Raw genomic sequence first — 138,355 nt, forward strand, 5'->3', positions numbered from 1 at the left:
AGCCCTGGGCGGTGCCGCGTACCTCTCCCCGTGGGCACCAGCACCAGTGTGGGAGGCATTTTGAACAGGCCCTGGACCATTATCACACATACCCCTCCTCCTGGACACCGGCACGGGACAGTGTGGGAGGAGCATTTGGAATTGGCCCTGGAGAGTTACCACACGTACCCCTCCCTGGGGGTACCAGCACGGGATAGTGTGGGAGAGCATCTGGAACCAGCCCTGGACGGTTACCGCATGTACCCCTCCCCATGGACACCGGCACAGGACAGTGTGGGAGAGCATTTGGGATTTGTTGGTTGTTTCTTTTCAGTGCACAATGACAGAAAAATCAGGACTTTGTTTTGATGAGCTTTTCCAGTTACTGCTGCAGCACAGCAGACAGGTCAGACCCTGCATGCTCCAACTCTCACGCACTGTGTGGCTGAGACCATTAGAATCCAGCAAGCCATTGGGACGGGCTTCAACCCCCCTGAAACTTTCTAAACACAAATTATCCTTGATTTCTCATCATTTTTAAGCATCTGTTCAATGAAGCATCTATATACCTTATATTTTATTAAGTCTGTATACAATTTACACTTATTTGCTCCCCCCAAAATATATTCAAAGTAATTTAAAAATAAACATACAAAAAGGCAATAAGGAATGAAATAATAAATCAGAATCATATAGGTGGAGGTAATGTCCACCCAGAAGGTGAAGTAATATAGGTAAGAAAATCAAACACTAAATTATCTCTGAGATTCCTGGCAGCAAAGGTGAAAAGACAGGGTTTTTGTTGCTGGAGAAAAGGAAGCATCCCGTTGGCTGGCCTTGAAACATGGAACATCTGTCCTCCCATCCTTAGAAAAGGAGCTGCTTTAGATATCAGAGAGTGGAGAAGCAAGGCACAAAGGTGACCCGGGATGCACCTTCCGAGACAGGTTCAGCAGGAGAGGCAGGAGGCGGTGGGCCATGTCTACCTGCTGCTGACACTGCCCCTGGGGGCCTGCACTGGACCTTTCCCAGGTTTCTCTCCACGGTTTTCCCCCCTCACTAGACTTAAATTTTGGCACAAATATTCTGAGAATAAACAAGATGTTGAACATTTAGTTTGAGCTACGCATTCTACTTAGTTCTCTAGAAAAACCTGCTCTCTGCAACTGTGCTCTGGGAGAAGGGCTTGTGTTCAGATGCTCCCAGGATGTACAAGGTAAACAAAGCCCAGCCAGCTCCCCAGCGGAGGACCTAGCACCTGCAGCAGGTGGATCTGCACCAGTCCTCCACAGAGACCTCACACTTATGGAGCATTCACTTCCCACAGGTCTGCGAGGGGGAGGCCTGCACAGTGGAAGGGGTGCGGACATCAAGACAGACTGGTTGTCATCAACCAACCAACGGGATGGTTTTCTGACTGTGTTGTCCCAGGTAAGCCAGTCTGTTGCTCTAAGTTCCAGTTTCCTTATCCATTAAGTGGGTCCAACAGTGAAACCACCTGACTTGGAGATACCGCAGTGTAGACACCCAACAGCAGCTGTGATCACCTACCTCGAGGGGGGACACGAAGGCGCCAGACTCCACCTGCTCCAAAAGCTGTGGCAGCCAGTGGGCCAGGGTCTGCCAGGAGCAGGCACTAGGGCACAGGGCCAACGAGGTCCTTGGAAACAGGGGCACTAGGCAGGGACTTGAGGTACTCCAGGTGCCGCCGGGCGTCCTCCTGGTTGTGGCGCACGTAGTACACCACATAGGCGATCACCATGGCAAACCAGCCGAACATGGTGACCAGCATGGCCACATCAGTGGTCTTGTGGTGGATGCTGCAGAAGCTGACGCCAGAGTCCAGGGCCTGGATCAGGGGCTTCCCCACAAACTCGTCCTGCACGGAGGTGTGGCAGGCGATCTCATCCACTGAGTCAGGGTCCAGCTTCAGCTCCCACAGGGCCTCCTGCAGGGCACACTCGCAGTGCAGGGGGTTGTGGGACAGGCGTATCTTGGCACTGAGCTTGCCCAGGGCATCCTTGGGGACCCTCCGGATGCGGTTGTGGGACAGGTCCAGCAGCCGCAGGCCCCCGGCCAGGCCAGAGAAGGCAGCAGGACTGATGGTCTCGATGAAGTTTTGAGACAAGTCCAGCTCTCTCAGCTGGGTCAGGTGCTGGAAGGCTCCATTGGGGATGTGGGAGATTTTGTTCGCATCCAGCTTCAGGAGCACGGCATCTGTGGGGACGTCCCTGGGGATCTCCTGGAGGCCCCTCGCACTGCAGTGGACAGCCACCGCCCCAGCATGCTCAGGACACCGGCAAGGGTGAGGGCAGGAGGCACCTACCCGCAGGCAGAAGAGGAGGAAGAGGCAAGCCCGTCTTGTGGAAACCAGCAGGGGCCAGGGGCCAGCGGTGCCCATCCTGACTCTTCCCCACCGTGTCCCACGTCCAGGGCAGTGCTCTCCACTTGCAGTTCTAAAAGAGAACAGGACAGAGTAGGGAAAGGGGGAGAGAGAGCAGCATTGCCCACCAGTCCCAGGCACACTGAACGGTCCAGATGGGGGATCAGGCCCCCTGCCCTGCACCTTTCATCTGGAGATGCCCATGAAACACAGGGGGCACCTCAGGAATGGGGGCAGCTGGCGCTGACCGCTTGCTGAGGACAGGTTGGCTCAGTAGTCAGGGGACCCCTCGGCCAGCATGGCTCGGTGCCCAGAGGCTGGGAGGGCCTGGATTGGCCCAGCTCTTTGGGGCTGGACCCCCGAGGGCCCCGTGGCGCTTTCTTCAGCCTGGAGCGCCAGGTCTCCAGGGCGCTCGGTGCCAGGAGCTACTCTGCCTGTCCTCCCAGCGCTCCGCCACTATTGACAACCCTTGAAAATTGGAACAATAGATCAAGCTCTTCGCTGCCCTCCGCATGGCACCAGGACCTCGCCTTCTATTTCAATTGTCTGAGAAGAAGAAACCGAGAACCGAGAAAAGCCAAGCCCTGTGCGCGCGGCCCGCGCTGGGCGTGGAGTAGCTGGGCCGCGCGCTGAGCCAGGCGGGGCTCGGCCCCCCGGGACCCCCGGGACCCCCGGACCCAGCACTCGCGGGGAGGATGGGCGGGGTAAGGCGGAGTCCCCGCTCCCGGGGCGGGGAGGGGCTTTACCTGCGTGGCCGGGGGCTGCTCTCCGCTCTCGGGCCTGTCGGAGCCCGTCCCACCCGGCGACACACCTTGCGAGGTGGCCCGGTGCCCCCGCACCCACACCGCGGCGGCCTGCTGCGGAGGACGCGCTCCAGCCTGTGCGGCCCGCGGGCGGGGCACCGGGCTGGACAGGGAGGGAGGGGCGGGGGGGTGGGCAGGCCCTGGGGAAGGGGCGGGGCCAGGTGGGGCGGGGGTGGGCCCCGGCGCTCTGGGCGGGATGGAGGCGGGGCTACGAGGCCGCAGGGGCTGCCCCTAAAAGGGTCCACTTGCCTAGCTCTGTGTCCAGGTGGCTTCTCTCCCTGGCGCCCGGGCGTCCACCGGCCTGATAACCCTGGATCCGCGCGAAGCCCCCTCTGGGCGCCCCTCGCCGGCCTCGCGGATGAGCGGGTCAGCCCTGCGACATCTGGGTTGCCCCGTGCCCGGGACCCCCGCCTCCCACCCCTGTCGGAAGTCTGGTGCGTGCGGGTACCCGAAGCGGGCAGGGAATGGGGCTGGGGGCATTGGGATGGCCCTGAGCCTCCTCAAGGTCTTTTCAAGCAGCCTCACTGTGGATTAGTTGGTATACAATAAACTACGTACATTTGCATACACCTGCTAAACCGGGGTCTCAATCGACATACCGAACGGCAGGAGGAAGCTTCCCCTTCGTCCTTGCTCCCTCCCCTCCCCGTCACCAGGCAGGCGCTGATCTGCTGCTGTCACGAAAGGTTGGTCTGCTTTTCCTGTAATTTATATAAATGGAGTCACACCGTGGGTACTTCCTCGTCGACTTATTTCACGCGGAATAATTATACTGGGTCACCGCGTTGGTGGGTTTAGTGCTGAGTAGTGCCCCCTGCATGAACAGACCAGTTTGTACATCCATTCACCCCTTCATATCTGTGTGGGTTGTCTCCGGTTTGGGGCTCTTAGAAATGAAGCTGATACAAACATTGCGGCCAAGTTTTTATTTCCCTGGGGTAAACACCTGGGGGTGGAGTGGCTGGATCCAGGGTGGCTGTAGTTAAGTCGCTCAGAAACTGACAAAGGGAATGTACCAGTCTAGTCACCTCCCCAACACTTGGTATGGTTCATCTTTTTAATTTTAGACATTCTAGTAAGTGTGTAGTGACAGATGGAATTGTGGTTTTGACTTTCATTTCCCTGGTGGCTAATCATGTTGAGCATCTTTTCTCTTGTTGATTTGCCACCTTCTGTAGGGCAGTGTTCTGTTACAATATTTTACTCACTTTTAATTGGGTTGTTATTGTTGAGTATTGTGAGTTCTCAATTATAGCAGAATCTCTGTAAGTTGGCCACTCTTGGGGGACCGTAACAAACTGGTCAACATATGGAGGTTGTCAACATAAGGAACTAGGCCTAGTGTACTAATACATACATGTAGTGCACATCAGGTCCATGAAAATTAGGTCAATGTAAGAAGTTGGTCAATGTGGGGAGGTGGTCAGTATAGAGGTTCAGCTGTATATTGATTGATTTTCAAGAGTTAAATCAACCTTTTGTTCCTGGGATAAATCCCACTGGCTCATGATATACTATCTTTTTTTTTTTTGAGATGGAGTTTTACTTTGTTTGCCCTCAGTAGAGTGCTGTGGCATCACAGCTCACAGTAACCTCAAACTCTTGGGCTCAAGCTATTCTCTTCCCTGTGACAAGTGCCTGCCACAACGCCTGGCTATTTTTAGAGACAGAGTCTCTCTGCAGCTCAGGCTGGTCTCAAACGCTTGAGCTCAGGCAACCCACCCACCTCGGCCTCCTTGAGTGCTAGGATTACAGGTGTGAGCCACCACACCCTGCCTTATCATTTTTGTATGTGGTTGAATTATTTAATGAATATTTAACTGCTGAGCTTATGTCTTTTCTGAATGTTGATAGTTTGTATCATTCAAGGAAATGTCTATTTCATCTAAGTGGTTGAATTTATCAGCATAATGTTGTTTGTAATATTCCCTTATTATTCTTTTAATATATAGACAGCATGAAATGGTATTACTTCTCTCATTCCTGATGTGAGTTATTTGTGGCTTGCTCTTTTTCTTTATTTTTACTGATCACTAGGTTAGAAGGTTATTAATCTTGACCTTCTGAAAGACCCAGTTTGGGGGTTCGTTGTTTGTTCCACTTCTTAAAATTGATTTCCATGCTGCTCTTTATTGTCTCTTTTGCTTACATTGTGAGTCACGTTCTCTTTTTCATTTCTTAAAGTGGAAGCTAGGCTCACCGATTTGCAAACTTTTTTTTTCTGGTATTCTATTTTAGTGCTTTAAATTTCCCACTCAGTCCAGCTTTAACTTCATCTGAGAAATTTTGATATTTTATAATTTTGTTTTCATTAAGTTTAAAATAATTTATAAATTCCTTTTTGATTTCCTTTTTGGCCCATGAGTTTAGAAGTAAGTTATTTCATTTGATGTTATATGGAGATTTTTCTGAAGGTCTTTCTGATATTGTTTAAGTCCACTGTTGTCAGCGGGCATACTTTGTATGTTCTGGATCCTTTTAAATTTATCAATACTCATTTTATGCCTCGGCACCTGTAGCACAGTGATTATGGGGCCAGCCACATATACCCAGGCTGGCGGGTTGGAACCCAGCCTGGGCCAGTTAACATAACAATGACAACTGCAACATAAAATATCCCTATGCTGTGGCGGACACCTGTCGTCCCAGTACTTGGGAGGCTGAAGCAAGAGAATCGCTTTAGGTCAAAAGTTGAAGGTTGCTGTGAGCTGTGACACCATGACACTGTAGCAAGGGTGACATTGTGAGACTCTGTCTCAAAAAAAAAAATAAACCTCATTTTATGGCTCAGGACACGGCTGATGGCTGTGGCGTGTGCCCCAAACGTATGTGCTGCTGATCAGTGGGGATGCTGTAACTGGCCATGAGGTCAAGGTGGCCCATGGAGCAGCCCATGTTAATGTCCGCTTTCTGTCTCCTTGCTCTGTTAATCATTGAGAGGGAGTGTTGAAAGCCCCGAGTGTAACTGTAGATCTATCTGCTTCTCCCTGCAGCTCTGTCAGTTTCTACTTCCTTCCTGCTACTTAAAAAAATTTCCTTCAAGATTTCCATACTAAGTACCTCCCTCAATGTATTTACTAGCTGCAAAGGGGAAAATGCTAACTTTTCCATGGAGAAACCACCTACACGTGACAGGGTTAATACAGTAACCCTGTGCAGATGGACATCGCAGACCCTTGACGTGGTAAGGGAAAGACACATCCTTTCACGCTACTCCCACCAAACGTGCTTCCCCTGATCCCATGAGAGCACAGAGACACCCCCAGACTGACGGCTGACAAAGTGACTGGGCAGTATATGCAAACGTGAAAAGGTCGCAAAATTCAAGAAACAACTGAGCAACTGTTACAGCCGGGAAGAGGTAAATGCAGAGTGAGACCCTGGAAAAACTGGCGACACAGAGGCAGGCCAGCCGCCAGGCTGCCGGGTCTTGCCGGTGCTGGCCCAGCTTTGGTCACTTACATTTGCAGGGGTCATTGCTGTGGCCGGCTTCACATGTCTTCTTGAAACTCACTTCCTATTTGTCCCCTCTGCCCTGCCTCCCTCCCTTTTTCCTCTTTCCCTGCCTTCTTTCGGGTTGGGTACTTTTTCTGATGCCATCTCCGCTCTGTGGTTAACTCCCCAGCTGTGCCTTTTTGCTGTGCTGTTTGAGTGGCAGCTTTTGGGTTCAGCCACAGGGTTCACCTATCCCAGCGTCGGGGTGGGGGGTACACGAGCCCTGCAGCAGGACCACACCCCCCTCGTGACCTCACGCTGTCATTGTCATACCTAGGACTTCTACGCTTGTAATAAAACTCACAATGCGTTGTTACTATTTTTGTTTTAACTATCCAGTTATCTTTTAAAGAGATTAAAATAATATGATCTGCAAAGCTGGTATGTTAAATATTAAAGAGATGCCAAAGCCACACCCAGACATTATGGAATATTTTTAATATTTAAATTAAATAAATTAATGCAGTGACCACTTAAAACTCGCATGTAGGCACAGATGAATCACAGATATGACACTGAGTGATGGAGGCCAGGCGTGCAGAGCACACGCTGGGCAGTCCCCTGTTAGGAAGTTCACGAGCAGGCGAGGCTCGTGGGCAGGGCGGTGGCAGATGGGGAGGGGCTGGGTGTGGAACTGTCCTGTGTCCTGGTTTGGGTGCCAGTTGTTAGCGTAAGTGAAACCCTCCCAGCTGCTTACACTTCCGTTTTGTTTAGGGGACTAGGTGCCACTTATGCCTCAGTAAAGAAAGCAGCTGTGGGCAGCATGTAGGTTTGCGAGTCGCAGCCGTTGGGGGTGTTAACAGTGTGTGCACTGACTGAGTTGTGTGCTCGTGGAAAGGCGCTTGAAGAGTGCTGACTCTGGGTCCCCTTCTACACCATGGCCCGCCCCTCCCAGAATGCTGTCCGAGGTCTTCCAGGGAAAATCCTGGTGCGCTATCACTCTGGGACTTAGCCTGTGCTCTCAGAAGCACCAGCAACCTTCCCCTGTCACCCTGGCACTGTGGTCTGGCCCCTATAGCCTCCCTGTGACTGCCATGCGGCTCGGGGCTGTGGTCTGGTCACTGTAGCCTCCCTCTGTCTTGTGGCTCGGGGCTGTGGTCTGGCCACTGTAGCCTCCCTCTGACTGTCATGTGGCTCGGGGCTGTGGTCTGGCCACTGTAGCCTCCCTCTGACTGTCATGTGGCTTGGGGCTGTGGTCTGGCCACTGTAGCCTCCCTCTGACTGTCATGTGGCTTGGGGCTGTGGTCTGGCCACAGTAGCCTCCCTCTGATTGTCATGTGGCTCGGGGCTGTGGTCTGGCCACTGTAGCCTCCCTCTGACTGTCATGTGGCTCGGGGCTGTGGTCTGGCCACTGTAGCCTCCCCTCTGACTGTCATGCAGCTCAGGGCTTATCCTCTAGCTGGCTTATCCTCTCAGAACCCAGGGTCTCGCCGGTGCTGGCCCAGGTTTGGTCACTTACATTAGCAGTGGTGATTGCTGTGGCCGCTTCACATGTCTTCTTGAAAGACATGTAGTCTGTGGGATAAAATACCGCTTCTCCAACTGGCTAATGGAGCATCCCGCAAGGAAGGCTGTGTGGCTGGGTGAGGTGGAAGTGTGTCTGTCTCTCTGGGGATCCATGTGGCCAAGCTGTGCTGGAAACATCCACATGGCCAGGATGATATCAGGGAAATGAGTAAGATGTCCCCAGGGAGGCCAAATGCTGCTTTCCCACACTTGGAAAGGGGGGCATGTAGCAGCCATCCAGCTTTGTGCTGGCTGTCACTCTGCCCTCCCAGACCCTCTGCCACTCCACCTTCACCTGGGCCCAGGGCCTGGCCCACCCCTCACCCGGTCTGGGGAGCCAGGGTGCAACTGCACTTTCTAGAGAACTGACAGCGGCTGGTTGCCTTTTAGCAAATAGTCCTCAGCAGTTTTGAGCATACCCAGCCTTCTACTATGCTGCCTGGATTCCTGGGTCTCCTGGGTTCATGGAGTTTTCTGTCTGAATTTGACAACCTGGACTGGAAAACCAGAAAGAAGGCCTGGTGATGGTTCTCTCTGTGAGCTAAAATAAAATATTAAGCCCCCTTCCCTGCCTCCAGCTAACTGAATGGACTCCCTCTTGGCCAAGGGCACCCCAGGAAAGTTGAGTGAAAGCTGAGTTGCTAGCCATGAAGACAGGGGAGGTCATCACACCCGCCTCACCACACCCTCTCCCTGTTGGAGTTGTTCTTTGTAACATACTGAATCATCAACAGGCTCAAGGCCATGCAAGGCAAAGGTTAAACCACACCAGCAGGTCATCAGTTTGAGTCCAATATGTGTCCCTGGCTTGTCTCTGATCAACAGACTTCCTTATCTAACTCAAAACATTCTAAGCATTAGGCAAAGCTTTATTATTTTAACCAATCAAAAATCAAAAAATCTTTACACCCACCTATAACCTGTAATCCCCACTTGAAGATGCCCTGCCTTTTCAGGCCGAACCTATGTGTGCCTTCCATGTATTGATTATTGACTTTATATGTAATTCCTGTCTCCCTAAATGTGTAAAACCAAACTGTCACCCGCCACAAGTGACCACTGGCTCAAGGCTTCCTGTGCATGGCTCTGTGGGCCATGATAGCACATATTAACTCAGAATAAACCTCTTTAAATTATTTCACAGGGTCTGAGTTGTTTTCTGTTGATACCTCCTGGGCCTCTGGGCAGGGTTTGTGCAGCTAGCCCATCCTTCTCCAAAGTCTGAGCTACTGCCCCTTGTCCAGCTTTCTGGGAGACATGAGCAGCCAGTGTCCCAGGAAACCTCAGGTGTCCAGACACCTGCACTGGGATTTCCTCTCCCCACTCCCACCCTGAAGCCTCTCACTCTTCCTCTTGCTCCAAGTTGTCCAAATTTGGTCTATTTTGCTGATATTTTCTAAGAACTGATTTTGGAATGGATTTATCATGCCAATTCTTTATTTTTCCCTATTTCATTAAATTCTGATATTGTCCCAGCCTTCATCTCTGGATTCACTTGGTAGCTATTTTTTGAGCCTCTTGAGTCATAAATTTAGACCATCTATTTCCATCTTTTTATTTTCAAGCAAGTGCATTTAAGGTTATAACTGTTCCTCTGAAAACCCACTCTGCTCATGTGGGCGTTGGGTCTGGACGGGTGTGAGAGAGGCCACCTCCATGGCCCTGCTACATGCCTGCCGCTCTGTGAGGGAAGACAGCATGCCCAGCCCCAAGTCCCCATGTTTTCCCCAAATCCCCATGTTCTCCCCAAATCCCCATGACCCAGGCTTGGAGCAGCGTCAGCTCTCTTGGTAGAGGCCTGTCCAGCTCTGTGACCTCCCTGCATAGGAACAGAAAGGGATGACGTCTGCCGTTCATGAGGCTCTGGTGAGGACGGCAGCCCTTGGGGGTCAGAGAGCCCAGACACTGGACAGTGGTATCCTCAGTGAGCTGAGGGGTGCCAAGAAGATGCAGGTGCCCAAACCTCCACATGCACCTCTGTCCCCTCACCATATTTGTCCTGGGTCTCAGTGTCACTGACCTGACGCTGTGGCTGGCTATGTGGAGGTGCTCTTGGGAGCTGTCAGTAGCCCCCTCTGGTGTGGTGCTTACTTAGTTTCTGTGAACATCTGTGTTTGTCTGGAAAGGAGGTGTCTGCCGGGACCTGCTGTAGTGGTGTTCGTTGTGGGGGAAGCACAGAGGCACGCGGACACGGTGCAGAGTACTTGCTTGCATGTCCTTCATACGGCAGCGTGTGTCTGTGTCTGTGTGTCCACACAGCGTGCGTGACCTCCACGTGCGATGTGTAACAGCGTGAAGACCGTGTGTACGTGCAGACATCCACACACACTGTGCAGGCGTGCACACCGGCACACGCACACGAGGATGGCCCATCCCGCCAGCTGCATTACTCCGATTCCGCCCTATTTCCTTGTGCTTCTTGCTTCCTTGATTTCTGAGAGGAATCTGAAAAACCACAGCGTTACTGTCAATTTGCCAGTTTCTCCTCAAATTTCTGTCATTTTTGCTTTCTGTATCTTAAAAGCTATGATGTTAGGTAATAGTCCATGATAGTGATAGCCTCTTAATGGATTTGTTCCTTTTTCCAGGGAAACAGTCCTTGTTCCGTGAAAGGACAGACGTCCAGCCCTGTGCTCCATGGGCTGCTGTGGAAGGCGACCGCTGCCTCGTAGACCCTGCCTGTGTTTGAGGCACTGTGGGCTGCACCTGTTTCCATGAGTTTTCTGTGTATGAAGAATAGTAGGAATGCATTGTGTTATTTTTATCCCAATATGAGAATCTCCATTTTAATGCGTTGTGATTACTGACACATATTGACACTTCCTACTTTTGAATTTCATATTAATCATTCTTTACTGATATTTTTTCTATCCCTGATTTTTTTCTTGTTCCCCTTAATTCCTCTTATGGTCAAAGTTATTCCTCTATTTCTATCCTTCCAATGGCAATTTTAAGCCTGGGTTGTTCTCCCAGCTGACACCTGGCCAGCACCCAGTCCTTCCCTGAGCAGATGAGAACCTGGTCCCACCTCTGGGGCCTCCACAACCCCCCTCTGCCTCCTCCCAGTTGAGGCATCTGGGACTTTAATTCTAGACTAGTTAGGTTATTTAAAATATGTTTTTGACTGTGTTGAGGTATGATTCACAGGAACTGTGTATATTTAAGGTATCCGACTTGTTCTGACGGCACGTACATTGCCAGATGACCGCTCTGACACAGCTGGTCAGCGCACTCGCCCCCAGTTGCTGCCCTCCCTCCCTTCTTTCTTCCCTTTGTGTGTAGTGAGGACGTGTGACATCGCTCCTCTCAGCGGACTTGAATTACACAACACAGCGTTGCTCCTGGTGGCCACCTGCTGACCACTGACCAAAGGGCACACAGTTTCAGTCATTAGATTTTGTTGTTGCAGTTGTGTTGGGCCTCAGCAATTTAAGATGTGGCCACACATTTGAGTGAGGTGTGTGGCACCCACAGAGCTCGGTCTGCATGTGTGTCTGTGTGTTTGTGTGTGTGTTTGAATGTATGTGTGTGTTTGCATGCATTTTGTATGTGGTATCTGTGTGTGTGTGTCTGTATGTCTGTGTGTTTGTGTGTATGTGTGTGTTTGCATGTGTTTTGTGTGTGTCTCTGTGTTTGTGTGTATGTGTGTGTTTGCATGCGTTTTGTGTGTGTGTCTGTGTATATGTCTGGCTGTGTTTGAATGTGTGTATGTCTGTGTGTATATGCATCTGTGTGTCTGTACCTGTGTGTGTGAGAGGGCTAAATGTCTGTGTTGGGAGCAGGGTCCTCTGTGGAGGCAGCAAAGTTCATGAGGTCAAAGGGTGACGCTCTGACCCAGCAGGACTCGTGTGCTAGTGGAGAGACCCCAAAGAGAGCCCGTAGGACTCGTGTGCTGGTGGACAGACCCCAGAGAGAACCCGCGGTCTCCCGTGTGCACACGAGGAAGGGCCACCTGCGGACACAATGGGAAGACAACTGTGGGCAAGCCGCGAAGAGAGGCCTCTCCAGAAACCCGATGTGATGGCACCCGAGCATTGCCTTCTGGCTTCTGGAGCTGTAAGAATGCATTTCTGCATGAAAGCAGCCTGAGACGGTGAAGACAGTGTTTGCTTTTGTTTTTCTGTAATTCATCTTTGAGAAATTCTTTTGGGAAGGACATGCAGGCGGCACATTCTCTGCATTCTTACAGTTCTATTAGGTGACATGTCTTTACTTAGTGCTCCACGTGGATGCCGGTTTGGCTGGGTCTGTGATGCTAGAGCAGCAGTTCTCAGCCTGTGGGTCGTGATCCACAGGAACTGTATTAAAGGGTCGCGGCACTAGGAAGGTTGAGAACCACTGTGCTAGAGCAAAATCGAGTCACCAGGACTCTGAAGACATTATCTTCTCCTAATTTTGCTGTGGGGAAGCCTAGAGCCAGTTTGGGGGCGGGGGGTGTTTTTTAAATCATGTTGATTTTTCGAGTTTTCTTTTTTCTCATTGTTCTAAAATTTTATGAAGATGTATGTAAGATTTCTTTTCATTGCATTTTCAGACCAAATTTCCTCCTGCCGCGGTTCTCACGTGTCTCATGGGTTGAGAGTCTACACTGGGACAGCTCAGGGCCCTGGGGAGACCGTCTGCCCTCGGGGGCACGTGGCCCTCACTTTATTTCCTTCCCATCAACCCTGTTCTCTGAAACTCTTAGTAGACGGATGTTGGAACATCTGGATTTGCCCTTAGTCTCAATTTTCTTTCATATTTCCCCCCTCTTTATCTCTGTCTGCTGTGTACAAAGAAAATCTTGGGTCTTTTCTAACATAAATAAGAGAAGGTAATGTGGAAGCTGATGCCTGAGGGGAGACCCGGTGGCCCTCCCAGGCCCCCTCTGACTCCCCACACTCTGTTATTCACCCATCCTTTTAACTGTTCTTGGACGTATGCATTTTTTACACATTTTCTGGTTAGTTTTTGATGGCTGTCTCTTCTCCAGCGTGTACTAAGATGTGTCACCCTTTCCTAGAGGATCCGTTGGCTTCCTTGACACATCAATGCCTCCTTTTGGTAGTTAGTGGTTTTCGTTGAGTATCTGTCCCGGTTGCCCACAGTTCAGTTGCTTGGCTGTGTGTTCAGCTGGCTTGGGATGAGAACAAGCTCCTCCTGCAGGAGTGAGCAGAGCTGTGTGGGCAGCCATGTGTGCACTTTGGTTAGGATGGGGACATTCATGTGGTGCATATTTTAATGGAGCAGTGGACATTTCCCTGACAGCTGCTCTGCTCTGACCCCTGGCTCAGTTTCCACCTTCCCTGGGTGCCACCTTCAGCACAGGTGTTTCTGGGTCCTGCAGACGCAGGGATGACACCTGCCCTGGGGCACGACACCACACCAGGCAGGGGCCTGGGTGAGTCACGGACAAATAAGCAGGACTTCTCTGCCAGCATTTGGAAGGACACGAGTAGCCAGGAGCACATGGAAGAGAGGATGTGGATGGAGGGCAGGGCACAAGCCCTGTCCAGTGGCTGCATCGTTGGTTTCAAACTGGTTGCTTTGGAGCCCCCTGGGACTGAGGTGCTGATGACGGGGCAGCATCCAGGCTCCCCAGGCCTGGGGCTGCAGAGCCCCCACATCAGGCTCCCAGTGTGGCTCTTAACAGGAGCTGGTGAAGGGAGCTTCCAAGCAGGAAGGGAGGGCTCAGCTGGGAGCACTGTGGGGTAAGGGGTACTTGGGGACAGGGAGGTAACCAGCAACTTTGGTTCAGGCACAGAAGCTGCCCACAGGAGGGTGGACACCATGGCCTTAGCTCAGTGACCTGGCAGTCCCTGGGCTCTGCCAGGGGAGCAGGGTGGGGGTGTCAGCTCCACTGTGCAGGGGGCAAGAAGGTGCATGGGTGCCTGAGTCCCAGCCTGGAGGGCTCCGGGTGATGCTGGGGCCTGGGCTTAGGGAAAGGAAGAGGGAGCGTGGGTCAGAGCAGAAACCTGCGTTTGCCCTGAGGGGCCTGCAGGCTGTCCATGGGAGGCACCTACCTCAGGCACCCATGGAGGTGCCCATGGGCCTTAGAAAGCCCAGGGGTCAGACAGAGCTCTCAGTGGCCCAGACACAGAGCCAGTAACTTTATTTATGGACAGCAGAGGAGGGGCAGCCAGGCCAGTCTGGACAGAGGATTTGATGTCATGGGTTTTCACACATCCCCTGTCTAGACGGCTCCTGGGGAAAGTGGTGGGGAGAGAGCTGGCCCCTTGGGTGGGGCGCAGGCCAGGCAGAGGCCAGGTAAGGTTGTGCTGGGTGCAGGATGCAGGACATCTCAACACTGTCCAGTTTAAGAGCCCGTCTGGCGACTGACTGCCGCAGGGCCCAGCAGATTCACCTGAGCCTGAGCCACTCCTGCCAGTGCCTGGTGTCAGCCCAAGTGCCATGTGGGTTCAGGGCTGAGGAAGTCTCCGAGGGCTGCTCACAGGCCACAGCCGCCAGTCACAGTCAATAGTGAGCCCCGAACAGAGCGGCTGCCTTCTGGAGGAGAGCCTTGTGGTTTGAGTACAGGGGGATGCGCTTGTCCACCCCCTGCCATCGGATGGACACCTCTGGGTTGCTGGTGAGCAGGCTCTGGAAGGACAAAGATCTGGCTTAGGAACATGCAGGCTCAATTTAAGCATAGGGGATGGACAGCCCCTACAAGGGCTGAGCCAGGAGCAGGGAAGACATGCCAGTCTCACCGCAGATATCATTCTCATGGCCTCCCCAGAGGACCTGGGTCCCATGGCTGCACAGGCCCCTCGTGGTCACCTGTTCAGCCTTCTGTGCTCTAGCCATCTGCTGTAGGTCTCGGGCCCCACCCAGGTGGGCACCTGTACCCTCTGGGCAAGTCTCTGGCCCCTGCAGCCTTCACTCTCCCTACCCTGGGAGCCCTGGGCCTGTCCAGAGCACCCCTATGTCTGCCCCATACCGAGTTCAGTCTCTTCAGCTCCACATCGTTCTGGTCCTGGAAGTGGATGCTGACAGCCACTGTCTCAATCCAGGCATTGTCTGTATTCCTGGGGTCGTCCATGTACCCTTTGTACACCTGGGAGGGGAGGGCAGGGTGAGCCGGGCCAGTGGGCGGATCTCTGAGCCCACCCCAGGGGCTTTCTTCTGGAAAGGGGCCCCAAGAATCCCCACCTGCCATGAGACAGACACCACCTCAATGGCCCCTCCTCTGTCCCAGCTCTGAACATGGCTTCTGTTTGTACAACCCACCTGGCCTGGCTCCTGTCCAGCCAACCTGGGGCTGCTCAATGGGCTTCATTTTTGATTCACACATTTTGTGGGCCCCAGTCCTGCAACCCACTCATGGCCCACGCTCACCCTTGGCTTGGCCTCAAGGCCCTCGGACACTGGACCCAAGGTGACTGTGCTTGGTCCCCACAGAACTTGGAGGTATTTACAGGGGATGGCAGACAGCCTCTAACACAAAGGCCACCCACTGCAGGAGTCCATTTATAACAAATGTCCAGAAAAAAATCCACAGAGACAGGAGGCAGACCAGTGGGGGTGATGGAAGGCTTTGGAACTAGATGGGGCTGGTGACTGCACCACACGGGCTGGAGGTCATAGAACCACCCGCTTCTAAATGGTAAATTTTATGTTATGTGAATTTACTCCAGGAAAAACCCCAAATCCTTTAGATAATAAAAGGAGAGACACACAGTTCCCCGAGGGCCTGTGCAGGGTAAGGCTGAGGGCTATGACGAGGCTGTCAGCGGCTGCCCTTGTCAACACCTGAGGTATACAGCAGGCCTGGTAACAGCCTCAGGCCCACTCAGGGTGGCTCAGGGCGAGCCACAAATCCACAAGGTGGAGGCCTCAAAAACACTGAGGTCCCTTTGTAAGCCTGACCTAAATGAGACCGTCACAGGCTGAGAGAAGCAGCAAGTCGTGGCCCATGGATGGAGGGCATGCCCATGTCTGGTGCCGAGAGGCCAGAGACCGTGCCTCCCTAGAGAGAGAACCAAACAGCCTGAGAGTCCCTGGGGGGTGCAGAGCCCTCACTTTCCACAGTTAATGCTTCATCTTACACACGTAGTTTATGTAACCAAGAAAAGTCCGGAAAGAAAATGTAGCAGACGAAGGCTGGAGGCCTTCCCCAGGGCCTTCAGGGCCCCTCCAGAGCCCAGAAGTCCAGGGCAGGCCTGAGGGAGCAGCTGGCCTCCCAGCACCCTTGGGCCCAGCTGTGTTCGTGGTGTGGGTGAGTGTGGGAAGGAGGGCAACACCAGGCCTCCAGGCAGCCTGTCCCACCCAGAAGGTAGCAAGGGTCCTCTGCCCGACCATCTTGATTCGGAGGGAAGGAAAATCAGGACAGAGAGGGAGAGCAAGGCACCCGAGGTGCCCAGAGGTGTAGTCGTTTTTCCCTGTCCCAGTTTCTTCCTCATTCCTTCAGGAGCTGTGGGATGTGGGGGTGGGGGCAGGATGCCATCACCCAGAGAAGTTCAGAGATAGAAGTTAAGGGATAGAAGCCAGGACTGCTGCCACTCAGTGAAGTTGAATGGGACTGCTATTACTGGTGAGGCTAAGTGGGACTGATGTCGCCCTGTGAGGCAGAGTGGGACTGCTGTCACTCATGGGGCTGAGTGGGACTTCTGTCACCAGTGGGGCTCAGTGGGACTGTCACTGTCAGGGCTGGGGCTGGTCCCTAGCATCACATGTGCTCATCCTATAGCCCTCAGGACACACAGTGGGAGCACAGCAGAAAGACCACCCTACCTCTGTGCCATGCTTTAGCAAGTTCTCAAAAGACGGCCAGGACTCCTGTCGGAGGATCTGCTTCAGCTTCCGGGGCAGCGTCTCCCCTGGATCCTGGGAGCCCTGAGCAGAGCGGGGCGAAGGCAGGTCAGCAAGGCACCCATGCCAGACCACAGGCCGTCTGGAGCCCATCTCCACTGGCCACATGCCCGGGGTGGGCAGCCAGCCAGGCCCCAGGAGGCAAAGGCAAGCACGTTCTGGTAGCCAGAGCTGCCTGTCTCAGGGCTGGAGTAACACTGCCCAGAACCCACTGTTCACGTCAGCAAGACCCAATGCAGCCTGAGCAGGCGCAGGGGCCAAAGGCACTACCTGCTCTGGCTGCTCCATGAGTGACAGGCACCTGTTCACTGCCCTCTCAGCCTGGCAGTCAACAGACTAGCTGCGCCCTGTTGTTTGTGCTCCCTCTCCCGGGCCCTGGTTCTTGCCTATTCTGGCACATACTGGGCTCTTGCCACCCGAATCGTGAACATGGACCCTGCACCCGTACCTCCTCCTGGCTCCCACCTCTCCAGTCCTGCGAGTCATTCCAAGACCACTGAGACATTCGCGTGTTTCCTGGGAAGCCTGTGCAGGCCTCAGCCCCTCGTGGCAAGGCTGACCCTGAGCCGAGGGGCCTGTGTACACCTCCACCCCTCCCGGAACTCAGCTCAGGGCCCAGACAGTGAGGGGCAGGTTCGTGTCTGGGACATCTGTGAGGCCATCTCTGCTACCTATACCCTGAGCTCCCCTAGAGAACCCCAGTCATGTTCCCAGGCAGCCCTAGCCCTGGGCCCATGCCTGAGACACTCAATTAGTGCTTCTGTACCAAAGAGAGCTAAACCTTGGTTTTCACAAAATGAGGAAACAGGAGAGAGAACCTCTAAACAGCAAAGTACCAGCATTAACTATCACGCTAACCAGGTGGTGTCTACAACCATCCCTGCCCAGGGATGATCAGTCCACAGGGGGATGGACAAACAGGTGAGTGACCAAATGGACAGGCTGGCAGACAGTTAAAGTCCTGCTGGGCAGCACTTACCCCCGGCAGAGCCCAGTGCTCAGAGAGTGGGAACTTCACCACCAGCACTTCCAGCATCTTCTTTATGCTTTTCCTACAGATGGCGCCATCCTGATTCCGCCTCCACCTGGGGAAGGGAGCGGCTCACAGCCCCTCTGCTCAGCACTAGCTGGCGGCGGGGGGCACGGCCAGCTCAGCCTGGCTCCTTTCCAAGGACCTAATCTCAAGGTAAGAACTGAGACAACGACCCCTTGGGAACTGTCCTTCCCACTTCCATGCACTGGAGGCAGGATGAGCAGAGCCCCTGCCTCTTAGGAAGCTCTTTTCTACCAAAAGCTGTAAGGAAGTGTGTGTCTTGGACCCAGCTCTCTAGTTCTGCAGCTCTGAAAATGCAGTGTGAGCCCAGTGGGCAAGGGTGCCAGAGCAGAGGCCCCCACAGTGCCCTTGGTTGGGCCTGGGCCTGCACCTGCCTGAAGGTGGCCTGACCGGGCACAGGTGGATGTGGCTGCTGGAGGTTACAGGCCACAGCTCCAGCATTAGTGCTCAGTGGGATTATTTTCATTTTCATTTTTCTGGAGGGTACCCAGATACAACAAGCTCCTCTGGAGGGGGGCACAGGCCGGGCATTCTGAGGGTGCCCTCCCTGCCCCCTTTCGGGTATGTTCATGCCTGTCCACAGACCTCCCCTATGCCCAGGAGGTGCCAAGCACCAAGCACTGCAGCTGTCCTCTCAGTGCACCAGCAAAGGGGAGTGGCCCGGGAGCCCACACACATGGGCTGGCCCTGTGCTGAGGTGGGTGTTCATGCCTGTCAGGGCGTAGAACTCACTGGGTGACCAGGGGGTGCAGCGCATGGTTGGGTCCAAAGCATCTGAGGCTCCCTCGTCCACGAAGGCCTGTGCGGCCCATGGGGTTCCTGGAGGCAGAAGGGTAGGCTCAGCCCATTGCCTGCAGCCCACTGCCTGAAACTGGGAGGGTGGGGACAGAGCGCGGAGGGCAGCTGAGAGGGGCTGGCCAGCATGAGCAGCCAGCACACGTGGGGATGGTGTGGTGCTCTGCCCAACCTTTCCTAGCCTGGGGGTGGGTCCCTTGGTGACCTCCTAGGGGTGAGGCCAGGGTTTCAGGTGGCCTTGGGGCGACTTGGCAGGAGAAGGGGCCTCCTTAGGGGCAGAAGTGCAGCTGCACTGCAGGTGGGGAGGTGTTAATACAGCTGTCTACTCTCCACAGAGTAGGGGACAGGCAATAGCTTGAGATTCCACTCATCTGCCCCCAAAGGCCCTGGGCACAGAGCACTGCCCCTGCCCTGGTGACCTGGTGAGGGGTGGTGTGTGGGTCAGGCCAAACTCCCAGGGCCTACAGACGATGGGTCACCAGGCTTGGACCAGCCTAGGGGGTACCAGGACATGCAGACAGCCCAAGCACAGGGTGCTAACTGTGGGCAGGAGGAGAGTCCCAGATGCTTCCCGGTCAGCCAGGATGTCTCCCTTCACACCACCAGGCCCTACTTGAAATAGCAAGTCCCAGAACAGCAGAAGGAGAAACACACCGATACTGCCCTGTGATCAGTGTGGCCTCCACGTCCACCACACTGTCCAGGCTCACCGTGCCTACCCTAGCCCCTGGCCCAGTGCAGTACCCCCTTGCTTCCTCCAAATGGGGTCACCTGAAGAGTCCTGCCTCCTCCAGCCCCTGTCCCCACACCCTCAGCTAAGGTCCACTCACCCCCACCTAGCTCGTACCACCCCTCAGTAAGGACGGTCCCTCCCGCCAGCATAGGACCTTAGCAGCCTCACCCTGCTGGTCAGGCTGGGGCTCCCAATCCCTTTGCTGCTACTCTGCCACCCCTGGACCCCTGCTTGGCCTCCAGCCCCAGGGCAGAGTGCAGCCCCTGCCTCACCGTGCTGTGTTCTCCTGGCCCCAGCTAGATCCCCCACTTCCTTTACCCCTCCCTTGCACCTCACTTTCTGGCCCTCCAGCCCCCCACCCCCACTGACCCTGGGTGGGGCCCTATAAAGTCTGTGCCCTGGTATTGGAGCATCAGGATGCTTCTAGGGTAAGTGGCTGGGCGGTCACCTAAGACAGGTCTGGTGCAAGGTGAACAGTGTCCCCCAAAGCCACATCCTTTATGGAACCTCAGAATGTGACCTCATTTGGAAAAAGTACCCTTGCAGTGTACTGGTTAAGATGAGGCCCTAGGGTTGGCCATAACCCCATATAATTTATAATCCTCATAAGAAGAGGAGCAGAGCCCCAGGTGATGCACCCACAAGCCAAGGAACACAAAGGGTGCTGGTGACACCAGGGGCTGGACGAGGCAGGAAGGGGCCTCCCCAGAAGCTTTGGAGGGAGCACCGGCTTGAGCTCAGACTTCAGGTCTTAAGAACCATGAGAGGATAAATTTCTGCCACTTTAAGCCCCATGGTTTGTGGTACTTTGGTGTGGCAGCCCCAGGAGGGAGGGCTGGCCCCAGGCAGAAGTGGACACACCACCCCTGAAGCAGAAAGGGCTTCTGAGGGGGTGGCCAAGTCAGACAAGCTTGATGGATGCTGCTGGCAAGGCAAGAGAGTGGGGGCTGGGATGACCCCAGGAGAGATGGGGCCACAGAGGACATTGTAATCACTTTCAAGAACCAGTTTGATGCCAACCATGTGCCAACAAAAATGTAATATAATGAGAAGGCAATAACAAAGAATGCTTGAAAACTGAAAAGAACATCTCTAAATCACCCAAAGCTACCACGAGAATTATGATGAAATTTATAAAGTGGAAAATAGGAGCTCTGCTCATCAGAACCTAAGGGGTGCAGCCTACCAGATCTCACAGAGAAATTATAGACGTAGGTGCACTTATTAAAAAACCAGAAAACATGAGTGCAAATTAGCATGAGCCAACTCAAAAAAAGTAGAAAGAAAGGACAAAAATAAAAGCAAAAACGGATGAGACAGAAAAAAAATTAAGATAATTAATAAACTGAAAAGCTAGTTCTTTAAAAAGATAATAAAATTAACCTCTGGTAAGAATAATAAAAAAAGAGAGAAAAATGTAAGTATCGATGTTCAAAGGGAGAAATAATTACATTCATATTAAATAATTTCTAAAATCATAAAAGAACATTACAAACACCTGTAACAAGACATTTGAAAACTTAGATGAAAGTTACAATTACTAAAAGAGGCCTAAGAAGAAACAGAAAAATGTGGTTCCAATAATGATTCAGGAAAATGAAGTAATTAAAAGTCCTCTTATTGAAAGGTGCTAGAGCTGACTATTATTAAACTTCTAAGGAACAGGTGACCATCTCTACCCCACTCACCCACCCAGCTCATTCCATGAGAACCAGAATAAGATAGCATACATAAACACAAATTATAGGAAAATTCCTCTTTTGAATATAGATTTTTAAAAAAATTCTCCATATGAAATGTAACAACAGAAGAGTTTATCCCTGGAATGCAAGGATGGCCGAACACTGAGGAAGCTATAAAAATAGTTCATACGCTAATTGGCTAAAAGGCAAACGTACCTTATAATTATCTCAACTGATGACAGAAAAGCCATTTGATAACATTCAACAAGATGAAAACTCTGAACAAACTGGGATTAGAGGGAAACATTCCTAATCTGATAAAAAGTATGTATAAAATTTCTTCAGTAAATACAATACTTAGTAGAAATGTTGAAAGCATTGCCATTACGTCAGAATGAGACAAGCAAGCCCAGTAATGCCCCAACATTCCACATTATACTGCAGAGTTCTCCAACACAACAAGGCAACAAAAAGGAAGGAGGCACACTAATTGTAAGGAGAAAGAAAACACCATTATTTGCAGAACATATTATCATTTAAATAGAAAATCCAAGAAAAATCTATGAATGTATGTACCTAAAAAGAAAGTTTAGCAAAGTTGCTGGATACAAAGTTGGCATACATACCTCCTATATATTCACAAAAAACAATGGGAAAATATAATAGAAAAATCCAACATTCCTAAAAATAATAAAATTATTGCTTATATAGGAATAAACCTTTTTTTTTTTTTTTTCTTTTGAGACAGAGTCTCACTCTGTTGCTCTGGCTGGAATGCCATGACTTCATCATAGTTTACTGAAGTCTTGAAGTCCTGGGCACAAGGGATCCTCCTGGCTCAGCCTCCCAAGTAGCTGGGACTGCAGGTGCCTGCCACCACACCTGCCTGATTTTTAAATGTTTTGTAGATAAAGGGTCTTAATATTTCCCAGGCTGGTCTTGAGCTCCTGGCCTTAAGCAATCCTCCTATCTTGGCTTCCCAGAGTGCTAGGATAATAGGCTTGAGCCACCTTGCCCAGCCAGAATAAATCATTTTTCGAAAGTGTAAGTTCTTTATAAAGAAAATTATAAAACGAAGACATAAATAAATGTTGGCAAACATAGTCATAGGATATTCCTTATTGTAAAAGTGTCAGATCCCAAATTTGTTCTATAATTTCAATACAGTTCCTCTCAATATCACACCAGGAGTTGTCAGGTACTCAACCCACTGAGTTTTAAACTCATAGAAGGCTCTAGACTAGGGCATGAAGGCATGCCCACACCAGAGTCAGGACACACTGCAAAGTTGGGGCAAACAGTGTACAGAAGTGAGTGGGACACAATCCAGCATTCTGTGACCCAGACAGAGGCCAGCAGAGTCAGGGCCTCAACAGAGGAGGAGCCAGACCTCAGGGAGGAGCCAGATCTCAAGGGAGGAGCCACACCTCAGGGGATGAGCCAGGTCTCAGGGGAAGACCCACACCTCAGGTAGGAGCCATGCCTCGGGGGAGGACCCAGATCTCAGGGGAGGAGCCAGACCTCAGGGAGGAGCCACACCTCAGGGGATGAGCCAGGTCTCAGGGGAAGACCCACACCTCAGGGAGGAGCCAGACCTCAGGGGAGGAGCCAGATCTCAGGGGAGGAGCCAGACCTCAGGTAGGAGCCAGACCTCAGGGGAGGAGCCAGATCTCAGGGGAGGACCCAGATCTCAGGGGAGGAGCCAGACCTCAGGGAGGAGCCAGACCTCAGGTAGGAGCCAGACCTCAGGGGAGGACCCAGATCTCAGGGGAGGAGCCAGACCTCAGGGAGGAGCCAGACCTCAGGGGAGGAGCCAGGTCTCAGGGAGTAGCCACACCTCACAGGGAGGTGATGTGAGGATAGGTCACTCTCCACCAAATAAAACCATACCCCCCATCCCTTATGCAAACAGCCTCCAATTGCATTAAAGACTCAAATAAAAAAATCTAATTTTAAAATTTGTTAGAAGAAAATAGGCATATTTGATTTCATGGAAAGTATACCTTAGAAAGTACAACAAAAATGTAATTCATAAGTGCACCATAAGTGTAATTCATAAGTCAGGATGGGGCTTATGTCAAAATTATTTTTTGTTCTGTTAAAGCCATGTGGCCACTGAGTCCTGCCAATTCCTTCCTGATCACTTGCAGCTTGTGCAGGACATTGGTGAAAACAGGTGCGTGTGCCCTGCCACCGCCATGCCAGGCACCCACCTGCTCTCTCCTCCTCACTCTTCCTCCCTGAGTGCCTGGTCCTGCCACGTGCCTGGTCATCACAGGGGACGCTGGGGCTGAAGCTCATTGTCTCTCTTCTCAGGCCCCTCCTGTCTCCCAGCACCCCCTCACAGGACCTCCAGGTCCAGGTAGAGTAACACACACCCTGTTCTAGAACATTCCGCAAGAGGATTGCCACCACTGCCTCCCTCTCCCTTCAGACCCCCAGCTCTCCCTGATCCACAAGGCTCTTGTCACCCACATCCCGCCAACCCATGCCTCCGCCAGTTCTCCCCACACACCTTCATCAACCCCAGGGCAGAACACAGACCCCCCTTCTGTCACCCAGCACCTTTGTGTGGGGTGTCCTCGCCTGCACCATGAGCAAAGTACCCCTCCTACAGGGGACATGGCACAGGGAAGGGTCACTGGTTGTGCCCACCCCTCCCCCTGCCGGCTGCCCTCTGCCCACACAGAGCAGAGTGCTTCTCATTGCCCTCCAAGCCCCAAAAGGTGCACCAGGGACCGAGGGACAGGCACCCCGGGGGCCCAGCCGGGGGAGTCCGCAGGTTCTTTCTTCTCCCCTTTTGTTGTTTGCCTGTTTTTATCAAGAATTGCCTCCTTTGGTGAGAGAGGAAAGCTTCCCCCAAAACAAACCCCAAAGGCAGGTGACAGGCAGCCCAGTGGGCCTGGCAGGCCACACTTACAGGGGGAGCCCACCCTGAACCGTGTAGGGCCCGTGGAAGCTCCGGCGGTCTGTCTGTCCGTCTATCGCGTTGAAGCTGATCTTGGACAGCGGTTCCGGGGCCCTGGGAGCAAGTGGAGAAGACCTGAGGGCACGTGGGGAGAGCAGAGGGGCAGGGGACATGGCCCACAGTGGCCTTCCCAATGGCCCAGAGGAGTGACCCGGGCCACCACACAGATGGGGCCTCGCCCATGGGCTGTGGGTCTACCTCCTGGGGATCCCTGAGGGCTTTCCTTCCCACTGGGCTTCCCAGGATTCCTCTGAGGGGGGCTCTTGGTGGCCCCTAGGAGGACCCTTGGCTTGGGCAGGGCTCAGGGCTGAGGGGGTCCCACTCACTCTCCCACAGGGTCCATGGCAGCTGCATCCTTCCTCTCAGCAGAGTAAAAGGGGGGGTCGTAGATCAGAAACTCCATCTGCAGCAAAATAGAAGTCGCTTAGATTTTCACTCTCTGAAGCAAAGCCAGGCCCAGGCACCAGGAGGGGTCAGAGGTGGCTCACAGCCGAGGCCTGGCCCAGCCTGGACAGAAACTGACCCCACAGTGCAGGTGCATGGCTGAGATGCAGCAGGGCTGAGGGGACCGCCCAGGGGCAATGGCCAGGACTGGGGCCTCGGGGTTTTCCTAGGATGGCCAGGGCCTGGGCCCGAGAGGGGAGGGTCCACATGGTGCAGGCTCGGGGCAGCAGAAGCAGCAGCCTGGAATGTTCCAGAAAGGCCTCCCCAGTGCCACAACCCACCCTCTGTCTCCATCTCTCTTCACGCACGAAGGGGCAGGAGCAATTCTCTGGGTGCAGGGGAGTCTAGGCCAGGGGAGATGTGGGGTGACATGGGGGTCATGAGGGGGTGATAATGATGTGGGCTTCAGGAGCAGCTCCAGGCGCCAGCTCTGTCCACCAGGCCCCTCCCCAGCTGTGTGGCTCGTGGGACTTGACCTCTATGTGCCTGTTTCCTCTTTTCTAATCTATCAAATGAGAATGGGGGTCGGGGGTGGTGTGGGCATGTTGGGATGATAGCACGGGGCCCTAGATACTAGACCCCGCGAGGCCTCAGTCCCTGCCAGCCCGAGCCTGCCAACCCCCCGGTGGCTCACCTCCCAGGGCACCTTCTCGTTGGGCACGGGAAAGCGGGTGACAGGGCGGCTGGGGTAGAGGAGGTGTCGTGCATCTACGTGGTAGCCATCTCCCGGCTCCTCTACCTTCTTCCTGCCACCTGGCTCCATGTCCTGCTCCTCGGCGGTCTTCTGGGTGACTGGGAATGGTCAGGACGTGACACAGAGCCAAGCCTGGCCCTGGCAGCTGGCCTACAGGACAGGGGCCTCCTCTGTCATCCCCCCCAAACATCTGGCTGCCTCTGCTTCTCCAGGCCCACAGATTGGATGCCAGCCCCAAATGGGCACCCCTCCCAGGGACACTGGCCCTCGGGGAACAACCATAGGGGGTCAGGGAAGTGACCCCTGCACCTGCCTCTCTGTGCAGCAGTCAGAGATCACAGCAATGAGCTGACCTCATAGGCCAGAAGCCTGTCCAGTTAACGGGGGGGTCCAGTGATGGCAGAGGAAGGTTACTCATGCCCAATTTAGGAAATCAAACTTTGCTTTCATCATTCTGGCCACATGACTGGCACAGATGTATAGTATCACCTGAATCTGTCCCCCTCGGTCCTGCCTTTGCAGTGTGATGTGTGACAGGGGCTCAGGGGACAGTAGGCCAGGCCTCCCCTGGAGGCCCAAGAACCTGGTGAGTCAGGGGTCAGCTGAGCCTTGGGGCCTGTGTCAGTGGACAAGCCAAGTCTGAGAGGACGCTAGCCCTGCAGCTGGCCTTCCTAAAGGTGTCTCCTCTTGCTGACCCCCAAGCAGAAAGGAACATAGACCAGTGCAGGCCACCTGCTGGCATGGACAGCCACTCACCCAGAGTGGGGACCCCAGCCTCTGAGCCAAAGCCACTGTCCCTCAGGGTCCTCACGATCCAGTGCAGGGCTCTGGCCGTCTGCGCCATCTGGAAGGCATGTTGCAGGAAGCACTGAATGAGTACCTGCTGCCCACACTTGCGGCTTGCATCTCTCTGCCCTCTGACAGTAAGGTTGGCAGCCTGGCTCACAGCCCTGGCCCCCAGGGGACCCCAGCACCCAGCAGGAAGCCCACCCTTCCCCTCAGCAGCCTGTGCCAGGCAGCCACCAAACCGGCAGGACTTGCACCCACCCTGTTTCCCTGAGGGGAGCTGGCTGACGAGTGACACAATGGCCATCGGGACTGGACACACCAGAGGCAAAGCAACCAGTGTGAAGCCCACAGCAAGACAAGTCTGAACTACGGGGAAAGGGTGATGGCCATCAAAGGAAGAGGTCTCCCGGCGCTCTCTGAGCTGGGTGTGCTCAGCCGCAGGGCCCGTGGGGAGGTTGTGACTAATGTGGCCCAGGAAACACATGGCCCTGCTACACCCATACCAGGGTGTCAGTGAGGCAGAGACCGCAGGGCACAGTGGCCCGGGCAGGCCCAGGGAGCAGCAGATAGGAACACCCCAGCACAGGGCCCAGCTACACCCCACATAGTCAGAGCTGGGGAAACAGCCAGGGAGCCTCTGCCCTGGACGGGGATGGGGGGCAGAGGCTGAAGGATGCTCAGAGGCAGAGGGTGGACTCTGCCCCCACAGAAGGACAAGAACACAGCCTAGGACACTCCTGACATCAGTCCTTGGACCAGGTGGCTGTGTGGCCATAGAGCCGTCCTTTGAGGGCCCATTCCAGGCCACGGCAACCAAGGCTCTGCTACCCCGGCCCCCTACCCTGCCCCTCAGTGCCTATGGCTGTCACCCACCACCAGGGATGCCTGACACCTGTGGCCATCGTGACTCTGGCCTGGCTCCCTCTTACCCACTCTCTGGCCCACCCCCATCTTCCCTCCTTCCCTTCCACACCCACATCCTTCCTTGGAACTTGCCTTACTTGGAAATAAGGTCTCTGTGGATATAACTGGTCAAGGTGATGGCATACTATTGGTGGGCCCTATGCCAGTGACCAGTGTCCCATAAGGAGAGGAGAGGACACCCAGAAGTGCACTCAGGGAGGACAGCTGTGTGGCAACATCTGGGGCCACCAGAAGGGAGTGCGGCCCCACCCACACCTTGATTTTGGACTTCTGGACCTGGAACTGTGGGAATGAATTCCTGTCCCTTAAGCCTCCACTGTGTGGTCATTTGATAGGACAGCCCCAGGACACTGTCACCCGCCCAGCAGGGCCAGGCTGAGGGCCAGCTCTGGTTCCTCACCTGGAGGGTCCCTACTCCTCATTAAGGGCGCTGGCCAGCCTCCCCCACATAGCTGCCGTGAATGACAGGCTCCCTTGTCTGCACCTGAACACAGGAAGGCCAGAGGCCTCCCTCCTTAACCCCAGCCTCTGGCCAGGCAGGGAGGGGCAGTGGATTCCCGGAGCAGCTCTGTGTGGCCTCAAGATGCCAGCAGGCAGCTCCACTGCACATGCCTTTGGGTGGAGTTTTCTGGAGGACGGGGAGGGCCCCTCTTCCAGGTGTGAGGATTTCCCCACATTCCGACATCCTCCTGTCATTTCCCAGAGCGCTCCTGCTCAATGCTGCCACCCCATGGAGGGAAGCTGCAGGCCGCACCACGTCCCAGGGACAGGGGCCCTGACCTCACACCCACCTGCTCCTCCAGGGAGGCCAGTCTTTGCTCCACAGAGCCCGACCTCTTCAGACGGTCCATGTCCAGCAGGTCCACCATGGTGTCCACCCTGGAAGAGGACACAGTGAGCCCAACATAGGCCAGGCCTGGGGTCCAGGATGTGAAGGGCTTCTCTGGATCCCTGTGACTCAGTCACTGTGAGGTGTAAGAACTGTCTAGATCTGCAGCCTCAGAGCTTGTCGGAGACCTCAGCCCACGGCACTGGTGCAGAGCAGGAGCTGAGTTGGCTCCACTCAGCCATGGCCTTGTGAGTCCACAGTCATGGCAGGCACAGACCCTCGAGGGGAGGGTGACCAGGCTGGGAGCCTCGGCAAGATTCTATTGATGTACACAGACTTTTGTCAAAGACCCGACTGCAACAGATTCTGGCCAGCACAAGCAGTGTCCCTGCTTACCAGCAACATTCCGTCAAGCATGCTCTGTCAGGCTTGTCTTGGGAAATTTATATTTTAACTGAGCTTTTTCAAGCTCAGGATGTAATGAGAGGAGCCTGACTTCTTCTGAGTCCCTCAGCTGGGAGTCAGGCATCAGACTAACTCCGAGTCCCCGCAGCCACCAGAGCCAGGGCTGAGGCCGGACCTGTACCCAGGGGCCGAGCTCCTTAGGCAGACACCATAGCGTCACCCTGAGGCACTCAGGCCAAACTGCAATGGTCATAGCAGCGGACACCGAGTTGTCCGACTTTCTGCCTTTCCTGGGCCTCCAGTTCCTCCTCACTGGTAACTCTTCCTCCTCACTGGTAACTCCTGCTCCATAAGAGAGGACTGGGTGAGATGGCCCAGGGAAGCCTAGCCCACAAGGACCCCTGACACACTGTGGCCACTGGTGTCCAGCCCTAACTGTAATGACTGTCACTGCTGCTGCAGCCTTCAGCTTCAGGGCCTGTGTAGAGCGTCCTGCCTTCCAGACACACTCCTGACCACCCTCCTCCCATGCCAGGGCCCTGGGCACAGCCATTGCTCAGAGTCAAATGCTTCCAGACAAGGTCATCGAAGCCATCACTGGCCACAGCACATAAGGAATGGTGCTCAGAGCCCTGCATGGACCCCACATGCGTCCTCTTTAACTAGATCAGGGGGGTCCAACATGCCGTTCTCAGGCATGCATTTTGTGAGGACTTTTTTTGCTTATCTGTGGTGTTGGATATCATGAAAATATGCACAGGACTTTTGGGGTTTTTTTGTTAATCAGCTTTTGTTAGTCTTTGTGTATTTACTGTGTATCCCAAGACAACTCTTCTTTTAATGTGTGGCAGAGAAGCCAAAAAGTTGGACATCCCTGAAGTAGACCACCAGAGCAGGCTGGTGCTGAGCAGGCCTGGAGACTGCTGCCCAGCCTCTTGCAATCCCGCTGGGCCAGGGGCCAGCTGCAGCTCTGGGGTCACACAGGATCGGCTCAGCACCTGCTACACTGAGCCTGCTCTAGGTCCCAGGATACTGTGGGGACAGGAGGGACTTTGTCCTTGTTGACATGGACCTTATTATCTCCATAAAGGGGACAGGGAGACATTAACCCAACCCACTGGCTCATCCACTTACAAACCCACCAACCCACAGACCAACATTCAGTATTTTAAAAAGACAGAATGGGGACAAAGTGGGTGGAGGGCAGGGTAGGTCCTCCAGAGAAGTGATGCAGCAACTCCTGTCTTTCTCTGGGAGAAGACTCTCCCAAGCACAGGACATGCCAAGGGCTCAACTGGAAGTCACTGTGCCAAGACTCAAGCAGACGGGTCTTCTAGCATGGAGGCTAGAAGGGGCGCTGACCATCAGGGGTCACTGAGGGACTCACCATTGTCACCATCGTCACCACCAGTGTCATCACTAACCATCATCACCACCACCATCACCACCATTAGTACCATCACCTGTGGTTCACCATCATACCATCACCACCATTCACCGTGGTTGCCACCGTCACCATCACCATCATACCATCATCACCATTCACCGTGGTCGCCACCGTCACCATCACCGTCATCATTACTCATGTTGCTAAAAGCAACACCTGCACCAGCTCTGTATGTGCTCAGTGCTTTACAGGCATAATCCCACTGTGTTCCAGAAACAACTGCAGGCAATGATGCTATTAACATGGTCTCCACGTTATGGAGGTGGTCAGGGAGGCACAGACAAAGGCTCATTCATAGCTCTAAGGAAGGGCCACTTAGCCTGGTCTACCCAGAGCCCACGTTCTTGGCCTCCCCTGCAGCTCCAAGATGCCCCACTCGATGGCTGGCAGGCACCTCCACTGCCATAACCAATGACAACATGTCCCTTCCTCCCGCTCCTCCCCTCATGCAGTGAGGAGCCTGGGGCCAGGCAGGGGCAGAGCCTGGACGCAGCAGGACGTGGGGCCAGGCTCTCCCAGCTGTCTGTTGCTGGCAGTCAGGCCCTGCTGGAACCCATCAATGCCGAGGGGAGGAAGCAGAAAGATCTTTCCCCAACACTGACCCCACAGGTGGGAGGGGTGGCGAGGAGGCAGTGCTGACCAGCCCTGCTGCTGAGACTCAGAGGCTGCCCAAGGTCATGCACCAACAAGCTCAGGGGGCAGACCATCCCCACTTGTGAACTCCCAGCAGACAGCTTCCCAGGCCTCTGGTTGGCCTTCTACGGCCCGTCCTGCCCTCCTCCAGCCCATGAGGCTTCCCCTCCAGGCCTCCCTCAGCCCCAGAGGGAGGGCACAGGCCTGGCTGTCTGTGGAGGTGCCAAGGTCACAGACTGCAGTTTCCCTCCTGGGGCGGTGTGTTGGCTCCTGAGGTGGGGTGCATGCTGCACTCACGCAGCATTGTGGGGGCTGGGGGCTGCCCGGGTCCCTCCCAGGATGGCCCAGGCCTGCATACTTGCTGCCGATGTCCTCAATCTTCTGCTCTGGGCTCTGCCTCTGCTGGTGCTGCTGATGCTGCAGGTAGTTCTCCTTCAGGTAGATCTCCCAGGACAGCAGGGCTGCCTCCTCGTTCTTCTCCAGCTTGTTCTCTGTTGGCAGGGACATACAGAGGGGACCTGAAATCCTCTCCAGGGGCCACCTGAGCTCCTGACCATCCTGGGGACAAAGGAGGGGTCTGGGGCTGGGCACTGGGAGCAGCCACCCCACGCCTGCCCAGGGTTGCTGGGCTCTGTCCCTGGCACTTGCTCCGGGCCAGGGGAGACCAGTGGCTTGAGAGACCCGCATGCCCACTGAGCCGCCAGGGTTCTAGAAGGAGCTGCCCCCCACTCCCCTGTCTGCCCCCCAAGACTGCCGGGAGCCCGCCGAGGGGCAGCGCACTGAGCTGCTTGTGCCGCTTGGCGGGGATCTTCAGCACCACCCTCCGGACAAAGAGCTGCAGGTGGCTGAGCAGGATGAAGGGTGGTGGTGCAGGGGGACGCCCGTGGTACTCCTCAATCAGGTCGTGGCGCTGGAACTTCCAGATCTGGTCCGTGTGTTCCTGCACCTGCTGGAAGGTGTAGCTGTGGGGAGAGACGGGCACCCAGTCAGCGCTGGCAGGAAAGACCCCACCTCATGCTGTGTATGCAGACAGCAGGCCACGGCGCACAACAGGGGCAGGAAACAGCCCCTCGGACCTGGGCTGCCCGGGAGCCAAGGAGGGAAATGAAAGAAAGCACGTGGATTTCAGATTGTATAAGCCTGGCTAACCAATGACACCAGGTGGCAGTTGTCAGGAGACAGAAATTGTAATTGAACACTAAGAGGAGTTTGTCCATGATTCAGATGAGCACAGGGGACAGTGTCTCCCAGGGGCTGGTGAGGAGGGTGACAGGAGGAGAAGTGCAGAGGCCTCCTGTCCTCCGGCCCCTTGGCCTCTAGGTGGCAGTTCCAGCACCTCAGGCTCTCTGGAAGTTCAGAATGCAGGTGAGCCCCAGACAGCTGATGAAAGAGGCAGAAAAAAGTGCCAACACAACCAGGAAGGAACGGACTTTAAAAGGGTCACGGGTACCACAGGGCTGTCTTCAGGGGTCTAGGGGGCTTTCTGGATCACAGGGATGGCCTGGGGACAGACAGAGCCTTCCATGGGCTGAGACATTCCCACAGCCCTGGCATGGAGCCCCTGGAAGCAGCCGCTGGGACCAGCCCCCAAACACCAGGCTTGTCGTCCTGCAGCAGGCCCTTTGGCAGCTGCCTTGTTGTGAGGTCCTTGGCATCTTCTCTGTTCCAAGTTTAAAGCTTGCAGGAGCACCACGGGGCCCCCAAAGCCGAGGGCCCACTGGCTGATTCAGCAATTTTGTGACAGTGTCACAATACTAGAGGAATAGTCCCAAGGCCCAAGATGACGGCCAACTGGATGGATCACAAACAAAAATGGCAAATATGCTAAAGTTTCTATAAGAAGATTATTTCAAAACACCAAGGATTTAAGGAAAACCCTAGAAATTTCCAGGGAGAAGAAATAGCTGCTCTGTCCCTCTCCTATCACTGTTCTAGCAAACTACCATAAACCTAGTGCTTAAATAATCAGGTGTATTCCTCAGTAGTCCGAGATCAGAAGTCCCACTGGGCTGACCCGTGCATGGGCAGGGCTGTGTGGCAGCTGGAGCCCTGAGGCAGCGTGCAGCCCTTGCTGTGCCACCTTCTGGAGGCTGCCTGTGTCCCTGGCCTCCTGGCCTCACTTGACTCTGACCTCCCCTTCCGCCGTCGCATTCCTGTTCTGATTCTGAGTCTCTCCTCCTTCTTAAATGGTCACAGACAATCCAGGATAGTCATCATTTCAAGATCCTTAACCCAACTGTGAAGTCCCTTTAGCCACGTAGGGCACCACACCCACAGTTCTGAGGGTTAGAATGTGGACATGTTGCGGGGGGGCACCATTCAGACTGCCACAGATACCTACACAGGGGCGAAGCATGTGGCTCTGCTGGCCCTGTGGTGCCACTCACAGACTCTGGACGGTGAGTCAGGAGGCAGTGCACACTCAGGACAAACCCCACAAAACAAAACGCATGAAGATGTGCAGGTGAACAAGCCCCTTGCTGCGTAGGGGACCAGACAGAGCCGTCCCCAGATAGGTTGGAACTCAGGAAACAAGTGGGAGAGCCGGACAGCGCCTCTGCGGGTGCACAGCCCCACAGCAGCAGGAGCACGTCCCAGGGACACAGGCCAAGCCCTGAGCAGCACACGGGGAAGGTTCTGTTAGCACAGGTCACACTCAGCAGGCGTCCAAAGCCAGCAGGGTGGTCTCCTTTTGGAAGCGCAGGCTTTACCTCCTGTGCCTGGGTAGACTCTGACCATGAGTCAGTCCCTCGAACACCTTGCCTTAGTCACGCTTTTGGTTTATCAAAGCTGGTTCCTCCTCAGCTAGAAGGGACCATGACTCTCTCAGAATGGAAGTCACCACTATAAATCCAAGGTGAAGGTTCTTGTTGAATGCCAGGGAGGGGAAAATGGAGCTCTGTAAATGGTGTCCTGAGGTTTGGAGCCAGACCCTTCCTTAGCCTCCTCCTCTCCAGTCACAGGAGGGCAGGCAGTCTTGCCATGCTGCACAGCCTGTGCCTGCAAAGCACCCAGGAAGGGAAAAAGGGTCCTCAAGCCTGAGATGTGCCTGGCAGCTTAGTGAGAAGCTTGTAAGTGCCTAGAGAAGGGCACCCACCTAAACCAGAGGACTATCAGAGGCACTGGCCAAAATGGAGATCTTTTTAAATGCCGGAAACGATTCACGTGCACACACAGTTGGAAAAAGCTGGTTTTAAAACTAGACACATTAAAAGGGAGACTTACTTCCGATAGCACCTAGAAGATTCTAAGAAAAATTCTGAAAGAATAGCCTTCATTCAAGGGTAAACAAAGGATGTTTAAAACTATTCTAAATTGAAAAAGGCCTCAGAAGCCCCCCTTTCTCCCCCACCAGCTCAGTTCACCACTGGCCTGAACTCGGCTCCACTGCTTGTTTCCCCCACACACATCTCTTTGGCAGAGAATTTTGGAATTTCACAATGTACACATTTCTTTCCCTCAAAAGGGGGAAATGTAAGGTGGCACCTGTGGCTCAAAGGAGTAGGGCACCGGCCCCATATGCCGGAGGTGGCGGGTTCAAACCCAGCCCTGGCCAAAAACTGCAAAAAAAAGTGTGGGGGGGAGAGGGGGAATGTATGTAAATTTGTAATAAAAGGAACAAAAGGAACAAGTACAGAATGAAAACAAAACTACCAACATAAAAATACAGATCCAACAAATTTTTTCTGAACAAAATTAATTTAATAAAAAACAAAACAGGATTCTCCAACCTTAAGGTCCACCAGGTTTTCTGGACTCCAGCCAACTACATATTATGACCCATTCTTGTGCATGTTTTAAGCTGATGGGCAAACTATATGTATATTTAAAAAACAGACCTCAAATAGACATTATTTGAAAACCCTACAACTACAGAGTTGACATGTAGTCTTCTAAGTTTTCCGTCTATTTCTCTATTTTTTTTTCCTGCCTACTTTATATCTGTTGACTTTTATACTGGCATCAAAATAAAGCTCACTGGTTCCGGTGTTTCTAATTCTAAGCTACTTGCAGATTTTGTTTCTTTTATACAATTCAGCCATTCTAGCTAAAATATGAACATTAAAGACTTGGCTCTAAACTAATTTGAAACCGAAGAAAAAGCAAGAGAGATTATCAAATTAAACTGTCATAAAAACTACTTCTTCCAAGATTTTGGCCCTTGGCCTTCAACAGATTACCCACTGGGGCAAAGGAAGTTTACCCAAGTGAACAGGTCCCAATTTTGTCAAAGATATTTTGGATCCAACTGTGTTTTATAAGGCGGTGAGTTTGTATTACTATCTTATGACTAAAATTCTAAAATAAAAGCAGAAAAAATCTTTATAGATACACAAAAGGTACCCCCAAAATGTACATACATTTTAAGAAAGTAAAAGACTGTATTAAATGTGTAATACTCCATATATACTAATAACCAAAGATAAATACAAGTCATGTTGAGCACCTCTTGTAATTGCAGAAGTCAAATGTGACTCGAGTATTATAAATTTAATATAGTTTTTTCCTTTCTTAAAATAAGTATAAACTTTTTGGCACTCTCTGTACATTTGTGGGTTTAAGTATGTTTATGTATATATATTATATTATATATTGTGTTTATATTATACCAAATGGATGTATAATAAATAAACATTTAAAAATTAATAAGCCCAAATATTTTCCAAGTTTACATGACTTAAGTAAAACTTTGATAAATAAACTGGTTTAATAATTATTCATAAAATAAAAATAAAAATGTATTCGAAATTGTCAAATTACATTGTTGCCTGATTTACTGGTCAGGCAAGTTTAAATCTGTCTCTGATAAGTATTTTAAGATGTCAAGGATTGATGTAAAGATTATAAAACTATAAACCTAGCCAAAACCAAAATAATCTTTGTGTAATATTTTATAAATAAGTCTAACTGAATAGTTAAGGTTAACATAAGAGCTAAATCTTCTAAGTTATTGGAATACCAATATATGTAACTGTAAGTTTCTTACTTAAACACCTGCTATTCATAGGCTATAAAAACACTTAACAATAATAACTAACTTCATCTAATATCTCAGTTTACATAAATAATCTAGATAAGTGATTCAAAATAAATATATGAGATAAACATTTATAAATAAAATTTTCATATATTCAAAATCTTTTTTTATGATTTAAAATCTTAATATTTCATTAAATGAAATAACAAATACTCATAAACCTCTGGGTCATTTCCAATTAAAAAATTATAAGAAAGGGTGGTGCCTGTGGCTCAAGGAGTAGGGTGCCAGCCCCATATACCAGAGGTGGTGGGTTCAAACCCAGCCCTGGCCAAAGAAACTGCAAAAAAAAAACAAAAAAGAGGGAAAAAAATGATAAGAAAACATGTTTCTAAAAATTACTGAATGCTTCTGATCTATAAAATACTAATATGTGACAAGCAATTTAAAATCTCACTAACTAGATTTTTACTAAAATTTAAAGTTACTAAAATTTTAAATTAATTTTAATTTAAATTAAAAATTTTAATTAATATGTAATTGTGTAAGTTATACAAAAATTATAGAAAGACATAAAAATATATTCTTTATTGAGAAAAAGAATAATTTTATCTAATTCAGAGATTAAAGATTATTCCAAAATATAGACTTAAAATATGAGATATAGTCCAGGCACAGTGGCTCATGCCTGTAATCCTAGCACTCTGGGAAGCTGAGGCGGGTGGATTGCTTGAGCTCATGAGTTCAAGATCAGCCAGAGCCAGAGGGAGACCTTGTCTCTAAAAATAAAAAATAGCTGGGCATTGTGGTGGGTACCTATAGTCCCAGCTACTTGGGAGGCTGAGGAAAGAGAATCGTTTAAGCCCAAGAGTTTGAGGTTGCTGTGAGCTGTGATGCCACAGCACACTACTGATGGCAACAAAATGAGACTCTGTCTCAAAAAAACCCCAAACCCAAACCAGAAAGTATAAGACATATATATATAGATATCTTGCATATATAAAATAAAATGTAAAAGCTGAGATTTAAAATAGGAGAAAAGACATGAAAAAGTTATAGATTTAAACATATTAATATATATTTTAGGTAAAAAATGTTAAAAATAATTGTTATATTAAAAAATCTCACAAATTTATATTTCAAAGTAAAATGATTATTTAAAATTGAAAAAATATAGGATAAGGCTGGGCATGGTGGCTCATGCCTATAATCCTAGCACCCTGGGAGGCTGAGGCAGGAGGACTGCATGAGCTCAGGAGTTCAAGACCAGCCTGAGCAAGAATGAGACCTTGACTCTACTAAAAATAGAAAAAATAGCCAGGCACAGTGGTTTATGCCTATAGTCCCACCTACTCAGGAAGCTGAGGCAGGAGGACTGTTCAAGCCCAAGAGTTTGATGTTGCTGTGATCTATGAAGACATCAAGGCAACAGAGACTCTGTCTCTCTCTCTCTTTATATATATATATTTTTACATATACATATACAATATATATTATTATGTATATATATAGGATAAAGGAAAAAATGCCTAAACATGTTGTAAATGGTCTGTTTAATTTGCAATAAAGTTCATAAAAATCTTATTTTAAAAAATGTATGTATAATTGACTATCAATAAATTATTTCTTTCTAAAACTTGAGCTTTGATATTAAAAATACATATACAAAACTAAAAAAATTAGTTCCCTAGGTTAGAACAAGAAGATTTTCTTAAAATACTGAGTGTGCTTATTTCATAGGAGGTTAGTGAGGTGCCTCCAGGCACCAGCACTGTCCACTCTGTCCATGGAGTCCTGGGAGGACAGCAGGGCTGGCATGGCCCCGGGCCCGCCCACACCCTGGGGACTCACTTGAACATGGCGATGAGGAGGTTGAGCAGCAGGATGTTTGTGAAGAGCAGGTAGAGGCAGAGCAGGAGGACCGTCAGCCACTCGGGGAAGGCGGGCTGGCGCTGTGTCACGTCGCTCTCGGGGCACTTGGGCTTGTAGGGGTCTGTGCCATTGGGGCTGCAGTGGTCTGGGTTGAAGTTCACGCCTGTCATCAAACGGGGTGGGTGGGGGTAAGCCAAGAAAGCAACACAGAGTCACGAGAGCACCTGGAAGGGACTCCTAGGGCCACAGGTCACTGCAAGGATCTCCTGAGGGCTGGATGCCTGCCCCTCTGGGTGACCTCAGCTGTCAGCTGTGGACCCAGACAAAATCGAGAAAGAGGCATTGGCTACAGCCAAGCTTGTTGTGCAGCAGGGGCTCCAACCGCCAACGGGGGTCCAGCAGGCAGAGCAGCGCTGCAGGCTGGCATGGCCCCCCAGCACCCAGCCACCTACCCCTGTGCAGATTGGCATGGCCCCCCAGCACCATACCCAGCCACCTACCCCTGTGCAGGCTGGCACAGCCCCCCAGCACCATACCCAGCCACCTACCCCTGTGCAGACTGGCATGGCCCCCCAGCACCAAACCCAGCCACCTAACCCTGCGCAGGCTGGCATGGCCCCCTAGCACCACACCCAGCCACATACCCCTGTGTAGACTGGCATAGCGCCCCGGCACCCAGCCACCTGCCCCTGCACAGGCAGGCATGGCCCCCAGCAACACACCCAGCCATGTACCCCTGTGCAGGCTGGCATGGCCCCCCAGCACCAAACCCAGCCACCTAACCCTGCACAGGCAGGCATGGCCCCCAGCAACACACCCAGCCATGTACCCCTGTCAGGTTGGCATGGCCCCCCAGCACCACACCCAGCCACCTACCCCTGTGCAGGCTGGCATGTTCCCCCCTAGGACACAGCCACCCCACCAGCACACAGGACCCCAGCCAGGGCCAGCAGCAGGTGGGGCTAGGGCTGCCATCACCAGTAGACACAGATCCCAACCCTGAGGAGCTCAATTTTGGGGGAAAGAACTTCAATGGAAAAACAAAAATTAACAAGTATCACAAAGAGAAGGCAGGCATGGAACAGGAAAAATGCCAGAGGGGTGATATGTTGATAAGTGAAACGGGTGAGTATGAAACAAAATGTCATCCCGCATTTGTAGAAAAGCAAATAATAAAACATAGCAAACATATCATCACTTTTCCCTTTAAAAATCTCTAAGGAAACATACCAAGTTGTTAACGGCAGTGTCTGGAAAGTGGGATTATGGATAATATTTCTCTTTAACTTACCTTGAATTTAAAATTTTTCAACAATGAGCATGCACTATCTGGTAATCAAACATATATACCCTGTTTCCCCGAAAATAAGACATCCTCCGAAAATAAGATCTACTTATAGGAAAGATAAGACGTCCCCTGAAAATAAGACCTGGCGCATCTTTGGGAGCACATCTTAAAATAAGACACTGTCTTATTTTCGGGAAAACAGGGTATATAGGTATTTGTTTGTTCCTTTTGAGACAGAGTCTTATTTTGACGCTCTTGGTAGGGTGCCATGGCATCACAGCTCATAACCTTAAATTCCTGGGCTCAAGTGATCCTCTTGCCCTCAGCCCCCTGAGTAGCTGGGACTACAGGTGCCCACCACAGTGTCTGGCTATTTTTTAGAGATAGGGTCTCTCCCTCCTGCTCAGGCTTGTCTCAAACCCGTGAGCTCAAGTGTTGCACCTGTCTCGGCCTCCCAGAATGCTGGGATTACAGGTGCAAACCAACATGCCTGACCATCAGATACATTTTTGGAAAATGTCACTAATTTTCCAAGAAATTCACTCTGATAGCTATAAATTTCTTTATTAAAAAAGAAAAAATAGCTGAAATCATTAATATAACTTTCTACATTAGTAAACTAGAAAAAGAAGAGCAAATTCAACCAAAGCAAGCTGAAGGGAGGAAATAATGGATTCCGATGAAGAAAGTAAAAGGAACAAAAAATTCAACCAAACCAATGTCTGGGTCTTGGAAAAGATCAATGAAGTTACAACCTTTCAGCTAGACTGATCGAGAAAGCAAGAGAGATATCTCAAATTACTGAAACCAGAAATGAAAGAGGACATTCTACCACCTTCCAAAATGAAAAGAACTGTAAGGAAATACTACAGAAAGTTACATGCTAAGAAATCAGATAACTTAGATAAATGGACAAACTCCTAGAAAGACACAACACCAAAAGTGACTGAAGAAGAAATAGAAAGTAGAAATGGACCCATAACAAGTGAAGATATTGAATTTGTAAGTAAAATTTTACACAAAGAGATTGAGTTCATAAGCTAAAACTTCACACAAAGGTAATCCAAGCTCAGAGGGGCTCACTGGTAAATTATACCAAATGTTTAAGGAAGAATTAAAACCAATCCTTCACAAACTTTTCCGGAATGGGGAAAGTAAGAGGGAACACTTCTTAAGTCATTCTATGAGGCCGGTATTACCCTGATACCAAAACCAGGCAAACATATTACAAGAAAAGCTACAACCAATACCTTTTATAAATATAGACACAAAAATTCTCAAAAAATGCTAGCAAATTGAATACATAAACATGTAAAAAGGATTATACACATGACCAGGTGAGATATGTCCCAGCAATGCACAGCTGGTTTGGTTTAGCATCTGAAAGTCAGTTAAGTAACAAACAGGCACGGGAAGAGCATTTAGCAAAATCTACCACCGTTTCATAACAAAAACACTAATATAGAAACCAGGACTAGAAGAGATTCACTTCAACCTGACAGAGGACATTCCCAAACAAACAGCAGGCTGAAGTCACAGACGATGGTGAAAGACTTCCCATGCTCACTGCTGCTGTTCAACAGAACTGGAGGCACCAGCCAGGGCAGCTGAGCAGGGAAAAGAAACAACATTCAGATCGGAAAGGGACACATGGAACCGTCTCTGTGTGCCCACGACATGGTCTCGTACATAACTGATCCTGATAAACCCTCTCTGCAGCTTCACAAAGTCGTTCAACAAGACTTCAGAAGACGAGATCGATACACAAAATATAGTATATTTCTATACACTAGTAATTAATTAAAAAATAAAATTAATGAAATGAAATGCCATGAAGGCTATGTTAACCAGTTCGGTGAAAATATTTCAGACTGTATAAGGAACCGGCACATTGTACCTCATGATTGCATTATTGTACATAGCTATGATTTAATAAAATAAATAAATAAAAACCACACAAAAATTAATGAAACGATTCTATGTATAATAGTCTCAAAAAGAATAAAATACTTGGGAATAAATAAAACAGAAGCATAAAACTACAAAACGTTGAGAGAAATGAAAGACTTAAGCAAAAAGACACCGCATGTTCACAGCAATAAGCTGACCCAAGACCTCCTGGGCCCCAGGCCCAAACAATCTTGAGAAAGCAGAACAGAGAGGGACAACCCACACTTCCTGATTTCAAACTCACTACCAAGTTACTCTGAGATACAAGGACAGGCACAGAGCTCAGGGAGTGACACTGAGAATCTAGAAACGAAGGCGCACACCAGTGGTCATCGACTTTCGACACGGATGCCGAGACAATTCAATCGGGAAAGCATAGTCTTCTTAGCAAATAGTGTCAGAACAACTAGATATCCCACTTTAGAAGATGGACCTTAACTCACTTCAGATGCAAATATTAATTTACATGGATCAGAGGTCAAAAGAAAGAGCTACAGCTATAAAACCCTTACAAGAAGAACCTCGGCATAGATCTTGGTGACCTTAGGTTAGGCAATGGTTTCTTAGCTCTGACATCAAAAGCACAAGTGACAAAAGAGAACAGTAAGGTGAACGTCCTCAAAACTAAAAATTTTGTGCTTCAAAGGACACAGTCAAGAAAGTGAAAACAGCCCACAGATGCTAGCAAGTATTTGCAAGTCATACGTTTGACGAGAGACTGGTATCCTCATGCAGTAAGTCTTACAACTCAATAATAAAAAGATAACCCGATTGAAAAATGGACACACAGGATAGGAATAAACATTTCCCCAAAGAGATGCCAAATGGCCCAGTAAGCGCAGGAGAAGATGCTCCACATGGGGGTCACTAGAGGGAAGCAAATCAAGCCACAGGGAGATGCCACTTCACCCCTCTAGGATGGCAGCAAGAAGTGTTGGCAAGAACGTGCGGAACTGGAGCCCTAAGCATTGCCCCGGGAATGTTCCCTCCTCTTTGGAAAAAGAGTCTGGCAGTTCCTCAAAAAGTTCAACATGGAGTTATCAGAGGACCCAGCAATCCCACTCCTAGATGTCTGCCTGAGAGAAACGAAAACACACACCACACGGAAACTCGTCAACAGCTGTCCAAGCACCATTATTCAGAGCATTCAAAAGGCAGAGACTACCCAGTTATGATGAACAAGGCTTCACACAACAGAAAGAGCTTTCTGCTCGGGACTCGGGCTCCAGAGTCCCCAGGGACAATGCTAGGCACAGGGAACCACTCCAGGCCCCACCTCTGTCCCCAGAGCTGGGAGGACGCCCAGAGCCACAAGTGACCCTAGTCCCACACCCTTGGGTCGCCTTCCCCTCCCCTCCTGCTTCCAGCATCACCACCTCAGGCTCCTGCTGTCCGCTCCTACCGTCAATGTAGGCCGGGATCTGCCCGAAGATGGTGAGGTAGGAGTGGTAGACGACCCCACGGAAGATCCAGTCCACCCGGCTCTCGTTATGGATGAGGATGGCCTGCTTGGCCACCCCAAAGGACACCACCCACACCGCCAGCAGGAAGAGGAAGAAGAAGACGTCCTTCATCTGCAGAGACAGCAAGCACCACGCTGCCCCCTCCCTGCCCACGCTGCTCACCCTGCCCAGAGGTGGGCTCTGCCCGCCATGCCTGGCAACAGTGGGGAAGCCACTGCCACCCACCGCCTGGACACAGGGAGCACCAGGCTCCATGGGAACAGCCCTGTGGTTGCTGCCATGACCTGGGGGAGGGTCACGCCGTGGTGCTGGACACCTGGGGATGTAGGCGGGGCTAGGCACAACTGTGACCCAAGGAGAAACCCCACCTGCGGAATCAGGATCAGAAATGAATGGCAAAGAACAGAGAGGGGAACCAGGGAAGGCAGGAAGAGGCAATATCCCAGCAAAGGCGGAAGAGAGGCATCCCAGGGGCGGGAGCCCAGGGGCAATGCAGGGACATGACCTTATGCATGTGCTGAGGCCCAGGTCTGCCTCCCTTGCCCCAGACCGAGGAACAGAGCTGAGAACCAGGAATAAACTCATATACTGACCATCTATAAGTTTCGAATGGCGCGGCAGCCTTCTGGGGCTGCTGGCCTCGGTGGCCCATGCCCTTACCATCCGCTTCACGATGATTATCTTGGGCCCCAGCGTCTTGCTGACGGTGAAAATGTGCATCAGCCGCAGGCAGAACATGATGAAGTCCAGAGACAAGATGACACGCCCAGGGTACAGTGTCGCCGGTATGAGCCTGGCAGGCCGGGCACAAGCAGACCCGCTTCAGCTGTCTGCCTGGGTGGCTGCATTGGCCAGAGCCCATCCCCAGACACCCGCCCAGCCCAGGTGTGGCCCTGGGAGTAAAGGCTGTGGTAGACCCCAGGCCCCGGGGTGCGGGAAGCTGTGCACGAGGTGGCGGAGCAGAGCCTGGGGCTTCTCTGCAGAAATGTCCAGAAGCCCAGCCCACAGGGTAGCCAGGCTATGGGACACCCCCGAAACAAGTAGGCTGGACCTGACCCCTCTGGCCTCACAGGTGCATAGACCTTAATGAGCAGTGAGGTGACCCCACAGGAGGGAGGCGGGGGGAGAAAAGCAGTAGCCACACGTCCCCAGAGCTGGGGCAGTGCATGGCAGCTGTCTCAGGTTTGTAGGGGCTCTGCCCTATTCCCCCTTCTCCCTCAGCAATCCCAAGGGTGGGCAGGATTGCCGTCACCATGCCCCTCCTGGAGTCCAGAGAGGAGCAGAGCCTCACCCAGGGTGGGGCTGGCCCATGAGGGGCAGCTGCCTCAGCCTGGGGGCCAAGGGACAGTGCAGCGGCTCACCTGCAGGTCAGCCCTGCTATGAAGAGCAGGATGGCACCAACGTCCAGCTTATTCCAGAAGTCACTGAAGTACAAGGCTGCCTTCTTCATCAGCCCACACTCATCAGGGTCATAGAAGAGCTACTGGGAAGAGGGGCAGGTGGAGAGGCAGACGTGTTGTCACCATTGCTTCCATGTTCATTACCACTCTCCTGTCACTGCGTTATCACTGTCACCATCACTATCATGGTCAATATCACTGTCACTACCATTACCATCAGCGTTGTGGGTCTTGCCCAGCTCACAGGACACGGGGTGAGGCTTAGTGGGGACAGTCACTTGGCTCAGGGTCCACTGCAGAAAGATGACCAAGCAGGTGGCTCCTGGGACTGGGGTGCCCTTGGGTGGCGAGGAGCCGCGCAGGGCTGTGGCAGCTGAGAGTGTAGGAGCAGGGTGGACCGTACCTGCCGTGTCTCCTCGCACACCAGGGAGAAGAGCCAGAGGTAGATGACGTGCTCGCACCAGGAGGGCGTGGGCTGGAAGTCCACCATGAGCACGTAGGCGAACAGGCAGAGGAAGGCAAAGTAGGACAGGATGTTCAGGTGGAAGATGACCACGGGCGCGTTGAAGAAGGCGCGCACACGGGCTGGGCCACTCAATGCCTGCAGCCGCTTCTCCCTGCATGGCGGCAGACAGGGACGGTGACCTCGAGGGCCGGGGATCCCAATGTCCCACAGACTCCAGACATTCGTGGACTCCTCACGTCCCTGAGAGGGGCACGCTTTGGGGCAAATATGCTCGGGGGGGTCCAGGGCCCCCAGCAGTTACAGGAGGAGCTGGGACCCCACACATAGCCACAGGAGGCCTGGAGCAGACGGCCCAGCAAAGCAAGGGACTAGAGATGCCCCTGGACACCTTGCCCATGCCTGAGGCCAGGTCTGCTTGTGGGGCCTCTGTGGCCCCCTAGAAATGGGGACAGCCCTTCCCTGCTGTCCGTCAGAAGGAGCAGGGCTGACCAGGATGGCAGGGCCACAGGGAGGGCAGCAGAGGCAGCCCCCTCAGCAGACACGGCTCTGCCACCCTTCAGAGAGCTCAGGAAAAGTGAGTGCTGCCTTAGGGAGCCCGAGCCACCCCCCCTCCTCAATGTCCCCTCAGGACTCCCTGAGCACTTGCAGGCTTAGGCCTGTACCCTCATTAGACAGGGGCAGGAAGGAAGCAGCCACTGTAGCCTGAGGGATATGGAAGGGCTCGGCACTGGCCACCAAGCGTGGCCTTGTGTCTGCCCTGACTCCTGGGGCTCTGAGCATCAGTTCAGCCCTTAGTGAAACAGGAATGACCCCACCACAGGTCTGGGGAGCTTCTGAGGAGGCACAGGCGGGCCACGCCAGGCCTGGGTCTCTAGAGGCAGTCAGCCACATCTGAAGAGGATCCTGCTCCACACAGACTCTGCACTGCAGGGGACCTGAGGGCTCTTGGCTGAGGCCACTATCCTCCACCCAGACGGGCTCAGGTCTGCAGCCCCTGCAGAAGCAGGGGACCTCCAGCCCTGCCTCCCGTCCCGAGGGAGTAGAGGCTGGTAGCCAGGCCACCAGCACACAGGGCCACAACAGCGGGTTGGGAAGGGCGGGCACTCTGAGCGCATGGGTCCCCACCCCACGTCCACCCTCATCATCTTAAAACTTTACAATCCAGACACAACCATGAGGACATCTGGAGAAGGTCCCCACTCCCAGGGGCCCACTCTGCTCCCCGCTCCCCACCTGAAGGAGATGAGCCCGGTGAAGAGCAGTGGGAAGGCCAGAACGCAGAGGGCCACACGCCACAGCCCGTTGTCCACACAAAGCTGGCCCCACCACACCTTGGTCAGGAAGGCCTATGGAGGGGCAGTCTCAGGATGGGGCCTGGCCCAGCCTGACCCACACTCACAGCTGTGACATGCTCTGTGCCCCAAGGTGCCCTGTCCTCTCTCAGCTGAGGGCTCGGGGCCCTGGGTGGGTAGAGCTAGGCCATGGTCTCACAGCCCAAATGGTGGGGACACCCAGCCCCTGCCTCCTCTCCCACCTGCAGCTTTAGGACCACACTTTGAGGGATTCCCAGGCCCTGTAGTCAAGGACTGTCAGGAGCTCTAAGCTCTGCCAGGGAGGGACCCTCCCCAGGCCCCACGCAACCCAGGACACTGGGTGCCCAGGGGATATGGTGATAGCATGAAGCTGTGCCCCAGGAAAGCCCAGTGCCGAGGGGCACTCGCTGAGGGGCACTTGCCGAGGGGCACTCGCTACAGGCAGGCCCTGCTGTGGGTGCCAAGCCTGCTCAGGAAGGACATGCCCCTACCCCAGGCCCCCAGGCAGAGAGGGCTGACGCCGGCCCACAGGGCCAGGTGGGGACATCTGTGCAGAGAATAGCTGCCTCCACCCCAGCCAGTCGCCTGCTTTTGCTTAGAGCCTTCCAGCCGGCGCCTGTGACTGAGGGGTCAGGTGCCTGTCCCTAGTCGCTGGCACCATGTCTGCGTGGATGTGCTGCTGATGGGAAGCCCCTCAGGAGGTCACCTGGATGCCCCCGTGAGACACAAACTTCATGTCCTTGGCCTCCAGGGCGAGCTGCAGGCAGGTGGTCTTCCCCCAAGCCTCGGACACCCGGATGAGCAGCTTCTGTGCCCGCTCTTCATCCTTCCGGTAGCACTCCGTGAAAACACCTGGGCAGGGCGGGTTGATTGCGGGGTGGGGGGTACATCAGGGCAGCCAGGCAGGGTCTGAGGGCAGCCCCTCTGGACCACACTGCCAGGATACAGGGCAAAGCAGGGTACATGGGGGGCTGATGAGCCCCAGACCCCAGGTGAGGGCACAGATGTCGGGGCTCACCGATGGCTCTGTGCTCGTACTCGTCCGCCAAAGCCAGCATCTCCTCGGAGCTGTCCGTGTCCTCCTCCTCCTTGGACAGCTCCTTCAGGATCTTACTGCAGGCCAAGGCCGCTGCGATGCAGTCCTGGCTCTGGTGCCCCGGAGCCATCGTGAGACCCTGGAGGGCCCAGCCAGGCCCCACCAGCCTGGGGGCCCAACATACTGCCCAGATGACAAGAGCAGTAGCCCCGGGCAGTAAGGCCACATGTTACTCTAAGTGGCCCCTGTCTATATAAACGCCTTGAGTCATCCCAAACCAACACGTGGCCCCTGCCTCTGCACTGACCGTGGGAGGGGTCTGCTTGCCCTGCGGCCTCTCCAGTGGACAAAGCACGCACGGCAAACCCGTGTGGGCCGTGAGCACAGCGCCCCCTGGTGCGTGCTCAGAGAGCCTTGGCCCTGGATACAACATGGGAGGAGTTTGCTTGGCAGCCTTTTCTTGCCTAGAGCTACGTTCTTTGTTTTCTGGCTCTGGACACTGCAGATGCCCACTGCCTGCCCCCCACAGCCCTGGCCTGCTCTTGGCCTTGGGCCCTATGGCCACACATCTCCCCAGCTGGCCCAATGCAGCTGTGTCTGCTGACCCACAGGTCTGATTACCTGAGCCCAGATGATCCCTGCCAGCTCCCGACGGTTCTGGACAATGGCCCAAATGAGAAGGTCACGTACTGGGTCCATAGTGAAGGTCATGTGGCCTGAGGAACGCTTGTAGAGGGACCGGAGGCTCACTCCCTGCACCTGGGAGCAGAGGACAGTCAGCACCCATGAGTGTCCTGCTCAGCATCCCAGATCCTACTGGGAGTGCAGGTCACAACCCACAACAACCTTCCCTGAAGACCAAGCCCCACATCCTGCACTTTCAAACAGCCTACCGTGCTCATGTGCACACTGCAGTTTTTAAAAACATTGTTCTGGAGACATCTAGAAGCATCCAGGGTGTGGACTACGCACCTAACTCCCTCACCGACATTCTAGAAGCATCCAGGGTGTGGACTACGCACCTAACTCCCTCACCGACATTCTAGAAGCACCCACGTTACCACCGTGCTTGTCACCAGCACGCACGTTGAGTTTGATGTGAGGAACAGGCAGCAAGAGCCGTGGCCGGTCGCTGTGCCGGGGCCGTGGGTACAGTGGCTGTGTGAAGTCCCCCAGGAGCTCCCGCAGCACCTGGGCCACATGATGCATTTGCAGGCGGGGTGTGGAGGGCGCACAGGCCAGGCGCTCAGGCTCCTCGGCCAGCACCTTCTGCAGCTTGCAGTGGAACAGGCAGGAAGGCTCCAGGTTCTCATACAGGTAGAGCAAGGTGTCCCAGGTCACGAACTCCTTCAGCCGCACCCCGCTCTCCAGGAAGAGCTTCACAAACTCAGGTTTGTTGGAGATGAGAGCGGCGGTCATTGTAGGGTGCAGATCTGAAGGCTAAGAGTGAGCGTTGTGGAGGTGACTGCTGCCTGTGGTCATCGCCCCACATTGCCCTGATCTCAAAGACCCTGTAGGCAAGGCTACCATCATCTCCAACCTGGGAGGATGAAACCTGTCCAGGTCACCTGACACCAAGGGAGGACGGAGATCGAGGGCCAGGCACCCCCAGGCCTGCCCTCACTTCCACGGCACAATGCGCATGGGCCCAGCAAGTCCCTCGATGGAGCACCCCAAAAAGACCTACCTTCCACTGCCACTCATCTGTGAAGATCTCGCTGCGGGCGATGTCCACACGGTTCCACGCCACTGCCAGCTTCAGCTGGTGGTCCCAGTTCTCGTGGCCAAAGTGATCTTGGCTCCGAGACGCTGCAGGTGGAAATGCTCATGGGGCCTCGACCTGGGGCTCGAAGCCATTTCCCCTTTGCGCCCACTGACTCAGAAGTCAAGTTAAACAAGCTCTCTGTATACTCTGGATGTCAATTCCATATCAAATACATGACTTCACATGTTCTCTCCCTTTCCATAAGTTGCCTTTTTATTCTTAGTAATTTTTGATAGTATCTTTTAATGCATGAAACTTTTAAATTTTCATAAAGTGTATTGTTTCTGTTGCTTCCTACTTTTAGTGTCACATCCAAGCAACCACTGTCCAATCCAATGCCATGACAATTTTGCCACATGTTTTCTTCTAAGAGTTTTATAGTTTCAGATCTCACGCTTAGGTCTTTGATCCACTTGGAGTTAATTTTCCTCTGTGGTGTTAGGTAAAGATCTAACGTCTTTCTTATGCCTGTGGATAGCCAGTTTCCCACTGCCCTTTGTCGGAAAGACTGTGTCCTCTCCCCGCATAGTGACTTTGGCATCCTGTCCCATCATGTGATCACTCTGTGAGGGTTTGTTCCCAGGCTCTCTGTTCCCAGGCTATCCTGTCAGTCTCCAAATGTGTCTTCACACGGGGACCAGGTGGTTTGCATTATCCAGCTTCCAAGTCAGTCTCGACGTCAGGAAGTGGCGAGTCCTTGGCTTTATTCTTCCTCGTCAAGATTGTTTTGGCTATTTGGTGTCCCTGAGATTCAATATGAATTTTAGGGTGGGCTTTTCTATTTCTGCAAAAATTGTCGTCAGGTTGGGGTGGGATTGCCTTAGAATCTGTAGATCACTTGGGGTGGTGTGGACATCTTAATAGTAGTGAGTCTCTGACCCATGGCCGTGAGAAAGGTGAGCTGTGTGTTCAATGCTCTCCCAGCTGCAATTTCTGTCAGCAGTGTTCCCTAGTTTCCATGGTGTCTTTCCCCTTCTTGGTTAATTCCTCAATACTTTTCAATTTTTGCTGTTGTTATAAATGGAATTGTCTCCATAACTTCCTTTTCAGATTATTCATCTTTCATACATAGAAATACCACAGATTTTTGTATGTTGACTTTGTAGCCTGCTACTTTGCTGAATTCACTCATTTGTTCTAACAGTTTTTTTTTTTTTGTAGAATCTTTAGGTTTTCTGCATAGAAGATCATATCTTCTGTGAATAGGCAAAATTTTACTTCTTCCTTTATAATTTGTAAGCTTTTTACTTCTTTTTCTTGTCTATTTTCTCTGGCTGGAACTTCCAGTACAACGTAGAATAGAAGTGATGGAATTTGGCATCCTGGCCGCGTTCCTGATCTCAGAGGAAAAGCTTCCAGTCTTTCACCATCCAGTGCACTGTTCACTGTGAGTTTTCACATATGGCTTTTACGATCGGAAAATAGTTTCCTTCTATTCCTAGTTGGTTGAGTTTTTTTTTTTTTTTTTTACCATGGAAGGGTGTCGACTTTTGCACCGAGATGTTCGTGTGGGCTTTCTCATCACTCTGTAAATGTGGTGTCATGGTGTCACATTGGTTGACTTTCATAGATGGGACATCCTGGCATCAAGAGTAAATCTCACCCGGTCATGGCGCACAGTGCTGTTCAAACACCCCTGAATACTGCATGCCAGTGTTTAGCTGAGGACTTTCCCATCAATGTTTGTAAGGGACATTGGTCTGTAGATTTCTTTCCTGACAGTGTCTTTGGCTTTGGTATCAGGATAATGCTGGCTTTGTAGAATGAGTTGGAAGAGTTCCCTCCTCTGCTTTGGGAAAGTTTGAGAAGGACTGGCGCTTGTTCTCTGAAATGTTTGGTAGAATTCACCAGCGCAGCCGTCAGGTCCAAGGCCTTGGTCCAGAGACTTTCAATTACTGACTCGGTCTCTTTTTACTCACATGTCTATTCAGAGCTTCTATTTCTGCATGATTTAGTCCTGGTAGGTTTTGTGTTTATAGGAATTTGTCCATTTCATCTAGTGCTATGGTTTGAAGGTGACCTCAAAGCTTGTGTATTGAAAGTGTAATCCCCCATGTGACAGCACTGGGAGGTGTGGCTAGTAAGAGGTCCGCACGTTCCTACTCTGCCTTCTGCATGGGGAGACGCAGCAAGCAGGCCCTCCCAGAGCAGCCCCACCTTGGCCTTCCCGGCCACCAGAACTGGGAGAAAAAAATCTTGCCTTTCTTTCAGCCGGGTGCAGTGGCTCACACCTGTAATCCCAGCACTCTGGGAGACTGAGGTGTGAGGATTGCTTGAGCTTAGGAGTTTGAGACCAGCCTAAGCACGAGTGAGACCCTGTCTTTAGTCTCTACCAACAATAGAAAAACTATCTGGGCATTGTAGCAGTGCCTGTAGTCCCAGCTACGTGGGAGGCTGAGGCAGGAGGATTGCTTAAGCCCAAAAGTTTGAGGTTGCTTGTAAGCTATGATGCCACTCTATCCAGGGTGACAAAAAAAAAAATGTGTAAAGGAAATACCTGCTTTTTATAAATTACCCAGTCTGTAGTATTCTGTTACAGCAACATAAAACAGACTAGGACGTCTGGGTTATCCTTTTTGGCACACAATTTGCTCATACTACTTTCTTAAGATACTTTTTCTTTCTTTTTCCTTTTTTTTAAGACAGAGTCTCACTATGTCACCCTCAGTAGTGCCGTGGCATCACAGCTCACAGCAACCCCAAACTCTTGGGCTTAAGCGATTCTCTTGCCTCAGCCTCCCGAGTAGCTGGGACCACAGGCAACTGCCCCCACTCCACGCTATTTTTTCGTTGCAGTTGTCATTGTTGTTTAGCTGGCCGGGGCCGGGTTCAAACCCGCCAGCCTGGGTGTATGTGGCCGGTGCCCACTGAGCTACAGGCACCAAGTTGATACTTTTTATTTCTATAGAACAGGTAGTAATGTGCCCACTTGCTTTTCTGATCACAGCAATTTGAGTCTTCTTCAGCTAAAGGTGTGTCCACTGTGTTGATCTTCTCAAAGAAACAACTTTTGGCGGCATTGATTTTCTCTGCTATTGCCTATCTCTGTCATCGATCTTGCTCTAATCTTTACAATTTCCTTCCTTCTGCTACCTTTGGGTTTAGTTTGTTCTTACTTTTCTAATTCCTTAAGATGCAAAGTTAGGCATCTGAGATCTTATTTTTCAATGTGAGTAGTCACAGCTGCAAATTTCCCCATCAGCACTGCTTTTCCATGGCTCATAAGTCTGGTATGTCATGTTTTGATTCTCATTGGTCTCTAAATATAATTTCCCTTTTGATTTTTTCTTTGATCCATAGGTTGTTTCAGAGTGTAGTGTTTAGGGAGGCGCCTGTGGCTCAGTGAGTAGGGCGCCGGCCCCATATGCCGAGGGTGGAGGGTTCAAACCCAGCCCCGGCCAAACTGCAACAAAAAAAAAATAGCCGGGTGTTGTGGCGGGCACCTGTAGTCTCAGCTGCTCGGGAGGCTGAGGCAAGAGAATCGCGTAAGCCCAAGAGTTAGAGGTTGCTGTGAGCCGTGTGACGCCACGGCACTCTACCTGAGGGCAGTACAGTGAGACTCTGTCTCTACAAAAAAAAAAAAAAGAGTGTAGTGTTTAGTTTCCACAAATGGGATTTTTCATTTTACTTCTGCTATTGATTTCTAACCTTATCCCATTATGGCCAGAAGAGATACTTCATATGATATTTACCTTAAATCTATTGAAAGATTAGTTTGCTGCCTCATGTGTGGTCTATCCTGGAAAACATCCCACACATACTTGAAACAAGTGTGTGTTGTTGGGCAGAGAGCTCTGTGGGTCTGTGGAAGCCTGCTGGGTGCTGTGCTGCATGGGGCCTGTTTCCTCACCCACTTAGTCCCGTCATTCCTTCCATCACTGTTGGGGACACCGAAGTGTCCAACTATTACTATGGAACTGTACATTCCTCCCGCAAGTCTGGCTTTGCTGCATATATTTTCATGGTATGTCTTTGGGTGGATATGTGCATATTGGCCCATTTGCTGGGGTCCCACAGGTCCCTTAGGCTTGTTCATTTTCCTTCACTCTTTTTTCTTTCCATTTGTTCTTTAGACTCAGTAATTTCCATTGTCCCATCTTTAAGTCCACCGACCCTTCTGCCTGTTCAAATCTGCCTTGAGTCCCTTCAGCACATTTTTCATTTGAGTCATGGTACTTTTCATCTTGTAAGACAAGGTAACAAATGTAATAAAAAATGTCTGTTTCCTTTCTGGCCACCAGTGTGAGTCATGGAGCCCCAGAGCGGTGACATGCAGCTCTCCAAAAATGTGCTTTTATGGCCAATGAGGAGAGCATCCATGGCCCCAATGTTTCTTGCCTGAGTCACTGTGTTCCTTAAAAGACGAATGACCCTAGTCCACGTAAGGTAGTGTCAGATGGGGCTGGTGGTTATGCCTCTGTGATGCACCACACATGTGCTCTTTTGCCCAACCCTGCGTGACCCTGCTTTAATGTGGCTGTTGAGCAAGCTGGCTGTGACCTGGCACAATCAGAACTTGAGCTGAAGCATCCCTTCAGAGAAGCCTGACAGACTTCTCTGAAAGTCCCTCCCTGGCTGCAGGCCTTCATCTACAGTCCTCAGCAAGACTTATGAATAAACCAGATTTGATTCTACAAAAGTTTGACTTTTCCTTTAGTCTACAAAGTGCAGATTTTCCTTTTGGTTTCTTCTTAGGTTTTCTCTTTATTGATGTTGTCATTTTGTTCATTCACTGTTTCTTTGCCTTTATCTATATCTTCTTCAGTGCTCCGAGCATCTTCAAGACAGTTATTTCAAAGTCTTTGTTGGGTGTGTCTGCCATCAGGAATTTTTCAGAGACGCTTCATCTGCTCCCCCCTTTGAACAGGCCAGTTTCCTATATCTTTGAATGCTTGATAATTTTTTATTGAAAACCAGGCATTTGCATCTAATCATGTGGTAACTCTGGAACTCAGATTCTCCTCCTTCCCCAGAATTTGCTGGCCTTATTATTATTTTTATTTAGGTTTTTCCTACTGCCATTATAGGGTCCCCCTGCTATCAGACTGAGGTGTAAACTAAGTCTCTGCTGGTCCCTCCCTGTGCACACACGGTCACTTTCCAGTTCTCCCTGTGTATGCAGCTGCTGCCCAGCTTCCAAAACAGAAAGAGAGAAAAAGAAAGGGGGATGAAGGGCACCAGCTCTTTAAATCCCCTGCAAGCCCCCCAGCAGGAAGGGGAGGGGCTTGCAACAATGAGGGGAGGGGCCCCAGCAACTTCATAATCAGAAATCAGGGCACAGACTACCAGTGTAACTTAAGGACCAGGAGCAGAAGTAACCAGACAGTAGTTACAACTGGAGTTTGTAAGAGTTCCTGAGCATTCCTGAGAGCGCTGCTGTGCCTCCTGGCGCTTCCCTATACTGGAGAAAGCAGTTCAAGTGTACGGCAGAGTGGAAGTCACATGGGGGTAGATGACTTCCTTGGTTCTTTCTACCCTGAAAGAATAAATTTGTCAGGACAAATTGTGATGACCATAAAGGTGCAAATTAGTGCAGGCTGCACTCAGGTTTCAGGTAGGAAAGTAGGTTATGGAAAAGAGTTCACATCCTAACCTCAGGTGACAGGCAGGTACCTGACTCGTGACGGTGTGGTCCACCTCAGCTGCCTCTGGCGCATTTGACCAAGGGGGTGCTTTGACTCAGTGTCCTACAGCCTGCACCTGCCCCCCTATGTCTCCACTCTCCGTGACCCTCACCTTTCAGCAAGGCCTGTAGGATGGCCACGTCCACATCCTGCTTCCCGTCCTTGCCTTCCCGGAAGATGGTCAGCAGCTGCCGCCTCCGGACAATGTCTTGGATCTGCAATGAACATTTTCCAAGTAAGATATGCAGAGACCAGTGAACACCCTGCCTCAGGTGGTGAGGGTAAAAACACATGAGGACACACACACCATGTGTGCAAGTGATCTGCCAGATGAGAAATGGCCCGAGCGGACCATGGACTCCATCTTGTAACAGTGCAGCTTAATGTGACGGCTCTCTTCCAGGTCCTCCCACCAGGGCCCTGGCCACACTTCACAGAGTCTCTGTGGGGCCCTCAGGTGCCACACCTCTTTCTCCAAGACCCCAGCAATTCCCCAGCTCTTGGGGACCAGCTTTCATTACATCTCCAAACACATCCTGGGCTCCCTGACCAACCCCATCCCATCTGCCCACTGCTTATCTATCTATCTGTCCATCTTTCCATCCATCTATCTACCTAGGAGTACATCCCACCCATGTATCTATCCATGTATCTATCTGTCTGGCTATCCATCCATGTATATGTCTATCTGTCCACCCAGGTGTCTGTCTGTCCATCCATCCGTTCACCAATCCATTCGTCTGTCTATTCATCCATCCATATCTCTATCCATCCATCTATCCATCTATCCATCTATTCATGTGTCTATTCAACCATCCGTCCATCCATCCATCCATGTGTATAACCATCCATCCATTCATCTATCCACCCATCATCTATCCATCTGTCTATCCATCCATCTATCCATCCATTCGTCTATCCATCCAACCGTCTATCCATCCATCCATGGGTCTATCCATCCATGTGCATATCCATCCATTCATCTATCCATCCATCCATCTATCCATCCATCCAGGTGTGTATCCATCCATCTAGGTGTCTATCCATCCATCCATGTGTCTATCCATCCATCTATGTGTCTAACCATCCATCCATCCATCTATCCGTCTATCCATCCATCTGTGCACCCATCCATCCATCTGTCTATCCATCCATGTGTCTATTCATCCACCCATGTGTCTATCCATCCACGTATATGTCTATCTGTCCATCCATGTGTTTATCTATCTGCGCATCTACCCGCCCATATATCGACTTCTCTGTCTGTCCATCTGTCCAGCCATCCTCATACCCACTCACTCATCTATTATCAAGATGTCTCCTACCACTTATGCCTGCTGCCTGCTGATCCTCCCTCAAATACCTCCACCCTGTGAGCAGGGTGAGTGCTCCACAAATGCACAGGTTTCCACCACTCCCAAAATAAGCTCCATACCTGTCCCTCTAGCTCCCCAGGCCAGCCACACGCTGCCTGCTGGCCTTCCCTCACCTGCCCAGCCTGGCCACTTAGCCCATATTTCTGTACAGACTCTGCCCACACCTGGAAGGCCCCTCATGTGCCATGTCTCTATCTCTAAGACCCAGCATTTTCCCATTACTTAGGGATAAGCTTTTGTGGAATCTTCAACACATCCTGGGCTCCCTCACCAACCCCACCCCCTCTGCCAGCAAAACAGATGTCTCCTGAATTTAGCCTAGCCCTTGAGTCATGTAATAAAGTAGCTGCCATTTTTAGTCCATTTGTGCCAAAGTTGCTTAATCTCACCAGGCACAGACCCTGTTTCATAGAGAAGAAAGGCAAAGCTGAGGGGGGTGGGCTGTGAGCCGTGGCAGTGAGGCCCCCAACCCCTCGGCGGGGGGGACCTCGTGCATCTGTGCATCATCTGAGGACAGCGGCTTCTGCAGAGGTTGCTGCAGGAGGAACTGATCATGACCGGGTGGCAGGGCCTCCCCACCCAGCAAGTACAGTGGCCAATGGCGGCCTTGCCAAGGCTGAGACAGTCGTAGGAAACACTGTCTTCAGGATCTCGAGATGGCAATAGAGAGTAGATTAAAAAAGAAATAAGCACCTTTGCATAGCAGTATGTTAGGTTCAGTTCTGAGAACACCTGAATAATTTATCATCTGAGAAAGGGTGCCAGGACCTGCCCAGCACCCCCTCGAGGCCCCGTGGGAGAAGGAAACGCAGCCCTGGAGTGGTCGTGTGCTGTGCCACAGTCAAATCTTGTGCCACCACAAGCTGACCTGATGTTCCTGGTTACATTGCATTCCTCTCTGGTTAGACAGTAGAAACCTCACTGGACACCTGTACTGATCACAGTGAAAAAGCACAGGCACAAACAAGGCGGCTGTGTCGCCCCAAATCACCCAGGCACAGAACCCAAATTGGCCAACCAGGACCCATGTCTCATGACAGGTGCTCTGACAGAATGAAACCACAGTGTGGACTGCCCTGGCCAGCACCCTTAGCCACCCAGAGCTGCGTGTGCATTCTCAGGAGTTGCAGGAGAGATCTGAACACTGACCACTTTGCCACCATCAACTTATTGGGGAAACCGAGGATTGTAGGAGCACCCATCCACTCCCAAAGAATTCTGCCCAGAAGCAGAGGTCATTGGAGCAGGTGGGGTTCAGAGTGTGGCAAGAGCCAGCAGGTGGGAAAAGGGCTCGCTAGGGAGGTCAAGGACTGTTAGGGCTGACCACAAACCCTACATGCCCACCCCTTCTGGAGGCTGGGGTCATGGCTGGGGGGTGTGGTGCCCCTGCAGATTCCCAGGACTACCCAAAATCTAATGTCTGGACTGAGTCAACAGTCCCTCATGAGGCCCTCTCCACACAGCCCCTGTTAATCCACCAGGGGGCTGGGCTGGGCTGGACCCTATCACCACAGCCAGCACCTGGCAGCTGCTGGAACCTCAGTGAGGCCCAGCTGTTAGGGCCACCGTACCCCTCCCAGCACTCCCAGCACCTGCCTCCTGCCCTCTCTGATCCAGCAGTCTTCACAAATCCACGCTCTGAGTCTCCCAGAAGGCTTCCTGCCTAAGTGCATCACCCCTGTGTCACCCTGAGCGTGTCACCACTGTGTCACCCTGAGCACATCCCCACTGTGCCGGCCCAGACCATGCATCCTCCTCCTGCCCACCAGGCTGACAGGTCCCGGCGAAGTGCCGCACACTGCAGAGTAGCCTATCTGCCTCACCTTCTTGGTCCACTCCACAATCCTGCCCTCGGTGAAGCTCTCAAACATCTCCTGGAAGAGGACACTCAGCTTCCGCTGGATCAGGGAGATTGTGATCTCCGAGACGGGCAGGCTGGCCACCTGAGCGATGACGTCGGCCACGCGGCCCGAGCCCTCCACGATCACACAGGGGGTGCCGTTGGTGATGGCGTTGTAGATGGTCTGCAAGGTGGGGGTGGCGTGGGCCGGGCAATCTCGTGCCCAGCTCGGCAGCATGTGCTGGCTCAGCAGTGCCCACCACGTGGAGGGAGGCAGACCGGCCCAGCGCACATTGTGGGGCACACCCAAGCTTGCTGTCCAGGCCTGTCACTCAGCACCATCCTAACCAAAGAGGTTCTCGACATCTTCACCACCACCCTGTGCCCACAAGTGCCTCCCCACAAGGGCCGCTGCAAAGACCTGGAGTTTCCAACCCCATAGAGGGGAGACTATGAGAAGGACCCGGGCACCCAGGCCATGCTGGGCATCAGAAGGGGACTTAAACAAGCTGCCCAGCGGAAAGGCGTGGCTGCCCAGGAGTGTGGGAGCCAGTAGCATGGTGCCCACAGGTAACTCTGCCCTCCCCGGGAGTGGAGTCCCTGCTCCTTGGATTCCCACCCAGCCATGATACCTCAGAGCTCTGGTTTGCCCTCCTGAGATCACAAAATGTAAATAGGGACATTTCCTATGATCCCATTAAAAAAAAAAAGCTTAAACTCTTGCTCAGCCCCACAGGCTGGGATCCCATCACTGTCCATTCCCTCAGCAGAGGATGTCAGTGCAGTTTCTATGAAGGGGACAAACCATGGGCTGCAGCATGGCCAGGTCAAGTAGGGAAGCCCAGGAGCAGCACAGGGAACCCCTCACAAACCATTCCCTCTGGCCTGGGGGCAGCAACCACCAGTGCCCTCCTTACTCCAGCCCCCTTGGGGACCCCTCTTCCTAATGGGCCATGCAACTGTTCAGGTGAAGCCAAGCCCCTACCCCATCACCCACTCCCGTGCCTCCCGCAATCCACTCCTCCCCCCACCTGTCTCTCTCCCTCCCACACTTCCTGTGGGACAAGCTCACTGCCCTCTCCTGCCAATATCCCACCAGGGGCTGGTAAAAGCGCCTCCGGCCAGTTGTCCACTAGCAGCAGGACCCAGCTATGCACTGGACTCACATGCAGCGTGCCAGGGCCGCCCTCCAGCACCACACAGACAATGGGGATCTTGATGGCCACACCTGGACGGGCACAGCCTGAGTGAGGACAGGCTCTGCCCATGCTGACTCTAGCCCAATACCCTGCTGAAGCGTCCATTGGGGGCCTGCAGCAAGTACTAAACAGCTTCCCAGGGTCACCCTCTAGGTCATAGGGGATCTGCCTGCTCCGCCTGGACGCACCTGCTGACCACACTCACATCCCTCCCGCCCACTGGCCTCCCACCCACTGGCTGCCCTGCTGGGGGTAGGGAGAGGCTGCAGACAATTGGTGTGATACCCAGTATCCCTCCAGTCTGTCCACCTACACCTACACCATGACAACTAGCCTGCTTTTCCCACAGCCTTCTTAGTGCACACTCTGGGCAGCACTAGGGCATCAGACCGGTGGACACACCCACCCTACGTGGTGAGAACAAGGCACAAGGCCCTCTGTGCACCACCTCTAAGCCTTACCCTGGACTTTCATCCAGCCCAGCAGCAAAGGGAGCTTGAGAGGCTTTAGAAACCTCCTTCCCTGGGCAACAAACCCTTCACCCAAGTGCCACTGATGGCCTGTTCCTGAAAAGTACCCCCAGTTCTCCTAGTCAAAGCAGGACTCTCCAAGTGTGCCCTGGATACTTATTAGAAATGCACATTCTCAGCCCACCAGGCCTGCTCAGTCAGAGGCCCATCGGGGTGGGGACCCAGCACCCTGGATGACATAGCCGTGGGGTTCTGACACACAGAGAAGTTCAAAGGTGCCCCAACCTGGCACGGGGCTTATCTCAATCTCTTCCTCAGACTTACCTCAAATCACATACAAGAGCCTGTATGTGGCCCCATGGCCTCCAGTCTACCCCACCCCACCAGTAAGGAAAAGACGCCAAATTCTGAGTTTCAACTATTGAACGTTCTGATCTCTGGTGTGGTTGATCAGCTGGGAGTGCACAGAAGTTGGCAGCCCTCCCAAGTGTCCCTCTACTGGCTAAGGGTGGGAGAAGAGGGCCCCATGGGACAAAGTGCAAGGAGACAGGGGACAAATACAGGAGCACTCGACATGCACCGGAGAGCACCATGCCCGCTGAGTGTCCTAGGGGTGGCCGCCGGTGTCCCTGGTGCTCTGACCACCCTGCCCCCTCTGCCCTTCTGCCCCGAGAGCACGCTCCACCCACCGCCTCTTTCCTTCGTCTGCTCCGATATGAACTTCTCCAGCTTAGTCCTCAGAGGAATCTCGACCCCGTACTGGCCGTGGGTGCCATCGTCCACAAGGATGAAGTGGGAATGGTTGCTGTCCAGGCAGGTCAGGCTGCCCTGGCCCTCCTCGTCCAGGATGTACTCGGCAGGGAAGCCACCCTGGCAGGCCAAGGCAGAGCCAGGCACAGACATGGAAATTTGGAAATTTGGCATCTTTAAGGGTAGATGGCTGCATGATGCACCCCCAGAGGATATCAGGTCCCAAGCCCTGGAACCTACCTTACCTGGAGAAGGGGGGTTTTTTGATTTGTTTTGTTTTGTTTTTGAGACGGAGTTTCACTATGCCCTCGGTAGAGTGCCATGGTGTCACAGCTCACAGCAACCTCCAACTCTTGGGCTTAAGCGATTCTCTTGCCTCAGCCTCCCAAGTAGCTGGGACTACAGGCGCCTGCCACAACATGCGGCTATTTTTTGGTTGCAGTTACTGTTGTTTGGCAGGCCCGGGCTGGGTTCGAACCCTCCCGGAGAAAGGGTTTTTGCAGATGTGACTAAGTTAAGGATACTAACATGGGAAGATCAACCTGGATTACCCAGGTGGGTCTCCAACACCATCACAAGTGTCCTTGTAAGGGAGTAGTGGGAGGTGCACAGGAGAGGCAGAATCAGGATGCTGCAGCCAGAAGCTGGAGGCAGAGAGGAACAGATCCTCCCCTGGAGCCTCTGGACGGAGTGGCCTGAGATGACACCCTGGGTTTTGGCTGAGTGATGTTGATTTCAGGACCACAAGAAAATGTGTTTCCCTTGCCTTAAGGTTTGTGGAGTCTGGATATGAAGTGCTGATATAATAAAGACCTAAAAATGTGGACGTGGTTTTGAAATTAGAGAGAAATGGAAGAAATCTGAGGCACATGGTGGGCAGCAAAGTCATTGCTGGGAGGGGGCCCAGAGGACAGAAGGACCATGAGAGAGAAGACTTCTGTTGTCTTAGAAAACATGTGAATTGTCACAAACAGAATTTTGAAAGAAGCACGAACATTAAAAGTGCTCCAGGGATGGCTCAGAAGCAAACAAGAAACGTGCTGGGAGCTGGAGGGACATGGGGAAAAGCTGAGCTGAGCTTTGTTGTGCAGATTTGTGGAAAGCAGAACTGAGATTTCCAAGCACGGTTTTGAAGATGTAGCCTGTTTTTTTTTTTTTTTTTTTTTTTTTTTTTTTGCTGCTTATAGTAAAATTCAAAAGGAAAGTGACAAATTGAGGGAAGAATTGATAGGCAAAAAGGAAGCACCACTTGGTGATTTGGGAAACTTTTAACCTGTCTGGATTGCAGAATGCTAAAGACTAAGAGATTCTCGGTTGGAAGAGCACATGTGGGGAGGACCCAGCGTGTGGCTGGACAGCCTTCAGCTAGTGACCAAGAGATCAGGCCTGTGACGATGGGCTCAGCCATCCCAGACAGCTAGGGGCAGAGGCGGGATTGCCTCAGACTGACCCGTGGAGGACCTTCTTCTCTGCCTGCCTAAGTCCTTGTGACATACGCAGGAGACCCGCAGGTTTTTGCAAACCTTATATCAACAACAGCACTGCAAATTTGGACTGAAAGAGACAGAGGACAAAATGAAAGAAGGTGTCAGACTCCCAAAATTCTTCAGGCAGGAAATAGCCTCATAACCTTCACAGAAAAGGAAGGATCATCCCAAGCTACAGAGGATTATCCTGTTTTATAACCGAATGAATTTTTCCCACTGTGTTTGGCAGTTGCTTGGGACTGGCAATCCCTTGGAATGAGTGTGTCTGCAATTGCTACATTACACTTCTGCCTCCCTGAGCTGTGGAAGCAGAGAACTTGTTTTCTTCTTTTAGAGGGACACATATAAAGAGAAATGTTGCCCCAGGACAGGTAGCTCCCAGTGTCTCAGCTGTACTGGAGTTAAATGACTTAGACGTTGGGATTTGGGCCCCTTGAGCTGATGATATTTTAACATGAGATTGTGAAGCTGGAGTTTACACCATCATGGGTCCATAATCTGGGGATGTGGAGACGTTGGGTGAAGGAGTACGTTTGCATGTGGGATGGGTGTGACTCTTCAGGAACCATAAGGTGTTCTGTAGTCAGCTGGAGAATGGCCAACCAAAGACATCAAGTCCTAAGCCCTGGAACTTGTAAATGCGAATGAAAGATCAGGATATGAGCGATTTACCCTGGATTATGTGAGTGGGCTCTGAATGCCATCACAAGTGTCCTATGATGTCTGTGTTCTCTGAAGCCACAGAAGATCTGACACAGGCACAGAGAAGGCCGTGTGACGTGGACAGAGACCGCAGTGAGGTGGCCACGAACCCAGGAAAGCTGGGCAGCACCAGAGCTGGGAGGGCGGCAGGACCCTCCCCTAGAGCCCCAAGGGGGTGCAGCCCAGCCAACTCCGTGGCCATGGCCGAGCGACACTGATCCTGAACTTTGGCCTTCAGACTATGAGTGAATAAATTTCTGCTGCTTTAAGCCACCAGGTTGTGATCATATGTGACAGCAGCCACAGGCTAGGGCGCATTCTCTGGTCCATAGGGTGCAGGATGGTGGTATGACGGGAGCTCTTCCGGGCTTGGGATGAAAGTAAAGAGTGATCTTGGCCATGGGGCCAGCCTGCCCAGCTGAGCACACCTACCGGTCCTAGTGGGGACTGGCTAGGGGCCCAGCTGCCCCCAGGAGCATTTGTCATGACAATGGGAGCCTCATCAGGCTCTGCCCCAGGTGGCCTATGCAGCGAAGAGGAAGAGGAGGAACTCTGTTCATAAATCACCCCGGGGCAGTTACCAGAGAGCTTCCTCAGCAGTCCCAGGACAGTGTGTCCCCGAACTTCCCTGGCTGTGAATTGAGTGCATTCGTTATGCCAACCCTGATTTGTCCTTAGGAAATCTTGTTGAATGAACCCAATTGTCTGTCCCAGCACAAGTGTATATTTAAGCGACTGGTGCTCTGTCCTCAGCCTTTATGAGGGGCTCCAGGTGGGCACCAACTGCAGGACAGCGCCGTGCAATTCTCGGGCTGGAGTGGGCCTCAGAGTGTGGAGACTCAAAAGGTTCAAAGTTCAGGTTGGGTCAGATAGGCAGGGTCAAGCCCACTCAGATGCCCACTGGCCCCATGACTCCTCCGGCTGCGTCCCCTGCTAAACATTCCTCTGAAGAGCAGGTGTGAGCAGGAGTCCTCACCAGTGGGGGACTTGAGCCTACATGTCCTGAATCCTCCATTCCCCCTATCCCCCCGTCCCCACTGTGCCTGCTCCCTGCAGTGCCCAGCTGGGCTCACATCACGCCGGGCTGGCCCACCCCTCCTGCCCTGACCCAGGCCCACCTCGGTGCTGGCCCTGCTCACCGTGGGGTGGATCAGCCCCTCCCGGCGGTGGATGGTGCCCCAGGTGGCCACTCCGATGGTGATGACCTCTCCTTCCTTGTAGCTGCTGCTCAGGCTGAAGTCTCGCACCGCCTCGCCCACCTGCTTCATGACGCCGGTGTGGGACCCCCCAGTGATAATCCAGGCCCCTGGGGGAGGAACGCAGGGCGGGCAGGCCAGGTGGCCCTGATGTGTGCCGGCCACGCAAAAGCCTGGCACCTAGAGCCCTTCCAAGCTCTGTAACACTCACTGCTGGGTAGCGCAGAGCCCTTCCTCCCTCAGGGACTGCCAACACAGTGCTGGGTGGGCACTGCTCCCAACCCAGGCAGGGGAGGGAGCACGGTTGCCCAGGGCTGACAGCAGGCAGCCATCCCTGCTGTCTCTGCCACATCTCTGTAACTGCCACCCCTTCCTCTCTGCTTCTGGGACTGACATGTGGTGGAGAGAGCTCATCCTTGCCCACAGCCACCCAGCCCTGCCCTCCGGGAAGGAGCATACACCGCCACTGCCCACAGGTCACTGGCAGAAAGATCAGATAACAGAGTTCAATAACAAAGAATGCCCCAATCAGCCCGGCTACCTGGCCTCCCCACAGCCCCTGTGGCCTCCCCAGGCTCTTGTGCTCACGCCACTAAGGAAGCTCCTCATGTCAAGGATGGAGGCACCAAGGGGTCACAAACATGGAGCAAGCAAATGGCACCAGGATGTCAGGGAAGGCGCGGGGCAGGTGAGGGCTTAGGCGACTCCTGCCTAGGTTTGGGCTCAGACTTGGAGACCCCCCCAGCGCCTCCCCAGTTCTGACAGTCCTGACTCCAGACACTACCCTGTAGCCTCTGCCCTGAGCCTTGTGTCCTCACCTGTGGTCTGAGCCACCTTGACCAGGCCTCTCCGAAAGATGCTCTTTAACCGTGGCTTCATGTTGAAGTTCTTGGCCCCACCAGTCACTGAAATCAGGAGGTTGGGGATGTCCAGGCCCCAGTGCTGGGTCATGAGGTGGTAGATCACACTGGAGGGAGTGTCCTGGGAGACTCGGACATACTGCAGGGGAACCCAAGTCAGCGGAAGAGACCCTGTGTTAGTGGGCAGGGGGAGACAGGAGCCCAGACCCCAGAGAACAGCACCTCCCTTACCAAGCCTGCCTTGCCGCAGAGCCCCCCACGCCCCACTGGCCCCTGTGCCCTCTGTGCAGGGCACCTCTCAGACATGCTCCATCAAGGAGTCCACTTCCCGCCTATAACTGGCCTATATTTTCTCAGGGAGTAACCAGCTCCTGCGTAGGTGTTTCTGCCCTTCCTTCTTCCCAAATCCAGGGCTGCCTCCCTCTGCTGTGCCCCTCTGTCCTGGGTCCCTCTGCCCTGGGTCTCTCTGTCCAAGGTCCCACTGACCCGTGTCCCTCTGCCTGGTAGGTCTGCCCCAACCTCTCTGTCCCGGTCCCTCTGCCTTGAGTTCTCTGTCCCGGGTCCCTCAGTTCTATGTCCCTCCACCCTGGGTCTTTCTGTCCCTCTGATCCATGCTCCGATGTCCCATGTCCCTCTGACCTGTGGCCCATGCTATGGCCTATCACATGGACACAGTGGGCCCCTCTGCCTCTCGTGGACTCTCTCCCCACAGGCCTCTCCTGCCCTGGGGCCCTCTTGCTCCATCTTGTGAGCTCCTCAGACATTTTTTCCTGGCAGGTGGAGTTGTTTCAGAAGAGACCCCATCTATCCTTTAATTCCCTGGAGACCAGCTCACCAGAGACAGAAAGGCCTTGGGGGCAGAATCCAGAAAATGGCTATGGGGCCCAAAACAAGCCAGTGGGAGTGCTGTAATCCCAGATGAGAATTATGCCACAGCAGTGCCCCCGTCAGCCTGGAGAGCAGGCGGTCCCAGACTGGCCAGTGTCAGGGACACTAACCCTGAGGAAGGGGCCGGGTCTCTTAGTACTGGGAGCGCTCAGCCAGCTCTGGGGCTTGGCTGAGATCATGCTGCTTCTGGGGTCTGTCTCCCAGGTTCTCTTTCACTGCTGGGCCACAGAGCTTTTCCCTAACGCCAGCTATCCCTGGTTGGCAACTCTCCCCTGTGGGCAGCTGCAGGGAGGAGGCTGGACCCAGGGGAGCATGAGGTCTGGGACCCCAGATTCAAGCCTTCCCAGGCTTCCACCCACCACTGCCGCTGCCCTCCATGACCCTGAGGCAGACAGTCTTGCCTCATTCCCTGGTCCCTGCCCCAGTGCCCATAAGACAGGGGAACCCAGGACCTAGAATGCCCCTCCACAGGTGACAGTGTGGCACTAGGGCCACATCACCACATCCCCAGCACTCTTCCTGCTCCACCTCTTTGGACCAGTGGCTGTTGCCATGAAATGTACCCAGGGGTGTGGAGTAACAGGGTCACACCATCTGACCAGAGGCTTAGGGCCTCCAGAGCCCAGCACAGACATAAGGGACACCTGCTCAGCCAGCCTCAGGACTGTGGTACCCTACACGCTCCAGAGCCCTTCGGGAGGCTGGGCCTGCACTCAGCAGGGCTGGGGCCGCCCTGAGGTGAAGACAGAAGAACTGCCCTTCCCTGGCTGTCTGGGGCCCAGGCTCAGCAGGGGTCCCACCTTCCCTGATCAGAACCCTGCAGGGCTCTGAAACTTCCCAGCCCCCACCTGTGGCTCTGCTGTTCCACCCCAGGCTGCTGCAGCCACTCCACAAGTGCATCACTAGTGTGGCCGTGCCCTGTGTCCCTCTCTGTCCTCCCTACTCTACCTGGCCCTCCACAAAGTGCGGTCCAGGGCCATCCAGCCAGAGTACACTCACACCACTTGGGCTCGCACCCTCCTAGGAGAGTGTGATGTGTCCCCACCCTGCTCTGCAGATCCTGAGCACAGTGTGTCTCTGACTCGCCCCACCCTGTCCCTTAGCATGTGGTGTGCTGCATGGCTCCTGGGTCTCTGCCTGCCCCCCACCTCTTGCCCCAGGAAATCCCAGGCACAGGAGTCATCTCGAGCCACAGTTCAGAGCAGGGTGATGGAAACCAACCTTTCCCACCTTCTGGCCCAGGCCTGTGAAGACAATGTCACCAAAGGCATCTGTTGGCATCTCCTGGACATGCTTCTTTGGGTCCCACTCTGTGCCCTGGAAGACATGGGGCTTGGTGGCCTCCTCCAAGTGCTGCTCACGTGTGTAGCCACACTCACACACCACCTTCCTGCAAAGACATGTCTCAGGTCACTGGGGGAATGAGGTGCCCCACCTGAGGAGGTCTCATGTAGAGCTGTGACCTTCCCTCCCCCAGAAGTGATAGGCAGCCCTCCCAGCCATAGTGAAAGCCACCAAGGCCTGGAGAGGAGCTGGAAACTCTCCACCCTGGCAGTAACAAGAGGTCCCGCCCCAAAAGCCAACTGGGGCTGAAGGGAGAGCTTGGACTTGGCAGTGATGGGGACTCTCCTCTCCACCACCATAGACATGTCAAGTGTTCAATCAAAAATCACTAATTATACCAAGAACCAGGAAAATCTCAACCAGCATGAGAAAAGACAACCGACAGCCACCAGCCCAGGACAATACAGACACTGGGGATACCTGATCAGGATATCAAAGCTGCCACATCCAGAAAGCTTCAACATGCCCCGAACAAATTAAAAGCACCAAGTTTTAGCAAAGAAAGAGAAGATACACCAAATGGAAATTTTAGAACTGAAACCTGCAGGAACCAAAATAAAAAAACTCAGTGGATGGTCAGCAAATCAGGAGACAGAACAACAGAAAGTGCACAGTTAGAACAACCGAGAGAACGGAGACCAAGCCATGACCACACACAGAGCCTCTGGGTCCCGCAAGACTCTCCACAAAGATTCAGCATGACGCCATCGGAGTTGCAGAAACAAAACAAAAAGAGGGTAAGTCTGCAAAAGTATGCAAAGAAATAACGGCCAAATTTCCTCCTATTTAACAAAAAAGACCTAAACCTACAGAATCTGAGTGAATACCAGACAAGATAATTCTGGAGACACATTAAGTCACATGGTAGCTAAACTTTCAAAAGCTAAAAACACAGAAAAAAATCTTAAAGTCAGCAAGATGGAAATGGCACCTGACCTACAGAGGGAAAACAATTAAACAGCCAGGAGGCCAGAAAGAAGGGGTACACTACGTCACAAATGCTGCGAGATAAAAACTGCCAATCCAGAATTCTATGTCCAGCAAAAAAGACCATTCAAGAGAGAAGGGAAGTAAAAACAGTCTCAAGTGAAGGAAGAGAAAGGAATTTACTAGCCGACTTACCCTAAAAGGATGACTACAGGGAATTCTCTAAATGTAAAGGAAATAAAGAAGCAAGAAAAGAGGGAATTCCAGAATATCAGAAAGGAGAAAGATCATGGAAAAAGTAAAAATACGGATAAATACAATACTTTTTCCTCTCTTGAATCTTTAAATTACGTTTGACAGTTGAAGCAAAAACCATAACACTATCTGACATGGTTCTCAAAGTACACAGAATACCTGTTTTAAACGTTTATATGAAGAATTAGGAAGGGTAAAGGTATGTAAAAGGAGATAATGTCTCTACCCTTCACTCAAACTGGTGAAATGTGAACTCCAGCAAATCGTGATGAATGTTATATAATGTAATACCTAGAGTGACCACTGAAAACAAAGCAATACATGGAGATACATTACAAATAGTACACAGATTAACATAGACAAATTCTAAAAAGTGTTCAAGTAACCCACAGAAAGGCAGGAAAAAACACTAGAGAACAAACAGAAAACAAAAAATAAGGCCAGGTGTGGCGGCTCAGCCTGAGATCCCAGCCCTCTGGGAGGCCGAGGTGGGAGGATCGCTTGAGCCCAGGAGCTCGAGACCAGCCTGAGCAAGAGCAAGACCTCGTTTCTACTAAAAATAGAAAAACTTGTTGGTGTTGTGGCACCTGCAGTCCCAGTTACTCGGGAGGCTGAGGCAGGAGGGTCACTTGAGCCCAGGAGTATGAGGTTACACTGAGCTATGATGACACAACTGCACTCTAGCCAAGGTGACAAAGGGAAACTCTATCAAAAAGTAGGTAAATAAATAAACAAAATGACAGACTTATACCCTATCAATAATTATACTAAGTGTAAATTTTCTAAACCCAGTTATCAAAAAACAGATTGTGCCTCCTGTCCTCTTCCTCCCATCGTTTTTTTCTCCCCCCACTGCCTTCTCTTTAGTTTACTTAGAGTTCACCAAAACAACAACAACAACAACAACCAGAGACTAGTAAAGTATATTTTAAAAAGGAGCCCAATTATTTGTTGTCTATAAAAATCTCTCTTCAAATATGATGATACAGGCAAGTTGAAAGTGAAGGGAGTACTCATCACAGAAACAGAGCCACTGACAAAGGGGACAACGTGGGGATTTCAAGGGCATTGTGTTGAGCAAAAAGGACATGCGTCACACAGAGTATGACCCCATTTATATGACAGTCTCGAGTGACAAAGTGATGGAGTGAAGAACAGATTCATGGTTGCTGGGGCAGGGACGATGGGCAGGAGGGAGGCTGCCCACTGTGAGGAGGCTCGAGGGAGATGGCTGTGCAGAAGGCACGGTTCTGCCGCTCAGCTGGCGTGGTGGGTAGACAACATACATGTGATAAGACAGCAGCCCCCACCTCTGTGGTCACTCTAGCTATTACATCATATAATATAATTCATCATCATCTGCTGGTGTTCACATTTTACCAGTTTGAGTGAAGTGTACAGACATTATCTCCCTCTGTGGCACCAGGGACTGGTTTTAGGAAGCACAATTCTTACATGGACTGGAGGTGTGATTTGGGGGTGATTCAAGCACATTGTATTTACTGTGCCCTTCACCTCTATTATGTAAAGAAATGACTGTACAACTCACCCTAATGCAGAATCAGCAAGCGATGGGCAACGGCTGTAAGGTTCCTACTTTTTGCTAGTAACAAATAACCTCAATAGAAAACCAGGCACTTGGCTGTCACCTGTAGTTCAGCAGCTAGGACGCCAGCCACATACACTGGAGCTGGCTGGTTTGAACCCAGCCTGGTCCTGCCAGACAACGATGACAACTACAACCAAAAAAAATAAAAATAAAAATAGCCGGTGTTGTGGCGGGCGCCTATAGTCCCAGTTACTTGGGAGGCTGAGGCAAGAGAATTGCTTAAGGGCAGCGCCTGTGGCTCAAAGGAGTAGGACGCCGGCCCCATATGCCAGAGGTGCCAGGTTCAAACCCAGCCCCGGCCAAAAACTGCAAAAAAAAAAAGAGAGAGAGAGAGAATTTCTTAAGCCCAAGAGTTAGAGGTTGCTGTGAGCTCTGACGCTACAGCACTCTACGGCGGGCAACATTGTGAGACTGTTTCAAAAAAAAAAAGAAAGAAAGAAAACCAGGTACAGATAAGATGCGGGGGGCAACCTCTAAGACCAAATGACCAGTGAGACCTCAATTAGACGATATGGTGAAAAGTCTATTGAACCAGGAGAAAGAAAAACGTGGGTTTCTCTGTCACAGATCAACTATGTAATCTAGGATGTTTCTGCTCTTAATTTTTCAATCATTTAAATGAGAAAAATAATACGCCACATCCCACAAAATTTTATAAACCCCTAGGTGCACACTCAAGGCATTTTCAGGTTACAGAGATCTTAGAGGATCCTCTCAAGACCCCCTCTCCAGGGTCCCTCTCCCTCCACGGCATCCCAGGCCAGGACCTCAGTGTGCTCCTGTCTCGGAACAAGGTCCCACGCTCTCCCTTCTGCTCCTGACCGTTAGTCTATGTCCAGCCACTTTTGTCCCTCTTCTTTTTAAGCCATCTCCTGTGATGTGACTGTCTCAAGTAGGACATATGCAGGAAACTGTGCTGAGTCCTCTGACCCCGAAATCAAATGGTTAGAGAGCTTCCATGCTCTAGCCTAGATAGAAAGAAGTAAGTGGGAACACCACCGCTAGCACTCTCAGGCCGAGCCCTTAGAAGCACACCCTCTCCATACAAAGGGTGACTGCTTGGTCATACTGCAAGCACATGTACCTGAATCCTGAAGCAAGCTGCTGCATCTGCCTCAGCATTGTGCTTTACACGCGAGGATTTGATGCCAGAAAAGTGGCCTGCAGGTTGAAGTCTGAGAAGCTGAGCTGAAGCAGCACAGCTGACCTCGTCTGCTCAGCTCAGGTGCTTTCCCATCCCCGACCCCGTGATTACCTAGTTACGGTTTCTCTGTACTCGGGAGGACATTTGTCTCAGGAGACTCTGAGGAGGGAGTCCCACATAGACAACAGGTGTTGTGATATTGGTAAAGGTCACTTTGATGAGAGGATGTCTTCTCTGATGATTTCCTTAGATATTTTGTCAAAGTGAAAACCACCTTGCTGTTGTGTAAACATCTTCCATTGTTAGAATGGAGACTACTGTGATGTTACTTCCTATCAGATAATGTTAAAATGTTCTATGTTGTTGGGGAAAGGAAGAGCAGAGAGAGGGAAGGAGGGAGGTGGGTGGGACCTTGGTGTGTATCACACCTTTGGGGGGCAAGACACGATTGTAAGAGGGACTTTACCTAACAAATGCAATCAGTGTAACCTCATTTCTTGTACCCTCAATGAATCCCCAACAATAAAAATAAATAAATACAAAAAAATAAAAAATTTTTCTATGTTAGTTTCTTTATAGTTTATTATGAAAGTTATTATAATTATAACTGAGGCAGAACAGAATTGAGAGGCTACTCAGAATCGCTAGCCTTCTGACAAATAAAGCTTGTCTGGACCTATCCCTATCTCTGCATATTGTCTGACAGTGACAGGTGGCCGGACCCTCTTAATCCAGTACCAGATTTGGAGGCCCAGGGAAGAGAATCCACACACCCAGAACCATAAGATAAATGGTGGGAAATGTTAAGGGAAAAGTCTCGATTGGGCGGCAGTGGAGGGGGTGGGGTGTACGGACAGGGGCCGGCCAGTGCAGAGCTGAGGAGATCCATGGGATGCTGGAGGGGCCCAGGGGCCAGCAGGCTGGGAAGACCCTAATGTGTTTAATAAAAAACACTTAAGGCTCATAAATAAGTCTATTTCAACAGCTGTGTTTGTGGAAGGCATGGATGTCCACCACTCATGTCCTGGTCTTTCCAGAGAAAGGAGGGAATTTCCCTGCCCACTGGGTAAGGGCCAGCGTGGAGTGACATGCCCGTCCTGGCTGATTCCCACCCAGCCCCATCGGACTGGTGAGATGGGAGAGCAGTCTGTGAGGCAGAGTGGGTCAGAGTGAGCTGGGCAGCCAGGTGGTTTCTAGAAGGGCTGCCTTCAAGCCTGGAGCCTGGGATAGGGAGCTCAGAAGGCCCCTTCTGCCCCTAACTGACCCTGGGCCCATCCTGTTTGCACAAACAGTGTGATGTGTGCTGAGTGCCTGCCTCCTCCTGGGAGCCAACACACACAGGGCAGAGAGGGCTCAGAGTAGGCCCTGAGCAGGCCTCCCCACCCCCGAGCAGCCCTGGGCTGAGCCTGCAATGAGCTCTCAAGACAGCAATGCTGCCCACAGGCGGCTGCGGCATCACTGCTAAGGAGCAGAGTGGGCCTCCAGGCCCTCACCCAGCCCACCACGCTGCTTCTGCTGCATTAAGTCTCTGCTATAGGAAGCCCCAAATCACTGAGACCAGGCATGGCCTGGGGACTCAGGGGCAGGCTGTGCCCCTGCGTCTGTGAGGTCAGCGCGTCCCCCTTCCGGGCCTGCTGCCCAAACACCCTCCCTTGCTTCACTTCAGTCCCTACTGCACCTCATGTGGGCCAAAACACGCAGCCACCAGCCCCTCTCCCCGCAGGGGCTCCTGCCCCTGAAGAGCTCCTCATGCTCCACATCTATAGGGTCAAACAACGGAGGCTCAAAAATAGTCAGGAAAAAAACAATAAAAAATTACAATGCGACAATAAAAATTATACACATTTGTTTAAATGAAGCTTAACATCTGCTCACACAGCCTCCACATTGTATTAGGCGTCTAAGTCACCTAGATGTGACTTTCAGTCCGCAGGGTGTGCAGGTTACTTGCAAATACTACATGTTGCTCCAGGGACTGGCGCATCTGTGGATTTTGGCGTCTGTGAGAGGTCCTGGAACCATGCCCCACAGGTACTGTCGATGAGTGTATAGCATCAGAATTAGCAGTGTGACCCTGGAACTCTGATTATGTACAAGTACATCAGAGAGTAGCAGCCACGAAGCTGTCAGCCAGAAAGCATGGTGGCAGCTGTCTCCACCTCAGGGCTGCTCCTGTTACGACCCAGGGAGAAGTGGGGCTCCGTGTGAGGAGCAGCTGCGCTGGAGGGTGAGCCCCCAGCACATAATAGGGCACTTGTGGGGACGGTGCTCTGGCAGGTCATGGGATCCCAGCAGCAACGCCATCCTGTCCGACCACCACATCTGATTTTATGTAACAGTCCCCTTTGTTCCCCACGCATAGGACACGCCTCCTTCCCTGTATTATTCAGCAAATAAGAGCTGGACGCCAACTACCTGCCCAGAACGGGAAGTGATAAAACAGCCCCAAACAAGCCCAGCAGCTAACGGGAGAGATGCACAGAAAGCCACAAGCTACAGCACAGACCCGGTGCACAGTCAGGGAGGCGGCCCTGAGGTGAGTAGGATTCACCAGGAGGTGACGGCGGCTAAGAGAAGACAGTGTGGCCCATCGTGTGGAACAGCAAGGAATGGATGTGGCCAAGGGTGAGAGGGCAATGCGAGCCCACACTCTGTTCACGCCCAAAGGACAGACACGCCCCAGACAAGTCACCCACACTCTCTGAACCTCAGTTGGTGGGAGGAGTGAAAATGCTTACAGGACATGGGACACTTTATCTGCGCAGGGTGTTTCTTACTGGCCTTCTGCCCAGGCTCAGAGAGGTCTGGGTCTGACCAGCCGCTCCACACAGGCGTAGACGAAAGAAGTGAGTCCCATGACACAGATCATGTCACTTACCCGGCATCGGACAGTTTGGAGCTTTGTACAAAATACACACATTCTTTCTTCTTGATGTTTTCAGGAATCCAGGAACTAAGATTTTCTTGCTGAGGGGTAAAGAGGGCATTTGAGGGCCTCAGGCTGTCAAGTCAGCGGCATTCAAAAGACCACATCCTACACCCCTTGTAGACACGTCTGTGCTACATTTGTTTGGAAAAGGGGCACCTCAGTGGTCTAATACCACGTCAAAGACAGTCACTCTCGCCAACAGCTCGGGTGCAGATCCAGGAGGGAGGAATGAATCTATGAAATCATTTCCTCTTGGGCCCAATGTGAGTGTGCACAGTGCTTTACAGTTTATATGTCAACATCACCTTCCTTGAGAACAACACGTTTTGAAGAAAAACATGGAGGCTAGGAATCTGGGGACCTAGTTTTCCACTAGGGCAGCAGTTCTCAACCTGTGTGTCGCGACCCACAGGAACTATATTAAAGGGCTATGGCATTAGGAAGGTTGAGAACCACTGTACTAGGGGAAGGACAGATGCCATCTTGCCTGCCTGCCTGGCATGGAGACTGAAAAATTTGATGAGCTTTCAACACTTCTACATAGAGGGTGAAGCCAGCCCAGGACCTCTCCAGTCAGATAAAGGAGCAAGGTCACTGTGCAAAGGGGAAATGGGGGGGTGACAGCACTGCAGGAGTCTAATCGAGTGTTCACACAGTGGTTCCCGGTCAGACCAAGAGTGGGCAGTGGCTATGCCACCCACAGAGGGCAGCAGGTACAGCCTCGAAGCCCTCTCCCAGGGGGCATCATGGAGCTGGAGCCCCTGGGCTCCACAGACTCTTGGCCCACCCCCCGTTGCTGACTGTGTCCCACAAGGCCTTGACTGACGTGGCCAACAGTGACCTCTCTCCCATAGGTCCAGCTGCAGGCTGGCCAGACAAAGCCTACCTTTTCACTGCTTCCAAAGGGACACGGCAGCCTGTGGCTCTTGCAAAGGCTGCTGTTGCTTCGCCGGAGATTGGAGACCCTGCCCAGATCAGCGACCCTCCTGGGCTGCCCCCCGAAGCCCTCCTCCTGCTCGGACCCTGCTCTCCTCAGGGCCGAGGGCTCCATCCCGACTGCCTGGGGCAGCTCCAGCCGGGCCTCCTGCCTCTTCGGGACTATATTCCCTCCTGCTTTGCAGGGCTGGGGGTTCTGGGAACAGGGGGCAGCTGCCAAAACAGAAAGAGGAAAATAAGGCCACTGTTCTGAGGCCCCAGCCACATGAGCCCTCCTTCCCTGGTCTGCACAACTTCTCGGCCAAGAGCCCTGTCCCTCGGATGGCCCAAAGCTGTCTGGAAAAGCGCACACAGGACACATGTGGAGGGCCGGCACCCCTCTCAAGCAAGGGTAACCGCCTAGGGTCCGTGTGCAGGGCCGGAGCCCCCACCCCTATCTGGGTGTCCAGAGCACCAGGGCCAGTAACAGGAGCGGGACCAGGCTCACTTGCACTGCGGTGGTGCACCTGCGGTTTCTCAGCCCTGTGGCTCCGGGCATCTCCTGTTTTCAAATATCTGTACACTTTGTCATTTTCCAAAAAGCAAAATAATCCCTGCTGCCCACAAAGGAAGTTTCAAGGAGTAGCACATCTCTCTACTCTGAGAGACAAGCCTGCTAATTAGGGCAAACCTAATTTTCTCAAATCTTTATCTCCCTGGTTCTGCTGTGGTCTTCATCACTGAAGCCACAGAAAGCCACTGATGATTTTTTTATCACTTTACAAATGAGAAAAGTAAAAGTATTTGAGCTCTGCAGAGCTTCCCAAGCCCATGGCATTCACAGCACAGTCCTCACAACGTCATCTATGGAGACACCCCACTGCCAAAGGCCTTGAAGGGCAGGGGTCAGGGGTAAAACTGACACAGTCTCACCCCTTTCCCAGGCACGTCACCTCTGCTGCACACGATGGTTCCTGAGCACCCTTGGTGACTGAGCCCCTCTGCAGAGCTGCACAGCTCGCTGTTGGGCACTGAAGCTGAGCCACAGGCTGCTGACCTGGGCAGGGACTCTCAGGCCAGCCCTCATCTCTACCATTCTCACCCTCTTCCTAAACCCCCAAACCTGCCAGAAGAAAAGGACACAAAGGTCACTCGCATGACAGTGGGGTACCTGCCCAGGGCTCCCCACAGTCCCCGGAACAGAGGTCACTCTGTATGCCCCTTGGTCTTCTCAGGGCCTCCTGTGTCCTCTGAGGCAGCTGCCTGGCCTCGAAACCAGCCTCTGAAGGAGGCAGACAGCAAGAAGAGCCCCCAGGACAGTGGAGGAAGAGGGAGGGCTGGAGAGTTTACAGATCTCCCATGTACAAGGGGCCTGGACTACAGAAAACTCCCCCCAGGACAGGCTGCCCCACCCTACACGGGACAAGGATGACAGTGGAAGCAAAGGGGACTGAGCATCAGACAGAATGTGTCTGTCTCAGGAATCCTAAAGAGTTCCCATTCACTTTCTCATTTTCCAGACGGTTCCCCTCCCAGCAGAGCCATCAGGTCTTACTAGGATTTCTCAGATCCCAGCTGCAAACAGGTCTCCAAGGAGCCCCTCAAAGCCGCCCCACCTTCCCACCACCCCAATCTCACAGGATGGAGCTGGGAGCCACCTTCTCACCACTCAGATGCTGACTGTGGGAGGACACTGGCTCAACTCCTTCAGCCTAGTAGGAAGGAGTGACTCAGTCCAGGCCAGGGGTGGGGGAGCCCGGAGACCCAGGGCTGACAGTGACCTTACCAAGGGCCCGTCCAACCCTCCCTGGGATTCCTCCACCCAAAATCACATTCTCAGTCCCTTTCTTCACCTAAAAGCAGGTTGGTGGGTTTAGCTGATTTATGGCTAAAATGCTCCACAAACAGCTGGCACAGTTGTGTATTGAGAATACTCTGAAAGCAAATGAATTTCCAAGAAAAAGGATGGATTGAGCAAGCCAGGCCAGTGGCAAGACCCCTCACGGGTGAATTTCCAACCTGAGCTCTGTACTGAACCTTCTGGTGGGAGGGGGCGGACACCAGCTGTGGGGCCCACAGACCCCAGGAGGAGCATTCCCCACCCTTGCCAGCCAGAGGGCCAAGCCCCAATCCCCTTCCTGGTGGCATCAGTGGCAGACTGAGAACCCCACGGTCAGGAAGGGACACCAAGGCCAAACAGAATGAGACCCCTGGGCACAGCTTTGCACAGCTTCCACAGATGGCAGAACCCAGGTGTACCTGCCCGCCACCGCCCAGCCTAAGGGATTCACCAGGAAACAGTGCGGACTTGGTGTGCGGGGCAGGACCCCTCTCCCACCACTCCCCTCGGTTACCCCCGCAGCCAGCCGCATCCACCTCTCCCAAGTTGCAAAGCACCCTCCCAAATCCCGGGCGAAAGCCCCGCGACTGAATAGCCAGAGGGAGGGGAGGGGACCCAGGACGTAAGGGGCAGAACCAGAGGCCAGAATAACCGAGCCTCTCAGATCCTGGCCCTCTCGCCCCCAGAGTCCCCCAAACCGCATCACTTCCCTCAGACTGCGCTCCTGCGCCGGGTACGCACCCCAAACTGTCCGCACCGGCGCCGGATGTCACTCAGTACCCTGCGGGTTCCCTGCGCCTTACCCCAGGCCTTACCATGCCCCGCTGCGCCTTTCTCTGCACCTCGCCCGAAACCCTGTCCCCAGCCTGCACCCCTACCCTAGCGCCTCGGTGGGCAGCCTGGGGCCCCCGCACCCGGGCCCGTGTCCCCCGGCCTACGCCCACCTGCTCAGAGCCGGCCCCCGGCCCCGCGGTCACTCGCCCGCTGCGCAGCACAGCCGCCCTGGCCGGGCCGGGCCGCCGGCAGGTCTGGCTGAGCGTGTGCAGCGTGCACAGCGCAGCCCGAGTCCTAGCAGCGCGCTCTGCGTCACCGTCTGACAGCGCCTCCCGCCCGCGTCCCGCGTCGCCAGAGCCAAGGACGAGCAGGGCGGGAGCCGGAGCGAGCTGGGCAGTGACGCTCCCCTCAGGGTCTGGCCAGTCCAGAGACCTGGGTCTAGACCCCACGAGGATGTTTTAGGGTTGGTGGCAAGAACCTCAGGGCTTTTAAACGTTCTGTTGAAGCGATTACCGTCAAGCCCTGAACTGCCCAGGGGAAGGGACAGACAGGGAGTCTGGAGTGCCACTGGGCCTGGGTGAGTCCCTCCCTTGCACGACTTGGTATCACCCCTGCTCACCCCTCTGTGGCCACCCTCTGCCCAGCACTCAGAAGGTGACTCAAGCCAGAGACCATTCCCCGTGAGTGGGGCTAGACCCCCGGCTGCTCTCTTGATAGGACACACCAGAGAAGGGACAGGAAAACCGGAACCATCAAACCCAGTGGCACATGGGAAGGCGCCGGCCAGGCAGGGTCCACAGATGTCTCAACTCCACCCTGGTGGTGCTGCCAATTCTCTGGCTTGGAACATGACAGGGGCTGTGTGCTCACCCCAAACAAGGTGTCTGCAACTTTCCCAAACTGTCCAGACCACTAGCCACTATTCTTTTGCCCCATAGGGTCGCTCTGCCCTCTCCTTCCCCGCCATCAGCCAGCAATGCCATTCCTGGGCCCGGTTGCCTTCAGTGTCCTGTGGCCTTGATCTGGGAGTGTGGGAGCTGCCCACTGACTCCTCCCCAAAGGTGCCACCCCCTGCTCTCCCTTCTGACTGCCCCCTGCCCAAGCACACACTTCCGAGAGGCCCTTGTAGATGAGCCCGCAGCAGTGTAAGGAGTGGGCGGCCCACAGGCGGAGGCTGCCCATGGCCTGGAGAGTCCTCCACCTCAGTTCTCAGAAGCCGTGGGAAAGGGATGGAGCCCCTTGGGTACAGGGCAGCACTTCAACGTTTTTTTAAGACACTTTGATGTACACAAATGCAAGCAGATCTTCTCTGTCAGCGCAGGGCCTCAAGGGCAGGCAGCTGTCTGGGAACTGTTCATGCAGCAGCTCTGCCATGCTGGCCGCACACTGCAGCGGTGGCATGGACCTCTGGTTGGTCCCTCACTACCTTCTCAGAGCCTGGCAACTAGGAAGCACCCACTTCAGGAGTTAGCTTCTACGACAACCTGCCACATCCTGGGAGAGGTGTCTTCGACCCTTGGTGATAGGGAGAGGAAGCAGAGCCACCCCACATGCACACATGCACACATGTCCCGGAGACCTGTCCAGCGCTCCTTCCCTGGATCCCTCTGGCCCCAGAGCCCTCTCATTAAAAGCACACTGTGTAGGCCAGGTGCAGTGGCTCATACCTGTAATCCTAGCACTCTGGGAGGCCGAGGCAGGTGGATTGCCTGAGCTCACAGGTTCGAGACCAGCCTGAGCAAGAGCAAGACCCTGTCTCTAAAAATAGCCAGGTGTTGTGCCTGTAGTCCCAGCTACTTGGGAGGCTGAGGCAGGAAGATTGCTTGAGCCCAAGAGTTTAAGGTGGCTATGGGCTATGACACCAGGGCGCTCTACCGAGGGTGTCAAAGCAAGAGTCTGTCTCAAAACCCACACACACAGTGTGCGGTTAATATTTCATAAGGCAGTATAAATGCAGAGCCGCCCGATGGTTTCCATGTATCCCAGGGCCTCTGTGGAAAAGTCATCTAAGGTGAAGTAGTTACTGAGCTGACCATCTCTGACGACACATCTGAGCCCATGTTGCCCCGGAGTGGCTTCTGCCTTTCTAGAGAAGAACCACACGCTTCGCAAGAAGACTGCGTCCTGTCTGCCAGGACGCCACTGCAATAGCCATTATGAAATGTCCTTCCCATAAAACTAGAGGGGTATTTGACTGTAAAACATGAACATGGAAAGTACTGATCTCAACTGAGAGTCATTTCAAGTTCAGATAAAGGAAATGCTTAGCACAAAGCGTTTTTCACAGCATGGGCATTGTGCCCAAGGTAAAAAGCCCCCTGCTCTGACAGCAAGGAGAAAACCACAACCAGAGAAAAAGAGAGTGATCTGATTGCTCTGTGTGGGCTCACTCTGGTTGTGAATAACATGCAGGGAGCAGGGTGGGTCTGAGGGCAGGGCAGGGCTGGTGGTCTCCTGCACGGGCCAATGGGCCTGCCACAGGCTTGGCCAGCCACGTGACCTCTGTGCCAGCACTCACCCCCACTGTTGCAGTGGGAAAGCATTGGGGGGTGATGGGCTGGAGCCACACAGGTCCATTTACATGAGCCTCCTCCACTTCCGCCACCCTAAGACAGTATAAACCCTCCTTTTCCTCCTCCTTAGTCTGCTCCACATGAAGGCAAGGATGATGACGACCCGATGTTCCATTTCCATTTCATGAATAATAAATGTATTCTCTCTTCCTTATGATTTTTTTTTTTTTTTGAGACAGGGTCTCACTCTCTCATCCAGGCTGGAATGCAGTGGCATCATCATAGGTCACTGCAGCATCAAACTTTTGGGCTCAAACAATCTTCCTACTTCAGCCTCCTAAGTAGCTGGGACTACAGGCACCACCCTTATACCCTGCTAGTTTTTCTATTTTGGGTAGAGACCAATCTCACTCTTGCTTAAGCTGGTCTGGAACTTCTGGCTTCAAGTGATCCTCCCACTTCAGCCTCCCAGAGTGCTGGGATTAGAAGCATGAGCCACTGCACCCAGCCTGATTTTCTTGATAATATTTTCTTTTCTCTAGCTTACTTTGTTGTGAGAATATAGTGTATAATACACATACAAAATACAGTGTTTCTATTATGGGTAGGATATTTGTAGTTAACTTTTGGGGGAATCAAAAGTTATACTCATATTTCCAACTGCATAGGTAGTAGGCACCCCTAGCCCTTGCTTTGTTCAAAGGTCAACTGTACATACATGGATAGGCATAGCTGTGTGCCAATAAAACTTTATTTGCAAAAACAGACAGCAGGCTCAGCGCCAGCAGCACAGTAATTACGGTGCCGGCCACATGCACCGAGGCTGGCAGGTTGGAACCCGGCCTGGGCCAGCTAAACGACAATGACAACTCCAACAAAAAATAGCTGGGCTTTGTGGCAGGCGCCTGTAGTCCCAGCTACTTGGGAGGCTGAGGCAAGAGAATTGTTTAAGCCCAAGAGTTGGAGGTTGCTGTGAGCTGTGACGCTACAGCACTCTACTGAAGGTGACGTAGTGAAAAAAAAAATGGATAGCAGGCCAGATTTGGCCAGTGGACTATAGTTTGCTGACTCCTGGTCTAGAAAAAGTGGGCTTCAGTCTGGGTAACATCCTTGTTTTCCTTCATCTCTGGGGACAACAGGTCATCTGCACTCCAAAGACATCTTTTCAAAAGGAAGTGCCCTGGAAATTTGTGGCAGCAATAGGCGCCATGGAGTGCGAAGACCACAGCGGCTACAGCCAGTCACTGCCCCCTTGCTCAGACTTCCTTAACACAAGTCACCCCTATAGTGACAGCGATGAGAACAGAGCCTAAAATGACCATGAATCAAACATAAATCAGTGCAAGCTGCCCTCTCTTCTACCTGTCCATGTGACAATTTCCCAGGAGCTCAGTTGCAGCTCCCACTGGGGCCACAGGGTAGCAGTGCAGACAGGTGGTTCACTCACTCACCGCCAAGCTCCTTGCTGAGCTCCCCATGCTCATTTCTAATCCTTACTACCCACTGTGTCAGGAAATGACTTTCACCCCGTTATGAACTATGTGTTTGTCCCCCCCCCCAAGTTCCTATGTGCAAATCCTAATTCCCAATGTGATGGCATTAGGAGCCTTGGGACTGGGGTCAGTGGCCTCCTAGGAGACCAGAGAGCTCACTGTCCTCAGCACCATTTGAGGCACAGCCAGAGACAGCGCAGACATCAGCTCTGCTTGAACCTTCATCTGGTACTTTCAGCCTTGGGAACCAGGAGAAATAAATGTCTGTTATTCCAGCTGCCCAGTGGCCACATGGTGAGGAGTGAAATCTCTTGCATGCATCATGTGAGGGGGCTGGGAAGACCCTAGTCGGGTCCTCAGGGACAGACCCACTCACAGGAGGCTGAGCCCTCAGACACTTTGGAAGGCTATGTCTGGGACCAGTTGTGACACAGCTCAGGTGACCAGGACCCTTGGGAAGGTCAGTGCAAGCTCATGGGGTACAGGCACCATGTGTGGTCAGAAAGGCGTGTCCTCTAGAGGGTCTGCCCTGCCAAGCCCCCCAGCTGTTAGAGCTTCTGTTGTGTGTGGTCATGAGTCAGAACCCCCCACCCAGCTGCTTTACACCATAAATGGGGTGTAAGCCATGTAACTGGTGAGCACAAGGGTGGCCTTCACTTCAGGAAAGACTAGGGTAGCAGCTGTCCCCACATCACCCACCCTCCCCTCCCTGTGCTTGAACCCCTCAGGTATATTGGGGGGCACCCCAAGGTCAGCAGGCCAGATGGGGATGTAATTGGTGTGGGTACAGCTGAGGCTCTGTTAGCCCACCAGCGCACGGAGGCACCTGACCTGAGTGGCTGTGGCCCCTCCACCATGGACCAGAGACCAATGGAGAGGGGCAAGACCTTGGGCCAGGCAGGGAAGGGTCTCATCTGTGAGTGGCAGGAGGCGGCCTTGGGCAGGCAGTGGGTGGCCCCCTGCTGTCCTGAAGCACCCATCAGCATCTGGCTTCTCACCCCCTTTCCAGCCTCCAGTGGATGCCTGAGGCCCCGGACCAGGCCAAGTGTGAAGGCCCCACCAGGGCTGCTTAGTGGTGTGAGCCCATGATTCACATTCGGGTGAGGCAAGTTCATGAGGCAGCTGCATTTCTGCTTGTTAGGGTTCACTCAGGGAAGCAAGCCCTTTAGAGTACTAAGAAATGAGGAATTTATTGTAGGAATTCAACTTTACACAACTTTGAGGGGGATGAGGGAAGAGGAAACCCAGGAGGAGCTGGAGAATGGGGACTAAGAAGAGGAAGGTCTTACCTGTCTGACCTAAGCAGCCACCTGGCATGGGGAGCAGGAACTTGGGAGGAGACAGGAGGCCCAGACGTGTCCAGCTCCAGACGACGGCCCTGCTCTGTGGTGGACGCCCCTCCCTCACCATCCCAATCTCACACAAGTTTCTGAGGCTGAAGTCTCGCCTGGCACCAGATGGGGCAGGGAACTCTGGAAATGCAGTTTAGCCCAGTGACATCCTCCAAACCACCCACCTCTACTTGCCACATGAAGAATCCTGACTTTTCAGTCTCCCTGCAGTTGGCAGGGCCTCCAACCAACCCACATCCTGAGCACCTCTTGAGCAGCCACCCAGAAGCACAGGGCTCTAGAAGCACCCACGGACGAGAGCACTGTGAGGCCAATGCTCCGGCTGCCAACCAGTCAGTCCAGGGCTACTTGCTGCTCTAGAGGGATTCTTCCAAGCAGGAAGGCCCCCCTGCTCCGGTCAGACCTCTGAGTACTCTTTCCTCAGCCCCATGATCCATGGGACCTCCCCCCACCCCAGGTACAGCCCTCCAGCAGGCAGCCTCACCCCACAGGGCCCCATCAGAGGGCCAGGGCCAGACACCACCCAGCATGTCTCATCTCCCCCTGGACCGGCCCCTCACCTTGGCCAGTTAGTCTAGGCAGAAGCAGGAGTTGCTGCCAAGGCCAGCTAGGCCAAACCCAGGATGGACAAGCCAGGAACCCCAACACCTTCTCCCCAGCATCTCTCACAACCCATGATGCCCCACTGTAGGTCCACTTGGTCCCCCCAGAACAAACAGGGGGGCTTGCCAAAGCTCAGAGATTCTCCCCTCCTTCCACCCAAGGGAGCTTGCCCACCCTCACAAAGTCTCTGTGGGGACTTCTGCACTCTTTTGGCGGGCCAGCCACAGCCTGCTCTTCCAGGTTTCTGGCAGCTCCTGACAAGGCCCGCAACTGGGATGGACAGAGGCTCTCTGTAAGCTCTTGCTGAGCCTGCTGGAAGCTTCCTACCACTCTTTGTGGGGCTGAGCCTCAGTGTCTCTCAGCTCAAGCCTTGTTAGTGCTAATAGTTCCCTGCCTACTTGGTGGCAAAGAACTTAGAATGTGCTACCCTGAGGCTCTCTGTCCTCGCAGGTCAATGCTGAGCACAGCACCTTCCTGCCCCACAGCCTGGGCCTCTCTCTTCCCACAATGTTTCCTCCACGTAACTGACCCACAGTGCTTTCACCAAATCCCTGGCCTTCAGTGACCACAGGCTTCCAGCATGAGAGCCATCCTTTTCTGCCCCCAAACCTGGGACCTTAATTGATACCCTGGCGGCTGCAACTAGAGCCACTGTCTATTTGAGAGCTCTGACCCCACAGGGCCCCAGCAAAGGGCCAGGGCCAGATACTATCAAAGCAACTCGAAAGTTCCATTGCCCAAGTCACACATCACTTCTTTGGTGACGCCTCACTCAGATGTCAGTGGGAAGCTCGGGGCAAGAATCTGACCAATAGGGTGGCATCTGTGGCTCAAGGAGTAGGGTACTGGCCCCATACAGCGATGGTGGCAGGTTCAAACCCAGCCCCAGCCAAAAAAAAAAAGGAATCTGACTCATAAACGAACCCCACAGCACCCATGGACCAGCAAAATACAAGTGATACGAAACACAGGAGTGGCTGTTAAACAATGGTGAGAATGTTCTTCTTTGAGAACTCTCTGTATTGCCTTTATAATAAATGTGGCGGGCTGGGCGGGATGAGGAACTCTCCGAGCCTAAGTTCACTGTGCAGAAAGTGAAACTGTTCTCTGCCACTGAATCAACCCCTTGTCCAGCAGGTCCTCCACTGGTCTCAGGGACACTAGCCTTCAGATGTTGCTGAGACATTTCCAAGGAGAGCAACCCTCAACCTACATTAAAGAAAAAAATTATTCTGATACTTGTTGCAATGATAGGAAGAATTTATTCAAGACTATCACAAGAAGGGAGAAAGACTGGGGTCAACTCCAAATATAGCCAGGACAAGGGGGGATGTATAGCCAAGGAGCACAGTGAGTGAGCCAGAGGACGCAAAATGACTAGGAAGTGACACCTAGGGACATTCCTTCTAATACATTAGGAGGTGTTAAATAAAAATTACATGAGGGTATTTTTTTTGCACTAAGCTCCTGTCCTTGGCCATTTAGACCAGACTAGAACCGAAATGAAGCCACTTATGCTGAACATCTGGTATTCCCAGAAATCAGGAGAGAGAGATACAAATTTCTTAAACAGGTCAGTTTCAAGTGGCAGGAAAATGAAGTTCCCTCTAACTTTGATCCCTATAACAAAAATGATGAGCAGGGAGTGACGAGCCCCTGCCCGTCCACGATCGGCCCGCGCTCAGACAGGCCCTGGGCGCTCTTGGGGCCGACTCCCTGAGGGCAGGGCCCCGGGTCGCTCACGCCCGCACCCGGCCATTGGCGGCTGGCCCCGCGAATCTTGGGTTGAGTCCAAATCGCTTGGGAGCCGGGTTCCTGAGCGGCGCATGCGCAGGACCAGACCCGAGACGGCGGCGTGGGGGCGGAGCCAATGTTGTTCTGCGCGCTCGCCCGGCCCCGCCACCTCACCGGGAGCCAATGGGCTCGCAGAATCCGCCCCCTGACGACGCTGGTCCCACCCCTAGAGACGCGCGCCGCTCCCGGGTACCAGCGAGAGGAACCGGCAGGCTGGTCCCCGCTGGGGCCTGCGCGGCGCAGCCGCCATGAAGCTGACGCGGAAGATGGTCCTGGCCCGGGCCAAGGCCTCGGAGCTGCACAACGTGCGCAAACTCAATTGCTGGTGAGGGCCAGGGGCCGGGAGAGCGGGGCGCCTCGGGCCGGCCTCTGTGCCGTGTCGCAGCCGGCCAGGGCCGCTGGCGCTGGTCACTGCGAGAGCTCACAACCGAGGGTGGCGGTCTGGCCGCGGGCCCCCCCGACCCCCACGCCGCCCTGGCCTAGCACGAGTGGAGCGTCCTGTAGACCCGCGGAGGCGCTTCGAGGCGGCGCCGGCGGTCGGGGCCCAGCGCAGCGGAGGGAAAGGCCGCTGAGACGCTCAGTGAAGGCTTCGGGACGCTCTCAGTGCTCGGCAGGCGACAGCCAGGGCCGCAGGTGCTGCGGCCGGTGCAGGCTTGGCGGCGGGTCCCCCTGGGCCGCGGAAGGCCGAGCTTCTAGAGCAGGCGCTCCCAGCGCTGTGAGCGGGCAGGAGGGGCCCTCCAGTGTGTCACAGCAGGCCGCGTGTTGGTCCCTGTTAATTAAAATGCCCTTTTCTTTCCTCTGTCACATCTGGTGTTTTGACCACAATTTCCGTGTGTCATTTGCTTTCAATAATGTATTTCTTTGTTTCTCATGGGATGGTCAATACTTTCTCTAAGTGGACAGAAACAACAGCCCTATTTCAGGTTTTTAAAGTTTGCTTCATAAGTTGCATGTTTAGCCCTTGAACTCGGCCTCATATAAAGACTCCCTTGTTTACATCTGTGAGGGAAATTAACCTTCTGCCTCTCAGAGACCATAAGAGTGAGTGGATCGTTTGTGTCCTGCCAGTGGGGCAGCTGCTTCTGTTCCCGATTGTGAAAAGTACCCTCTTAAAAATCAACTAAGAACCAGTTATTGACACCTTTGCCAGTTATCTGGACAACGTTTCTTTGTTACTAGGTCATTAAAATCTTAAGGTTTGTAGATAATTAATTTTCGGAATTTTTGTCTTTAATGTATAAAATTAAAGTGTGTCTGTCTTTTCTTTCTCCAGGGGTAGCCGGCTCACAGATGTAAGTATTGTATTAATTATCTCCAAATAGCCCCAGTACCAAAAGTGGTAACTTCTTCTCCTAGAGAATTGTGAAACTGACCAAAGTGTGCTTAGTTCTATCCTGAGCCTTAAGCGGTTTTTGTAATGCAGACCCACTAGTGAAAAATTCTGTGGTGCCCAGATTTATTTGCAAGTTCCTGGTACATTCCTGTAAGAGAAACGTTCTTTTATCACTCGCTGGTCTCCCTCACAGAGGATGGGAGTAGGTCTAAGATTTGACCTGCAGAGTGTTCCACCTGGAGGGGCGCTGGTTTCACCTCCCCATAGCATCCTCACTTCACCTGTCCTCTCAGTCAGATCCGGTCCCCCTCCCCATCCATGTCAGGCAGGACTGAGCCTCCTTAAGGTGGGGCAACTTGAGCATATGGGTCTGCCAATAGATTTCTTTCTTTCTCTCTCTCTCTCTCTTTCTCAATGCTAGACCAAATGTCCCCAACTTACACAGGGACTTTGTGTCAATCTTTTATTTCTTAATCTACTTTTCTTTTATAACTTGAACTCTACCTCTCCTTATAACAAAATTGAATGTGGCTCAGTCACTAGGCTAGTCCAAAAAAGCTTGGACATGTAGCACATGGACATAGTTCATTTCGTGCTGTTGCTGAAACATTGCATATTTAGCAGCAGAAATACAGAGGTGGGGAACGAATCCCAGGCAGATTGAAGCATTCTGATGGCCTGTGAGCTTGGCAAGGTTGGGGACCTTGTCTAGTAACAGGCCCTGACTCAGCTCCCAGGACTCAGCAGGCTGTCACATATTTGGGACATGTGCCATTTAGCGACCTTATAGGTTACGAGGGTTTTATGGATGGAACCCACACACCTAGCCACTGAATTAACAGGGCGGACGTGCCTGAGGTCCAGTTTAAGGGCTTTCTCACTTTTGGGCCAGCTGTTTTTGCAAAAGGGGACTTCTGTGTTTTCCTATATCTCTGGGACAGCAAAAAGAAACACTGTCTGTTCCAGCATTGAGGGCCCTACCTGATGTCCTCTGAGGGCATCTCAAATGATGTGTGCTTTGTCTGCAGCTGGCACAGTAGCTAGCAGTGACACTGTTGTAGGACTTTACACAGAATACAAGTGAGAGTGCGCACACACATTTCTTTTTCAGTTTGGGGGACTGTCTGGGCCTCAGAGTGGAGCGTGCACAGAGCCCAGCATCTCACAAATGTCCATCTGGCAAGGCCACTCCCCTCAGCCCTGGCATAGAGTTGACTGAGGCTTGGACACAGCTCTCTGCTGGCCTGATAGAGGCGATGCGATGGTGCCAGTGCAGAGCCATGTTTCAGCCACGTATTTTTCCTTCTAGATTTCCATATGCCGGGAAATGCCCAGCCTGGAGGTGATCACCCTCAGGTACCGGCTCCTACTGTCACACCAGGCCCGGGGCATGGAAGCTGGGGCAGAGCCTCATGTCCCTCCCCTGGGAGGGGACATGAGTGCCATGAGATGACCTGGAAACTTCCAACGTAGTCGGGGAGGGTGGCTTTTGCAGGTGGAGGGGCTGGGGTAGTGAGAGCCTGGCAGCCCATGTATCCACCATCCCCTGCCTCCTTCCTCAGGGTCTGGCCACCCTGCTGCCTGCCCTGCCCATCCTCAGCCTCTGGGCTACCTGGAGTCATCTTTGCAGTGGGCGGGGCCCTCCTAATGCTACCATGGCCTGCTTTGGGGTGGGGTGGGCAGGCAGGCGGGGTGGCTGTCTTCCATGAGGGGAGTCAGGGGCTTTAGTGTTAGTGCTCACAGAAGGAAGCCGTCAAGGAGCAGGGCTAAGGCCAGGCTGTGGGTTTGGTCTGTGCTTCACAATGACTGCTGTGCCTTGGGCAGGGTTCACTATTGGCAAAATGGTATTGTATTACCTCATACTGAGATGCTAAATGAAATAAATTATATGAAGTACCACACTCTGCACTGGGTACCAAGAACCACCACGTTAACAAGGGTCGAGGGTGGTGGTACATCCTTATGGGGAGACTTAGAACCTCCTTTTGAGGTATGTGCCAGATGCGGTGCAGCTCCCAGAACGATGCTGCAGGTGGATGGGCACAGTACCGGGTGCCCATGAGAGTGGCTCTGCCACAGCTGCAGTGTCACACCTCCCATCTCTGCCAGATGCTACCTTGCGTTTTTGTTTCTTTGAAGTGCTTGCACTTCTGTAGACAAAAATCAATCCCATCGTCTTTATTAATGTGGAATTTTGGCAGTTCTCTGCTGGGTTCTGCGTGATATGGAGCTTGCTAGTACATCTTGCCATGTTTTTCTGGCCACTGTCTGCTTCAGAGCAAGGTGGTGTGTGTCTTGGGAGGTTTCCTCACCTGTGAAAGCTGAGCAGGTGGGCACAAGCCCAGTGGGAGCCCTTTCCTGCCTTTGTGATTGAGATGAGACGGAGCAGCTGCCCGAGCCCTGCTGGCTGGGCTCCCGACAGTGCTGGTCTCTGTGCAGTGTCAACAGTGTCTCCACCCTGGAGCCCGTGAGCAGCTGCCGGCGCCTGAGCGAGCTATACCTGCGGAGGAACTGCATCCCCAGCCTGGCCGAGCTCTTCCACCTGAAGGGCCTGCCGCGCCTGCGGGTGCTGTGGCTGGCCGAGAACCCGTGCTGCGGCACTGACCCCCAGCATTACCGCATGACTGTGCTGCGCAACCTGCCCAACCTCCAGAAACTGGACAACCAGGGTAGGTGTCCAAGGGGTCACGCTGGTCTGCACTGTGGGAGCAAATCCTGGTGGAGCAGTCCCCTGTCCCTCCTTCCTATTCTCTGCAAGTCCCTGATCTTTTAAGAACAGCTGTCCATGCAGAGAGTCTCCTGGAGGAGCCCATCCCCAGGTCTGTGCTCTCCTTTCAGGAATGTCCGTGTAGCTGGGCACCTGGACACGGGTGCGGAGCAGGGCTCCTCTCCTTTTGTTGCTGTGAAGAGCAGGGCCACACCAAACACCATGCGCATTCCATGGCGAGCAGCGTCACACTAGTGCACAGGGACCAGGCAGGCTCAGCTCCATGGCCCTGAATCTAGTGCGCTGGTGCCATTGCACAGCACTGCTTGGGGCTTACACGTGCTGAGGCCACTCTGATGCCCTTCCTCTGACCTCCCCCAAGCTGTGACAGAGGAGGAGCTGTCCCGGGCCTTGATGGAAGGAGATGAGATCACCGCTCCAGGCAGAGACAGTGGCTGCCCTGAGCCATCCTACGTGCTGAGCTTGGTCAGCTCCACTACTGAGACCGGCCAGGACCTGCTGAGCTGTGGCGAGGAGGAGGCAGAGTGAGGCTCGGGTCACTGGGCCTCCTGTGCTCTGTGCCTCTGGCCAGTGCTGGGAGGGTATCTGGGGTGGTTCCTTCCCCTCAGCATTGTCAAGGGGGCAACCCAGGCAGCCTGCAGTAATCTCAGTAGCATTTCTGTCTTGTAGCTGCAGAGAAGCAGGCTGTCAGCCCCCTCCTGTGGCCCCAGGTGGGAGTTTGGGGGGGGGTATAAGCAGGGCCTTACTGGGGCCACAGCTTGGAGGCCACTCCCGGTCTGATGGTTAATGGGGCACCGTGTGTGGCAGGGCTGTGCAGCTGACCCACACAGTTCCTGCAGTACAGCTCACAGAAACACTGGAGCAGGCAGTAGAGACAGGTCCTCAGAGCCTACCCCCTGGGTCCCTGCAGTGTGGGGGGAACCTGGGATGTGACCTCTGAGATCGACGGCTGCTGCCTAACACATGGGCTCTGTGTGTTTAGGTGCCCCCCGAACCCCAAGGCCCTGGGTGGAAGATATCAGGTCGGGGAGAGCCCTGCATGTGAGGAGGTGGCCCTCACAAGATGAAAGAGAAAAAAGTACCAGAGCCATGATTCCTTATGCTGAGGCTCCCCAGAAGTCGCCCAGGTGGCATCTGGAATGTCCTCTGCCCATTGGAGTCAGCCTCCTGCACGTCCTCCACACCCTGGGATGGGAGAGCCCATTTGTATGACTGGAGTCTCCCAGCAGGAGAGACCTGCAGACATCGTGACTGGTACCCCAGCCCCTCCAGCTCCGACTTACCTGTTGTCTCCCCTCCCCAACAGTGTCCAGGCCCAGCTTGGCCTGAAGGCCCCTTCCCAGGACCAGTTTTCTTCCTTTTCACAAAAAGATGCTTCAAACAGTATCAAGAACAGGGTGAGTGGCAGGCCCACCCTGTCCAGGTGGCTACTGCTCCCTCTGCCCAGAATGCAGGAGTCGTGGTGGGGGACACTGTGGGAACTCAGAAAGCCAAGGCCCAGAGGGTAGACCAGCCCTCAGGGCCCATGTGCCTGCTTTCTAGACCTGAGCTAATGAGAAGTGTCATCCCATAGCAGAAGGGGGCAGTAAGGCTGGTTTCACGAGAGGGGGCCCTGAAGCCAGCACCCAGTGAGTAGTAGGGCCCAGGCCTGGGAGGAGTCCTGTCTGTCCATAGTGTTGGCGTTCCCAGTGTATCTTCTCAGAGCCAAGCTAAAGTTAGCAGAGGTTTGCTGCTTTGGGAGAAACCTGTCTGCTGTCAGGTGTGGGAAGTGTCTTGCCCCAGCCAGAGAGGCTGAATGCAGTGTGAGTGCCAGAGGGGACCATGGCACTGGGGACTAGACCGGGCCTCCTGGGGTCATGAGAGGAGGGCAGCAGCTCAGGGAGACGTCCAGACTACAGGAGGAGCGGGCAGACTCACAGGGAATAGGGTCTGGGTGTGGCACAGGTCAGGGTCAGGGAAGACCATGCACAGCTGGACATGGTCCTCCAGCTGCACACTGAGCCCCCCATGTGCAAAACCCTGCCCTGCCTTCCTGGTGGGAAGGGCATTGTTGCCCTTCTGAGAACAGCATCTGCAGTCGTGTCTGTGTCTCCAGGGGACTGAGCAGCTCTCTCTGCCCCCAGAACGTGCTGACTGCCATTTTGCTGCTCCTGCGGGAGCTGGACATGGAGGGGCTGGAGGCCGTGCGGTGGACTGTTGGCAGCCGGCTGCAGGCCCTGCAGGGGCAGGAGCTGCAGGAGCAGGTGGAGTGACTGTTACCAGGACCCAGAGCTGCCGGGCCAGCACATGGACCCCAGAGTCCTCTCCTCCTGCACCTGGGAGGTGGAGGGCCACAGCCTCAGCCCTGGCAGGAAAGCCACACTCGGTTTGCCAGGCCCAAGGGCAGGAGGGAGTGTCAGGTGCTGGCAGGGTGGAACCAGCTCCTGTGCCTGTAGCTGAAAAGGAGCCTTGGCCTAGACTGGCAGAGATGCCTGCCACAGCTGGACGTCTGGGGGCTCTCCAGTGGTCAGGAGTCTGGGCTCTTCTCCAAGGGAGGGCTTTCCGGGCCATCCTTCCTAATAAAGTATTTCCAAGTCTGATCTGGAAGCACATGTTCCCCAGCTGGCAGGAGGGGCCTTGACAGTCCCATTTCAGCCCTGAGTCAGTGATAGGTTTGTGGACTGGGGAGACTGCAGGACAGAGGGCAGACCCCTGGTCCTTGGCACTCTGCAGCCCCCACTGCCACGGAAGGGTGTTTCCTTTTTGAAGTGGGGCAGGGAGGGTGTGCTTCCTTCCCTCTCAAGGGCACTGCAACAGTGGGCGGTCGACGCCAACCACGTGGGGCCATGGGGACAAGCTGCCAGGGGCCTCTGGAACATGGTCTGGAAGCTTCCTCTGGGAAGAGGCTGCCAGGATCCAGGTGGTGACACTGCAACCCTGGGCCTTCCTGGTGCCTCTGGAAACCAAGGGTGTGTGCAGGTGACAGGAAGGGTGTCGCTTCAAACCATCATGGGGAAACCAAATCTGGCTGTGCTAAGCTCAGGACTGGGCAGAACACAGGGGGCCTTCCCTCAGACCCTTCTTGGTGGGGTTGGGACCTAGGTCTGTGAAACGTCCACCTCCATGCAGGAGCTGAGAGCACATCAGGTCACGTGACAGCTGCATAGACCACAGACCCAGTGCTGGAGTGGTGTGTCTGGAAGGCCACCCAACTCTCCTCCGCTGTGTTTGAAGATGAAGCTCCCCCCATGGTATGAGCCACTTTTGACATGGTGGTGGCTGTTGTACTCAGGGCCTGGTCAAGGCCAAGGTGAAGTGGGGGTGAATCACCTGTAGGGTTACTTCCAGTCATGGGTATTCTCTGAGCGATGGGAAGTTGAGGCACCATGTTGGGGACAGAAGGTCATAGGCCTGCATCTGTGCCCCCTTGTAATGGTATGCTGTTGAACACTCAATAAAGCACTGTCTTGGAGAACATGGAGGTGATTTTATGTGGGTGCCCACCTTCTCTTCCCCCACCCCACCCCCAGCATGAGCACCAAGGGCCTATGCTGGCCTCTAACCCACCCCATGTCTTCCCACCACAGTTGGAGGCTGTTGTGTTGGACCCACCATGAGCAGCCTGCCCTCAGCCCCCACTCCCCTCCATGGCTCCCTCCACCCAGATCAGCACCCGTGGCCTCCACCCAGCACCTCCTGATGCCTGCATGCTGGATTGTGGGCATGCACCCATCCACCCTCACTTGCGGCCCACCTCATTCTGGGCTTGATGGGCCCCTCCAGTCCCCACCCTGACTCCTCCCCAGGACCCCCAGTGGGTATGGGCTCCTACACATACCCTGTTAGCTCTGTCTACAGAGGGGAGGACTGAGGCCCAGGAGGACACAGCCCTCAGCCAGAAACGCTGACCCTATGCGAGCAGACAAGGGCCTGACATACCATGTCCTCAGGAGAGAGGGTGGCTGGTGGCAGCTGAAACTGGCAGGAGCTGAGGCAATCTCCTCAGAACTGAGTCTTAACCCGAGTGTGTTGCAGACAAAACTAGGCCACAGCCTGCTGTGCAACCAGGGCCAGGAGGAACTGGAGATCCCCCAGCACAGCCTCTTGGCCAGATTCTGTGGGCTACACCCCCAGGCTCCCAACTGTGTCCTTCCTGGCCTCAGTCTGAGGTTGCTCAGCTAAGACCCTCCCATTTTCCACCACATGTGCAGGAGCAGAGGGAGCCCCAAGTCCTGGGGACACCATGGGTACTGCTCTTATTCTCTTGCCCGGGTGATTCTTAAGACCAGCAGGATGGGAAGGTCTGCCCTCAGCCTGCAGGACTCTGCTGGCATCAATAATGGCCGTCCCTTTGGAAGCACCACCGTGGCACACTCCTGGGGGGACTTGGGTCTGGTCAAGTGGAATGAGAGAAGCAGCAGGGCTCTCACAGGGAACTGTTCCAGGTGCTCAAGGAAGATACAGGTGCCAGGGTTTCTCAGGTGTGACCCCCACAACCCCCGTGGCACTTTCTACAGAGCACTGGCCAAGACATGAGAACAACCTGGGAGAGGATTGGGGCTCAGAGCAGGGGTGACAGCTCGCCTACTGGCCTCCACACACCCCTGTGTAAGACCTTGCCCACCATCAGGGTGCCAGGTGCTAGGCTAGTTGGTCTGAGCTAGCTTGGAGTTGGATCTAGACCGGACATGTTAGGAGATGGGAGACATGTGGCTCTACGTGTGGGTGTTTCCTGCCAGGTTTCCCCAAGGTATCTATCTGCTCATCTCTGAGTCCCACCCTTTCAGCACACACGCACACATGAGTGCACACATATGCGTCCTCATGTGCACACCATACACTTGTGTGGCCACAACTTTGCATTCCCGATGGGTGCACACTGCCTCCCAGGACTGCCCAGTGGAGCTCAGTCCACAACCCCCAGGGGGGATGGACCTGTCAGTAAGTTGTCATCTTGGCTGCCTGCCCTCCCCCAGCATCTCCTGGGAAGCGGCTCAGAGTCAGCTGCCAGCCCACAGGTCTGAAACTCAGCAGGGCTGACTCTGGGGGACACTTGGGGTCAGACGTGAGGGCATGGGAACCAGGCTCAAACTTCCAAGATCTGAAGTGAGACCATGGCCCTCCTGCCCCTTGGAGAAAGGGAGAGGCTGAGGTCACCCTACAGAGGATCACACCTGGCTGGTCCTGGAGAAGGACTGTGGCCCCAATGGGCTCATGTTCCTGGGCCCGGCCCAGCCCTGGGGGCAGAGGGCCTTCACCATCCCTAGAAGTTCAGAAGCTGAGCTTGCCAGAGGCTGTCAGACTCCACAGAGTGAGTTTATTCTAGAAAAGGTGACGAGTGCTGCTCAGCTGTGGTGGCAGTGTTGGCAGGTCACAGTGAGGTCTGGGGGTGGTAAACACAGCCCCTTCTTGACACAGAGACTCGGGCACTGGCAGCCTGGAAGCCCTTGGACAAGTGATGGTGAGGTCCACCCACAGATAGAGAAGCTGAGGGCCCTACAGGTGCCAAGGATGGGGCTGCAGAGACCAAACACCACCAGCCCATGTCCCCTGGGTGGGAAGGTGGTGCCACATGGGTTTCTGTCCTTGGAGGAGGACAGCAGGCTGGCTTACAGAAGCCCCAGAGGCCTGGGGAGAAACAGGGCAGACAGGGGCCACGAGAGCTCCAAGCCGGGCTGAGCAGGCCCCTCGCACTTGCCTGCAGGTCCCAGGCATAGCAGCCCAGGCCCAAACAGCTACAGCCTTGGTGCCAGGGACTGGGACTTGCATGGAGGATTAGGAAGCCCAGAGGCAGTGGATGCTGGGCACAGGCAGGTGCAGGGTGCAGGCAGGCAGGTGCAGGACGTGGGTGGGCACTGGGCACGGGCAGGCAGGCATGTGGCCTCAGAAGCCCTTGTCGATACTCAGGGTGCGGCGGGTCACGTGCTCCAGCTCCCCAGACACATAGTCAGCCAGGCTGATGTGGTAGTGCGCCAGCATCTTCAGCATGAGCCGCAGGTTCAGCCACCACTGCTCCCGGGGCATGCGGTGCCTGGGTTCGGGGGCCAGGGGTCAGGGTTCGGGCAGCTCCTCGGGCACCCCCTAACGCTGCACACCTTCCCTCTCCACACCTTCCCTCTCCATGTGTCAGTGTCAGGGCGTCCAGGGCTCAGAAGAGGGCTCAGGAGGGCTCAGAGGGCTGCCTGCCCTCTGTTGGCCATGCCACATGCTGCCCCGAAACAGAGAGAAGACCTGGCCAACCCTGCTCTGGACCCCGGGTGTGGGTGGGGCCAGGCCTGGTCCCTTCCCCCAGGGAGGTCTGCCAGCCCCTCGGCCTCTAATCCTCCAAGTGACTTCAGTGGAACTTACTCGAAGTCGGTGTCATTCTTGAGCTCTGTGACGGGGCTAAAAGCCACAGCCTTCTTCTGCAGGCCAATCACACAAGCCGAGTCTGGGGCGTTGGCAAACACCCGTCCTATGGACACAGGCACATGGTGGCCCCTGAGGCTGGCACCATGCCCAGGCCCCTTGGAGGGCACTGTCAGGCCTTGGGACCACCCTCCCCTGACATACCTTTGCGGTAGACGGCCCTCAGCTTCTCCGACATCCAGAGCATGGCCTTTACCCCCAGCTTGGTCCCGTAGTTCCGGTCAAAGGGGGTGGGAGCACCGCCCTGGAAATAGGCAAAGCCATGTTTCAGTGGTAGCTGGGGCTGCCCAGGCCTAGGCCCAGCCCCAACACTGATGGGGTGTCTGTCAGGGTGACCTTAGCCGTTCCCTTGCTCCAAGGGGCAGGAGGAGCCACACGTGTCATGCCAGGACCACGTGCTGACCCTTTTGGGCAGCTTCAGGACACCAGTACCTCTTGGATCCCCCAGCCTGAGAGCCGCCTCCAGAGGCCAGCAGAAGCCATCTCAGCTGTCCTGTCCCATTGTGGGCCACCACGAGCCTCCCGTCAGGGAAACCTCGCTGCTCCTCCTAGCTCACAAAATCCCCAACGCAGGCTGCCTGCAGCCACCTGGAGGCCAGTGTGGCCATGGGAGCATGCCATAGACTGGGCTGCCCCTCAGGGCTGAGGCGCTCAGCTCAGGGGCTGAATCCTGCCCTGCCCCTTCCTAGAGGTGAGGCCTCAGCGAAGAGGCCTCGGTGTCCTGCCCTGTGAAGGTTAAGACAGGCACACACCATCCAGGGTGCGAGAGAGGTGAGCAGCCAGGAGGGCCTGATGTAAACATACCTCTGCGCACATGTGCACATGGTCAGCAAGGGGCCATCCTCCTAGGACCCCTGGCCTGGGCACAGGGCCCCACCCTTGCCTTGCACTCCCGAGGTACCTGCTGCAGGTGGCCCAGGACATTGGTCCTGCAGTCAAAGACGCCCTTGCCCTCAGATGAGTACAGGTTGTACAGGAACTCCGTGGTGTAGTGCTCGTGACACTTCTCATTCCTGGGTGGGCCAGCCCCAGTCAGGCGGGGTCCCCGCTGTACCACGCCCCCAGGTCCCATCTGGCCTTTCCCTGCCCAGTGCCCTCAGTGGCCCTCCCCTGTCCTCGGGGACCCAAGGAGCCGCCCAACTCCAGGGACCCCATGTGCCCTCACCGGAGCACCAGACCCCTCTGGATATCCGTCTTCATCTTCTCCGTCATGTGCTCCACGTTGACCTGCGGGGATAGCAGGGGCCCGAGGAGCTGAGGGAGAGGCCAGACACACGACAGGCGGACAGTAGGAGCCTGGGGGGCCTGGGTGGGGCAAGTTGGGGAGGGGCACAAACCCCTGCCAAGGGACCGGGTATCTCAGGAGGGGCCTGGGCAGCCCCACCAGGTGGTCTGAGCAACACAGGGGCCGGGCTCACCTTCAAGTCGTGGATGTTGAAAGGGTCCTCGAACACATAGGCAGCATCAGCCCCCACGGCGATGCCCGTCACAGTGGCCAAGTAGCCACAGTAGCCCCCCATGGTCTCCACGATGAACACGCGGCGCTTGGTCCCTGAAGCTGACTGCTTGATCCGGTCACAGCTCTGGGGGCCGAAAGGGTTAGGTCCTCCATGTGCCCACCCTCCCCAGTATGTCACAGATGCTATCACACTGCAGAGACCTATGTCTCTCCAGAGACAGCCTCAGGTTTGACTGAGGAATGGGAGGTGGCGGCTCTCACACTGCACAAACCCAGGGAGCTGGCAGCACCAGGCCCACCTCCTGCCCAGCCCCACAGAGTCAGGAATTCTGCATGACACGATTCTACTCCCCGGACAACGGACCTGCCTGGAGACATTCGGTTGTCACAGAGGGGGCAGGTGCCCAGTATGTGGCAGGCAGAGGAGGGACCCTCTATCTGAGCCCCATCACCTCATCTGTCACCAGGGGTGGCCCCAACACTGGGGAGGCACACACATAAACAAAAGCTGCCCGCAGATGCCAGTGGTGACATGATGTGTAATGATTATAACCAAACAGTTCAGGGCATGAAAAGGAAACCAAAGATGGAAGATTAAATTAAGAAAAGGTAAATAAAACATGCTGAGAAGGTTATGGGGACACGAGCCTGAGGCCAAGACCTGGACACGGAGGGGAGGGGTCACTGGCAGCACCTGCCAAATGGTCAGTGCCTTCTGCGGGCCAAGGGCAGTCACGCAGGCAGCGCAAAACGGGAGGCGCACCAAGGAATGTGGGCAAATGTGGGACAAAGATGGTCTCCAAAAGATACACAACTGGCCATAAACGTACAGAAGGATGTGCGACTCCACCAGAAACCAGAGCTGCACTGACGATGGCACCACCATCCCCGCAGTGGGGCAGACACCGGACCTGCCGCCTGGGCCGTGCTGTGCCCCGCCACCTGCTGCCGCCCCCACCCATGCCCACACCTCCATGGCAGCGTTGACGGCGGTGTCGGAGCCCAGGCTGAAGTCGGTGCCTGGCACGTTGTTGCTGATGGTGGCCGGGATGACGCACATGACGATGCACAGCTCCTCGTAGCGCCCGCGCGCCTCCACCAGCTGCAGCACCCCCTCGTAGGCCTGCAAGGTGAACGCTCTGTCCTCTCCTGCTGCCTCATGCCCTGTGCCGGGCAGGACCCATCCACTCCATCCCCCAAGGCGGGGCCAAGCAGCCCATCAGCCTGTGTGTAAGGGCACCTTCCAGGGAAATTGGACTCTAGCCAAGGACCAGAGAGGGTCCCCACCTGCCCCCACCCCAGGCCAATTCATGCAGTGGACTCAGCTGGAGGGAACACAAAGGAATGGTATTTATTGCAGGGCACTGGCCAGCCAAGACAGGACATCATGTAAGTGATGTCCTCTGTACCTTAGAGCTCTGCCTCCTCTCAGTCCTCCTCTCCTACACCACCCTCCTCTGCTTCCCCAGTACCCAGGTAGTTTAAATCTTGTGACGCTTTCAGAAGGTAACCCCCACCCCCAATGAAAACACCACACTTAAAAAAACACTGACCCTCATGGCCCCTGCATGAGGGCAGCTGACACATGGGATTTTGGTAAGAGTCCCTCAGTGGCCCCAGGGCGAGGGGAGGCATCTCAGGCCCCCTTGTCCCCTGCGGCCAGCCCTCACCTCAAACCCACCGATGACCAGCAGGGCGTGGATGCTGTAGGTGCGGATGTTTTCCACAATCGACTCCATGTGTCCCTTGGGCAGCGTTCTGCAGTCAGAGACATGACAGTGTGAAGACAGCTTCGCAGGACACACGCCACATCGCGTCTGATCATGAACTAGCACATCTTGGCCACAGCAGAGCACTCATCAGCCACCGAGACGCCTGGGCGCTGCTCAGCATCCTCACGAGGCCCCAGCCAGGTGCTGGGCAATCCCTCCCTGCTGAGGCCCTGCCTGTGGGCATCTCTTCCTGCCCGAGGCGTCTCTGACACATGGCAGCAGGAAGGGACAACATCCAGACCTTGGAACCTCACAGGCTTGGAATAGTGCAACTTCCCCCAGTCACACGGTGGCTCCCCATGCCCAACCCAGGGGGAGTTTCAGGCCAATCCAGAGACCATCAGGCCCTGGGATGGACTCCATCAGACCAGCCCCCAGCCAGAGCAACAGTGCAGGCAGGAACACCAGCCTCTGCCCTGGCTTCCCTGGCTTCCCCACCACACAGCGCTTTCCCTGCACTGGTGACCAGGAGGTCCCAGCAGGATAGTGTGAAGTCCACTCCGGGCAGGCCACCAACCAAAAGAGGGGCTGAGCTCAGGGCCACTGGGCTGGTCTCCCCTTGCTGCTCTCAGCCCATGGGGCCTAGAGATTGCCCCAGGTCCTCCTGCCCCCAGCTGCCTTCGCCCACCAGCTCACCTCTTGGTCCCTAGCATGGAACCACCACGCCCCAGCCAGCCAGCCACATCGTGCCAGCCCACTTCCTGCACCTGTCAGGAGGAAGCATGGCATCAGGGGATGGGTGAGGCCCTCACCAACTCCTCTCAGGCAGGCCAGCCTGTGCTCAGGGTGGGGCTTCTCCAGACCCTCCACATTGCAAGCCCCATGTCCTCATGTGTCTGTGACAATGGAGAGGCAGGCTACCAACAAGCCAGACAAGCACGTTTGAGCCTCCGGAGGTGGCCTCAGTTACCGCCACACCTACCTGACCCTTGGCCAGGCCTTCAAAGCCATCATGCACAACATACACCGTGTGGCCCTGGGAAATACCAGTCCGCACTGCTGAGCGCACAGCCGCGTTCATGCCAGCCGCCGGGGCCCCCACATTCAGGATGGCCAGGGAGAAGTTGGTCTGCAGAGGAGAGAGGAGAGAAGAGCATAGGGCATAGGCCTGGGGCAGGGACCTCTGACCTACACGAGAGGCCGGCAACCCCACAGGCTCTGAAAAAGGGGGCAGGTTCTTCTGCCAGTCTGGGCCCACCCCCATGCCACCTACCCTGGGAGTAATACGGGTATCTGTCCTATTAATTCCAGAAGATTCTGGTAAAGAGCAAATGAGACATGGTGCGAGCCTGCCACACTGAAGGCCAAGTGCACAGGCAGAGGGAGCGCCCACCTGTCAAGCTAGGCAGGTGGTCCGCAGCGTGGGGCTGAGCCAGCATCAGCGCTCACTGCAAGGCGTTTGGTCACCATTGTCCTTAGGGGCCAGGGAGTGGCACGGCCACAGCAAGGACGGTAGCCCTAGCTGTCCTGTTTTCTGGCAGCCACATTAAGAAAGCGCAGCAGAACAGTGATATTCCCTTAGAACCACAGTTAACTTTGCCCAGTACATCCAAACTGCTGCGGCTTCATGTGGGATGCGTTAGTCGCCACGTGTCACCTTCATTTCCCACACTGGGTCTTTGGAACCTGGTACGTGCCTGGCACATACAACATGCCCCACCCTGGAGCAGCCACGTTGTCAGTGTTCCGGTCACATGCAGCTGGTGGCTTGCCAAGCCTCATGGGCCTGGTGGGGGCTGGAGACGGTCAGTCCTAGTGCCCCAGAACCAGCCACTCATGGACACTACTTTGCTCTACCATGGAGGGTACTGCCCACTCCAGAAAGCTTTGGGTATAAATAGGGACACTAAAAAGATGACCACCGACAAGGTGACAAGCACCCAGGCTGGCTATGCTGTCTTCCACCAGGCTCCACAGCTCTGGCCCCAGGACAGCTTCCACATCTCCTCGAGCTGCAACCCCACTGGCCAGGACTGTCCATAGGCTCCTTTCCCTATCCTCCAGACTTTAGAAACAGCATTTTCTTCATGCCCATCTTAGATACCGTTGGCTGGGGTCTTCAGCTATTGGAGGACATTTCATAAACACGGGCTCCTTGCTCTTCTGAGTTAACTCTGTGAGCCTCACTTCAGCTCCCTCTGCTGTTTGAGAAGTACAGCAAGCATGCCACCAGGCTCCTTGGGCCTGCAGCCATGCTGGAACCTGAGCCCACACTGAGAGGAACCCTGACCCTCAGCCCATGACCCAGACACCAGACAGGAGAGCAGGGTCTATGGCCCAGCCAGGGTAGGTGGCAGTTTGCACAAAAACAGGGCCACGGTGCTGCCCCCACTGCCTCACCTTGTCCTTGGAGAGCTTCTGGTGGGCAAGGAGCTTGTAAATGTTCCAGTTGTTCTCGAAACTCCTGGAAAGAAAGCGGGTCGTGCCATGCGCAGCCTCAGCCCTATTGTACGCAACTATGTGGCTCAGCACAGGGCCAGCTCCTAGCCTCAGGTCAGCACCAGCAGAGCCTGAGAAGCCAGCACAGGGCACTGAGCATGTGGCCGTGAGATCAGCCAAGGAGGAGCGGGCACCCATGCAGCCAGCATCCCATTGTCACCACCCCCAGCTGGTGCCTTCACAGGTGTGGGATCCACGTGGTGTGAGGCTACAGCACCCCATACAGCAAAGTGCACAGCCCGGCAGTGGCAGGAGCACAGAGAAGAAAACCAGGTATCAGATGCAGCCTGCCCTGGCCTGTCCATGGGGGCACCAGCCAGGTGGCACCCATGCCACCAGGGACTGAAACCCAGACATCTGCTGAACTTTCTGTTCCTGCCTCAACCCACGGCTTCCCACCATCCTCACCACGCCCAGTCCCGCGTGCTACGCACTGTCCTGTGTTGCCTTTCCTGGGCCTCTGGCCATGTCATGCCTATACCCTGGTCCTGCAGCGGGTGGTGGCATCCAGCCTACAGCCCCCACCTCCCACGGCCAGGGCCGTGGCCCCTGCACAGCACAGGCTACAGACGTGCTCTGTGCCCTCTGCCTTGACTTTTTCCTCAGAGCGCCATCTGGAGGGGTCTTAGAGGAGGGATGGGCCCTGAGGCTCCCCACATCCCTCAGAAGAGATGTCCCCAAAGCACAGGTACGAGCCCGCGTGGCCTCACCTGCCGCGGAGCTGGATGGCCTCGTCAAACCTCTTGTTGTCCATGGCTTTCTGCACCTCCTTGGTCTTGAAACAGAGAAGCCAAGAGTACAGGCTGGCAGGGGCCCAGACACCTGGTAGGCCCAAAGAGGGCAGATCTGGCCAACACCCCCTGATCCTGTCCCAGGCCTGGTAGCCTCTCACAGGAGTCAGTGACCATGGCACCCCTTGGATTCCCTAGCCACCTCGGCTCCCACAGCTCTGACACCTGGGGTGTGTTCCCACATCCCACAGGGGCCCACGTACTGGGCAGACCACCGTGGAAGCACACCCCCAGAGTGCACAGGCCTGGGAGAGCGGGGAGGGCTTACCATCTGCACACACTCCATGAGGGGCAGCCGCACTGACTGGTTCCCAGAGAGGCTGACCACGCAGGCCGGCGTGTCGGGTGAGGCCTCTAGCAGCGCCATCACAGCCTCCACACCCATCTTGCTGCTCTGTTGGGGGAGTGGCTGGGCTAAGGCCTGTGCAGCCCATCCCACTGTAAGCCAGGTACCCAATGTTCACAGCTCCCCACATGCACGCATGCACACACAAGATCACACCTGGCCAGGCCGGCACGGCTCCTGTGAGGGTCAGCATCCCCACGTGGAGTGGAGCCCCATCCAGCTATGCATTCCATCCGGGGTGAGCACATGGTTAGCCTACTCCTTACCCCCTCCCCACACATGAATAGCGGGTCAGAGCAACACCCCACCTACCAAGACTCGGTCAAAGGCTGAGGGGGTCCCTCCTCTCTGCACGTGGCCCAGCACGGTCACACGTGTGTCATAGCCCAGCCTCTGCACCACCAGCTGCATGTTGGGGGGAGAGCAGGACAAGGTCAGGGCTGTTGCCCGCCCCACTGCAGGGTTTCAGGTGTCAGCCCCCAGGAACCCCTGTGCAGTGTCTGAGTGTACGTAGATGGGATTCCCTTTGCGTGTGCATGGGAGGTGGGGGGTGGTTCCTGTGGCCTAGCCCCCTCTGATCAGTCTCCCCTGTTCCTGCAGCTCAGGGCCGCAGTGGACAGAAGAATCACACAGGGGCTGGCTCCTGGGGGAGGGGCCAGGAGCCCAGGATTCAGGGGCAGAGGTCACTGGGGGAAGGACTCCTCAAGAGGCCAGTTGCCTGGAATGAATCCAGTGTGTCAGTGGACACCCCTGTCACTGAGGGGCTGGCTGGACTAGGCAGCTGGGCCCAGTCACTGGGATGTGAGGGGACTGGGGGGGCCCCAGGACAGGAGTGGGCCTGGAAACTAAAGTGTCCACCCAGTGACTGGGCCCCCAGGCCCACACTCACATCCTTCACATAGCCAGAAGAGATGGGCTTCCCATGACGGTCAATGGCGCCCTCCGCAATGATGATGATGTTTAGTCGGGACCCTCGGCTCCGAGTCTGGGTCAAAGACACCACAGGGCTCAGCTACCAAGCTGGGAATACTTACCCTGGACATGGCCACCAGATGTTAGGTAGCCTCCTAAGGGTCCAGAGCCTGGGCGAGAGCCCTGTGCCTGGAGCCCAGGAAAGTGGGATTAGGCCCCCACCCTGCAGGAGGAGAGGAGACCCCAAGGACACAGGTAGAGCTGAGGCTGGGCCACAGGACCCCACGCCATTCTGGGAAGCAAGGGGACAGCACAGGACACGCCTGGGACTCGGGCCCTTGTGGTGCAGGTGAGGCCTTCCAGGCGGTCCTGATGGGTACATCAGCAGCACACACTGAGCCCTGCAGAACTCCCTGGGATTTAAAGCCCTGCCTCTTGTTTATTCCTCCAGTGATTTAATTTGATCTGTCTACATGCCATGTGTGTGACCACAGTGGCCACAGAGCCTGACAGAGAGATGGGGCGGAGTAGGTGCAGGGGCGTGGTGGGAGTGGAGGGCTGCCTGGAGGGGGTGGTGCTGCTGCTAGTCAGGTCAGACACCCAGAAACTGGGCTACAGGTGAGCAGGAGAGCCGGCACCTCCCTCCTCGACACAAGCTAGGTAACCAGCGAGACAGAGAGGAACACCTGCATGTTACGGGGGAAACTGAGGATCTCACGGGACTGGCCTGAGGGCCTTACACAGAGAGGAAAAGGACCAGGCGGGCCAACCCTACCTTGGGAGGCCCAAGTCTGAGTCCCCAGCAGGAAGCCAAGGCCAAAGTCGGCCAGACGGTCCCACCAGAGTCCACTCCCCCTGGCTATGCAGCCTGGACCCCTGGCCAGGACCTCCGGGAAGCCTTGCCCCTTTCTCCACTAGGGAAGGTCCCAAAAGCTGTGACCCCAGCCCCTTCCACCCCTGACAGGGCCACACAGCCATAGGGAGGTGGAAGAGCTGGTGTCTGGCCTTGGGTGGCAGAGGGACATTCTGCCAGTCCAGTCCCACTGCCTGCCCCCAGCAGAGGATCAGAGCCAGAGCCCCTGGGGCCCCAGGCTCACCCTGCCCTGTGGGCTGGGCAGGGGATGGCACGAGGGACTCCATGGCCCCTGCCCACCCCAAGCCTCTGCCTGGCTGAGGAGCCAACCTGTCCTAGTTGGGGAGGAGGGTCTCAGGGTCCACAGGGCAGTGCTAGTCTGTCCGTGCCAGAGCCCCCACCTCTAGCCAAGGCTCCTCCCCTCTAGGGGTATGGACACCTCAAGGGGCCCTTGGCCTCCCAGCTGCCTCTCCCATCTCTGTCCACTTCCCACTTTGGCATGGGAACTTTAGCCCACTTATCTTCCCAGCTAAAAACCCACTGCTGGTCCCCGACCTGCCCTCAGGGAAGCAAAATCCTTCACACGGGGGGCCATGTGGGACCCACCCCTCCTCACCAGGCCAGAGTCTTGGCCACTCTTCTCACCAGGCCACCATTCCTGGTAAGCCAGATTTACCGTGCTCCCCTCACTGACCCCACCTCCCCAGAGGTGAGCCTGGACAAAGGCAGAGTGTCCCTCTCTGCCTCCTCTGCCCACCAGGGACAGGATCACAGGCACCTCCCTCGACCAGTCCTGTAGCTCTCCCACCACTGCTGGGTGCTGCACAGGGTACCACAGCCTCTACTGCACCAGCAAATGAAATCCCAGGACGCCACCACAGCCACACGGCCACCGCAGCCCACACTAACCTCACCCAGCCTCTCACACATGAAGTTCTCCCAACCGTCTTCGGGCGGTGCCTCTGGGATGAACAGCCAGTCGGCCCCTGAGGCCAGCGCAGATACCAGCGCCAGGTACCTGGAGAGCCAGAGGCCACCTGCTCAGGACCTGCCCCAGGAGGCCCCACTCTGCACTGCTCCTTCTGTGCCTCCAGCCCCACCCCCATACCTCAAAGCTGACTGGGGCACCCACTCACCCGCAGTGCCGGCCCATCACCTCCAACACGAAGGTCCGCTGGTGGCTGCGATGGAACAGGCAGAGGCGTCAGTGCCGAGGCTCCCAGGAGCTTCCTACTGGCCACATGGCCACGCTAGCCCTGCCCCAGTGATACAGTGGACAGAGGTGCTGGCAGACAACACCCCACTTCTCTTCACGCCCAGACCCACCCAGTATCTGGGCTAAGATGCCTCAGGCTCCCCATCAGCCGCCAGGCAGGTTCTAACTGATGTGCTCCAAGGGCAAGTGCCACAGGTGTAGCCCAGGCCTGCCCATCTCGTAGCTCCCTGCTGCCTGGTGGAGGGGAACTGACCCCTACTATGTGCCTCCCCAGTGAGGGGCAAAGGATGGAGTGATGCTGATAGTGCCACCACCACCAGCATCCACGGCCCTTCAGAGTGCCTGCTCTGAGGCCAGGGATGCAGAGCTGGCCAGGCCAGCAGGGCTGCGCTCACCTCTGGGCAGTGGTGGTGATGGCGTCGATGACCTCCATAATGCGGTGGAGGGCCGAGTCAGTGCCGATGGTCATGTCGGTGCCACAGAAGTCGTTGTCAATGGACCCTACCAGCCCCACGATGTTCAGGTGTGAGTAGGTCTGAGCCGTGGTCTCTGAGATCTTACCTGGGCATGGGGAGCAGGAAGGCTGGGCTGAGTTGCCCCATAGGACAAGACTCTCCCATCACCCCCTGCACTGGCCCAGGCAGGAACAGGGCCAGGGGTTCTAAGCTCAGCCACCTCCCCCCCAGGTCCCCACTGGTGCCAAGCATAGACTCATGACCCCAGTGGAACCCCAGGGACCTTGGGGAGTGACCACATCCTCATCTTTTGGTCTACCACACTTTCTGAGCAGTGACCTCAGGATATTACATTACCTGAATTTTAACTATACTTTTGCAAACTGGGTCAGTCTATACCCATGTCCAGAATCTCTCAGGCACCAATTACATGCAGGATCTGTCCACAAGGCATCCTTGCCAACATGGGGCATGGGCTGGGTTCCCTTGAGCTCAAACGCTGAGCTTCTTTCCCTGGTCAACTGGCCCAAGTCTCCTGAGCCATCCAGGCTTGCCGTGGCAAGGGCACTCTCCGGGGGCCAGTGGACAGACAGCACCCCACCTGCCTCAGCAGACCCAGGCTCCCACCTCCCTGGTCCTGCAGCATAAGGCACTCCTGCAAGGGCTCCCACAGACCCACCTTCCCCCACCAGTGTCTCCAGCAGGCCGCCCCACTCGCTGCGGAAGATATCAGCTCCCGTGAGACTGCCGTCCCCACCAATGACACACAGGTTGGTGATGCCACGTTGTACCAGGTTGTAGGCCGCCGCCAGGCGTCCCTCCCGAGTCATGAAGGCTTTGCAGCGGGCACTGCCTATGACAGTGCCACCCTGCACAGGAGAGACAGGGCCTTCAGACAGGCCAACAGGGTAGAAGGTCCCCAGGGCACCAGAGAGATCCCAGCACTGGGCAGCAGGGGGACTGGGGGACCCCTCTGAAATGCAGGGTGCTCCCAAGCAGATGTCCCCACCTCCTGGGCCTTCCTCTCCCAATAGAAGATGAGAAAGGGGAGACTAGGGCACAGAGTTCCAACAGGGAATGGAGCAGGAAGGCCCTGGGACCTGAACAGCACCACGCACACCCTCCCACACACCAACACACACACATACACACAGAGTCACACTCACATACATACACACACACACGTCACACACACACGCTGGCCATATATGGCCAGGGCCCCCAGGGCTGTGAGTCACAGCAGCCCCAGGTGGGGTCACATGTTCCCTGGAGTCAGCTCCAGCCCTAGGGCTCCCTGAGGACCCTGGACACAACACATGTCTCAGGCTGATGTGTTCTGGTGGACAAATGCCCATTTCCCCATTGCTCCTGAGCCCTGCCAGGCTGGGTCTGGGCCTGGGCCTGGGCCATCCTGCGACCCGTCTCCCTCTGAGCCCTGGAAATACCACCCCAGAGGCAGAGCCAAGTCCTCCCCACGCCCTCCCAGCTGTCCTGGTCCACACCACCTTGTCGCAGGCCTGGACCCTGCCTGGGTTCCCTAAGGCCTCCTGGACGACCCCATGATCCCCAACCCAGTGTCCCCAAGGAAGCCACATAACACATCAGCCTGGAGCTGAGCCCCTGAGGGGCGGGGTGCGTGTGTCTGGCATCTGTGTTTGTGTCTGCATGTATGATATGTCTCTGCGTCAGTCTCTGTGTGTGTGTGCTGTGTGTGGGGGTGTCTCTGTGTGTGTGTGCCGTGGGGGGTGTCTCTGTGTGTGTGTGCTGTGGGGGATGTCTCTATGTGTGGTGTATGTGTCTGTGTGTGTGTGTGCTGTGTGCTGTGGTATATGTGTCTCTGTGTGTATGTGTGTGGTGTACGTGTCTCTGTGTGTATGTGTGTGTGTGCCGTGGGGGGTGTCTCTGTGTGTGTGTGCTGTGGGGGATGTCTCTATGTGTGGTGTATGTGTCTCTCTGTGTGTGTGCTGTGTCTGGTGTGTGTGCTGTGTGCTGTGGTGTACGTGTCTCTGTGTGTATGTGTGTGGTGTACGTGTCTCTGTGTGTGTGTGCTGTGGTGTATGTGTCTGTGTGTGCTGTGTGCTATGGTGTACATGTCTCTGTATATCAGTGTCCCCACACACACCACATGTCATGTAGCGGGCAGGGCTCACCAGCTGGATGATGTTGGAGACGCTGAGCCAGTCAGCTTGCTTGATGTTCTCACCTCCTTCCACAAGGCCCTCGTAGCCCTGAAATAAGAGGGGCAGGCATGACACAGGGGCCCCACAGCTGTGGCCAAAGTCCCAGTGGCAGGAAGCAGGCCCAGGGTCCTCACTGCAAGCCTATGTGGCCCAGGCATCCCGCCCTTGGCACAGATGGCGAGTCTGCACATGGGCATGACCACTCAGCAGCCTGACTGGGCCCCCAGCACCGCACCAGGATCAATACAGCCAAGACCAGCACCCAGAAGACCCCAGAGGAACCGGCTCTGAGGTCCTGCCTCCTGATGGCACCACTGGCTTAGATCTGCCTGTTTCAATGTGGAAATGACACACTGGTCCCTGTTCCTGGCTTCTCACTCTCCCCCATCTGTGGACCTCTCACCTCTGCAGCTGTGAGTACCCATGCGTCACCAACTGCCTGCTGCCGATAGACACCAGTGAGGTCTCCGATTTATAGAGATTAGAAATTGGAGGCCAGACACAGTAGCTCACACCCATAATCCCAGCACTCTGGGAGGCCAAGGCAGGTGGATTTCGTGAGCTCAGGGATTCGAGACCAGCCTGAGCAAGAGCAAGACCCCATCTCTACCAAAAGTGGAAAATCTAACCAGATGTGGTAGTGACACCTGTAGTTCCAGCTATTCGGGAGGCTAAGGCAAGATCTCTTGAGACCAAGAGTTTGATGTTACCGTGAGCTATGATGCCATAGCTCTCTACCCAGAGCAACAGAGTAAGACTCTATCTCAGAAGAAGGAAAGGGAAAGGGAAGGAACTGAGCTGCAAAGAACACATGAGTTCCTATAGGGACATGCATGTTTCAGGCAGGCCCAGTAGCCACGAGAGCACCATCACTGGCCCTGTCCACAGCCCTCAAAGTATAGGTGGCGAGCTCCTCACTCGCTCCGCATCCCCATAGTGCTGGGCAGCACTGGTCTTCTGTCCTGGCACTATGGGTCAGCCCTTATAGCAGCTCTAACCTGAATAGTCCTGTGACATCTGCCACTGGCCATCTGGACAGCCTTTGTGCCATGTGCCTGCTTCCCTGCTGCGTGGCCACCCCTTCCCTACGGTCTGGAGCTCTCACCCAGCCTGGACAAAGGGTGTGTGTGGTGCAGGAGGATGGAGCCATGAGAAAGGCAGAAGGGTGGCCTCCTCCAGGCAGCACCCCAGGCCCTCAGGGCATGACCAGCCAGGGGCAGACCGCAGTCCTAAGCTGCTCCCTCCCCAGCTGGACAATGAAGCCCTGGGGTAGGCAGAGGCAGCGCACACACTGGGCACAGGAGGGTCTGGAGCAGGACATGGCAGTCCCGTAGCCCACCACATGCAGCCGAGTTACTGGGGCAGGTGCCTCCCCACCAGGAGAATATTCTTGGGGCTATAGGAGAGCAGAGGCTCCCATCTGAGGAACAAGGGGCTGCTGCCTCTGACTCGGGCCCCCATACCCCACATCCCGTCAGGCATGATTAAAACAGGAAAATGATTCCAAAACCCACAGCTCTGCCTGGCTGGACCAGTGGCTACAAAGCACAGAGACCCTCTGCACTGCCCAGCACCTGCCACAGAGCCAGTGTCAGCCTAGACCCTGAACCACTGGGCGGAGGAACAGGTGGGCGTGGTCAGCCCAGCCTTCCGGGTCCAGAGAACAGCCAGTCCCCAGTGATGTGGCTGGGTCTGCTGGAATCAGTCTCACAGACACAACCCTCCTTCCTGTCCTTGGAACCGCCTAGAATGCCCCTGCACACCTCCTCCACTTTGTGCCACCTCTCCTCCGAGGCCCAACTCACCTCTCTCCCACACACTCCCAGGCTGGGCCTCCTCCTCCAGGACTGTGAAAACTGCTTTGCAAGGTGGCATCAGCATTTGTACCCTACTATCTCCACAAGGAAGAGACTGGTGTCCCCACTGAAGGAGACTCATGCTGGAGCTCAGAGACTGGTGCACCAAATGTGGCACTTTGCCACAATGGTCTCTCTGACCCTCCCCTGCCACCAGCTGAACACAGGGCAAGCTGTCCTCTGAAGCTCCCTTATCTGTCTCAAGTCCTGACCCATCAAAGAAGACAATGACCTTGCACCCTTCCCTGAGTCCTCATTAACTGAACCCATGTTCAGGAAGAAAGCTGGAGTCTGTAAACACACCTTTGTCACAGACCTTTGTCACAAACCGTTGTCTGCTCTGCAGCCCAAGACTTTGTCCCAGGCCATTGTATGTCCTTCCAGCCCATTGAACTCCCCTGGAAATCATTTACTTCCCTAAACGACCTGCACTCTCACCTGCTCTGCCCTAGAAGGAGGCCATGGGACCAGCTGAGCCCCACTGTGCGGCAGGGCACCCGCACTGATGAGTTCCTGGGTCTTTTCTCCTGTTATCGATAATCTGCTTCTCATGGGCTGATTTTTCAGTGAACCTCCAAAGGGCAAAAGGGACGTTTCCCTTTGTTCCCTTTGGCCCCTGCACCAGAATGCGTCACCTCAACTGTGCCTCTCGACATACTATCTCTCTGAGCTAAAGGCCAGAAGAAGCGGGTGCAGGCAGCTCTCTGCCCGCCTCTGTGTACCTAAAGGCAGGACTGGGAATTATAAAGGCCCTTCTGCCCTCCCGCTTCCCCACTTGAAGATAGGGCAGCAGAGACCGTGGGGAGTTGAGCGTCCTGTCAGCACCCCAGTCGACCTGCTTGTGCTCCCACCTTCCTGCACCTCAAACTGCTCCCCTCTGCCCTGTGGCTTCTCTGGAGCTGGTGAGACCTTAGATTAGAAGGACTGCACACCACTGCCTGGACACCCTCACAGGTGCCATGACGGGCAGATAACTTGGCGTTCTCTCTTGGTAATCACATCTCATGGCAGGACTCTGTCCCACTCCCAACTAGGCAGGATAGAGGAAAATCACGTCTGCCCCGCCTTCACCACCCAACAGGAGGCACCAGAAGTGGAGGAGGTGCAGCTACCCAGACACACCTGCGGCAGGTGCCCAGCCTCAGGGTATAGGACTGGGACCCACCCCGCAGGGCGGGGCCCAGCTGCCTCCCTTGCCTGCCTGCCGAGCGCTAGGTGCCTGCACAGACTGCTCCCTCCTTCCTCCCTTCAGTCATCCATCCACATCAACGGCCACCTCCGGAGAGCCCAGGGCTGGGTGTGGACCCGCCTTGTAACCCAGGGAGACGGCACAGGCAGAGGGCCCGGAGGCAGGAGCACCAGACCGGGGTGGGGGGGAGCTGCTACATTTTGTATAAAAAGTGATAACAAAATAACAAAAGGCCACCAGAAAACCACAAGACAATGTAAGGAATCCCACAGGCCTATGTGTGTGAGTGTGCGCCTATAAACGCACTGGCTGGAGGGTCAGCCCCAAATCCACAACAGGGAATGGGGGTGAGGCAAGGGGGTGTCCCATGTGGTGGTCACAGAACAAACTGGTCTGCTGGTGCTCCTCTCCGTGTCATTCATACGCAGGAGGGTGTGGAGGTGCAGGAGGGCTGCGGTCAAGGAACCACTGGTGGAGGCGCCAGGCCCCTCAGGGGAGTGACCAAAGACACACCGCAGAACCAGGAGCAGGTGGAGGGCCTGGCCTCTCACACTGCCACGTCCATCATGTCTGGACCGGCCTCCAGGGGACCCTCCTCCCCAGACCCAGGCCTCTGCGGTTGAACACTGACCAAGTTGCTGTGGGACAGGGTTCCCTGTCCCCTCCCACACTCTCCCCTTGCTGCACTGCTGTCCTCCCCCGAACCCCCACGCCAGAACCTGCAGCCTTTGCACCTCAGCTGGCTGGTTCCCTGGACAGCAGGTCTCACAGCCCCAGACCATGTGCACCCACGACTCGACAGGGCCACTCAAAGGCTTTCAGGGTGACCCACAAAGAACAGACAAGGCAGAACACAGTCCACAGAGGCCTTACCTCGTAGATGAGGAAGACTTTGGCACCCACGTAAATGCCCATCCGTGTCACAGCCCTGACGGCAGCGTTCATACCTGTGAGGAAGGCAAGGCACAACCTGTCAGTGTGGGTGCCCAGGCCCTAGAGGACCCTCCCTGTCTCAGAGGGCCCAGGAGGCCCTGGAGGACCCTCCCCATCTCAGAGGGTCCAGGAGGTCCTGGAGGACCCTCTCCGTCTTAGAAGGTCCGGGAGGCCCTGGAGGACCCTCCCGTCTCAGGGGGTCCAAGAGGCCCTGGAAGACCCTGTCTTAGAAAGTCTGGGAGGCCCTGGAGTACCCTTCCCATTTCAGAGGGTCCAGGAGGCCCTGGAGGACCCTCCCCGTCTCAGAGGGTCCAAAAGGCCCTAGAGGACCCTCCCCGTCTCAGAGGGCCCAGGAGGCCCCTCCCCGTCTCAGGGGGCCCAGGAGGCCCTGGAGACACCCCGCCCCTGTCACGGGGCACCGAGCCAGGACACACAAAGACCAGCCTGTGTCACCAGTGGAGCCTTAGGGGGAGCCTCACCACTCCAGGGTTCAGCTCTGAGTACTGGGAAATCAGGGGCCCCCAGGTTTAAGCAGTAACATCCCCACAGGGAGTGTGGAGACAGGTGTCTGGTCCTACTCCACACCCACACTGCCCCAGCCTCACAGACCCAGGGCCAGGCCCTGACCTGAGAGGATGTGAAGCAGGGGCTTGGCTCCAAGATGAACAGTGGGGCAGGTGGAGGGAGGTGACCCACAAATCCACCATCACCTCTGCCACAGACATCTGGAGGGTAAGGGCCACTCGGAAAGCAGCTCCAGGCTCTGAGAAAAGAGCACGTGGGGCCACATACTCAAGGGATACCCCTATCCTCCCCACGGCTGCAGGCAGGGTGGCTGCAGGGAACTCCCACCCCCAGCCTGAAGGTAACAGTGATGCACCAGCCTCAGGTGGGTCACCCCCTGTACCCTGTCCCCTAGCACGGGCTCCCAGGATTGTGGTCACAAAAAGAGCCTGTCCATGGTGGCAGCAGCCCTTGGGTTCCTGGGGAGCACTGGTGAGCAGCAGGCAGGGGACGCTGCCCACAGCTCAGAACAGGGCTGACATCAGGGGGAGCAAAGACGTCTGTGGCCCTAGCCAAGGGCGCTCCTCTGAGCAGGGTCTGTGGCCTGGGCACAGACAGGCCTGAGCTGGCTCCTCCTGCCTCTCTCCCTACGGCCCTGCCCAGAGCCTAGAGCACACATGCATCCTGCCATCTGTCCCTAAACCTCAAGAAAGCTTTGCCCTGCAGGAGGCCATGCCCTCCAGAAGTCCCTGCTCTCCTGAACCCCTGAGCTCTGGAAACTGGTGGTGCTGCTCTGGCGGGGCATCTGTGGATGTGACAGCAGGTGCCATAAGTGATGTGTTCTGTACTCTGTGACAGATGTGACCTGAAAGAGCTAATCTTCAAGAAGGATCCCAAGAGGCTGACTGGGCTGAATTTACAAGAGCCTAGCAGCCATTTGCTGACGAGTGTCACAGACTTGCTCTGAGTTCCCCCAAAACACCAATCTTTTTTTTTGAGACAGAGTCTCACTTTGTCACCCTGGGTAGAGTGCCATGTCATCACAGCAACCTCAAACTCTTGGGCTCAAGTGATTCTCTTGCCTCAGCCTCCCAAGTAGCTAGGACTACAGGCGCCTGCCATTAACGCCCAGCTAGTTTTTTTTTTGTTTGTTTGTTTGTTTGTTTTTCTTAGAGACAAGGTCTCATTCTGGCATGAGCTCAGGCAATCCACCTGTCTCAGCCTCCCAGAGTGCTGGGTTTACAGGTGTAAGCCACAGTGCCCGGCCCCAAAATGCCAATCTTTTTAACTTTGGGGACTCAGCCAGAGCTCACCTGCCTCCCTCAATCAGAGGTTGGCTGATGGAGAACCAGGTGGGCTCCACCAGGAAGCCCAAGTCTCCCTCCCACCTGCTCTCTGAGCTACCTTTGCTCTATCCCAGGCTGCATCTCTGCAAACCCTTCACTGCAATAAAATCTTTCTTTCAATAAAGAACATTTGTTGGCAACATGGAACCACAGTGAGAAGCTGAGTGACCTTGATCCTGGTTACCCCATAAACTTCCAGGTCCACAGCTAAAGCTGTGCCTGGGGCTAAGATGACGCCCAGGGCCTGAGGAGGAGCCCAGGAATACAGCCTGCCCTGGGCCAGTGCTCTGCACAGAGCTCCCACAGGGCAGCTGGGGCCCTGACCACCATGCATGCATTACAGACCATAAACCAAGGACCTAGCCAAGAGTGAGAGGCTTGCTGGCACCCCAGCAGGAAGGACAGGGTCAGGCTCAGCAAGTGGCCCTCTCTACCTCCCAGCAGCCTGGGCTCCCTAGCCAGCAGGCACCCATCCAGGAGGGGGCACCCAGACATCAGGGTGGGCAGAGCGTGGGAACCTAGAGCTGCCCACACTTGGGGCTTGCACACTTGACTCAGGCAAGCAGATCCTCATTTCTAAAGAAGCAGCACAAGTCTCACATGCCCCAAGCAGATGGAAGTGGGGGTGCTAAGACTGAAGTTAGGGAACGGGAGCCCTGTGAGGACCCCCGCACACACACCCAGACAGCCACGCTGCCCTAGGAACCCAGAAAGCCAAGCCAACCACGGAGCTTGGGGATCCTGCTGCCTGAGGTCAGGTGTGCAAGGCTGCACTGCAGGCTGCAGGCTGCTCCAGTGCCCACCCCTCCCCACCACTGAGTAGGGCAATGAGGGAGATCTATCCAGCCAGAGCCAGGAGGCTAAGCCTCCTGCCCCTGCCCTGGCTGGGGTTCAAGTCCCACCTCTGACAGGAAGGATGGAGCCAGCAGCTCGGGACAGGGCGAGGAGAGAGGGCACTAGGGGAGACCCAGGCCCAGTGTCTGATCCCGAGGTCTCTCTGGTAACCCCTGCTCTGGGCGAAGTCCATGTACTGTTGGGCAGGCCAGGTCATGCCATGCCACCAGCCAGCTTGGTGCACTTGTTAGAGCCCTGATTTAGGGTACAGCTGGCACTTGACCTGGCTCCCCAGGGACCTCAGGACACACTGCAAAATAAAACCTGCTTAGACACCCAGGACAATAAAGCCACCAAGACCCACCAGAACAAAGTGGCTGCGTCACATGAAAACACTGGATTTTAGGGTGAGACGTGTCTCAGCCACAAGCCCTACAACCTGAAGGTGAGGGTTTCTGCCAACCAAATGGGAAGCTGCATCCTGCAAAAGGCCTTTTCCATGCCCTTTAATCTGCTTTTCTCCCTCAAAATGACCCTGAGCAGCATCACCAACAGCTCCAGGTCAGAAGAGTAGGCAGGAGTGTGGATGGGCCCCATCTCCGGGGGCCAGAGGCTGCTGTCTCCAGGACAGAGGGGTGTGAGGAAACTGATGTCCAAGGGGGGAGTGCTGACTCCTACAAGGACTTTCCTCCCAATCAGCTCCCAAAAAACAAAGCGCCATGCAAGACAGCAGTAACCACGATATGGTGCCAGGTTTAAGACCAGTGAAACCATGGAAACACAGATACCGGGTGCACGGGCACAGGAGGCTGAGGAGTGGACAGGGGGTCCTCTCCCACAACACCAGGACATGGCCAGGCCACGTGTTATGTAGGAATGAGGCCAGCCACCAGAAGAAATGGCCAGGGGTATTAACAGTGCCCACACCAGGGGCGAGCCTGAAGGGTAGAAACAGGTGGGCCATGCTGTGTTTTAAGTCTTGTTACTTTGCACAAATTATTCTAACAAAATAGACATTCTTGAACTACGACTGCCTTCCCTCAAGTCGACAACACAGACTCCTGGCCCACAGGCAGGGGAGACTCAGAACCATAGAGGACAGGACTTCTGGGCTGGCCGAAAGCAACCTGCAATGATGTCCTTCTTACAGAAGGGGAAACTGAGGAGCAAGAGAAGTACTTGCCTCTAATCCCAGGGCTGGTCAACACTGGCCCCGTCAGGACACAGCAGGTAGTGGCCAGGCCACCCTCTTGTAAGGTTGGATGGTTTTCACACATTCCAACAGATGCACAGTCTCCATCTGGGAGGAAGGTGCCCTCTGGGTCCCCAACCCCTGCTGCTGTCAAGCCTAGCTGGCACAGGAGAGCACATGTGGGGCTGTGTGCCCCCCCTCTCCGGTCCTAACAAAGTGGTAGAGAACCCCAGAAGGGAACAGCACCCAGTGTCTCCAGCTAGGCCGCAGGGGCGGAACCAGACAGCACCCACAGGCTATTTTCAGAGCTTAAAAAACAGAAAGGCCCAGGTCTACCCAGAACACCAGCTCACCCCTCCCACAGTACAATGACAACTGGCCCCTGAATCTTCCTCCCTGCATCAGCCCCAGCCCAGAACCAGGTAAGTTTGTGGAGTCCCCTCCCCTGGCCGAAAACCACTACATCCCGCACCGACAGATCCGAGGGTGCACCTGCAAGAGGCCCTGAGGACAGAGAAGGCCAAGAGCCCAGCTGGGAGGCACCAGCCGGTACGTGACCGAAACACCCAGCTGCAGCCACAAAGTGCTGCCCTCTCCATGTGAGGCACCAGGGCCGGCTGGCCAGTGGGGTCCCCCAACTCAATCAGGCTTTGCCCCCACCAGGCCTTTGCCCCCACTAGGCCCTCCTGCCCGCACTTGCAGCACTCTTACTGGGGATCAGGAGGCCCCCATCTCTCTCTGGACCATCCACCAGCATCTGAAATGCTTGCCACTCACCCTGGATGTCCCTTCCCCATGGTCTGAAAACCACTCACCAGACTGGGCCCTGCCAGACGGGGCCCCACACGCCTATCAAAATGCACATCTGTTACCCACCCCAACCCTCAGATGCTGCTGTCTCCATTCTGCTGATGAGGAGCCTGGGGGGGGACCTCCTCTGCTTCAGGGGGCCACAAGGTGCACAGGTGGGGTCTGGCTCCCTGATCTCACCAAGGAAGTACCCCTCTGCTGGGGAGGAGGGTCCAGCCCTCCCAGGAAGTGTCTGCCCTCCAGATGCCCAGCCTTTCCTGCAGGCTAATTTCACAGGATAATGCTTCTGGAGCTCACCCTCACAGCCCACTGAGCCCTGCAACAGGCCCTCTCCTGCCCCCCTGTGCAGACGCCAGCACAGTCCAGGCCCAGAGGGTGCAGCCCAGCCTGAAAGAGGCCCCTGCAGGCTGCCAACATGTCCTGCCTTCCTGGGCTTATACCCTGGTCAGAGCCACTTTCCTCCTTCCTCTCCCACTTCTAGGTAGGAAGAGCAGGACGAGTGTCTTCATCTTCTGTTTTCTGAACTCTCTATAAGGAAATAGACTAGGCCTAGCCGCACAGTCTGAGGGTGCTGCTTCCCGCCCCCCCTCACTCGCCTACCCTCCCCCCGCAAAGGCCACCTGATGGCCTGGGTGGTGTTCAGGTGCCACAAGGGACACCTGCAGACACAGAGGCACTGGAGACCAGCAGTCAGAACCAGGCCACCAGGAGGGAGGACTTCAGGGAGGACAGACCCCAAGGCCAGACCCCCATCCAGCTCTGCCTCGCTCCCAGCAGCAAGATCCTCTGGGCAGGTCACCACCATTTGGGGCCTCCCCTGCACAGCCAGGTGACTACAGGACTTCGCTGGAGAAAACTCCCTAAGCCCCATCCTGCTCTCCTCCCCGCCCTGCCCTCTACGCCAGAGGAATGGTCGGAGTTGCCCTGGGCGCGCCCGCCCCGGCAGGCACCAAGTCCCGGAAGCAGGAGGGCTGGGGACGGGCTGGCCTTCCCTCCTCCCCCTGCCCCCTCGCTCCCTCCCTCCCCGCGGAGGTTGGGGAAGCACGGGGTCCCCGGGAGAGTTCGGCAGAAGGTCAGGACTCCCGGGGTCGGACGCACTCCTGGCGACCTCAGCTCAGAGCGGCCTCCGGGAAACAGGCGCCCTGACACGTGTACGAGAGCCCAAGGCGGCAGAGAGCAGGCAGCCCGGAACCGCCGCGAGCCGAGTCCCTGCCCCGCGGGCCGCGCAGACACACCCCCGGCGGACCGCGGAGCGCGGGCGGGGCGCGGGGAGGCCGTGGCGGACCGCACGTACGTCGGCCACCAGGGCGCGCGGGCGGAGTCCTGGGACGGGGCTGGGAGGCGCAGCGCCGGCGGCGGGATGGGGCTGGCCCTGCGGCCGCAGTCCCAGGCGATGGCTGGCGGCGCTCCCCGAGGGGTCGAACCCGGGCTGAAACCCCCAGCCGCCCGCCCACCTTGTGCGTCACCGCCGCTGGTGAGCACGCCAATGGCCTTGCCGGCCGCCGACATCCGCAGCTTCTCCAGGTCCGCGGTGGCCATGGCGGTGGCCGAAAGCCGGGTCCGCGCTGGCTCTCCCGCCGCCGCTCCGCACCCGCGGCCGCTGTAGCCGGGTCCCCGCCCCGCGCCTCTGCGCGCCCCGCCCCGTCCGGCCCCGCCCCCGCCCGGCCGCGGAGCCGCGATTGGCCGACAGCGCGGGGGGAGGAGCGAGGATAGCGGCGGGGGCGGGGACTGCGCTGGGGCCCCACGCAGCCCTCGGAAGTGCCCGCGCGCGGGAAGGCCCCTCCCGAGCTCCCCCAGGGCTCCCCCAGGGCTCTGGAGCGCTCGGGGCCTGATCCCGGCTAGTGGGGAACCCGCGACCTCGGCCCGACGTGGCCATCTATTTTGCTTCCGTTTCTAAACCTGTTTAGTTTATCAAATGCGTCACGTCGATGGAATCTTTTCGTCGTGGTCCAGGTGCTGTTACGGGAAACTTGTACCAAAATCTACCAGTCGAATTTGAAAACGACTTGGCCCAGTGGTAACTAGACCTCATCGAGGCCAGCCCAGTGGTAGCTGGACCTCGGCGAGGCAGCCCAGCGCTCCCCTGAGTCGGTGCTGCCTGCCCTAGGGCCCCCTGAGATAGCACCGGAGGGGACTTTGAGCCTGGAACCGAAGCGCAGTGCTGAAGACCTTTGAAAATGGGTGACCGGCTTGGAGTGAAGAGGGCTCTGCCTTCCTCAGCGGGAAGTGACAGCCTCGGAACAGGGGTCTGCCACCCGCCTGGGCAAAGCCAGTACAGACGGGCTCTGCCCAAAGAAGTCCCAAGTTGACCGAGAACTTTGGCCTCATTTTAATGTAGACGATCAGCCCAAGGTTGGAGACCAGGATGTAGGAAGAAGCAAGGGGTGGGATGGGCCTCTCTGCTGCAGCCCAGATTCCCGTTCTTAAACTTTCTCTCTCCCTCAAAAAGCTCAAGCTCCGCGTCTGGGAGCCAATGTGGCTACTTCAGAACCGACACCGGCTGCCTTTTGTTCAGCCAACCACCCCCCATGAAGTCTTACCTGTATAAATTCTCTTTTCCATCTCATGCCAATTTCTGTTCATTAGGGGGTTCAAGAACTACAGCCTCAGTAACATCTCTGCTAACTAGAAGCGGCTCTGCAAAAATTTTTAGCTATAGACCCAGGTCTCTTTTAACTTTGTTTCAAAGAAGTTCTTGCAGTAGGCCATCACTGCCCCTCCTCCCATTCCGGGCCCCTCTGAGATGGTCTCGCTGCCTTAGCCAGTGCTGAAATGGGGCTGCTGGTGGACACAAGTCTGCATTCACTTATTCATTCTCAAACCCTTGGGGAACTTCCCCAACTGGCAGCATGTGGGGTGAGCAGTTCTACTTATGCAAAGTAAAAATAAATTCCTAAGCACCCCGCTGACTGAGTGAACCCCCTCTTAGCCATGGAGACCCCGGAGGGGTCCTGAAATCCTGAATTCCCAGCCATGAGGGAAGGAGAGGCAGATGTCCCCAACAACCGACCAGCACTAATGCCAACAGAGACCATAAGACTCAGAACAGAGACTGTGTCGATAGTACAGTAGATTTATAAACAGGCCGGAGGCCGTGCCAGGCAAGGGCAAAGTCACACACCCTACACTTAACATACTTAAACAAACCGGCTCACACCTTTAATCCCAGCACTCTGGCAGGCCAGGGCAGGAGGATGGCTTGAGGTCAGGAGTTTGGGACCAGCCTCCGCAAAATAGCAAAACCCACCTATACAAAAAATTTAGAAAATTAGCCAGGCTTCATGGCTGGCACCTGTAGTCCCAGATACTTGAGAGGTTGAGAAAGGAGTATTCCTTGAGCTCAGAAGTTTGAGGTTGCTGTGAGTTACAATGATACCACAGCACTCTAGCCTTCAGCCTGGGTGAGAGAGAAAGACCCTATCTAAAAAAAAAAAAAAAGAGAGAGAGAGAAAACCCTGTTCCGACTGCCACCAGCTGTCCTTGTCTCTCCAGCAGCTACACAGGCACTGCCTGAGATTAGCAACGTTCAAACAGGGCAGCTCATCCCCACACTGATGCCCTCCCTCCGTCCCAGCAGCTGTAACCACAGCTCTACGGGACAGGACACTGATGGCAGTAACTTTCTCCAGTGACAGACCCCAACCGTAGGCTGGTTCAGCTGGTTTCACAGAGGCTGCTTCACCTCTCCGTGTAGAAGACTGAACTGTAACACATTTAAATGGCCACCTCCCCCCAGAGCGGACACAGGCGTATGTTACAGTGTCTGAGCAGTGCACAGCCTCAGGGCCACCCTCCTGAACAGTCAGCGCTCCTCCTGTGCCCTGCTGGACACGTGCTCCGCCAGCCTGCTGGGCTTAGGCGTCTGTCCCACCCTCCCTCCCTGGAAGTGCCCTCTCTGGGCTTCAGAACTGCCACCTTGTAGGCTGCCACCCTTTACAAGAAATAAAGCTCTCAGTTCCTCTTCTGCATTTTAAGATTGTGTGATTTTTAAGTTAATAGTCAGGAGAGTGACCTCCACCTTGGATGATCACTGGCAGGGCCCCTGTTCTGAGGGAGTGGGGTTGGGGGAGCACCAGCCAAATCCAGGGATGTGAGGAAAGAAGTCCACCGTGACGGAGCTGACTCCACCGGCAGTGGCAGCAGGCAGGCCAGACACCCCGGAACCTTGCAATGGGGGCGCGTAGCATCTGAGTGATGATTACACAGGTATGTTCGCTTTATGAAAAGCCAGCAAGCTGACCACCTATAATTTGTGCTAAAAGCACTTACACAAAAATATTCCATTATGCAAAACAGGCAGTGCAGGAATGGGAGAGGCCAAGAGGCGAGTGGGCCTGAGAGGTGGCGGCTGTGAATATGGGTGAGTCTTCATTTAAGTTGGAAAGCATGCCCTGGAGCAGCACAGACTCAGAGTAGCACGAGACACCGACTCGTCACCCCAGAGTTCTGATGTTTAGGGTCATTATTCTCCTGCTTTTCTTATTGTTTATCATGTGTGCATATGTGTGCGCCTACATATGCTCTTAAAAATACATGGTTTGGGGCGGTGCCTGTGGCTCAAGGAGTAGGGCACCAGTCCCATATGCCAGAGGTGGCAGGTTCAAACCTAGCCCCGGCCAAAAACCAGAAAAAAAAAAAAATACATGGTTTGGGCCTTTTGCCACGGCAAGGGGGCCATCGCGGTCCGTGGTGAACACGCCTTGCTCTACAAACCTGCATCTTGCTCTTGCTCTGTCAAACTACCTTTCTCTTCTTCAATATAGATATGCTTTAGCCACAGTGAGATACCACATTGTGTCCATTAAGGTGACTACTATGTCAAAAGCGAAACTAACGGTATTGGTCAGCCTGTAGAAAAACTGGAGCCCTTATCCACTGGTGGTTGGATTGTCAAATGGTGCAGCTACTGTGGAAAACAGAGGTCAGTTCCTCAAAAAAAATAAAAATAGAATTACTCGTATGATGCAGCAATATTACTTGGTACACACCCAAAGAATTAAAAGCAGAGACTCAAACAGATATCTGCACACCCACATTCATGGCAGTGTTATTCACAAGAGCCCAGAAGTAGAAGCCACCCAGTGTCCATCACGGGATAGAGATAAGCAGGATGTGGCATACCCACATTGTCGAATATTATTCAAATTCTGACACAGACTCCAAGATGGATGAACCTTCCAGATACGTAATATCATGCTCACTAAGTCAGACACCAAAGGGCAAACGCTGTGTGATTCTACTTACATGAGTTTCTTAGAGGAGGCAAAATCACAGAGACAGAAAATAGATTGGTGGGCACCAGGGGCAGCTGGGAAGGCAGCGTTTAATGGGGACAGAGTGTCAGTTGTGCAAGATGAGGGGCTCTGGGGTGGGTGGTGGTGCTGGCTACACAACAACGTGAAAGTGTTCAGTGCCCCTGAACTGGGCACCCCAATATGAGTGGCTGACATGATACACTTATGTTATGTGTATTTTATTCACAATAACAAAAGAAGAAGTTGGCCAAACAAGAAAAGATTCAACTATGAAAAGCTGAGTGGCAGCTCCAAGGTCAGAAGGCCTTGAAGAGGCCACCACAGCCACTGTTGGGTGGGGGCTTCCGAAGCCGAGAAGTGGGACAGTCTCTGGCCACCTGTTTCCCTGAGAGTTGACATAGTAGACAGCTGTCACTGGGTAGCCCGTTACCACAACACTCACAGCAGCCTTTCAGGGGCCTCCCTCTGCGGTGTGAGTGGATACACAGTGGACTCTATCGGCAGCTCTCCTGAGCCCCGGGGAGTTGCTCACCAGGGAGAGTAGTCAGGGTCTCAAAAAATGCCCTTCCATGGGCCCATCCTCAGAAGCTGCCGGAGGATGTGAAACCCCACACCAGGAATAAAAAAGGAGGAAGATTGGGGAGCTGGCGCACAAGGCCCACTGGGGAATGGACAGTGAGTGGAGACCCAGGGTTCTGGTTTCCACAGGGCAGCATACTTCAGGGCATAGACAGCACAGGGCTGCCCCCCCCCCCTGCTGCTCTGTCCTCTTAGGTCAGCACATGGCCCAGATTCTTATCTATGTCTGACTTTCTAACCACTGACCCATGAAGTTCCCTTGCCCCTCTTTGCTCTGCTGTGGAATGAGGACGTGAGGACATTGCTCCTTAACTGGAAGCTGGCTTTGATCTCCTGAGAGCCGGAGTGGTCCTCCATGCACGCAGAAGCAGGAAATATAGAGTGACGCCCTCCCAGCCATATGCGCAGGACCTGCCCACGCCACAGCCCTGCCGGGAGCCTCAGCCCTGCTGTGCTTCCCACCCCAGGCAGGCCTTGCCCTCCCATCCCCCAGAGGGGTGCAGGTGTGATGCTTTGGTACTGCCTGTCCAGGAGGCAGAGCTTTCCTCCTCTCTCCTGAGTGGGGGATGAGCTTAGTAACCTGCTTCAACTTCAGAGCAGATTTGCTGGTTCCTGATCCCGAGGGAGGATGCCCACTGTGTGGAGGACAGAGGGTCGTCACTACGCCACCACCAGGAGCAGGGACCAGCACATCTGCCCGACGTCACGGGCAGCTTCATCAGCTGCCTGAGCCCAGTAAGGCAGACTCACTCACTGGCAGCAAGTCACATGAAGAAGGGTCCCTGCTCACAGATAGGCAGCAAGGGACAAAGGGGCCTCAGATACTTGTTAGAAAATTGGGCTGTTTCTACTGCCCCTTGTTTCCAGCATTGCGCTGGGAAGTCAAAGTCATTCCAAGTCCTCACCTCTGTACAACGGCCTGATGTTTTCCTTCTAGACATTGTAAAACTGCCTTCTCCCGGGTGTGGCAAAATCCCACAGCAAAGAGCCTTGTGTGGGTGGGTTTACCTCCCACCTTTCCGCCCCTGCACTGGGTGTGCGCTGGGCCCCTCCAGCAAGGAGTCCATGTGTCCTGCCCAGGACAGTGTTTGTGGTTTTTGTTTGTCTCAGTGTTTTTCCTGTAGGCCTAGATGGTCCTTCCTGGGACAAGCTCTCAGCTGACTTTCATTGCTGAGCCCTTTCTTCCCAACATTCCCTCTACTCTTTCTTAGAACGTACATCTCAGATTTCCTGAGCTTATATTCTCTATTTTCTGGCTTTTCTTTCTTATTTTCTAACTCACTTTTGCTCTAATTTTAGAGAGATTTCCTTAGCTTGATGTTCCAACATTGTGCAAAGATTTTCATTTCTGCTGTCATGTTTTTTTGTTTGTTTGTTTTGTTTTTTTGAGACAGAGTCTCACTTTGTCACCCTTGGTAGAGTGCTGTGGAGTCACAGCTCACAGCAACCTCAGACTCCTGGGCTCAAGTTATTCTCTTGCCTCAGCCTCCTGAGTAGCTGGGACTACAGGCGCCTGCCACAACACCTGGCTATCTTTAGATACGGAGTCTCTCTCTTGCTCAGGCTGGTCTCAAAGCTGTGAGCTCGGGCAATCCACCTGCTCCAGCCTCCCAGAGTACTGGGATCACAGGCATGAGCCACCCCCAGCCCCTGAGTCATGGCTTTGATGTCCAGCTGCTGTTTCTGTCATTGTTGCTCTTCTCTGAGTGTTCCTTTCATGGTCTCCTGTTCTTGTTTCATGAATACAGGATCTATCTAAGGATATGGCTAATATTATTAAGGATATGGATAGAATTTTTTAGTGTTCTTTCCTCTCTTCCAAGTCACTTTTTCACTCATGCAACTTTATTTCTTTTTGTTCAAGGCCTTCTTTAAAGTCTAGGTGTTTATGCTGTCCGTGGTCAGTAGGCAGACCCCCCTTGAATGGGACAGGGGACATACTGTCTTTGAGTCTTTGTATAGGATGAGCTTTCTGGGTGGCTCATTTGTTGAGAACCCCCTTGAACCATTGTCCTTTTAGGATGGAGAGATTCAGAAGCAGCATGTTCTGTCTCTTGCTTGGGAGGGTCATGCCTCCAACATTCTGGGAGCTGAATGATGGGACAGGTGTGTCCCTGAACTCAGCATGGGCTGCCAGTGGTGACTTGCCCTGGTGTGCTCCGTGCAGGGCCCTGCATTTGTGGCATTCAAGGTCCAGCACTCTGCTGTGCCCGGCCAGAGAGGAAACTTCCTGAATTCTGCTGGGGAGGGTGGAGCTGGAGCCCCCTTGACATGCGGTCTTCCACTGGCTGCCACCCTTCCTCCAAGTCCCTGAAGGCCCCACCACCAAGGTGGGGTCCCCACCAGCCCTCATGCCAAGGTCCCAGCTATTCCATGCTTGGGGGGAAGGGGCCTGTGTGGATCCAGGGTTCTTCTGGGAGACTGGTCCCAGCCATCGAGTCCCTGGGACCCTTCGAGGACCCCTGGCTGCAGGTGCTGGCCAGCCCTTCTTAGGGTGGTGTTCTGCAGGTCCCATGGTCCCTTGGAATGAACAGAACAGAGCTGAGACATCTTTCAAAACTGCCCTGGAAGCGGCGGGGGAATAGCATGTGAGCAGTCCTGTCATAGGGCAGGCCCCTCAGGAATGTTTGTAATACAGTCATGATTCCGGGAATCATCATAACCAGAAATACTGACTTTTTCTGCATCTGCCAAATTCTTCACCTGCTTGTTCCTCATGCGGAATGACCCTGACGTTGAACTGGCTGGGCTTGCCCAGCTCACAGGCACTTCCAGGAGGAGCGGCCATAGGGCCCCAGCACACAGTGAAAGCCAGAGCTCTGTGTTCACAAACTCCAGCCAATGGCAGCTGAGCATAGACCCAAGTGCTGCCTATCGACCAGGCCACTGCCAGTCTCTCACAGCCTCAGAGCTGGAGCAGTGTTGTGGGCTGATCAGTAGGTGGGCTGGTCAGCTGCTCAGCACTGTGGGGGGCAGCAAGGAGGACTTCACGCCGGAGGGACCACAGCCATGGAGCTCTGCAGCAGAGGGAGAGACGGCTCCACTCCAGATGCAGCTAGCACAGTGGGTACATACCCCGGGCAGGGTGGACAGTTATGGGGGAGGCCTGGGGGTTGGAGTTTCTGGCCAAACCCACCGGAGAGATTTTTGCTGATGGCAGGCACAAGGTATGGACTACCCAGGTGGGGATGAGGACTCTTGTCAGCTGTCCAAAGCTGTCAGATGCCAGGGGTGGGCTTCTCCCCAGCCTGACTCAGCAGGACTCTTGCTAGAACTAGTCTCAATGGACCAAGGCCAGAAAAGGCCTCTGGGGAGCCTGACTCAAGCTGGGTCCAAGAGAGAGCCTTTGTCCTCCTGAGAGGCTTAGTGCTGAGGCCCTGGCCCCCAGGAGTTCAGAACATGGCTAAATTTGGAGACAGGGTCTTTAAAGAGGTGATTAAGTTAAAATGGGGACATCAGGGTAGCTCTCTACTGTGTCAACTGTGATCCAATCTGGGGTCCTTAAAACAGATGAGGACACACATGGCGGGATGACCCTGTGAGAACACAGGGAGGAGCTGCCATCTGCATGCCAAAGAGAGAGGAAGCAGGGAACTAATTGCCTCACCTTGACCTCCGGCTTCGGAACTGTGACAGAATAAATCCTGTTGTTTAAGCCACCTGGCCTACAGTCCTTTGTCATGGTGGCTCCAGGACACGCACGAATCCACGAGGCAGCTCAGGCCTGTAGATCACTTCCAGCACCAGAAGTGCTTGTGGGAAGCAGCTGGCTGTTCATGTGCATGTCTGCTCACTGCTCAGGCAGCAAATGTCAGGCAGACCTCGACACAGGCACTGGATGCACAAAACAGACCCTCACCCATGGAAAGACAGCCAAGCGCAGGCAGAGCCTGACTCCTGGGGAACACAGGCGTGGGGAGCACCAGACAGTCGGTGTAGGCCACGGGCACTGGCTCACTTTTGAGGCCATCAGTCTTCTGCCCCGTTTAATTACTTTTTTAAAGGCCAAATGAACACGATTGCAAAATGAGCGTGTGTTATTGCAAGCAGGGAAAGACTGCCCCAGGGCTTGCGTGAAGCTGGGGAAAGGCTCTGTGATCTCTGCACTTCCCACCCACAGCGCACAGAAGAATCTCAGCTGTTTCTAACAGCCGAACTGCGCTTGGCAGAGCTCTCAGGGGAAGAGTCCTTATGTGCCTGTCAGTGGAGGCGTTCTGATGAAGCTGGGTCCCCCAGGCCCTCACAGTGAGACCCCATGTTGCTAGTGCTACACTGGGCTGAGGAAGGCCAAGCCCCTGCCTAGGACGGGGGCCAGAGGAGTTCATGGCAAGGGTGTATTTGGGGAGGGAGAAGGCCATGGGGGAGGTGTGGACAACAATGGGCAAGATGTCCGTGGCATCTGTGGTCTCCCTGCTCAGCTCCCAACACACCTCAATGCCACAGCCACTGCCATGTCACCCCAGTGGCTTCTGCAAGCTCCCACCCATCCAGTCCATCAGTGACCACCTGCCACCACAGGGAAACCTTGGCAAGGGTGAGACAAGGCCCCTGTCTCTACCCCTGGCAAGGCCCAGATCTTGACAGCGAGGGGCCTGGACATCAGACTAATGGTTAATGGGTGAACGGGCAATCATCAGAGCAGGGCTGGTGGCTCTGCAGGAAGGTGCAGAGACGTGAGCCGGCACATGCATGTACTCAACCCTCTCACCAGGGAAGCCCTGCAGAGTCCCTACCAGGAAGAAGGTGCTTGCCAGATGGGGCCCTCAACCTTGGCCTTCTCAACTCCAGAACTGTAAGAAATAAATTCCTTTTATGATAAATTACCCAGTTTCAGGTATTCTGTTACAAGTAACAGAAAATGGCCTGAGGGCGGCACCTGTAGCTCAGTGAGCAGGGTGCCGGCCCCATATACCAAGGGTGGCCAGTTCAAACCCAGCCCCGGCCAAACTGCAACAAAAAAATAGCCGGGCGTTGTGGCGAGCACCTGTAGTCCCAGCCTAAGCCCAGGAGTTGGAGGTTGCTGTGAGCTGTGTGATGCCATGGCACTCTACCGAGGGCACTAAAGTGAAACTCTGTCTCTACAAAAAAAAAAAGAAAATGGCCTGAGACACCAGGTTTCTGAGTCCTCACTTTGTCCTTCCCCATCCAGGGACATGGTGTAGCTGGGGTGCCCTGGGACAGCTGCCCCCTGCCTCCCACAGCATCAGGGTCCACAGTTCATGCTGCCAGGCCCCTGCTTGTTCAAACAACTCAATAAGGAGGCACTGGGCATGTCCCTGCTGGGGGGTGCTGTATGGAGCCCAGCTGTATTGGGTGGGCCTGACCTCGCAAGGGCAGCCTCCATACTGACCCACAGGTGCTCGATGACTGAGGGGCCTGTATGTCCTGGAAAGAGGCATCAGGGGTCTCCAGAGAGGGCTGTGTGAACCTGCCAGACCCCTGAGAGGCTCAGGATGGAAAGTCCTTGTTGTCACCTCTGGTTAACAACCAGTCTTATCTTCCCAGAAGTGGGGGAACAAGCTCTGGTCTTGGTCTCAAGGGAGGAACCATGTGTCCTAACTCTGCCTATGAACGGTGAGACCAGCAGCACCTCCCCCTTCCCCAATCTGGTCAGCACCTGACCCCAATCTGGGCTTCCTGCCCCAGAGTCTCCAAGGGCTGGACCACCCTGCTATCTGCTGCCACACACTGGCCAGCTCTTGGGGCTGCTGTTCTCAGAAGATAGAACACCTGGGAAGGACATCCATGCCCCAGCCATGATCTGGCCAAATGAAATAGGTGAAGCACTGTCCCATCACTCCCACTGCCCCCACTGCCCTGTGGCCATGGCACTCCAGCCCCATGACCTTGCACCTGCCCTGCAGACGTGCATGCCAGCCTCCACGGCTCTCTGGCCTTCACACTTGCTCAGACCCACCTCGTGCTCCTGTCCTCCAAGGAGGTCCCTGGCAAACCCACACACCTGGCCCTGTTCTGGCCCTGCCCTGTTTCTTGCAGTTATCCACCCTGAGGTCATGTTTATGAAATCTGTCCCTTCCATGGAGTGTCCCTCTGGCACCTCCTAAAGCTGGAAAAATGCTGAGTATACAGAAGATGTGCAATAAAGTTTTGTTGAATGAATGAGTGAATGAATTAATACAGACGTGACATTGGAGCTGAGATCTCAATGATGAGGAACCAGACTCACAAAGCACCAAGAGAAGGGAGTTCCTAGCAGAGGGGCCAGCCTGTGCAGAGGCCATGGGACAGGGCTGAGCTTGGCCATCTGGGGAACTGGGTGTGCTGGGGGGTGGGGGTGGGGCTGAAACTGGGGGTGGGCGCGGCCAGACAAACTGAGACCTGAGGTGCCCTGGAAGGACTGGGACCTCGGGCCAGGGCAGCGGGAAGCTCTGCCCCTTGGTGCAATGACCACTCAGGCATTTCTCTTCCCTGCATGGTGAGTTCCCCTGTAGCCAGCTTTGCCTGCACTTCAGGCACCAGGGTACAGACTCCCCCAAACAAACACACCCACTGCAGAGCATCCCACCACCTCGCAGAAGTGATTTTTATTTCAGGGCACATGGCTGCCCGGGGTGCCAGGCAGGAGAGGCACCCTCACAGAGGCAGGGGTGTGCACACAAGGACTAACAACACTTGGAATTTTCAGTCCTTCCTGGTCCTAATCGGCCCAGCACCCAGGGGTGTCCTCTCAGTCTCTTTTGGCTGTCCTGCTTCAGGAGAGGAAAGGGGGTGCCTCGGCCAGTGGGCGGGACATACTCTGGATGGCCCACTGCAGGATGCCGTCAAAGGAGTGCTGCGGACAGGGTGGACAGCAGAAGGGGTCTTGGCACTGCAGAGAGACAGGTGGGCCCACCCCCATCCATGGCCATAGATGGTGATGTGAGGACACCATCCAATCTGACCCTCTAATTCAAAGCTGGGGAAACTGGGGCCCAGTATCCAGACATGCCAGGCAGGAAGGACTCTGTCCACGGTCCCTTCACAGCATCTGGTAAGCCCAGGGCACAGCCAGGCTGCCCTGCCTCCTCAGGTGTCTTCTTCAGAGAGAGGGGGGCAGGCCCAGACACTTCTTCTGTTCAGGGCGCAGATGTTCACTGCTCACTGGGATGGAGGAGGTTCGGGGCCCAAGATTTCAGCAGTATGAGGTCACCTGCCCCAAAGGGGCTTGTGACTCTGCCCCTCATTCATCCACCTCTATCCTGGTGCCTGCCACGACACCCTTTTCCAGCACCAGGTCCCCTCTCCCTCTCTGGGGTTTCCATAGACACCTACACTGCTGGGATGTGCCATGTAAGCCCACCACACAGGGCAAGGGCCCCTCAGGGGCCACTCCAGACACTGAGGAGGACTAGCGTTGGCCACCTACGGTCTGGGAAAGGCTGGAGGAGTCTGTTCTCCTATCCAAGGAAGATGGAGTCCCTAAAACTTCATCTTTTTCCCATCACTCTGCATGTTCATCTCAGGGTGCAGAGGCCTAAGTTGGGGTGAGATGCTCCAGGGACAGGTTCTGAGACTCGCCTGCCCACACCCAGCTGCCTTTCCGGAAAGCAGATGCTGGCACCCCAGGCTGCTGCTGAGTTTCTGCACCTGCCTCCTAGCACACAGGCCAGGGCTCACGGTGGGAGGGGCAGCCATGTGGAGCTGAGGTGGGGAGTGGAGGGGCTGCAGGTGGGCTCTGGCAGGGGTGACTCACCTCGCTGAGAAGGGACTCCAGGTCCTCCCTGTGCAGGACGGGCTCGTGACCAGCAGAATTGTCCTGGAAACCGGGAGAGGGAAGCGGTCAACCCCATTCCTGCAACCCCACTGGGGACATGCAAGCAGAATCCCTGCAGAGCCACAGGGCAGGGGGGAGGTCGGGGACATCCCACCACTGAGAACAGAATTCTAACACCATCCCCGTGCAGAAGCTGCAGGCACAGGCCAGGTGGGCCTGAGTGAGTCAGGAGCTGTCTGCCCAAGGCCCTGCCAACTCCAGGATCTGGCCCCATGGCATGTGGCCTTCAGGGAACAGCCAGAGACTCAGGGAACCAGTGACAAAGGGGCCTGCCATGTATGGAAACCAGAGCCCAGAGAGCAAGGTGCCTGGTCTGAGGCTGGCCATTCCCCATCCAACAAGCTTCTCTAGGGCCAAAGTGTGCCCGGGATGAGGGGCATGGGCAGGAAGGGAGGCTCTAGACACTCCCAGTCTCCAGGCTAGGAGGGAGAGAAGACCATATTATAGTGAACTGTATGAAATTGCCACTTTGTAGCACAAAACAAGCACATCTCAGCTGCTCCCTAGGCTGGGTCTGCTAAACACAGGCCCTGCAAGACTGGGTAGCCCTGGGTGGCTGAAGGGGGGCTGTTCTTGATCTGGATGTGGAAGCTAGTACTACCTTTTAGGACACTTTGAGGGTGTGAGGGACACCTACTCAGGACAGGGTCTGGGGGTCACACCCCACTAACCCTGGGGAAAGGCAGAAGCTGGGGGAGGGGCAAATGACAAAGGGGGCTGGACCCTTTTACTCTAAAATTCCCTGTGCAGATGGGTAGAATGAGGAGAGGCATCTAGAAAGGAGGGGACTGTGACTGTGGCAGGTGTGGGTCATGCCAGGGTTCCACACCAGCCCCCTCGGTGGGGCTTGGTCAAAGGCTTGTCTGGGTACCTGGCCACAGCCTGCACACTGGGGGTCCGTCCCCCACACAGTATGCACCTAGGAGCTGGGGGGACTTACTGCCACCCCCAGGGGCCCTGGAGATTCTTGAGGCGGCAGGGATGTGGTCAGGAGGGCCCCTGCCACCAGCAGTCAGGGCAGGAGGCCCTCATCCTCTCCAGGCTCCCGCACAGTGAGCCCTGGGTGTGGGTCCAGGGACGACCCCTCAGCTGCAAACGGGGCGGAGGGTTCTGGCTCTAGGGAGGCTTTGGGTTGCGGTTACTCACGACATGTTAGCAGTGGCCGGGGGGTTTGCTCTCTCCCGCCCTCACCCCAGTCTCCGGATCACGGCCTCTGCACCCAGAGCCCAAGAAACCCCATCCAGGGGCTGGCGGATCTCAGGCCCTCCTCAGTGGTGAGATGGCCTGCATCCCACCAGCAATTTCATAATTACTATGACCTAGCGGGAGTTTCCTTTTAAAACAGATTTAAGTTGCCAGAAAGGAGTCGGGTAAAAAGGAAAATATTTTATAAAAGCGATGAGCACTGGCTACAGTGGAAGCCCGCCCGCCATACCGCAGCCCGGGTCTCCCCTGAGACGTGCCCCGGCCCTCAGCCTGCTGGTCCCGCCCCGCGAGGGTCCCGCGGCACTGACCTTGGTCGGCCCAGGGGCAGAGCCGGCGGGGGTCGGGGCGGGAGCGCCCTCTCCGGGAACTGTAGCTGAGTCTCCGGAGCAGGACTTGCAGAGCAGGGCAGTCCTGCGCGAGGGACCCCAGTCGAGTAGGGAGGCGCGGATCAGCCACCCGGCCCGCTCCCTCCCCGGGGCCGCCCCCGCCCCTCGCTCACCCGGCTCGGCCGGCGCCCGCCGGGAAGTGGCAGCGCCAGTGGAAGGCAGCGGCGCAGTGAGCGCACCGCAGCGCGTCCGCACCGTCCCCGCACACGCCGCACCGCGCGGGAGCCGGGCCCTGCGGGGAGGACAGCGCGGGGAGACCTGGAGTGTGCGACAGCGTTACCGAACCCGTGCCCTGCCGCTCTCTCTGAGAAGCACCCAAGGGCTGGACCGGGGCGCTGGTGGGACGGTGCGTCCGGGTAGGCAGGGGCGACCCACAGAAACCAGCTGTCCGGACCTCACTCGCTCCCACTATGTGGGCCCGGACCGCCAGAGGAGAGGGAAGGGGCTGTGGGAGAAAGCTTTGGGGGTGGTGAGTCTCCCGAGGACATGCCTTCCCCACCCCCTGTATCGTCTTGCCCCTGTTAGGGGGAGGCCAGTGGCGACGCCCAGGGTCCAGAGCTGAAGTGGGGGTATCCAGAATGGTGAGAGAATGTGGCTGCTGCTGAAAGCCCTCTGGGAGTCCCCTCCCTGCCCCTAGCCCCAGCAGGGTCCTCCCACAAGCCCTCCCCACCTGCCCACCTCTCCTGTTTGAGGTTGGTTCACCTGCCCAGCAGGTCTGAGCCCCCTGAAGACAGCAGCTCTAACCCCCAGTCTTCTACTCACCTGCTGCCCCTCAGGGCCAGCACACAGCAGAGGGCGCAGGGTGGGGGCCTCCAGCATGGGCGGGGGGGCTGACGGTGGGGCTAGCAGGTGTTTGTAGGGGACAGCAGTGTCAGCACTGGCTGCCTGCTCTCTGGGCAGGCCCTGTGCCTCCTCTTCTACTGGCCTCAGCCCCAGGGGCACCTGGAGCCAGAGGATGAGCACTCAGAGGGGCCTCAGGGAACCTGCCCATCACCCCCTGGGGATCAGTGACCCTGGAAGTGAGGGCAGCAGGGTGGAGGATGTCGTGGAAGGAATCCCACAGGGGCCAGCCAGGCCTGGGGCGGTGTCCAGCCCTGCTGCCCCTGCAGGGCCTTCATCCTTCTCCATCTGCTGTGGAGGGGAGGCATCAGAGGCCACGCCGGGTGTGTACCACACCATGAATAGTATCCCTCACATTGCTGCTGCTACAGAAAGCTTAAAATATTTTTGGAGAATATTATCAGCAATCAGTCAGTCAGGCAGTGAGAGACTGACCATGTAAGGGCAGCCTCCCAGGCCAGCAGGGACTCTGATGGGAGTTCTGCTGCAGAAAGCGGAGTTGGTCAGGCTTGGGCATGGGGCACAGGACTCCGGGGAGCAGAGGGACAGGATGGTGGCTGGGCCAGAGTGGGCCAGGACATACCGGGGTATCCACAGACAGTCCCAGGGGCTGGGGCTCCTCTGCATGGGGCAGGCCCTGCTGGACTCCTCCCTGGAGACAGCTGCAACATCTCCAGGTCCCGCTGCTCCCAGCAGCCATCGGAGGTGTGCAGGACAGGACAGAGGGCATGACAGGCACCCAAACCCACAGACAGGGAACCCAAGGGATGGGGAAACCAAGGCCCTAACACAGTGAAGGGAGAGCCCAGGACATGGGATATGTATCCTAGGGGACCCTCACCAGTGTCATTGATGTCCCCTTTGAGAGGTTCTCTAATGAGCCCCAAGAATTACTTGCACCCACTAGCCCACAGCAGCCTGCACCTCAGGCCTCCCCAAGCTGGAATGTCTGTATCTTAGGTGTACCCACATTTCCACAAGAGGAGTGGAGCCAGGCAGAATGGGAAACAGAGAGGCAGGAGGGGAGAGGATGGTAGGCAAGTAGTCACCATCAGAGGAGGGAGCAGTGATCTACCTACTCAGTGATGGAACATCTGAGCAGGGCAGGACCCTGCCACAGTCATGCAGGGAGCAGGGGCACAGCCCAGGCCTGACCCTGGCTCTCTGGACCCCACCTAGGGCTCTTCCCACACAGGCTGCTGTGCTCTGCGGGGGCCAGGAATAGGCACCAGAGGGGGCCTCACATATTGGTGGATGGACACCCACCAGCCCCTAGACCCATCTGGGAGCAGAGTTCTGGGGTGGGGCTTAGGGGTAGGGGTGGCCACCTGTGGGAATTTGTGCTGGGAACCCGGGGTGAGTGAGGACAGGGTGGCTTCTTTGCCTTAGACCTCTGTTCTGCTGTCCCATCTTCAGGGGCCCTGCTGGCCAGGCAGGTGGCCAGAGTGGCTGGGCAGGGAGGCTGATGGCAGGTGGGGGAATCCCAGGCCCCACCCCACATCCCAGTGACCCACACCAAAGCCTCCTCCTGGTGGCTTCTCATCTGTGGATCAGAGACTTCAGGGTGGCTTCTCATCCAGGCTCAGTGGTGGAGGTGGCCATGAACAGGGGGTGGGGTGGTAGGATGCCACGGTTAGGCTCACCTGGGGATCTCCTGGAGTGGTGGGGACAAGCAGGTGAGGTGGAAGGCCCGAGGGCAGCCGTCACAACAGATGAGCTCCCCACCGTCCCGGCACACAGCACACTCATCTTCATTCTTCTGGTGCAGGCAAGAGACTTCCTTGCAGACTGCTAGAGCCACCTCCTTCCCGACAGCTCTGCCAGTAGCATCACTAGGGCCTGGACCCCCAAGTTCCTGCACTGCTCCCGGCCAGTGCCCGAAGTTCTGCCTGACTGCCTGCACTTGGGTCCTCCAGAGGTCTCAGCCATGACTAAGACTAGTCCCCGACTCACTTTCGGGATCATTCCTCAGGGAAGAATGGCCTTCAAAAAGCCTGGTCTAGTGTGGGCTGCTGTGCTCCAGGCCCCCAGCCTGCACACGCACACAGTGGGACAGGGAGTCTGGCCCCATGCTGTCGCCCATTGAGCCTAATCCCCCCCTTGCGCCTTTGCCTGGGTAGTACTCAAGGTACCTCAGGAGTCCTGCATGCCACCTCCTCAGAAGTCCCCCAGACTGGGATGGCCTGCACAGCAGTGACCACATTTGTTGTAACAATCACCTAGACCCCCAGCAGCCATTGCTTCTCCAGGGCAGGACTGGCCCTGTCCTATCCTGAGTGTCCGTGGTGTGGAGGCGCTGACTTTTCATGACAATGGCAGCCCACTGCTGCACCACTTCCAGGGAAGTGAGGTCAGGCTCGCCCATCCCCGTGGCCCTCACATTCCTGGCTCACAGCAGGGCACCCACAGTTCTCCTGGGGGGGGATGCTTGACACAGCTTTGATCCTGAGCCTGGGGGGATCCTCACTTTCTCTGACTTATTGTGTATTATCAGATAAAAAATACTGTCTATTAAAGAAAAAGGAGAAGAAAAAAATCATCTCCCCATCCCATGAGTGGGCGCTCAGCCCTTTGTCCTCCAACCACCCGAGTGCCAGGACAAGGGCAAAGGCCACAGAAGGACCCAATCAAGGGGACTGTTATGGGGTGAGGGGGTCCTTCTGTGGCCTGGGGATTACCTGGTGCAGCTGGGGCTCATTGGGGAGGGCCGGAGGGGCGGGGACCCTGCCCTGCTGGCTTACCCTTGGGTCACCTCCACCCTGTAGGAAAGAGAGTCACCAGTGTGGGGGCAGCCTGGGAAGGGAGGGGCCCATGTGGCTACTGGTGCTGGGTGCCCTCGGGCCCCAGTAGATCACCTGGCTAGGAGCAATGTTGTTACTTGGGGGTGGGGGGAACCCAGCCTCCCAAGGACAGTCAGGCAGTGCTTACAGGGACAGCACCCTGGGCTCCCTTGGCTCGGACCAGGGCCTTCAGGCTGCCGCTGCTGCGGGCCTTGTTCTTCCCAGCACCTGGCTCTTCAAACTTGCCAGGCGCATAAAACTCCCCACCAACCTGGATGCACTTCTTGGAGGCCCCTGAGAGGAGATGGCACTGGGCCCAGCCCTGTCCCTCACGGAGGCTCAGTGCCCCACTGCTGGCTTTCCACCCCACCCCACCGTCAGGTCTGGGGCCAGGAAGCCATGTGCAGGAAGCCGGGACATCGTACTGGGGGTAAATAGTGTCCCCCAAAATTCACATCCACCCAGAACCTCAGAATATGAACTTACGTGAAAATAACGTCTGTGTAGGTTCTATTGGACCCTAAATCCAGTGACTGCTGTCCTTACAAGAACAGAGGACCCACATACGGAAGGCCACGTGAGGGCAGAGGCAGACACTGGGCGATGTGGCCACAAGCCAAGGAATAAGTTGTCAGCAGCCACCAGGAGCCCCTAGAGCCCCTGCTAACACCTATTTTGAAATACGTCACCCAGTCTATGCCAATTTCTCATAAAGAGTCCCAGGAAACTAACATAGGAGACTTGGAACCATCCCCAGTGGGCTGAGACCCAGGCCCTCATCAGCTTCCAGGCTGGCCCTGGCTGTCTGCAGCATCCCCAGCCAGCATCCACCACAGGGGCAACACCATGGCTGAGATCTTGGAGCAGATGGCAAGGGGGTGGAAGTCGACTGCCAGCAGTCCCCACCGTGCCCTGTCAGATGGCACGGAGTGCCTGCATTTAGTCAGCAGGTGGCCCAACCTTTACATAGGCTGTCAGCTCCTGGGGACTTTGATCCCTCACCTGGAGGGAGGTGGTGCCGGAGAGGTGGGAGGGAAGTTGGTGGGCAGATGCTGCAGGCCATCCTAGTGCACAGTGCCAGTGCAGGTGAATCCAAGCAGCACAGGCAGCACTCTAGGGATGACTTGTGACCCGATGACCTGTGACCCACCCACGTGGACAGAGGGGATCTGGAAATGCTGGTCATCCCATGCTGGGATGTGGGCCTGGACTGCAGGCTTTGCAGAAGGCCCCTCTGCAGGGGATGCCCCAGTGTCCATCCCTCCACTCCAAAGCCAGCAGAACCCCATGTAGAGATGCTGGGGCAGGGTCCTCCTTCCATCCTGGGGCCTGGGGCCCTGACAGCCCTCTTGTCCCCACAAGGCCTCTACCTGACTCAAACACCTGTTGGATGAGGATCCCCTCCACAGCCCCTCGGGCCCCTGGCACATCTCCAGAGGACACAGCCACAGCTCTCTGGACGGAAGCTGACATGGTCTGAATCCCTGGGAAACAGACAGTAGCATCCATTATTGAGGTCACTCATAGGGATATCTAGGCTGCTGAGTCCTTTCCCTCCAGCTAGGGCAGGCTGGGGCGGGCAGCCTGCCAGGTACAGATGGCCCACAGGTAAGTACAGAGGCAGGGCCACACGTGTGCACATATGTGCTGTGTGCATGTAGGGGTGTTAGTGTCCACATAGTTGATGTAGTGGGTAGGAATGACCAGGGTCCTGGGAAGGGGGAGAGGACAGAGTCCAGGCTGTGTCCAGGTGAGGGACTAAGGAGAAATCAGTGTCTTGGCTGGTCCTGCTGGGTGGGGACACATGGATGGGCAGAGGGACCCCTGAGAGGAGGTGCAGATCCTGGGAGTCAGGGACTAGCAAGATCACACTTAGACAGAGATGCCCCCCTTTTTTAGCTGTTCAGTTAGGGCTGTTGGGATGAGCCGCCAGGCCAGGGCAGCCCAACTCCCAGGGCAGGCACTCCTCTGACCCATGACCCTTCACCTACAAGGCAGGGGGTACCCCACTCACCATTCCCCAGTGGGAGGTGCTGAGGTTCTGTGTTGCTCTCCAACTTCTTGGGGGGCTTGACTTTCGATTGGGAGCCTGAAGGGGGGAGCTGGAAGCAGCCTGGCCCACCTCTGATAGTGGGAGCAAGTGCTGGAGGCCAGGGAGATGGGCAGGTACCAGGTGGGGTCTCCATGACCTCAGTGGGTTCCTTCACTTTCCTGGGCTCTGATTTTTCTCATTGGTGAGAAATAACAAACTCCCTCCCACCTACTTCCCAGATCCTCGGAGCTCAGTCTTTGGGGCAGAAAGGACCTGAGAGGATGCAGGGACCCCGACAGGGGGGTCTAAGTGCCCAGAGGGGCCTCTCCAGACAGGCCATACCTAGGTAGGTGGGAGCCTGAATGTGTGGAGATGTTTGACACTCAGGGAAGATTGTGACCCTAACTGTCTCCTCCCACTGGGTACCTGGGCTGGAGGTGCCTCTTGGGATCAGGGCCCCTGGTGGGACAGCCCGAGGCTCTTCTGGGGCCTTCCTCTTGGTGGGGGGTCTGGGAGGCAGCACTGAGGCCTTGGGGCTGGCAGGGGGCTTCCTCCCCTTCCGGGGCTGGCTGAGGTCCACATCTGTAGATTGAGCGGGCAGGTTCCAGCCTCAAAGCCCTTTCCTGGGGGTGGGCCCCAGAACTGGACCCCGGCAGGGAAGGCAGGGGAGACCCTGGGCCTCTGGCTCTTAGAATCCAAGATGGCACTGGGGGATCACCCAGGGCTCCCCGCTAACCCCCAGTCTTCAGCAACCCCTGCTCCCCCACCTTTGGGGAAGCTGTCTAAGATGGGCTTCAGCCGGCCATATTTCTCTAGGTTGTAGTCCTTGAAGAGGACTCTCCAGAAGTCCAGGATGGCAGCAGAGTCCTGGGTGAGGAGCCAGGAGAGGAGGGCGTGGACAGCCTGAGGGCAGCCCTCCTTCTCCATCAGGCGCAGGGTCTCCTGCAGCCAGAGCAGGCATGGGAGGTCCTGCCAGTGTCCTGCCTCCCAGCCTCCACCTCCTATCAGAGGGTGGAGCCACCCAGAGAGGCTGCAAGGGACCGGGGTGCCTCTGCGCCCATTCTCTCCTAGGGCTTGTGGGTGGGGGTCGGAGGGGTAGTGTAGGCATGTTGGGGGTGAAGGGGGTGGGGGTCCACCTGGGGCTCCTCCTGGAGACCATCCCCTTGGCTCAGGTGATGGTCCTCAGGGACCATCCCCTACCTCCTTGGGGGCCTGGGATAAGGTTGGGGGTTCTGGGGTTGGGGCCGCCTGGAACTCGCTTCAGGGTCACGTCGCTGCTCGTGGGGAGACGGAGTGGAGGGCCGGGAGGCATGGGTGCGGGCTCCACCTGGAACTTGTCCTCAGGGACCACGTCATGGTCGGCCAGCGAGTGCAGCAGCGGGAAGGCGCTGTCCACGGCCACGGCGATCTCCGTGCGGTGCAGCCTCAGGAGGCGGCGCAGCTCTCCCGCCATCGGTCCCGCCGGGCTGGGGGACCCCGCGGGGCGGGGCTGAGCGCCCCCTGCCGACCACGGTCCCGCTGGACCTGTGCGCAGTCGGTGCTCCGCTCCCACGTGCCCCTGCACGGGCGCCCGGGCTCCTGCGCGGACACCTGGCGGGTCCCGGGGTCTCTTATACTTCCCGCGACCGCGGAAAGAGCAGCAGCCGCTCCGCCCCAGGAACCTGTCGCGTGATGGGAGCCTCCCCGCTCCTGGCCGGCTTTGCTTTCCTTGGCCAGCCGGTGAAACCTCTGGAGCTCCTGGCTTGCCCACCGGGGCTGCGGCGGGGGTGATGGGTGGGTGGGAAGGTGTCTGGCTCCGGGAGGGCTCAAAGGTCTCTCACTTCCCCACGTGTGGTCCCGCTCCGCTTGCCAAAGGGCCCCGCTCAAGTTGGGCAGAGCCAGGCAGGTGCCCTTGGCTGCACGGAGGCTGAGGTCTCGGGGCTCCAGCAGGGCTGGCAAGGGGCGCTGGCAACTCTGAGTGCGGGGACAAGAAACCTCCATGCCGCCTGCATTGGGGCAGCAGTCCGGGGACCTCCACATTTGGCCGGGGACCCCCACTCAGGGTCCCAGGTCACTGGCTGTGGGTCACATCTCACTCCTCAGAGGTTCAGCAAGAGGCTCTGGGTGCCTCCTGTCCTGGCTGGCTGTGTGAGGTCAAGCACATCCTTCCCTCCCCTTAGCCTCAGTTTCCTCAGCGTTAAAAGGAGGGTACCCATCTGGG

At 55.0% G+C, this 138,355-nt stretch overlaps 5 protein-coding genes, 1 long non-coding RNA gene and 2 other non-coding genes across 25 annotated transcripts; 2 read left to right on the top strand and 6 right to left on the bottom strand.

The window, feature by feature from the left end:
- Positions 1-563: 563 nt before the first annotated feature.
- LRRC3 (leucine rich repeat containing 3) lies at positions 564-3,238 on the bottom strand. 2 transcript variants are annotated; one of them, XM_053564382.1, is made up of 2 exons: positions 3,109-3,238; positions 564-2,435 (listed from the first exon to the last, which is right to left on the bottom strand). In XM_053564382.1, exon 2 carries the CDS (start codon positions 2,378-2,380, stop codon positions 1,616-1,618), a length of 765 nt encoding a protein of 254 aa, XP_053420357.1. In that variant the 5' UTR covers positions 2,381-2,435; positions 3,109-3,238; the 3' UTR covers positions 564-1,615. The 2 variants fall into 2 exon arrangements, with proteins under 2 accessions (XP_053420357.1, XP_053420358.1); XM_053564383.1 differs by lacking the exon at positions 3,109-3,238 and adding an exon at positions 2,546-2,570.
- LOC128567267 (uncharacterized) lies at positions 2,688-30,685 on the top strand. Of its 2 annotated transcripts, none has more exons than XR_008374839.1 (3): positions 2,688-3,066; positions 18,015-18,142; positions 27,743-30,685. It is a non-coding gene; the product is annotated as an uncharacterized LOC128567267 (long non-coding RNA). The 2 variants fall into 2 exon arrangements; XR_008374838.1 differs by lacking the exon at positions 2,688-3,066 and adding an exon at positions 6,169-6,349.
- Positions 14,243-76,332, bottom strand: TRPM2 (transient receptor potential cation channel subfamily M member 2). 10 transcript variants are annotated; one of them, XR_008374836.1, is made up of 34 exons: positions 76,184-76,327; positions 73,371-73,633; positions 72,434-72,522; positions 65,498-65,666; positions 63,347-63,527; positions 62,472-62,638; positions 59,083-59,263; positions 57,891-57,952; positions 56,708-56,908; positions 53,621-53,723; positions 47,807-47,928; positions 47,206-47,559; positions 46,741-46,878; positions 46,102-46,231; positions 45,790-45,935; positions 45,004-45,116; positions 43,708-43,921; positions 43,266-43,384; positions 42,565-42,697; positions 41,844-42,015; positions 37,183-37,366; positions 31,134-31,315; positions 30,712-30,844; positions 27,831-27,918; positions 26,083-26,170; positions 25,267-25,424; positions 24,515-24,591; positions 24,141-24,242; positions 18,743-18,829; positions 17,936-18,041; positions 16,879-16,980; positions 16,015-16,114; positions 15,086-15,202; positions 14,730-14,745 (listed from the first exon to the last, which is right to left on the bottom strand). XR_008374836.1 is itself a non-coding variant. In XM_053564354.1 (33 exons), exons 2-33 carry the CDS (start codon positions 73,533-73,535, stop codon positions 14,620-14,622), a joined length of 4,500 nt encoding a protein of 1,499 aa, XP_053420329.1. In that variant the 5' UTR covers positions 73,536-73,633; positions 76,184-76,327; the 3' UTR covers positions 14,243-14,619. The 10 variants fall into 10 exon arrangements, 9 of the variants coding, with proteins under 9 accessions (XP_053420329.1, XP_053420328.1, XP_053420330.1 ...); XM_053564354.1 differs by lacking the exon at positions 16,015-16,114 and having other exon boundaries at positions 14,243-14,745; positions 65,507-65,666; XM_053564353.1 differs by lacking the exon at positions 16,015-16,114 and having other exon boundaries at positions 14,243-14,745.
- LOC128568272 (Z6 small nucleolar RNA) lies at positions 16,937-17,011 on the bottom strand. Its single transcript, XR_008375088.1, has one exon. It is a non-coding gene; the product is annotated as a Z6 small nucleolar RNA (small nucleolar RNA).
- Positions 17,919-17,982, bottom strand: LOC128568271 (Z6 small nucleolar RNA). The gene has a single exon (XR_008375087.1). It is a non-coding gene; the product is annotated as a Z6 small nucleolar RNA (small nucleolar RNA).
- Positions 76,333-83,950: 7,618 nt separating the features above from the next.
- On the top strand, positions 83,951-91,279 carry CFAP410 (cilia and flagella associated protein 410). Of its 6 annotated transcripts, none has more exons than XR_008374831.1 (9): positions 83,951-84,093; positions 85,042-85,060; positions 86,411-86,457; positions 87,541-87,770; positions 88,191-88,353; positions 89,136-89,226; positions 89,953-90,072; positions 90,613-90,787; positions 90,938-91,279. XR_008374831.1 is itself a non-coding variant. In XM_053564322.1 (9 exons), the coding sequence occupies exons 1-8, from the start codon at positions 84,017-84,019 to the stop codon at positions 90,733-90,735; spliced, it is 870 nt and encodes a 289-aa protein (XP_053420297.1). In that variant the 5' UTR covers positions 83,951-84,016; the 3' UTR covers positions 90,736-90,777; positions 90,938-91,279. The 6 variants fall into 6 exon arrangements, 4 of the variants coding, with proteins under 4 accessions (XP_053420297.1, XP_053420296.1, XP_053420298.1 ...); XM_053564322.1 differs by having other exon boundaries at positions 90,613-90,777; XM_053564321.1 differs by having other exon boundaries at positions 90,613-91,279.
- A 2,004-nt stretch (positions 91,280-93,283) lies between these two features.
- On the bottom strand, positions 93,284-116,927 carry PFKL (phosphofructokinase, liver type). 2 transcript variants are annotated; one of them, XM_053564325.1, is made up of 23 exons: positions 115,370-115,885; positions 114,485-114,649; positions 110,558-110,631; positions 106,610-106,687; positions 105,139-105,328; positions 104,400-104,565; positions 103,925-103,969; positions 103,698-103,806; positions 101,913-102,008; positions 101,336-101,428; positions 100,946-101,071; positions 100,597-100,661; positions 99,788-99,851; positions 98,370-98,516; positions 98,084-98,154; positions 97,346-97,433; positions 96,646-96,798; positions 95,635-95,799; positions 95,382-95,443; positions 95,118-95,229; positions 94,361-94,460; positions 94,157-94,262; positions 93,284-93,839 (listed from the first exon to the last, which is right to left on the bottom strand). In XM_053564325.1, exons 1-23 carry the CDS (start codon positions 115,395-115,397, stop codon positions 93,692-93,694), a joined length of 2,451 nt encoding a protein of 816 aa, XP_053420300.1. In that variant the 5' UTR covers positions 115,398-115,885; the 3' UTR covers positions 93,284-93,691. The 2 variants fall into 2 exon arrangements, with proteins under 2 accessions (XP_053420300.1, XP_053420301.1); XM_053564326.1 differs by lacking the exons at positions 114,485-114,649; positions 115,370-115,885 and adding an exon at positions 116,758-116,927.
- Positions 116,928-127,774: 10,847 nt separating this feature from the next.
- On the bottom strand, positions 127,775-137,608 carry AIRE (autoimmune regulator). Its single transcript, XM_053565683.1, has 14 exons — positions 137,483-137,608; positions 136,923-137,097; positions 136,582-136,737; positions 136,138-136,212; positions 135,494-135,607; positions 134,272-134,417; positions 134,022-134,102; positions 132,987-133,102; positions 131,927-132,026; positions 131,266-131,445; positions 130,617-130,735; positions 130,426-130,528; positions 128,831-128,893; positions 127,775-127,930 (listed from the first exon to the last, which is right to left on the bottom strand). Exons 1-14 carry the CDS (start codon positions 137,606-137,608, stop codon positions 127,850-127,852), a joined length of 1,635 nt encoding a protein of 544 aa, XP_053421658.1. The 3' UTR covers positions 127,775-127,849.
- Between the last annotated feature and the right edge of the window lie 747 nt (positions 137,609-138,355).

Source organism: Nycticebus coucang, chromosome 16 (assembly GCF_027406575.1).
Source record: "Nycticebus coucang isolate mNycCou1 chromosome 16, mNycCou1.pri, whole genome shotgun sequence".
Lineage (NCBI taxonomy): Eukaryota > Metazoa > Chordata > Mammalia > Primates > Lorisidae > Nycticebus > Nycticebus coucang.

Coding starts and splice junctions, on each gene's coding strand:
- LRRC3 (XM_053564382.1), bottom strand. CDS start 2,380: ATGGGCACCGCTGGCCCCTGGCCCCTGCTGGTTTCCACAAGACGGGCT.
- TRPM2 (XM_053564353.1), bottom strand. CDS start 73,535: ATGGAGCCCTCGGCCCTGAGGAGAGCAGGGTCCGAGCAGGAGGAGGGC. Junction 46,879..47,205: donor TTCCTCACATCAAACTCAAC/GTGCGTGCTGGT, acceptor CTCTGCTCCCAG/GTGCAGGGAGTGAGCCTCCG. Junction 42,698..43,265: donor ATAGCAGGGCTGACCTGCAG/GTGAGCCGCTGC, acceptor CCGGCCTGCCAG/GCTCATACCGGCGACACTGT.
- CFAP410 (XM_053564321.1), top strand. CDS start 84,017: ATGAAGCTGACGCGGAAGATGGTCCTGGCCCGGGCCAAGGCCTCGGAG. Junction 86,458..87,540: donor CTGGAGGTGATCACCCTCAG/GTACCGGCTCCT, acceptor GTCTCTGTGCAG/TGTCAACAGTGTCTCCACCC. Junction 90,073..90,612: donor GGCAGGAGCTGCAGGAGCAG/GTGGAGTGACTG, acceptor TTCCCTCTCAAG/GGCACTGCAACAGTGGGCGG.
- PFKL (XM_053564325.1), bottom strand. CDS start 115,397: ATGGAGACAGCAGCATCTGAGGGTTGGG. Junction 103,970..104,399: donor ATCACCACCACTGCCCAGAG/GTGAGCGCAGCC, acceptor GTTCCATCGCAG/CCACCAGCGGACCTTCGTGT. Junction 94,263..94,360: donor GAGGGCCGTCTACCGCAAAG/GTATGTCAGGGG, acceptor CTGTGTCCATAG/GACGGGTGTTTGCCAACGCC.
- AIRE (XM_053565683.1), bottom strand. CDS start 137,608: ATGGCGGGAGAGCTGCGCCGCCTCCTGAGGCTGCACCGCACGGAGATC. Junction 130,529..130,616: donor GCGGGCGCCGGCCGAGCCGG/GTGAGCGAGGGG, acceptor TCCCTCGCGCAG/GACTGCCCTGCTCTGCAAGT. Junction 127,931..128,830: donor TGGAGTCCCTTCTCAGCGAG/GTGAGTCACCCC, acceptor CCCTGTCCGCAG/CACTCCTTTGACGGCATCCT.